Genomic DNA, 134445 nt, shown 5'->3' on the forward strand with positions numbered 1-134445 from the left:
TAGTAATAATAAGGTATAAGATATTAAATTTATTATAGGTATATAAACTAGTAGGTAGTTATAATATAGCCTAGTTACTATAGATATTAGTAACTTAATATAGTCTATTATTATAAAATTAAAGTATAGTAGGATAGCTATAGAGTATGTATATATAATCTATATAGATATATATATATATTTATCTAGTTTAATAAGGTAATAATAATACTAGTAGTTAGCTTAGATAGCTATTTATTATTATATAACTATAAGACTATACTTAGTTTTATTCTATACCTATTATATAGTATAGGTAATAGCTTAGGTAGTTTATAGTTATAGAAAATAGATATCTAAAATTAGTCTATATATACTATAAGTAGCTACTTTAGTATTAAAATTAGATTATAGCTTATAGATATAATAAATATAAAAAGGGGAGTAGTTATAGAGGCTCTTATATAGTATACTATTAGTTATAAACTAGATAATAGATAGTAGTAGCTACTAGTTATCTTAATAGAATCTAATAAATTATCTTAAGTAGTTCTTAAAGTCCTAATTAGCTTATTTAGTCTAGCTATTAGTTTATAGATAGCTTTAGGCTAATAATAATAATATAAGTAAGGCCTTCCTATAAGTAAGAGATAAACTAGTTACTATAGTCTAAGATAGTAGAGAGAGGGAAGCTATAGATAGTAAAGATATAGTCTATAAGTATATAAGCTATAGCTTTAGTATTTATCCTATTATTTATAGTATCTATAGTAATAAAGTTATATACCTTACTAAAATAGTTATATATAACTAAGATAGTATCTATATTCTTACTATAAGATAGTAGGCTAATAAAGTCTATAGTAATATACTACTATAGCTATAATAAGATTAGTATAGTTTAGAGAGTAGCTAATAGCTTAGTACTACTAGTAGACTAGCTACTCTTAGCTATTATATAGGTTTCTAACTACGTTATATAATAAGATAATAAGTCTCTATTATAACTAGAGCTATATTAGCTTATAATTTTTACTTACTAGTCTTAACTAAGACTATAACTATAAATAATAATAATACCTAGAGCTTCTAGTATATCTAAAGACGTAGTATTTTATCCTAATACTAAATAGGGCGTAATTAAAGTAAGAAAACTTATTAGTAAGAGATAGATAATAAGTCTTATCCTCTTATAAGTTATATAAGATCTATTAATAGTATTACGGCGTCTAGTAGAGTAAATTAATATAGACTACTAATAATTAATAGGTAAGAAGTAAGAGTAGGTATTATATAGCCTATATAGAATAACTATTTACTTCTAGGCTAACTATAAATAGCTAGTATATATATAAGTAGTAAATACTAAGTGCTAAATACTATAAAATATAACTATATATACTATATGGTGCTTAATACTTTCTAATTAGTATTCTCTATACTTTTAATTAGATACTTTAGGTAAAGGCCCTAAATTAAAACTACTATATTAGGAATATAGATAGGGATAAGTAAGATAAATAAGTATAAAGTTATAAAGAGAAAAGTTAAGTTTTATAGATAGAGAAGTAAGATATATATATATATATATTTTCTTATAACTACTATTTAATAGGTCCTTTTTTAATATACTACTAGTTAGTAGCTATATTAGTAGCTTTATTAAAGACTAGTATATATTTTATAGTTTTTAAGTCTTTAAATATAACTTTAATAATATTCTCTCTAATATAGTTTACTTAATTATATTTAAGAAGGTATATTTTACTTACTTATAATTAAGAAGGTATATTTTACTTAGTTATAATTAAGAAGATATATTTTACTTAGTTATAATTAAGAAGGTATACTTTAATTAATTATAATTAAGAAGATATATTTTACTTAGTTATAATTAAGAAGATATATTCTACTTAATATTAATTAAGAAGATAAAATATCTATTACTCTATATAAAGAAATGTTAAAGGAAATAATACTAGTCCTATAGAGAATAAATAGAGTTTTATCCTAATTAGGAAGTGTAGGTAAGGTCTGCCCCTAACTATATAGCCCTAATACTAGCCCCTATAAGGGGAGTAATCTATTACTTTTAATAGGTTATAAGCCTAGCTTCTAGCTATATATTTAAAGCTATAGACTAGTAGTATTAGATTCTCTTTTACTAAGAGAAGACCTTATAAATTATACCTAACCCTAATAGGTAATAAATTATAAACTCTCTAAAGTACCTATTATATAGAGGCTAGTATAAAGGAGTTAGAGATTAATCCTATATAGGCTTAAGTGCCCTCTAATTAAATCTTAACTACTAGAGTAGGGCTTAGTATAGTATTACTACTAAAGTAGTTATATAACTTAAGTGTCCTATAGTACTTAGAACTAGAGAAAAGTAATATTAATTCTTAAGGCCCTACCTATTTAATAAATACTATAAGTATCATTTTAACGCCTATCGGCGTACTATAGAATAGTAAGTATAGTAAGACTAGTCTATAAGGTGGTATCTAATTAGTAAGGTAGTATAGCTAAATAGGTATATAATATAGTTATATAAGAGATACTAAAGAATTACCTTTAAAATATTAGTACCTACTAAAAACTATAAAAACTAGTACTCCTTAAAGTTCCTAATTATAGCTAAAACACCTGCCACCCTATTAAACTCTAAAGAAATAGAGAAGAGATATAATTATAAGAGTATAAAGAAATCTACTATTACTACTACTTAATCTTTAAAGACTAAAGAAAAGGGATCCTAAGTAGAAGTAGCTAAATTATATTAGGTAGATCCTAAGTAGGATAGGGCTATACTTCCCTAACCTAATAATAAGGAGAAGCCTAAATAGAAGAAGAAGTAGGTTAAGTCTAAGCTCTTTATCTATAGAGATTCTAGTAAATTAGACCCTAAGTCTAAAGGTAGTCAGGCTAAAGAAGAAGGCCTAGTAGGTCTAGCTAGTATAAAAGACCCTAAACTTAGTATGCTTATAATAACCTAATTAAATATTATAGATATTAATAGAGATTATAAAATTAACCCTAATTTTCTAGCCCCTAGACTATCTATACTAGAACCTACCTACTAGCCACGTAGAGATGCTAGAGATAGTATTAGATAGTAGGAAGAGCTTAATACTTAACTTTACCTATAATAATAATATTTTAGTAATAATACTAAATCTAAGATTAAATAAGGTAGTAGATAACTAGTAGTAGTATTTAGGATAAATCTTACCCCTAGATAGTTCCCTAAGTAGCTTTAATATACTTAGGTATAAGAGTATTAAGCTATATAGTTAGCTACTTAGACTAAATACTAGAACTATACTACTACTAGTAAGAAACTAAAGGGTTAACTACTAGGATTAAAAACTAGAGCCTATATAGTTAGACCTACTAATACTATTATTCCCTTAATTAAGATAGTCTAATACTAGGCTATCCTATACTAACTAACTTTAACTACCCTATCTATAGTACCCCCTACTAGGCCTAAGAATTTACTTCCCCTAGCTTAATTTACTAATTATAGGTATAATAGCTACTTCTAATATTAGCCGCCCGTACCTCTATTTACTAGAGGGGGAGACTATTAATTTTATTAAGCTCCCTCTAGTAGATACTACTAGTACCTAGGAGCCTTTAACTATTATTAGCTCCTAAACTAATATTTAGATCCTTACTCTAATATCCTTAGTCTTATTAAACCTAGACTAAAGCCTAATACTATATTAAAGGAGCTATAAGATACTAAATTCCCTAAGCTTACTAGGCCTAAAATTTTTTACTACTAGTATAGATTATTCTAGGATGCTACTATACTTAGTAGCTACTAGTACTTCTACTCTAGCTAGCTTAAGGAGCTTAAAGATAAGAGTATCTAGGTCTTTAAAGACTAAAATATAGAGGTAATTAGCCTATTATAAAAGGCTATCTTATATAATATAGGTCTTACTATCCCTAATAATAGGTATATTAATAAGATTCTTACTAAACTTAAGTCTAATAATAGGGAGAGGGGTAACGCCTACTTTTTCTCCTTATAGTAAGAATAGTAGTCTATAATAATAAACTCCTATAGTATAGTAAAGGAATTTAAGTAATAACTAAAGGATATTTAGAATTACCTTTATTATCTTAACCTAGAGTATACTAAAACTATATATAAGGTAAACTTATAGTTTATTAATAACCTATCTAATATATATAATACTATTATTAGCCAGCTTAATAGTAATCTCTAAGTTATCTAAATAGGGGACCTAATACCTTTTAAGTAGCTAATATAGATAGTACTTAAAGAGGAGAACTAGCTATTTAATAAGTAGTCTAGTAGAATAACCCCTACTACCTTTATTTCTACTCCTACTAGACCTATTACCCTAGCTATAGTTAATAATGCTTAATAGACCCTCTTAGACTTTAAGAGAGGCTCTAAGTATAACTACTATAGTAGCTTAGGGTATCTTAATATTAATAGCTAAAATAGATACTGGCTTTAGCTAGTAAATAAAAGATATAAGGAAAAGTTTAAGGTATAGAGGACCTAATCTAGCTATAGAAAGGGTAGTAGTAGTAGTATACTAACTAGATCTATAACTACTAGTTAAAAGAGAAAAATTAAGACTAAGCTACTTAGTTAGGCTAATAAGTCTACTATAGCTACTATATATAGCCTACTAGACCTTAAGGACTAATAGGGTAGTACTACTTAGAGCCCTAAAACTATACTAGTAAGTATAGTTATAAACTATAAAATTATACTTTCTTCTACTATATACTCTTAAGTAGGCCCCTTAGACTAGATTATTAATACTAGTACCTTAGTATATATTACTAGTACTTAATTATTATTTAATAGTCTAGTTAAGGGGGAGTTACTAAAATAGATACTTAGTATTAGTAGGGCAATACTAGTATTAGGGAAGGGGATAGTTAAGATATAAATCTTAGTATAGAGTATAGAGAAGATACTAAAGCTAGTAGATATCCTTTATATACTAGAGCTACCCTTTAGCATCCTCTCTATTAAAAGGTTCTATATATATTCTAGTAGGGTAGATATAGATATTAAAGTTAAGTATCTTAGTACTACTATTAAATTTATTTATTAAAGTACTAGTACCCTTCTTACTAAAGGTACCTATTAAGACTAGGACTTATACTACCTTACCTTACCTAAGCTATAGCTAAAACTAAAGGGAGTAGATAGGAGATTATAGGATAGTATATAGTTAATTTATACTACTATAGCTACTAAAGATAATAACTTAACCCTTAAGACCTAGTATATTTAGCTAGGGCACCTTAAGGAAGGGTAGCTATAGTAGATTCTAAGAAAAGTTCTAGGGAAGGTCTTCTCCTCTAATCTACTCTATTATAAGCCTTATTTATAGTCTTCCCTAATCTATAATAACTATATATAACTAGGATATTAGGCTAATAAGCTACTTAAGAGGGTCTACTTAGATATTAGTAGGCCTATTAAGTCTATTTTTACTAGTAACTAGATTAGTTATTAGTATTAGCTCCTTATTACTAATAATTTCTTATAGTACTATTAGGTCTACCTAATAGTCTATAAGTCTAATATCCTAGTAATATTTAGTAAGTAGTAAGTATAGGTAGAGAAGAAATTTTTATATAAGATTAGCTACGCGCGTTTAGATAATAGTAGTAAATTTATAGATAGTAATCTTAAAAAACTCTACTAAGCTATAGGTATTAAAATTAAGCTAACTATACCCTATAATTCTAAATAGAACGGTATAGCTAAGCATAGTATAAGGATATTATTTAAGTCTACTTATATAATACTATATAGTACTAACTTACCTAGCTATTATTTTAGAGAGGTTCTTAAGATAGCTACCTTTATTTTAAACTTCTATCTAACTTTAGTAAATAGGGATAAGTATCTATATTAGTACCTTCTTAGCCTCTTACTACTACTTTATATTCTATAGGTAGTAGGCTATATTTACTAGAAACTAGTACTAAGAGGGCCCTACCTTAAGAAGCTTAATAACTATAGTTAGAAGTACTTCCTTCTTAGATATAATAAGAGGAACTACTAGTACTATATATAGAACCTAGATAAGAAGGCTATTTAGAGTATATAAGACCTTAAGTTCTTTAAAGACTAGTTTTACTAAGGGGGAGAGGATATCCTACTAATAGTAGGTATTCTAGCTATAGCTAACTATCCTATAGTCTTAAAGTAACCTACTACCCTAATTAAGGGGAGGAAGAGATTAGTAATTATATTAATTAAGACCCCTATATTAGCTAGCTATATATCCCTTATTACTATAGAAGGTGACCTAAATAAAGAGAACTAGGTTATAGAACCTAACTATAACCTAGAGGATATATACTAGTAGATTACTAGGCTTAACTTAGTAGAGGATAATATAGGCTATATAGTAGTAGCCCTTATATATACCCTAGAGTATCTATAAGATAAGAGCTAGCTTATCCTAGCTATAGAGGTAGTAAAGACTATTAACCTTATAGAGCTAAAGAGCTATAAGATAGTAGTAACTTATTTAAAAAAGGATAAGTAGATTATATCTATTAAGAATAAGACTAACTCCTTACTAGAAAATAAGGTCTTTACTATATATTCCCTATTAAGGTACTAGAAGGTGCTTAGTAGTCATTTTATCTTTAAGATTAAGACTAAAACTAAGGGTAGTAAGAATAGGTATAAATTATACTAGGTTATTAGAGGCTTTAAATAATAGTATAGTATTAACTTTTAAGAAATATTTATATTAGTTATTAAACCTATAACCTATAAGGTGCTCTTTACTCTTACTAATATATTAGGCTAGGAAATTAATTAGATAGATATAAAGACTGCCTTTCTATATAGTCTTATTAATATAGAGGTATATATTAAGTTACCTCCTAACCTTAGGAAGAAGCACCTAGGTATAGTATATAAGCTAAAGAAGGTACTCTATAGCCTAAAGTAAGTACCTAAAATTTAGTTTAAGACCCTAAGTGCGGCACTCTATAAGCTTAGCTTCTTATATATTAGTAAGGACTATAGGGTCTTTACTAGATTAGATAGTATTATTATTATAGTATATATTAATAACCTGCTTATTATAGGTCCTAAAAGATTAGTAATTACTAGTATAAAGGGGTCTCTATTAGAATAGTTTAAGATATAGGATATAGGGCCTATAAGTTTCTACCTAGATATTAAGCTTAGTAGATACTAGATAAAATATAAAGATAGGAATAAACTTTCCCTTATCTAGTAAGTATATATAGTAAAGATCCTTTATAAGTTTAAAATAAGTAACTATAATCCTATTAGTATACTAATACTAGATAAGCCCTTAGTCCCTAGAGAAGAAGGGTATATAGCTAGGCCTAAACTAAAGAAGTAGTACTAATCTATAGTAGGCTTACTTATATACTTAATAATCTATATAAGGCCTAATATTACCTATATAGTCTTATAGTTAAGTAGGTTTACTATAAATCCTACTAATAAATATAAGAAGGCTATAAAGTATATCTTCTACTACCTATAGGGGACTAAGAATTAGGGACTAACCTTTAACTTATTAAAGAAGGAGTAGGGACTAGTAGGCTTTATAGATATAAATTAGGCCTATAATAATAACTAAAGGTTAATAGGTAGATATATCTTTAAGCTATTTAGAACTATAATCTCCTAGAGCTTAAAATAATAAGTAACTATAGCGCTATCATCTTATAAAGTAGAGTATATAGTAGAGATAGAGGTAGTAAAGGAAGCTATCTAGCTAAGATATCTATTATAGAACTTTAGTTTTAATAGAGATAAGTATATAGTAATTAGGAGAGATAACTATAGTACCCTATTAATAGTAATAAACCTAGTCTTCTACTTAAGGATAAAGTATATTAACATCTAATACTATTTTATATAGTAGAAGGTTAAAGAGGGTCTAGTATATATAGAATAGGTACTATTAGCTAAAAATCTAGTAGATATTATAACTAAACTACTAGGCGCCACTATCTTTATAAGGCTATATAAGGAGATTAGACTATAAGTTATTAGTAAGTAAGATAAAGGGGGAGTATAAGAATAGGACTATAAAGGAGCGGACTATAGATACTAATAGAGAAAAGATAGGACTATAGAAGAGCTTAGAATAGGATTATATTAGAGGAGGAGCTTAGTTAAGTAACTAGAGGAGAATCTAAGTCTTATAGAAGTTAGTATTAAGGAGGAGTATTAAAGGAAATAATACTAGTCCTATAGAGAATAAATAGAGTTTTATCCTAATTAGGAAGTATAGGTAAGGTCCGCCCCTAACTATATAGCCCTAATACTAGCCCCTATAAGGGGAGTAATCTATTACTTTTAATAAGAAATAGTATTCCTAAAAATATATCTTTATATCTCTAGTTATTCTATTATATATAGGCTAGAGTATCCTATCTACTAAGAAATAGAGTATCTAGTATAGTACTACTAGTTAGTATAAGGTTTATAGCTCTAAAAGATTAATTTTAGCTTTATTACTCCTATTCCTAGTAGTAGTTTTAGCTTAGATATAAATAGGAGATTAGGCTAGTATAGGGATAAGATAATAAGTAGTTCTAGAATCTTAGAAACTTATATTTCTATATAGTTTAGTAGTAATAATAAAAGCTAATAAAAGTATAATAAAAGTATAATAAAAGTATATATAAACTTAGTATCTTTAGTAGTAATAGAAGGTCTTATATTATTAGTATTATTAGTAGTAGATTAGCTAGTTATATACCTCCTTTTATAGTGACTTATAGAGAAGTACTACTATATAAATAAAGTCTTTTATACCTAGTTAAACTAATCTTTCCTAGATATTTAGTTATCTATCTATTTATACTTATTATTTATACCTAAGTCTTATACTACTTAGATAGCTTAATAGTAGCTAAATAGTAGTATATCTTAGTTAGTTTAGTAGTTATCTTAGTCCTATAATATAGAGCCTACTTATTTACTACTAGTTACTATCTCTTATACCTCTTCTAGTACTAGTATTTTAGCCGGCTAAGTAAGTATATTAGTAAGTAGCTAGTCCTACCTATACTACTATAGATATATTATAGATAAGTAGACTAAGGACCTACTAATATTCTAAATCTACTATAGTATCTATAAGTACTTAGTTATATTATACCCTTTAGTATAGCTAATAGCCCTAGTACCTAGTAATATCTAATTAATAAGTATTTATACTACTATCTTAGTAAGTAGATAACTATATATCTTAATAATATCCTTATTTATAGCTAAATACTTATAGATTACTAATAGTACGTCTAGGAGGTCCTTATATAGTTATAAGAGTATAGTTTATAAGTTAATATTAATAAGTATAAGTTCTATATCTAGGAAATATAGTTTTTAGGTATTATTATCTCTACTAATAGTATTTATATAGACCTATCTAAGATTAATATAATTATATCTTAGGAGTAGCCTATAATAGTAAAATAAATCTAGTCCTTCCTTAGTACTACTAATTTCTACTAGTAATTTATTAAGGACTATAGTAAAACTACTAGGCTATTAATATAGTTTATTTATAAAAATACTATCTAGTAGTAGACTAATACTAAATAATAGTTATTTAATAGTCTTAAGTATACCCTTATAGTAATACTAGTCCTTACTTACTTTAACCTAGCTTATAAGACTATTATAGAAATAGACTTATCTAATTAGACTAATAGTAGCCTAATCTTCTAATATAATAATAATAAATAATAGCTTTATCCTATTATATACTACTCTAAAATCCTAGTACTAGCTAAGCTTAACTATACTATCTATAATAAGAAGCTCCTAGCTATTATTTATACTATAAAATTATAGGAGCCTAATATTAAAGCTTACTAGATACTATTTATAGTACTTATAAATAACTAGATATTATAGTACTTTACTATAACTAAGTAGCTTACTTATTAGTAAGCCTACTAGGCTAAACTCCTCTCTAAATATAACTTTAAGATTATATACTACCCTAGCTATACTAATATTAAGGCTAATACTTTTACCTACTATAGGCCTAGAGAGAGACCTTAGAAAAATAAAGATTAATTATATAACTTATTATATAACTTAGTAAAAGGTCTAGCTTTTCTAAATTACCTTCTTTAGAAACTCTACTTTAAGCCCTCTAGGTATTTTTATTTATAGTACTCTTCTATAGATATCTCTTTAAAAATTTCTTTTACTTATATCTCTTTATAAAGACTAACTTTTAATTTCTCTAAAATAGTATAGAGTTTTATCATAACTCTTTTAGGTTTAAATAAGTAGAGAGGATTCTTTTAAGAAGTAAAATTACTTTATACCTAAGGTAAGAAGTTATTTCTATAGAAAGAGTAAATTAAATTCTACTCCCCTTCTCTAGACTAGTTCTATAAAGCCTAACTATATACTTCTTCCTTAATTCCTACGCGTTATATAATATTAGTAAGCCTAAGGTAGTCTTTAAGCTAAGTCTACTCTACTATCTTATACTACTATCTATAAGATACCCCTACTACTAATAACTCCTAGTACTAATTATAATCCTAAACTCTACTCCTAGCTAATAAACTCTCTACTAGTATATATAAAGACTAGGAGCTAGTACCTATAGATACTATTAATAATAATAAACTATTTATAAGTTATTACCTACTAGCTACTAATATAATAGATAATACTATAATAAATAACTAGAGGTACTATACTAATAAGCTAGACTTATCCTTTACTATTAATAGATACTAGAATATCTTTATAGATAGCTATATTATTATTCTAAAAGAACTTAGACCTCTCCTTATCTAGTATATCTATAAATAGCTACTTACTAGCTAACCTAGCTAAAACTAGCTATATAACTTATTAGCCCTATATTTCTAGTTTCTATATCTTATCTTACTTATTACCTAAGTTATTAATAACTATTCTATCTATATCTATATCTATAAGGCTTACCTAGCTATTTTAGGCTATCTATAGCTACTACTAATTCTATTATAGCCCTTATAATATATTACTATAGACTTTATTAGCCTACTATCTTATAGTAAGAATATAGATACTATCTTAGTTATATATAACTATTTTAGTAAGATATATAACTTTATTACTATAGATACTATAAATAATAGAATAACTACTAAAGCTATAGCTTATATACCTATAGACTATATCTTTACTATCTATAGCTTCCCTCTCTCTATTATCTTAGACTATAGTAACTAGTTTATCTCTTACCTATAGGAAGGCCTTACTTATATTATTAGTATTAGTCTAAAGCTATCTATAAACTAATAGCTAGACTAAATAAGCTAATTAGGACCTTAAGAACTACTTAAGATAATTTATTAGGTTCTATTAAGATAACTAATAGCTACTACTATCTATTATCTAGTTTATAACTAATAGTATACTATATAAGAGCCTCTATAACTACTCCCCTTTTTATATTTATTATAGCTATAAGCTATAATCTAATTTTAATACTAAAGTAGCTACTTATAGTATATATAGACTAATTATAGATACCTATTTTCTATAACTATAAACTACCTAAGCTATTACCTATACTATATAATAGGTATAGGATAAAACTAAGTATAGTCTTATAGTTATATAATAATAAATAGCTATCTAAGCTAACTACTAGTATTAGTATTACCTTATTAAACTAGATAAATATATATATATATCTATATAGATTATATATATATACTCTATAGCTATCCTACTATACTTTAATTTTATAATAATAGACTATATTAAGTTACTAATATCTATAGTAACTAGGCTATATTATAACTACCTACTAGTTTATATACCTATAATAAATTTAATATCTTATACCTTATTATTACTAGTAATAATTTATTACCTAGCTAATAACTAGCTACTAGACTAGCCCTATAAGATAATAATAATAAGAATAAGGATACTAATTAGATAGTAGAGGAGGTTATAAGCTACTAGATATTAGCTAATAGGAGGCTCTTATTTAAAATAAACTATATTATCTATCCTCTAGACCTAGTATTTTATAATATAGATAATAGTAAGTTTAATACTATATATAATTTTATCCTAATATATTATAAGTAGTACCTAGGCCTATAACTACTAACTAGATAGATAAATAACTAAGTAATAAGGATATTACTTATTAGGGAGGGATAGATAGTATTATATATATACTACTATACTATACTACTTATATTTTATATTTTATAGTATTTACTACTTATATATATACTAGCCTTATTTAGTTAGCCTAGGAGTAGATAGTTATTCTATTTAGACTATATAATAACTACTCTTACTCCTTACCTATTAATTATTAGTAGTCTATATTAATTTATTCTACTAGATACTATAATACCTCTCTACTAGCCCTCTAGTTACCCTACTATAATAAAAATAAGATAAGAATTTTAGATTTTAGAAAATCTATTAAATCTAGATAAATATAATTTTATCTAGTTAATATAAATTTAAGTAATAGAAGTATAGATAAAATAAAAGAAAATAGTCTAGGCTTTTTATAAAATATTAATAAATCTAGTATAGGGAAAGAATTTAAAAATCTAGCTAAATACTATTAGGATAGTATCTTATTAAGTACCCTTTAATATAATTTAGCTTTCTCTATAAATATATAATAGATATTAAAGAGTAGCTATAATCTAGACCTCTTATATACCCTCCTTTCTAAATTTCTATTAAGAAAGAGATAGTAAAGAGTTTATAGCTAAATACTATTAAAGTAGCTACTTACTAGGTACTCTTTAATATAGTTCTACTTCTTCTATAAGTATATTATAAATAGTAGAGGGTAGTTATAGCCTAGATAAGGTATCTAGACTTCTTTCTAAGAAGAGTAAGACTTTTTAAGCTCCTCTTTATTTCTAATTAAATACTAATAGGGTAGCTACTTACTTAATACCTTTTAATATAGTTTTACTCCCTCTATAAGTATATAATAAGTAGTAGGGGATATATATATAGTAAATATATATAGTAAAGGTATATAAATATTAAAGAAATATAGTAAAGGTATATATAGTAAAGGTATATATAGTAAAGGTATATATAGTAAAGGTATATATAGTAAAGGTATATATAGTAAAGATATATATAGTAAAGGTATATATAGTAAAGGTATATATATTTATTTATTTAGTTTAATATCTCTCTTTAATCTAAGACTATAAGAGATAAGGATAGCTACCCTAGTAGTACCTAAATAGCTAATATAGTATATAGCCTAATAGGTTAAAACTATATTAGGTATATATATAGCTTTTCCTTCTTAGGTAGTTTTTAGTAGTTATAATTAGACCTTTTTAGGATAAGCCCTTATAAGAAAATTATTAAATTAGTAATATTAGTATAAATAAGTAAAGACTAAGTAAGTATAAAGTTATAAAGGAAATAGTAAGGGTTTATAGGTATAGGAATAAGATATATAAAGATATATATATATATATCTTTATAACTCCTTAACCCTACTATATAGTAGGTTCTCTTTTAATAAACTACTATTTAGTAGCTATATTAGTATTTTTAATAAATACTAGTATAGCCTTTATAGTTTCTAAATTTTTTAAATAATATTTTTATACTTAGAGAGGGGATATACTCTCTTAATAAGTTTTATTAGTCCTTATACTCCTTATAGAATAGTAGATAGTATAAGGGGGTTTCTTTAAGACTTCTATACCTATATCTCTTTATTTATTTAGTTTAATATCCCTCTTAAGTCTTAGGCTATAAGTAACTAGAATAGCTATCTTAATAGGATTAATATTACCTATAGATTAAATATCCTAGTAGGCTAAAACTATATTAGGTATATATATATATATATATATATATATAGCTTTTCCTTCTTAGGTAGTTTTATTTATTTATTTAGTTTAATATCCCTTTTAAGTTAAAGACTATAAGAGATAAGGATAGATATCCTAGGCTATCTAGGTTACTTCTATAATATATAGCCTATTAGATTAAAACTATATTAGGTATATATATATAGCTACTCCTTCTTAGTAGAGTTTTAATAATTATAATTAGATATTTTAGGCTAAGCCCTTATATAAAATTTATAAAAATAGTAATTTATATAGAAATAAGTAAAAACTAAAATAATTTTAATTTATAAAGGAAAAGGTAATATTTTATATATAGGGGAGTAAGATATATAAAGATATATAAAGATATATAAAGATATATAAAGATATATAAAGATATATAAAGATATATAAAGATATATAAAGATATATAAAGATATATAAAGATATATAAAGATATATAAAGATATATAAAGATATATAAAGATATATATATATATATATATATATATATATATTTATAACTCCTTTACCCTACTATATAGGGGGTTCTCTTTTAATATACCTCTATTTAGTAGCTATATTAGTATTTTTAATTAAGCTAGGGTAGCCCTTATATTTTCTAAATTTTTAAATAGGTTTTTAATTCTTAGGGAGGGAGTATCCTTTCTTAGTAATTTCTATTAGTCTTTATAGTACCTATAAGATAGTAGGAGGTATAATAGGGTTTCTTTAAAATTATAAAATCTATATATACTAGTAGGAGACTATTTTATAAGTAATAAGTAGGATTTAAAGTAGCTATATCCTATTTTTAGCTAGTAAAAAGCTAAGGCTATAGTTCTTAGTATTCCTATAGATATTCTTAGCTTATAGCTAGGCTTAGTTATATAAATACTATAGTAGTAGGAGGTATTATTAGATTTAGCTTATACCTTATCTATAATAGCTTACTAGTCCTATATAATAGTATCCTTTATATATAAGCCTATAAGTACTAGAGCTTTAAGGTAATTTTTTAACTCCTTATTATTTACTTCCTTAGCTAAGGAGTTAGTTAATTTATTTCTATATATATCTATATAGCTTAGTACCTATTATAGTACTACTAGTAATTACTTATTAGTAGATAAAGGTATAAGAAGTTAGTCTATATAAGAGGGCTTAATTAAATAGAATATTAAAGATAGCTATCTAGAAGGAGAGAAACTATCTCTTTATAAAATCCCTTCTTTATACTTTCTAGAGAAAACTAAATAAGTAAGGACTAAATAAATAATTATATAATTAATAAAAAGTTAAAGAGATACTAGAAAGAAAGAAAAAAGAAATAAAAGAAGAAATATAATATTAGATTAGGAATTTAGAGAAGAATATATTAGATTAAGGGGTCCTATCTCTATAGTCCTAGCTTTAGAATTTTCTTAGTTATAGGGTAGTACTAAGGGTAGACTAATTAATAATATTTATATATTTTAATTAAAAATAGTAAGTTAAAAGAATAAAATATAAAATATACCTACTTTCTATCTATTTTCTAGCTTTTTATTTATACCTTTCTACCTCTTATCCTTTATATAAGGATTAATAGTTAGTCTTAGGGTTTATAATAAGGTAGATATTAGTAGGTTAGTTATTATTAGGTATTAGCCTTAGGCTATAATAGCTAGGGGTAGCCTAAGGCTACTATCTTATATAATTATATAGTACTAGGTTTACCTATACTTATATAGATATATATACTAGTATACTATCTATTATAATACTTAGTATACCTTAGCTAGGAACTATAGCTTATATAGGTAGCTAAGATAGTATAGTTATATAACTATATACTTATTACTAGTATAGGTATTTAGCTATAAGTATAATACCTATTCTAGTATAGATAGAACTAGCTACTTACTAATATACTTACTTAGCTAGCTAAAATACTAGAACTAGAAGAGGTATAAGAGATAGTAACTAGTAGTAAATAAGTAGGTTCTATAGGATAAGACTAAAACTACTTTAAACTAACTAAGATTAGCTACTATATAGCCTTTATCTTACTATTTAAGTAGTATAAAACTTAAAAATAAATAATAGGTATAAATAAATAAATAACTAAGTAGTTATTAGATAATAGTTTAACTAAGTATAAAAGACTTTATTTATATAAGTAGTATCTCTCTATAAGTAGCTATAAAAGGAGGTATATAACTAGCTAATCTACTATTAAAAATACTAATAATATAAGACCTTCTATTACTACTAAAGATGCTAAGTTCTCCTATACTTTTATTAGCTATTATTATTACTACTAAATCATGTAGAACTATAATTTCCTAAGATTCTAGAGCTATCTATAGTTTTATTATTACGCTAGCCTAATCTTCTACTTATACTAGAGCTAAAATCGCCGCTAGGGATAGGAGTAATAATGCTAAAAAATAACCTTCTAGAGCTATAAAAATAGTACTAACTAGTAGTACTATACTTATACTAGACCTTATAGCCTAGTATATTACCCCTATTATAAATTACCTATATAAGCCCTAGGACCTACTCCTAGAGCTATTATATTATTAGTATAGTAGTAATAATAGGTAGTTTATTATTATTATTGCCTACTAGGGTAATAGATTAGCTAGATAATAGGCTAGTAGTAGCTAACTACTAGCTAGCTATTAGTATAGTTTAGGAGGTAGCTAATAGCTTAGTACTACTAGTAGACTAGCTACTCTTAGCTATTATATAGGTTCCTAACTATATTATATAATAAGATAATATGTCTCTATTATAACTAGAGCTATATTAGCTTATAATCTTCCTTACTAGCCTTATCTAAGACTATAACTATAAGTAATAATAATACCTAGAGCTTCTAGTATATCTAAAGATATATCCTAATACTATTTAGGGTATAATTAAAGTAAGAAAACTTTTTAGTAAGGGATAGATAATAAGTCTTATCCTCTTATAAGTAGTAAGAGACCTATTAATAGTATTATAGTACCTAGTAGAGTAAATTAATATAGACTACTAATAATTAATAGGTAGGGAGTAAGAGTAGTTATTATATAGCATATATAGAATAACTATCTACTCCTAGGCTAGCTATAAACAGCTAGTATATATATAAGTAGTAAATACTAAGTGCTAATTACTATAAAATATAAACTACGCGCGCTATACTACGCGTAATAGTAGCCTAAATTAGAAGATAGACCCTATCTAGAACCTATTAAGTACTTTTATTTTCTACCCTAGGGAAAATCCCTTCTATTCTATTATAGGATTAGCTCTCTTAATAAAGAGGAAGCCTATTAGGAGTATATATACCTTAATAATTAAAGAAGGAGTCCTAATACTACTTATATTTATACTAATACCTCAAGTCTTCCTAGTAGTAAAGGTATAGGTATAGGCTTAGTTATACTACCTAATAACCTTATTAGTAGTAGGTCTAAGTCCTTAAATATAGAGAACTCTAACCTAGTATATAATAGGGAATTAGAGGGTATTACTAAGGTATTTAAATATACTAGTAGAAATATAAAAAATAGATATATATTAATAACTAGGCTACTATATATATAATAATTAATCCTTTTAATAATCTAGGATAGTCCTAGTAATTAAGAGTCCTAGATATAGCTAAACTAGCTATATCTAGAGGTACTTCTATTATACTAGAATAGGTACTAAGCTATATAGATATATATAGAGATAAATTAGCTAATTCCTTAGCTAAGGAAGTAACTAATAAGGAGCCTAAAAATTACCCTAAAGCTCTAGTACTTATAGGCTTAGATATAAAGGATACTATTATATAGGACTAGTAAGCTATTATAGATAAGGTAAAAGCTAAATCTAATAATACCTCCTCCTACTATAGTACTTATATAACTAGGCCTAGCTATAAGCTTAGGGTATCTATAGAAATACTAAGAACTATAGCCTTAGCTTTTTATTAGCTAAAAATAGGATATAGATTCTTTAAAACCTATTTATAATATATTAAATAGTCTCCTACTAGTATATATAGGTATAGTAGTCTTAAGAAAACTCCTATATACCTCCTACTACCTTATAGGGAGTAAAGAGAATAAAGAAAATTACTTAAAGAAGATATCCCCTCTCTAAGTATTAAAAAACCTACCTAAAAACTTAGAAACTATAAAGGCTACCATATTAGCCTTTATTAAAAAGACTAATATAGCTACTAAATAGTAGTATATTAAAAGAGAACCTACTATATAGTAGGGTTAGAGAGTTATAGGTATATATATATATATATATATATATATCTTTATACATCTTACTCCTATACCTATAAAACCTAATCTTTTCCTTTAAAAACCTATACTCCTTTAGTTTTTACTTATTTCTACTAATATTACTAGTTTTATAATTTTCCTATAAGGGCTAGGCCTAAAATATCTAATTATAACTACTTAAAAAATACCTAGGAAAGAAGGCGATATATATACTCCTAATATGGTTATAACCTAATAGGATATATATTATATAAGCTATATAGAACTACTAGTGTGGGCGGGACCAGCTACTTACTAACACGCTTACTTAGCCGGCTAAAATACTAGTACTAGAAGAGGCGTAAGAGATAGTAACTAGTAATAAATAAGTAGGCTTTATAGGATAGGAATAAAATAACTACTAAACTAACTAAAATAAGCACCTATCTAGCCATCATTTTATCATCTAAGTAGTATAAAACTTAGGTGTAAATAAAAAGTGTAAATAAATAAATAACTAGGTATTTAGTAGATAATAGTTTAACTAAGTACTAGAGACTTTATTCATATAAGTAGTGTCTCTTTATAAGTGGCTATAAAAGGGGGTATATAACTAGCTAATCTACTACTAAAAACACTAATAATATAAAACCTCCTATTACTACTAAAGATGCTAAGTTTACTTATACTTTTATTAGCTATTATTATTACTACTAAACCGCGTAGAACTATATCTTCCTAGCATTCTAGAGCCGCCTATAGTCTTATTATTATGCTAGACTAATCTCCTACTTATATTAGAGCTAAAATTACAGCTATAAATAGGAATAATAATTGCTAAGAATAACCTTTAAAAGCCGTAAAAACTATGCCGGCTAGTAGTACTATACTAGGTTAGCCATCCTTATCTCTTATAGTCTTAGACTTAAGAGGGACGTTAAACTAAATAAATAAATAAATAAAATACTATAGGAGGTAGAACTAATTAATAATAATATATTTAGTATACTAGATATTAGATAAAACCTTATTTTATAAGGTTTATTAGTATAATAGGCTTTATATATTCTTACTTTATTATATAGCCCCTCTAGGGTCTAAGTTAGTAGCCTATCACCCTAGCTTAGGCTATTTCTCTTTTAGGGTTAGGTAAGTATTAGTATTATAGAAGTATAAAATAGTAGTAGATTTACTACTCTACTAGACTATAATAGCATTTATTATCTTCTTAATTTCATTATAGTATATCTATATCTTCTTAAATTTTATTCTTAGTATATCTATATCTTCTTAATTTTATTAAAGTATAAATATATCTTCTTAGTTTTTTAGAGTAATAATATATCTTCTTAATTCTTATAGAGTAAGAATAGATAGTAAGACTATAGAAACTCTCTTTATAAGTTTTAATATTATATATTTCTTTATTTAGTTTAATATTCCTTATAAGTCTAGTAATATAAGAGATAAGAATAGCTTATATATTATATAGTCTATTAGATTAAACCCTTATTATATATCTATATATAGCATTTTCTTTTACTAAGAAGTATTTTTAATAGTTATAATTAGATATTTTAGGCCTGCGCTTATAGTAAAATTACTAACTTAGTATAGGTAGTAATAAGTAAAACCTAAATAAGTATAAAGTTATAAAGAAGAGTATAGAGCTTTATAGATAGGAGAGTAAGATAAATAAAGATATATTTATATTTCTAGAATAGGCTTCTAATATGTAACCTATATTTAGAATAAAGGTATTTATACTATTTAATAGTATACTCTAGTTTATTATTATAACTTAGCCTAGTCGTAATTATAATAGAAAACTCTTAGTATTAAGATACTATATAAGCTAAAACCTTTAGATATAGCTAGGCTATACTATAACCTAGGCTAGAGACTTACTATAACCTATAGAAACCTAGACTACTAGTAGTACTTACTTATATAACTAAAATAAGCCCTCCTAGAGCCCTAATAAATTAATAAACCTTCCTCTTTATTAATAAGAAATAACTAGTAGGCGGTTAGTTTTAACTATATATTATAATTAGAATCCTTTCTAGTTATATAATAGGTATAATATAGTAATAATACTATCATCTTATATTACCTACCTCTCTTATAGTACTAAAGTAATTACTTATTAGTAGATAAGGGCATAAGAGGTAGTCTATATAAGAGGGCTTAATTATATAGAATATAAAAGATAGCTCTCTAGGAGGAGAAAGGCTATCTCTTTATAGAATCCCTTCTTATACTTTCTAGAGAGAACTAAGAGAGTAAGGACTAAACTAATAATTATATAATTAATAAAAAGGTAAGGAATAGCTAGAAAGAATAAAAAAAGGAATAAAGGAAGAAATTAAATATTAGGTTAGGAATTTAGGGAAGAATATATTAGGTTAAGAGTCCTATCCCTATAGTCCTAGCTTTAGAATTTCCTTAGTAGCTTAGTATTACTTAGTATAGGCTAGTAGCTAGTAGCATAGCTAAGGTAGCATAGTTATATAATTATATAATTATATAATAATTATAGGCGTAGGTATTATTTAGCTATAAGTATAATATCCCTTCTCCTAACCTTCCTAAAACTTAAAGGAGGACTCTAGGTATAAAGTAGAGCTACTTATTTACTTAGACTAGATAGCTATCTTTATTTTCTTATAATTAATACTCCTATATAGACCTCTACTAATTTAACTTATACCTAATTATTTACCTCTTTACACTTATATTAATAATTAATAATTATATGCTCTTATTCTTAATCTCTTATTACCTAGTTCTAGCCTACTAAGTAGGCGATCTATTAGCTTATAATATTTATATTAGTAACTATAAAATAGATATTACTCTTATCTAGTTAGAGGGCTATAAGAATTATTAGAAGCTTATTACTATTAAACTATAAGTATGTTTAAATATATATGTAACTATCTCTTTAACTTATTATATACTAAAAAATAAAGAAAATTAAATTAAGGTATAGTAGTTTTTATAAATAAAAAGAAGTATTTATTTATATATTTAATAGGAAAGTTCTCTCTAAGGTTTACTAAGAAAAGTATACTATATAAATTAGTACTAGCCCCCCCCCTCCTTAGTACCGCCCCTCTAGATATAACGGCCTCACCCCCTAGTAGGTATTATAGAGTTAACTTTTATTAGCACCCTACCCCTATATACTAAGAGAGCCCTATTTAGGAGTAAGAATTATAGCACCTATCTAGTATTACTACCTTACCTAAAAACCTCTAAAGTAGAGTAGGCCCCCTTAGCGCCCTAGGGCGGTAGTACTAATTTATATAGTATAGAGAATATTATTAGGTACTTTCTACTTTATATATACTATATAGACTTATTTTTATTAACTAAAAATATTAATAATTTTTTTAGCTTTTATAAGTTTACCATATTAATAAAAAAGGAAGTTTTATAAATTACTAGCTTTAAATAGACGGCCTTTAGTACTAAATATACTAATAAGCTATCTTTAAATCTACTTAGTATAGTCTATACTATTAGCTATAAAGATAACTAGAGACTATAAGATAACTAAGCTAAACTAGTAAACTAGAGTTTTATCCTAAGCTATATTAGCTACTATTTCTAGAAGATAAGTTAGTAGATATAAATAGTTATATAGCTTAAGCTATATTTTAACTATTTATTTATTTAGTTTAACGTCCCTCTTAAGTCTAAGACTATAAGAGATGAGGATGGCTATCCTAGTAGTTCTATATAGCTTATATATTATATAACCTATTATAGGCGGGACTAGCTACTTACTAATATACTTACTTAGCCGGCTAGAATACTAGCACTAGAAGAGGCGTGAGAGATAGTAACTAGTAGTAAATAAGTAGGCTTTATAGGATAGAAATAAAATAACTACTAAACTAACTAAAATAAGCTACTATCTAGCTATCATTTTATTATCTAAGTAGTGTAAAACTCAGGTGTAAATAATAAGTAAAAATAAATAAATAACCTAGTATTTAGTAGATAATAGTTTAACTAAGTGCTAAAGACTTTATTTATACTAGTAGTGCCTCTTAATAAGTAGCTATAAAAGGGGGTATATAACTAGCTAATCTACTATTAAAAATGCTAATAATATAAAACCTCCTATTACTACTAAAGATGCTAAGTTCACTTATACTTTTATTAGCTATTATTATTACTACTAAACCGCGCAGAACTATATCTTTCTAGTATTCTAGAGCCGCCTATAGTCTTATTATCACGCTAGACTAATCTCCTACTTATATTAGAGCTAAAATTATAGCCGTGAATAGGAATAATAATTGCTAAGAATAACCTTTAGAAGCTATAAAAACTATGCTGGCCAGTAGTGCCATACTATTAGGTTATAACTATATTAGGAGTATATATATATATATATATCGCCGGTCCTTCTTAGGGATTTTTTTTAGTAGTTATAATTAGATATTTTAGGCCTAGCACTTATAGAAAAATTACTAAACTAGTAATATAAGTAGAAATAAGTAAAAGCTAAAGGAGTATAGGTTTATAAAGGAAAAGATTAGGTTTTATAGGTAGGGGAGTAAGATATATATATATATATATATATATATACCTATAACTCTCTAACCCCACTATATAGTAGGTTCTCTTTTAATATACTACTATTTAGTAGCTATATTAGTCTTTTTAGTAGCCTTTATAGTTTCTAAGTTTTTAGGTAGGTTTTTTAATACTTAGGGAGGGGATATCTTCTCTAAATAATTTTCTTTATTCTCTTTACTTCTTATAAGATAGTAGGAGGTATATAGGAGTTTTCTTAAGACTACTATACTTATATATACTAGTAGGAGACTATTTAATATATTATAAATAGGCTTTAAAGAATCTATATCCTATTTTTAGCTAATAAAAAGCTAAGGCTATAGTTCTTAGTATTTCTATAGATACCCTAAGCTTATAGCTAGGCCTAGTTATATAAGTACTATAGTAGGAGGAGGTATTATTAGATTTAGCTTTTACCTTATCTATAATAGCTTATTAGTCCTATATAATAGTATCCTTTATATCTAAGCCTATAAGTACTAGAGCTTTAGGGTAATTTTTAGGCTCCTTATTAGTTACTTCCTTAGCTAAGGAATTAGCTAATTTATCTCTATATATATCTATATAGCTTAGTACCTATTCTAGTACTATAGATATACCTCTAGATATAACTAGTTTAGCTATATCTAGGACTCTTAATTACTAGGACTATTCTAGATTATTAGAAGGATTAATTATCCTATATATAGTAGCCTAGTTATTAATATATATCTATTTTTTATATTTCTACTAGTATATTTAAATACCTTAGTAATACCCTCTAATTCCCTATTATATACTAGGTTAGAGTACTCTATATTTAAGGACTTAGACCTACTACTAATAAGGTTATTAGGTAGTATAACTAAGCCTATACCTATACCTTTACTACTAGGGAGACTAGAGGTATTAGTATAAATATAAGTAGTATTAGAACTCCCTCTTTAACTATTAAGGTCTTAGTACTCCTAGTAAGTACTCTCTTTATTAAAAGAACTAATCCTATAAGAGAATAGTAGTGATTTTCCCTAGGGTAGAAAATAAAAGTATTTAATAGGTTCTAGATAGGGCCTATTTCCTAAATTAATACTTTTATATATATATTCTAGCTAGGTTAGTCTCCTAGGTCTATTCTCTATAGAATTAATTCTATTAATTCTTTAGGGATAGGATAGATACTAGGGAGCTATAAGGTCCTAAGTATATACTTTCTAATAGTAGTACCTAGTTAGACCTTATTAGGTAGGATCCCTACCTCTATTTCTATAGCTTTAATAGGACTAGTCTTAAAAACTCCTAGAATCTTTTATAAAGCTAGATTCTAAATAGATTTTAGAGCTTTTAATAGACTATCTATTCCTTTAGGTTTATACTATAATTAGCAGCTATAGTCTATTATACTAATAATATAAGTTATATATAACTACCTTATAGCATGAGGACTAAGGCCTAAATTAATAGTAGTAAGCCTATTAAGCCTAAATAGGGCATTCCTTACTTTAGAAGCTATAATATTAATATAGTATTTATATTTTAGCTTATTATTAAAGTAGATTCCTAACTAGTAGATAGTCTCTTTAGGCTTAATAATACTACTATTAGAGAGTATAATAGTACTATTCTTTACCTTATTCTAGCTAGTAAAGTATATTAACTCTATTATAAGCTAATAGGTTACCTAATTAGTAGGCTAGTTCTAAGTAACTCTTTACCTAGTACTAGAGTATATAAGCATAGGAGGTAAAGCTAAGTAAGAGGGGTATATAAATAAGGTAGAAGTTAAGTTAGTAGTAAGTCTACTTAGAAGTATTAATTATAAGAAAATAAAGATAGCTATCTATAGTATCTATATAATAAGATCCTTTTATATTCCCTTACCTAACTTACCTTAGGAATTATAATAGAAGGAAGGTAGGTATTATAAGAGAATAAGACCTTATCTTAGTCCTATATTATATAGTAGTTTACTAGCTTATTAGTAGTAATATATTTCTTAAAACTAACTACTTAGTTAAGTCCCTACTATAGGTATAGGAGGTTCTATTCTTATTTCTATTATTATATTAGCATTATATATATAAGTACTAGGGTTAAATTATCTAAGTAGCTATAGCTCTAGGGGAGTTAGGTAACTTTAGTATATATAGCTTATAGTTATAGCTAGTAGCTATAGTATAGGTGCACCTAGCACTTAATACTAAGTAGCATTTAATATAATTATAGGTTTTTAGCTAACCTATAATAAACTCTATCTTAGATAAGTTAAATTTAATACCCTTTATAGTACCTAGCTTATATAGCTATTTAGCCTCTCTCTCTAGTATTTTAAGGTTTTTCTTTATACTAGTAGATGATATAGTAAGACTAATATTATCTATAATAAGAGAGAAACTTAACTACCTAGCTGGGGAATAATTTAGAGATATAAATAAGAAAGAGTATAGGAGATATAGGACTTCCTTATAGAATCCCTATCTCTATATTCCTAAACTCTTCTATTTATCTATTAAATAATAGTATTAATAGCCTATTATTTAAGAAGCTAGATACCTAACTAATAAGTAATAGTAGGAGTCCTTTCTTCTTTAATAATAGTAGTAGATTATTTTTAACTATATAGTTAAAAGCAGCTTTAATATCTAAAAATAGTATAGAGGTAAGTCTATTAGATAGCTTATTCTCTTCTACTATATTAGATAAAATAAGGGTAGTATTAATAGCTACTTTCTTTACTTATCCCCCTATTTAACTAGGGTCTAGTAAATAGGTAGTCTTAGCTAGATAGGCTAATCTTTTAGCTATAATATTTTTATTTATTTTTCTAAGGTAATTTAGTAAAGATATAACCCTATAAGACTTAGGACTAGTATATTCTAGCTTATTAGGTTTCTTTAGTATTACATCTATAGCTTATTACTATAATTTAGAGTGATAGCTACTATTAAATAGTAGGCTAAATACTCTAAAAAATAAACTAGGGTAGGTTCTATAGGCTACTATAATTAAATCTTAATTTATAGTATTAGGGCTAGGAGTTTTCTATTTAATTTAAGTAGAATAAGTAAGTTCTAGTTTCTTAGAGTCTAATTTAGGCTACTCCTACCTATTATTAGAGATATAATTATCCTGTATAATAGGAGGAGTATTAGGGGGCTTAGTAAATAAGGCCTCCCTAAAAGTAGAGCATTCTTTATAGCTAAAAAGTACTTATTTTTACCTATAAGATAGGCTTTTATACTCTATAGATTAGAGTATAAAACTTAGTTTTTACTAGTCCTATAATCCCTCTTTAACTTAGTAAGAGACTCATTCTACTAAGACTTAGATATAATCTTATTTAATAGCTTAGGAATACTAGAATTAGCTAATTTAGTAATTAAAATACTAAGTTCTTTAGCTAATAGATTAAGGTCCCTAATTAATAGGGAGTCTTATTCTAGTATATCTATTATCTTAGCTTTATTCTCTAGGCGTAATAAATTAGTAGAATTTAGTATAGGACTATTTTCTACTAATTAAGTTAGATATAAGCTAAATTTAGCCTAATCTACCTTTTTAAGATTATATCTTTATATATAAGTAGGGTTCTCTACTAATAAAGGGTTAGAATTATAGATAGTAAAGAAAATACTATAATAGTTAGATCCTATATCCCTAATAGTCTACTAGTTATATATTTTCTTAAGGATATCTCCTATAGTAAAGACTAAGTCTATAATAGATTCTCTAGTTAGATTAGGCCTATAGAAAGTACCTTTACCTATTATATTTACTAGGGATAAATTATTAGACTTAATCTATTCTACTAACCTAGTAGAATTTAAAGATTCTAGGTTATATAGGTCCTACTAGGGGTAGTAGGAATTAAAGTCCCTAAGAATTATAGATAAGGTATCTATACTAGTATTATATAGATACCTATCTACTATTTCTTAATTATTCTCTTAGCCTTTTTAATTATATATATTATAGACCTATAATAGAGAGTTTAGGCCTATAATATCTATAACTAAGAGGTTAGGATTAGTAATTATATCCTCTCTAGAATTAATTTCTAAGGGAGGAGATCTTCTCTTATAAATTAAGACCCTAGAATAAATTAGGGGGTTTCTATAGACTAGTAGAACTAAACTATAAGATAAGTAACTAATAGACCTTAAGTTAAGGTAATATTTAGGTATATCTCTACTATTATTAATTAAATAGGGCTCTTATATAAATTTAAGGTTAATATTTAATTTAATAGCTATTTCTAAAGTACTTTCTATAGCTAATTAGCTTTTATTAATATTAATTTATAATACCTATAATTTTTTTTTATATATAGAGTACTATTTTTAATTATTAGGAATTTAGGATATCTTTTATAGCTAGATTAGTAGTTTTAACTATAATTAGTATATTTAGGTTCTATATACTTATAGATTTACCCTTTTAGGTAGCTACTAATCCTATAAAAGTACTAGGATATAGTATAGGAATTAATATAGACCCTATAGGCTATAGGCCTTTTATACCTATTTTCTAGGTATCTAAACTATTAGTAGTTCTTATACCTATAGGTTCTAGGAGTAGGAATAAGCTTCTTAGTATATAGGCCTAGCCTAGCTATATTTAGCTAGATATATAGAGCATTTTTAAAGTTAATTTTATTAGTAAATAAGACTACTATTAAGCTATAGAGCTAATTTTCTTATTTTATCTTAAAAATAAGCTAAAAAGGATTTTCTATAGTATTTAAACTATTTAGGGTCTTGATTTTATAATAGATAAGTAGTAGGCCTTCTTTAGTATTAAATACCTTAATAGAAATATTATATACTACTACTTTATACTAGGATTCATCCTTAGATATTTTCTAAATTAATAGGAAGTTTTCCTATATAGCTTTATTATTTAGTAGTAGTTAATATAATTAACTTTCTTATATAAGACTTAGATACTAAAGAGATAACTAGCTTAGTATATCCCTTAGTAGAGAACTCTTTATTAAATTTATCTCTAATTTTCCTAGGGATAGAGAGTCTAAAAGTTACTATATATAGTACTAGTACTAGTCTCCTATTAGGGGATTTCTTTAATTTATATAGCTCTTAATTTAATAGATCTAAATTAGGAGCTATACTATACCTATCTATAGTTATATATTATATATTCTTAGATTTCTTAGTTACTAGAGTAAATTCCTTTAGTTTTTAAAATTCTCTAATTAAGCTATACTAACCTAATTAGGTATAGTAATTAGTTTATTAGTAGGAATCTTTTTTAAATTCTTATAAACTTTTAAATTCTAGGAAGGTATTTAAGAGAGTTTAAAACTAGCTAGTTATTAAACTACTTTTTATATATTTTACTTATTTAGAGAATTTACCTTATTCCTAAGTATTTTAACTACTCTTTTAATATCTATAGTACTTCTAGATAGTATAGAGCTTACTATCTTAGTACTATTAGTTTCTAGGAGTTCTTTAAATAGTTCTATAAAATCTAGAACCTTAGCTTAGTTAGAATAGGTAGGGGTAAGATCTATAGCTTTAATAAGTAGAAATCTTACTAACTTAATTACCTTATAAAAGATTAGAGTATTAGGCCTAACCCTATTTATTTAACTAGTAATTTACTCCTAGCTAGGCTATTTTTTATCTATACTAGAAGGGCTAAAATTAAAGGTCTTAGCTAAATTTATAATAAATCTAGGGGTAGTTTTAAATTTAGAGGAAGTAATAGGGATAGTATCTACTATTTCTAGATTATCTAGTTTAATTCTAGGGTTAGGAGGTCCCTCTAGATATCTAGAAGAGGGTAAGATAATATTTTTTATACTCTTTCTATAAAAATTAAATTAACTAATAGAGAAATAACTAAAATAAAATTTTATTAGCTTTTATTTTATATAAACTAAGCTATAAATAAACTCTACTATTACTTAATAAGAGCTAGTTATTTAGAGAACTAGTAAAGTAGGTAGTTTTAGGTAGTTTTTTATTATACTTTCTTTTTAGGGGATTTCTAAAGGGATAATAATAAAATAAAAATATTTTAAAGCTACTACTAGAATTATCTTACTAAGGTAGTTAAAATAGCATCCTTATTATCTTAATCTAGCCTAGTTTTACTCTAGTTATATAATATAAGGTTAAATCTAGATATAGCTTTAAAGTAAGGTATAGCTTCTAGCTATAGTATTTACTAAAGACTAAGAGAAGTATAAAAATTTAAAATTAACCTTCTAGTCTTATTTCCTAATATTTTTTAATAATATAAGTATCTAGTATAATAGAACTAAGTATAGACTTTTAATTAGTATACTATTAATCCTAATTAGATAAGAGTTTATAGAGATATAGGGGGTATAAAGTTATATCTCTTTTTTTATAATCTTCTACTCTTTCTTATATAATAGTATATATAGTATAGGAGCTAAAAGTTAGAGCCTTAAGTATATTAACTATACTCTTTTAAATAGTACTAGTCTTAGTAAGAAATTTAGAGGTTAATTTATAAGGTATATAGTATACTTTTATATTAAATAGTTTAGTAATAGGTATTTTAGTAGTATCTAGATATTAGATAGAAATAGTAGGTACTCCTCTACTATAAGGAGTAGATAGATAAACTATACTAAAGATACTAAGTAGTATAGTAAACTACTATTATAATAATAATAATAACTACTTAGTAAATTAATAACTATTTAAACTTATAATAATATAATAGATAGGAGTATACTAATAATAGCTATATAATAACCTAATAATTATAAAGTAATATTACTTATATAATACTAGCTATTTAATAGCCTAGCTAAGCTAAATTAGTAGTATAAGTATCTAAGACTATAATCTAGAAGATTAATTTTAGACTAGCTTTAGTTATTTAGTTATTTATTTACTTAGACTAGGCCTACTAGTAAGTATACTAGCTTATTTATTTTATTTAGTAGATTTATTATAGAATTATACTATTAATATATAGTAATATCTTAATAAGGCTCTTATATCTATTAATAAGACTCTAGTACTATATATATACCTAAGGTAGTAATATTATATAACTTAAGTAAGATATATATATTATATACTTTATAAACTATCTAGCTAGAAAATCTAACTTTTTCTTTATATACCTTTTTACTTAATAGTTCTTACTTTTTATCTTTTTCTAATATAGCCTTTATATCTATACTATCTAGCTATACTACCTTACTATTTATTATACCTATATATTTATTAATTACTCTAGTATTTAAGTTAGCTAGTAAAGAAAGTTAAATTGTCCGCCGGCGGAAAGTTTTAAGTTGAAGTTAGCCCTGGCGGGGAAGTTAGCGTTACTAAGCAGGCCATAATGGCGATGGCTAGATGCTTATTATCGATCCTTCTAGGAACCTTAAAACATACTAGTAGCCCCTTACTCTTGCCGTTGAACGGCGTATTATGGGCAGGGCGTAGGCAATCATGGTGGCGGAGGAGGAGGAGGAGGATCTTTAGAGAATATCAGCGGCGGGACGTTTGACAAGTGCTTGCGTGGGTCTAAAGTCGAGTAAGGAGATGCCCGTCCGGCGTCCGCTGGGGCGGCGGCCGTTTGGTGGCAATTGTTCGTTGTTCGAGCGGTTATGAGGGCGAGGGACACGTGAAGGAGTTGAGAAGTGGGCAAATGCCCTAGAAAAGGTGGAGATTTGTTTGCTGCTCTAAGGTTGCATCAGCCGCCCTTCTAGAGCTATGCATTGAAGCCTGCCATGAATCTGAGCGTACCATGGACAGAGCGCGTGGGCTCCTCTTCAATGCGGGAGGCAATGCCAACGGCGGCGGGCTCAATTGGTCGAGTTGTGCCAGCAGAACCAAGGGGTCCGTGTTGCGACGGGGAGGAATGCGATGTCCTAGATGACGCAGATGATGCGTGCGTGAGTGACGATGCGGCAAGCGGATGAGGTACAAGTAGCGGCGGCCTCTTGGCGGAAGTTGGAAGGATTGCGAGGCGAGTTTCTGGTGCACGTAGTTTATTTTGTGTGGTCTGCTGGAAGGGTTTAAGCAAGACGGCGTGTTAGTCAACTCAGTTGCAGGTTGGAGTTGCGAAGGCTGATGGGGTGGGAGGACATGGCTGACATGGTGAGCATCAATCCAAAAGCCCATGATGGGTCAATCATTTGAGGAAGTCAGTAACGCAAGCTGAGACGTCTCTCTAGTACCTTCCCTCTACTATCTACCTGTTTCCGGCCGCCCGCGCCCGCGCCCGCGCACGATGTCCATGTCCTCTCTAAACACCTAGTCCTCGACACGGTACATCTTCCCCTCCAACCACATGAGGCCCATTTTCCACGTGGCGCTCGCTTCACGTCTTAAGCAGCTGTAAAAGGAAGCCCAAGAGTATAGGGACCGCGTCTATTGCAGCAAGGAGTAGGCCGCTACCACGGACAAGCAGCAGCAGCAGCAGCAAAGCGTTGGCACTCGTGGCGGCCGCGCGCGCAAGGGTTATTGGCCTAGGGAAGAGGTGCGCCACAAGCTAGACGAGATGATGGTCTTGGAGATGGGCAACATGGCGGGTGTTAGGCCGGGCAGCCGACGTAGCTACATCCGTTAAGGCAATCTGTAGTAAACTTTTCATGGTGGTTACTTGCTTGCTGTGCCATCTACGGCCATAGTTCTTTTCCTCGTTTGCGCTTGGCTCTACCTCCTCATCCGAAAAGAAGAGAAGTTTCCGGGCGCGGATGGGAACGCCGACTTGTTGCCCTTGAGGTGGTGGTAGTAGTAGTAGTAGGATTGTAATGTCGACCTGCTACGGCGGCGCGGAACACGTCCAACGAGGAAGCTGAGAGAAGTTGGAGTCGGAGCTGGAGCTGTGGGCTGGCGAGAACCTGGGCCAACAGAGTGCCGCCTGCTGCCTGCTTACTCCCTCTATCTTGCCTTTGTATTCGTGGTCAACGGCAGGAATGAGGGGAACCGCGCTGATCCGAAGAGGAGTACGCGAAGCATTCCGAAGCCGTCTGGGGGTCCCTGTAGCCCTCCCTGGACCACGAGCGAAGCTTCTCGGCCTCCTCAATGCCAAGTGTATTTGTCGCATGGTCAACGCCAAAAGTTTCTGCTTTACACACTGTCTGGTCTGTGTAGCGACACGAAGGCGTCGCAAACAAGGCACACAGGAGAGAGTGCACGGCTGGGCTGCGTATGAGGCGTGATGCGCTCACCCGGCATCCTTTCCCCATTTGGTCCTCAGTCCCTGGTTAGTGGGTGTCACGTCCGGCTTCTTCAGGGCATTTTGCTTCTATTGCGTGATTGGCGATTTGCCTATGGTCAGATCAGCCTTCGGACATACTTGCAGCATCAGGAGCTTCGCGCGAATGCTGATGTCTTGAATCATACCTCCAACTCTTCTCCCTGAGTTTATGCAACTCGTCGCCAAAGTTGCTTGGAAGTGATGTCTCCCTGTTTCCCTCGCCGAAATTCGGATGCATTTCATGCAGGGCTGCCTCAAGGCACAGATCAGTCCATGTCGGCGACAAAGGTGATGGCGAAAGAAGAAGAGTGGCGGCGCATGGTGCTGAAAGTGTGAGGGAAGGTCGTTTTTCAGGGCCGGTGCGCGCGACGCTTGTCCGCCGGCGGTTTTCCATCAATACCGTCAGCTGGCTGGTTGCAGTGTTTTAGAATTCCTTCCACGATCGTTTCCTTGCTCGCTGTTTAGAATGTCGGCCTGCTGGCTGGCCGCGTTTGGCGTTCTCGCAGACCATCGCCAACTGCCAAACAATGTTGACCCTGAAGAATGACGCGAAATTGTGTAATGCAGCTGTCGCGGACCACAGGGAACTCCCCAACTCACTCTTCTCTACCTGGACGCGATGGTTTAGAGATTCAGCGAGGTGGGCACGCTGATGTCAGAGGTCGTTCTGGTGCCGAGATGCGGAACCATTCGGCCGTGGCCGGGCCCTCTTCGATGGCGGCGGCCTGGCTGGAATATAAAATTGATGAAAGGCAGTAGGAGTGAGTAGACCTTGTCCCATCTGCTAAGCCGCGCGCGCGTGCTTACTCGTGGAAGACCCAATATCGACACCAAGCAACACGACACCAGGGCCCTCAGTCTCTAAGTGTGAGCTTGCGGATGCAGCCCATCTACTTGGGTCAAGGCTGCTGCTGTTCAACTGCAAGAAGGAGTACACAGGGCTGGTCCACATTGATGTTTAGCTTCTGCTCTTCTCTGCGCTGCTTTGCTGTTGCACCTATCCATGCCTTGTGCCTCGGTGTCATAACAGAGGTGGCGACAGCGGCAGAGGCGGCGCACGATCGAGCCGGATGTGTTGCATCAATGCAGCAGAGAGTAGAGGAGGAACCAAGGCGTATCAGATGGAGGAGGGAGAGCGTGTGGGGAGGGCGCGAGCGAGAGAAAAGAAAGGTAAAGCCTGCGTGTGTGCGTGCGCATTAACAATAGCGATCTGAGCATTGTTTTTGGAAGACGCGAGTGTAACGGCAGTCCATCTGCTGCAAGCTTCAGTTAGTCTTGAAGGACATTGATGGAGCGAAACAGCCAAGTTACCTACCTTACAGCCTACATCCTTTCATACATGTACCACGCACCAAAACCCGTGGAAGGCCGTCCCGTCTCGATCACCCGCACACAAGTCAGCGTTGATAAGTGACGTCTTCCCAAGTGCTCTTGATTCTCTCGTCTGGGTACACACACAGGGAAGTTCCGCCCTGCCTGTCCACTTTACAGTCGAACGCTGCTGATGGCACACTAGCCCCCGCCTATACCCGACATGTCGTCCAGTGACAACGTCGAGATCGATGAGGCATCCATCATCCCTCACAGGACTAGGTAGCATCTAGACACGACAACGTCCAGGATGAAGCCGTAAGTAGCAGCTCCAAGCTCCACCAATACCCACCAAGAGATGCAGTTTGGCGCCGCCTTTTATCTTACCCATCCATTGCTCACTCATGTGTAAGCCGCCGTTTTTAAGACCATTTCGTTGCCATGACGCGCAACAGTGCCCGTGGCCACATTGGGCCTCCGTGCCGTTGGCATGCTCGTGCAAGTCGTACCACGGAGACTTCGCAGAGACCACTGCCGCCGACATTATCCAGCTGGAAGGTACGCCGGAGTGCGCGAAGGATGCTGCAGGTCCGAGAATTTTAGTCGACAGTAGTAGCCCTTGAGAACGTTCGGTGGAGCAATGGCGCGAAGGCTAAGCGGGAAAGCGCACCAGTTCGTATTGGCGCAGACAAGAAACGCGCGAGCGGAGTCTACGGCATGAATGGCAGCGCCTGGAGGAACCGCTAAGGTTGTATCGGGGACGAAAATTGTCGCGATGTCGAAACGAGCGACAAATCCTCAGGTCTGACATGCGAGAAAGATAACGACGACGACGATGACGACGATGACGACGATGACCAGCCAGCTTGAGCACGCAGCAGAAGCAGCCCTGTCAACTCACTCCACATACTCTCGGCCGTTCCTTCCCGTGCGATGAGTTCGCTGCGATGGTGATGATGATGACGACGGAGAATCGAGAAGTACCATTTGCACCCTGGCAGTGAGAGAGCAGCAAGGAAAAGGCCCGGCATGCCATGAGGCGGCGGCAGCAGCGGCGGCCTATTCTAGCGGATACCCGACGACTCCAAGGGAGGCAGGCGTGCGACAAAAGATGAGCGCAGAATACGACTTGTTTCCAGAGCCGCGCTAATTCACCATGCAAAATCGCATCGCCGCGCAGGCCCCTCGCCGCGCACCAAGGCGGCAAAGGAGGCACACGACGAGGTGCGGCCTTCGGCAGACGCCGTTGAAGAGCGCAGAGGGAAAGCGTGCGGCAGTTGACAGAGAGGGAGCCTGAAAGACGTCTTTGATGTTGACATCAACCAGACACCATCGTGACAGTCGGTTTCCGCCCGTATCTTGGAGTGGGCTTTGAGAGGTCGGCGGCCAAAGTCGATGGGGACAGGCTTCTGGGTCTTCACGACAATCAGATCGCGGGCCAGGGCCAAGCTCGCAGTGACCACCACATCCGCCTCAACCTAGATCTTGTCTTCCGACACCATGAGCCGAATCGGAGGGAGGTGCCTTGGTTCTGGCGTCTGCGCCATGTTCCGCTGGGGAAAGGACCCAATTGTGCGCTTGTTTGGTCCGGCGCGACAGACAGTTGAGTCGCCAGGTGCGCTCACTCGTTCGATCCGCGCGCGCGCGCACATGCTTCGCTGGGGTCGCTGGGCCAACGACGACAAAGATGGCAAAACAGGAGGATTTGTGTCAATGGGCTCCCGTGGCCGAACGTGGCCTGCGCGGGCGTCTTGTTCCCGGGGTTCGACGGTGCGCAGCCAGCGTGCTGGCGAAGGACGACGGAGATGGCGATGGAGACTGTGAAGACGTCGGTGCGGTGAGCTGAGGAGCAACGAGGCATCAACGATGGGGCCAGATACCTACCGGTTGGTGTGGAAGACGGCGGGGGTGCGATGACCGAGGACGGGACGGGACTTGAGTGTTGAAGGTTGTTGGGCCGGGTGGAGCCACGGGCATACATAGCTGCTGTGGCTAGGTAGGTTGTGGCTGGGGCGGATGCTGAGTTAGTGAGCTCGCAGCGTGGCGCCGGCCCATGGTCTTGTCGCTGGCGGGAAGAGGGCCTTCGGTTATCGCTGGCGGTGATGGCATTGTCGCTGGCGGGAATCATACTCGCCAGCGGGTATGGCCATACTCGCCGGCGGGAACCATACTCGCCAGCGGGTGACTCAGCCGCTTGCTCACGTGACGGGCATACTCGCCAGCGGGAATGGCCATACTCGCCGGCGGGAACCATACTCGCTAGCGGGTGACTCAGCCGCTTGCTCACGTGACGGGCATACTCGCCAGCGGGTATGGCCATACTCGCCGGCGGGAACCATACTCGCTAGCGGGAATGGTGCCGGCTAGTCCGTAGTCAGTTAGTCCGCCAGGCCCGTGCGTGGTGCGCGCCTCGTCTCCACTTCCCACCTCAGCGCACCCCACCGCAGACAAAAAGATCGATTGATTGATTGGTTCGTGACGGCTATACTGAACACGGTGCTTGAAGAAAGACCGACGTGTTGAGGAGAGGCCTCCGCCCTTGGCTCGTGGCTTTGCGGGCTTCTCCATTATTCCAATGGGCGTGAGAGTGTCGCGAGCAATGTGTATCGAGACTACCGTACGTGCCTCCAGCAATTGCGTGTCCTTGGGCGCCGCCTCTCGCAGCACCGCCCAGCTCGAAGCGTACCTGACCGCCTCACGAGGGACCTCCATAGTCATGGCGAAAAACGTTGCCTCCGCCGAGCCCAGGCATGGGGATGAGGGAAGAAAAAGAAGAGCAAGGACGCGCTAGGTGCATGTTGATCGTGGGCTAGCGAGAAGGTATGTATGCAAAAAATCTTTAATGAAAATCCTGCTGCTGGGTATCATGCGGTGAAAAGCCATCGTGTTGCGCCCTCGTCACTCATGCCTGTCTGTCCATCAAAGCAAATCATCTGCGAGTCGATGCCGCGCTGCATCCTGATAACTCATGTCTGTTCAAGAAGAGAATCGAGCCTCTTCACAAAGTCCTCGACCGCGGCAAGAGCGCCGTCTGTCGTCGAGCGCGCGTCCTTGGGCTCTGAAATGTCGCTGGCAAATTTGCAGGCTCGTCTCGCACCACTGACAAAGCCGCCGTAACGGCGTCGGTCCTGCTGCAGCCGCAGCACCTGGCTCTTTATCGAAGCGACTTCAGCAGCAATTGCATCCTCGAGGGCAGCATTGCGTTTCGAAAATGCTCTCAAGCTTGCGCCGACTTGGTTCCGTTCCTCAATCTGCACGTTGAAGCTGGCCTGCTCCTCTGCCATCGTGCGTTGAAGAGCTGAGATGTCCGACGCGAGCGTGTTCATGGCGCGGCTACAGTCGCGGGCGTTGGTCGTAATGACAGCACGCCGGGCGATGGAGGCTTCTCTCTGAGCAGCCAGCTTCTGCGCGACCTGCTTGCAGTAGTTCCGCTGCTGTGTCATGGCATCCTTGACCGACATTCGGCCCTGCGATGGCCCAGGACCAGGACTGCCCAGGTCAATCATTTCATCCGGTAGCGTACATGGCGACTCTGAAAGCAGCGAGTAGAGCGCGTGGCGCCAGAACACGGCGTTGACAGCGGAGGGCATGGGAACGTGCGCGCGCAAGTACAAGGCAAAAACCAAGACGTATACGCCGCAGTCGACACTGCCTCTTTGCTGCACGGCACTGCGCTCAACGAGGCGCCACTCTTCCCAATTCTCTTGTGGAACCCTGCGTCGAAAGAGCTGGCCTAGACGGGTTTTGGCCGCGTTGAAGTGCGCAAAGCTGGATGCCGAGTCGAACATGTCGGCTTCCTTGCGGCTCGAGTCGAGGACAATGAGACACCAATGGCTGTAGGAAGCGAGGTCGAGGTTGAGAGCTAGCATGGTAGAGCCAGAAATGGTTATGTTGGTGCCGACCCATGGTGGCGTAGTAAGGAGTGGATCAATGCACTGCCAGCCCGGCGCTGCGCAGATGACGGACAGGGCTTGGTGCATGACGACGTCATCGACCATCTCGCCTGCGATGAGGGGTTGGAACGAATCTTTGGGGTTGTCGCCATCTGCGCGCTTCGGACCACTCTCCTCGTGCTTGGTCTCTGGTCCGGCGACGTTATCCAGCATCTCACAGTTGTCCAGAGTCTTGGTCGAAGCCTGTTCGTCGCCGGCCGCACGCTTCAAGCCCGTCTCGTCAAGCTTGACCTCTGATCCGGCCTCTTGCCCCGACTTGCTGCCCTGAGCCTCTGCTGATTGTTCGCTGGAGGCCTTTGCTGCTTGTTTGCCGATATCCCTTTGTATACTCGCCAGGAATCGTCTGCTCGAGGCAGCTCGGGCCTTTTTTATTCGCTCCTCGTGCTCCGGCCTGGGCCCGAACGGGTGCCTGATGTACGCTGGCTCCTCTAATGTCGCCGAAGCAGCTGAGAGCGAGCTGAACAGCAAGCTGTCGTTGTCGTTGGTGAGAAAACTCTCGTCGCCAGGCCCAGGCGAGGGAAGAGCGTTGACGTGTCGCCCATGCTCCACCGCAGGGCTGTCAGAGCCGGATGATGCTCCCGAGTCTTCACTAGCAGTGTCCCAATCGCCGGCTTGTGTATCGCCGCCTAGATCCATGTTCTGTTGGTCTTGGTCGCCGTCTTCACTAGCAGTGTCCCCATCGCCGCCTTCTGTATCGTCATGAAGACCCATGTCGTCATCCTCGGAGGTGGAAACGTTGTCAGGCTCAGGCTCAGGCTCAGGCGCAGGCGGCTGCCGCTGGGCTCCGCTGCGCAATTTGAATTTGAAATCGAGAGGAGAGGAGCGAGCTTTTAGAGCTTTTGACCCCATGCTCGCAGGGGTGGAATGGGCGCGCTGGTGACGGGTCCGTCGAGGTGATTTAGCCACGGGTTGGGACTCTGCGTCATCTGGCAAAGGCTGGCAAAAGGTCAGAAAACGGCGGCCAAGGGCGGCACTGCGAGCCGACAACTTACGCGCTTCTTTACCGGGGCCTGCTCTTGCTCGGGCTTGCGCTCTAGGATTTCGACGTCGCTGGGCACCCAGGCGCGACTGCGCGGCATCCGGGACTTTTCAGTGTTGTGACGGCGAGCGTCCCTGCTCTCGAGCAGCTTGGGGAGGGCATCTTCCAACGAGGTGGTGGTAGCCACTTTCTGGAGGCGACTCAAGAAGGTCGTCGACGTGATTGGAAAGATTTGCTGGAGATCGGTCTCAGGCACAGCCCAAAGGTTAGACAGAGACCTGATTCCGGCAGCCACGCGATTGTATTTTTTGGGCGTCAAGTTTTTGTAGGCCTCGATGATGGGCGCGACTTTGGGGTGCAGCTTCTGATCGATCGGCTGCTCGTGGCGATTCTTCAAGCAGACGTAGCTGCGGAGTAACCTTGTCGCGTGGACGCGCACCGCGTCGTCGAGCTGGTCGGCGTCATCCTGAATAGAGACTGAGTCGGCGGGTGCCGCCATGGCGGCGGAGGCGGGTGGCACGGGTGGCGATGGTTGAGATGGCGGTCGAGCATGTTGTTTGGTCGGCGTTGAGTGTGGGCGGGGTATGGTAAACAAAGAAGGAAGGAGAGGTTCGTCGTGACTAAGGTCAACCAAGGTTGACCGCCAAGCTTGGTCAAGATTGACCAGAATCAACGAAGATTGACCGTCAATCCTCGCCAACCTTGGCAGTGCACGGTCTGCCCAGGCTGCTGGCAACAACTTTTCCCTCCCATGCATGTTCCCTCCGGTCGCACGCTCGCCTCCCTTACACTCCCATGGATTTATTTGCCGTGCCTGGCCAGCCTCACCTACGTCTCTGTCCTAGAAGCCGTTGACAAATTTCGTGCCAATTTGCCTTGTTGCTGCGATGCGAAACCGCGTGCCAGCGCTCAGTCCCTGCGACAGAGCCACTGGTTCTGCCGCCTGGTGCGCTGCTGGTAGGTAGGGCCTCGGCGCGCTGCTGTTGCGTGGCTCGAGGCAGCCAAGGTCATGTCGTCGAGGGACGTGCAGGGCAAATGGTGAAAAACAAAAGAATGTACTTCATCGTGTCGCTGTGGTAGACCGACATCGTGTCGACGACGAACGGGCCTTCGAACTTGAACACGCCGGCAGCGTCGACGGCCACCCTCACGGGCCTGATCAGCACCCTACCTACCCTGCTCAACGTCGAGATCGTCACCAGGCACCTTCGCAGACTTGAATACGTCCATGGTCGGCATCAATGTTGTGCTCGCACATGGCCTTCCACTTGTCCAACATGATGCTTACATCCTCGCGCGTGGCCATACAGCAGAATCCCATGCAGCGCACCACCGGTCCTCAAAGCCGTACCCCATGCCGCAGCTGGTGCGCGAGTCTGATCGTGCGTGGCGTTGAGACCCTGATCATGCAGCCGAGCGCAAGCGTCCTCCCGCGCCCCGATGCCTTTGACTGCGGGGTGTATATACGACACGCCCACTCCGCGTACATGCTTGCTGTCTTGTACATCATCGCTGGGCTGGGTTGTCTCCGATCACCCATTTGAGCGCGCCGGGGGCCGAGGAGGACATGTCGACGGGGAAAACATGCACCATCAGAACCGTCAACATGCTGATATGACGAGAGCTAACAAAGCGTAGTTGTGTTGGATTGAGTAGTGGTTGTATTAGCTATGAGTTGGGTCGCGACCGGCGGCGACAGATTCTGTGGGTACTCCAATCCCTAGAGAGGCGGCGGCCTTCCATTCTCGCCGGCGGGAATGGCTTTCACGCTGGCGAGTATGCCATTCCCGCTGGCGAGTATGCCGGTCACGTGAGTAAGTGGCTGAGTCACCCGCTAGCGAGTATGATTCCCGCTGGCGAGATTGCCATTCCCGCTAGCGAGAATGACCCCCGTCGCCCTTCCCGCTAGCGAGAATGACTGCGCTCGACGGCGCTCAGCGGCTCGCTGTTCGTTTAACTGGCGCGCAACCTCAGTTTCCCGCACAGGCCTCCTCCACAAGTCAAAATAATCACGTACATACCAGATGGTGACCTCGACGACGCAAGAAGTGGATCAGGACAAAGGAAGCCAAGCCTGCTGGATGAGGATTTCTGGCCATCTTCTTCCGCCAATCAATCAGACAATCATCACCTCACGCTGTCATCGTGCTGCCGCCCGCCTGCTCCCGGTCCGCTACCACCTCCTCCACCACCACCACCACCACCAGAAGTCGCCGGCATGGCAGAACGCGATCGCGACAAGTATGACCTTATGCCACCACCCGAATGAAATAGCTGAGTAGAATGTGTGTATGACTATAAAAAAATCCAAGGCTGCACGACTTGCTTGGGGCATTGCGGGCAGTTGTGGTGCTGCTCGTCTCGCGCGCCTCGCTCCATGGATGGATGCGCGGTACAGGTACATTTCGTCCGGTCATAGCTGCGCTCGGCCTCGCCGGCGGCCTCGCGGCTGCGCTTCCCTTCCCTTCAAAAATTCCTCGTCCATGTGCCCAAACCACCACCGCCGCCATGTCCTTGGTCTCCCGCTCCCTCCCCCGCACCCCAAGGTTGAGCGACCGAACTTCCGCTCAACAACTCCCGCCAACTTCACGCGAGATGGCAAGATGGCAAGATGGCGGGAATACGGGAATGGTGGAATTGGCGAGATGGCGGGAATTCAGAATGAGCTCGCTAGTGGTGATGCACAAGAAGATGCTGGGGCAATTGATGGTATTGGGTGTGGTGGGTTCTCAAGCCAAATACTAAGGTAGCGCGCCTGTCCGGCTAAATATCGGGCCAACAGCGGGCATTGCCTTGTCGCCGGCGGGAATAGGCTTTCTCGCTGGCGGCAATGGGGGGGGCCCTCTCGCTGGCGGGAATCATACTCGCTGGCGGGTATGGCCATTCTCGCCGGCGGGTATCATACTCGCTAGCGGGTATGGCCTTCCCGCTGGTGCCGGCTAGTCCGTAGTCAGTTAGTCCACCAGGCCCGTGCGTGGTGCGCGTCTCCCGTCAGCAACGACTCTGGTATCACGGCGCGCGCGTCCTCCTCGCATTCAATGTAACTGTTTTTGCTCCTTCGGACTCGCCACTGTGCCTGGCGTCCATCAGTGAAATCTGACCACACCGTCCCTGGCACCACCGAGAGTGCGAAACCTGACCACCGACTACCAAAACCTGGCCTGGTAACCGCTTCATGCCCGTTACAATGGATATTCCACCCGGGCGTGCTAAGGCTCCAGCTCCAACGGCTCAGCAGTAGCTAGGTGCGATGGGACAGAAACACGCGCCGCGCAAACGCCCTCACCTGCGCGACGCACAAGAACTCGGAGAACTTCGTCTACGAGCAGCTCTTGCTGTACGCCAACGCTGGCGAGTTTGCTGCCGTCCGAGCTCGCGACCACAAGGTGTGTTTGGTTTTGGTTTGTTTGTTTTCTGGCATCCGACAGCAAAGCCATCTCGCCGGCTGGCCGGCTGGCTGAGCTGTGACTGACGGACTGACTGACTGTCTTCTGGCAGTGGATGGCGCCTGTACGCCCCGAAACCAACCAGCTCGCGTCTTGAGCGCGCTCCCGTCGAGCTTGAGCTCCCGCAGCCCCCGCCAGTCCAACAGGAGCACCACTGCCTCGTCTCTTTCGTCGTTCTCGTCCGATGACGACGGCGCCGACGACGAAACAAAATTCTCGGGCGATGAAGGCGTCGCCATCCCCACCCGTGGCGTGCGCTCCGTCTTGCCTTCTGACGAGCCACGCAGACGCAGCGCTTCCCACCGCGAGCTGCGCACCGCCCGCGAGGCCATCTCCTCCTGGGCAGCTCGAGGTCCTCGCCACCACCAACCTGGTGCCGTACTACCAGCCGCGGGCGTCGCTCGAGATGTTCCGCCGCTCCATCGAGCGCCTGGATGTGGCGACGGGCATTCAGATGGCGATTGCGGATTTCGGGTCCAAGGGTTCGCCGAATTCCACGCGCACCGAGCCGTTTGTCCCGATGGCCATGGGAGGGAGGGTCTTAAAGACATGTCGCCATACCTACACGCCAGTAGGTAATCAAGTCTCTGGGCGGCGCCTGGTCTGCACAAGTCCGAATTTTGTGTGTTGGATGCGGGCAAATGCCGCGCGCTAGAATTGACCGTGACCTACCTATGGTATCCTGCAGGTCGCGGGCGGAAAACGGACATGCTGTTTCCTGGGTATGATTAGCTTGATTGCTCCCTCTTCCCCTCTATCTCTTGGCTCCTCGCTCGCTCTCTTCCACCAGCTAGCTGACCTGCAAAATGAGCCGTCTCCTTTGATCAGGTCCAAGCCCAAGCCCGAGCCCGAGCGAAATGTCAAGCAACGACGGAGGAGGAGGAGGAGGAGGTCGAGGACCTACGGATGCCGAAGTCGAAGAAATGCTTCGACAAGCTGAAGCGAAGTGACGCAGGTGGCTACTGGCGCTCGTCAAGAACCACGCGGGCAAGATTGACCTTCTGATCGTTGGCCTCACCGCCGTGGTCATCATGTAGCACCAGTAACTGCACGCGCAGAGACAGCAGCAGGACACGCAAATCATCGTCCTCAGGATCATCAAATGGCCGTCATGGCCTCACACCAGTTCGGAGTCCTCGCGATGACGACGATTCCGCGACCGGACGGCCTCGGCAGCCTCTCAGACCAGATCGGCTCGTTTGCGCGCGTCGACGTGCTGCCCACCACCGACATCTCGCAGCTTTTGCTCGACAGGCTCATGGCCACGGCGTACGTGGTCAACGCAACGGTACCGCCAAAGCAACGCATGCGCAGCTGCACGAAATATGGTTGATGGTGACGTGGACGCGGTGCCGCGCGACGCGGCGAGGGCCGTGGGGCATTTGCGAAGGACTACCGCATGAGCAAGCTATCGATCAGGCTGGACGCGGTCGCGATACTGTCGACTTGGTGGTGGCCCATTACATCGAGGTACGTACCTACGCAACAACGAATCCAACATGAGTGAGAGCTAACGCGTCGACTGGCGCTGACTACAGCCATACTGCAAAAACTCCGGGCACATCGCCAACTCCCTCACGTTCCTTGAGCCTGCCATCGACCGCGCCAGTCAAAGCTTCGTCAACAAGCTGTCCGACGTCTTGTGGGTCCCGCAGTGGTTCAGCAGCGCGCCCCAGCAGCTGCAGCAGGGCGACGCGGAGCTGGCGTGCACGCGCGAGGTGGCCAAGGAGCTGGCCCCGTGCATCGACAAGCTGTGCGACGCCATGGCGCCGTGAGCGAGGAGAATATGGCCACGGAGGTGGACGAGTCGCACAGGAGGTTTGGACGGCGGCGGCGGCGGCTGGACTGCGACGACCGTCTTACAGGCAGAGGTGGTTCTCCCGCCTGGCGTGGCTCATCGCGTGGTGCAGAACTACCTTCGGTTGTGCTGCTGCGCGGACAGCATACTCCCACGTCGTGACGGAGATACGGTGATGGATGGCGCAGCAGTCGCTGGGCGATGGCCACTCGTCTAAGCGTGATGCTGCCACCGTGGACAGTCTCTAGCCGCTCTTCAAACTCTTCAACACCAATACGCCCAATGCCAACTACTCGGACACAAATATAAGGGTCATCCAGAAGTCATTGAAAAACTACATCAACAACATCGAGCTCCCAGCACTGCGCGACCGCGGAGTCGTCGACAAGGACACGGGCGCATGGGACAAGCAGGCCAAGCACGTCTGGGCGCGCGATGATTGGGATGGCGTCGACATCTTGCTGCGGTGTCTGGAAAAGGTACGCGCATCTTCCACACAAAGGATCGATCTCGCTGACGGGTGATGGAAGGCGACCATGCCGCCGCCGGCGAAGAGGGAACCGGAGCCCTGCACGTCGTGAGCGTGCATCGTCTGGTCGAAGAGACCGACGTGTTTGTGCTCGAGGCGCGTCGTCGCTGTGTTGCTGGTGTCTGAGGTGGGTCAGCCTGCCTTTTTCCACCCATTCGTCCCCCGCCGTTGGAGAACTCACCCGTGCGTGTTGGGACAGACGAAGCAGATTATACCGCGATGAATACAGCTCCAATTCGACTCCCTCCAACCACTTAAAAGATGGATTCCTCGCACCCAGCAGCCAACTCGGACTCCAACCAAGCCTTCCACCCTCTACAACTCACGACAATGATGGCCGCCAAAGCTCGCTCCAGTGCTGCTCTCAACTGCGCTCGACCAAGAACATTCAGTGCAGCAGGAACCGCCGACTCCAGATGTTGACGTGCACCTGGCACAAAAACTTGGAGCAATTCGTCCGCTCGCAGCTCAGCCCGAAGGAGCTGAAGCGCGTCCTCGATGGCGTCCAGGTCAGTCAGCTGTTTCAAAGCGAAAGGATGGTCGAACTGACTGACTGGCTGCCGCCGTGACAGTGGATGGCGCCCATGCGCCACGAGCCGGACTCCATCATTGTTAACATCAGCTACGTCGACTCGGCCTCCGAATCTGACGACTCTAAGCACGAGGAAGAAGAGGACAGCGATGGACTATCATCCTTGAGCAGCATCGACGACGAGGTAATCGCAGGCCTTGGCCACAACCTCGCCAGCGTCAACCCACCCACTGGACCCCTGAGAGTCTGCGCACCGTAAGAGATGATCGTGGCCAAGGCCGCTGGTGGCTCTGGCGGTGCGCTCCTGGGCAGCCCATCCCCTGCTTCGAGTTCCTGTGTGCTGTCCAGTCCTCTGAGATGCCTCTGTCCTCTTCTCACCACCACCCAGACGAACCTACGATGAGCGAACCTACGATGAGCGAACCTACGATGAGTGGTTCTCTCCCGGTCTCTCGCCGACCGAGACTCTCCGCCCTAAACTCATGTCCCTGCGGTCGTCCTCTCCCACTTCTCCTTCACCACCGGTCTCGCCGACTGAGACTGTCCAACCTGGCCTAATGTCCCTGCAGTCATCCTCTCACAGCTGCTCGGGCCAGTCGACTTCTCCTCTCCAGCTGCCGACGCCACTGCAAACGTTGCTGCCCGCTTTGCCCGCCGAGGCTGGCTCGGCGCGTCGTCCTACGGTCAAACTGCCCGCGCCGCTCGCGCGCGTCAAGTTAGACGACGCACCTATCTCTCGCCAGCTGGCGCCGCCGCTGCAAACGTTGCTGCCCGCTTCAACTGCTGAGGCTGGCTCAGCGTGTCGTCCCACGGTCAAACTGCCCAGCTATAAGACAATGGGGGGATTCTCGCAGCACCGTGGCTAGGTGGTGTATAGAAAAGATGTTGTTGGCGATCTTTATTTCTTTCTCTTTCTACTTCCTATTTGCGTGATAGGAAGATCGGGTCATGTGGCGGAAGGGAAGGGATGTGAGGGTGCCATGGTATTTGTAGGTTCTCCTCAGCTGCCAGCTAGTAGTGAAGGCAAGCTAGATTGTGCATGCATTAGCCCAGATATATTTACAATTGTACTTTTATGCGCACCTGTCGCCTTCTATTTAGTTTGCCGGCCGTCGCGACCACCAGCGAGAGAAGCCCACCCATCTACCCATCCCTCCTCTTCTTCGCCCTCGCGTCAGCAGCGATTTCCCCAATCTGGGGGGTCAAGAGATGGTCAGTCGCCTGCGTGTACCATACCATACCTACCTACCTACCTACCTACCGGGGGGAGGAGGTTGATGGTGGTGGCTACAGAGGAAACGAGACAAGATAAGACGAGTAGACGGCAGCTTTTGCCACGAGCGCGTCGCACGACAACTGCCCGGTATGTTTTGGTTTCCCGGCGGCGGCGGGCAACGGCGCCTGGCTTGCGGCGTCGGATCAGAGGGCAGGGCGTGGGATCACCAGAGAGAGAGAGAGAGAGAGTGAGAGAGAGGGAGGGAGGGAGGGAGGCGTCGTGCGCAGTCTGTCAAGCAAACAGCAACGGCCTCAACCTCGTGTCCACTTCCATTGGCCTCGGCCGACATTCAGGTCCGTTACAACTACCAGCAAAATTGACGTTGCAAGGCACCCTGGGGAGACGTCCCGGAGAAAGCTGGCAGCCACAAAGGCACCTCCATGCTGCGGCTCTCAACCATGTCGAACTCGCACTTCACAAAGAGATGTTTCTGCGCGGCCAATCGCGTCCTCCTTTCCACCGCCGGGGCTCACATGCGCCGCCACGACTCGCCGCCTTCTTCTGCAGCGATATGGTGTTGACTGCTTGCCCGAATTCATGATGGCCTCGAGCAAGAAGAAGACGCCGCTGAGGTGCGCCGCCGTCACCATTCCAGTTCTCTCTGCAAATGTTCCCGGTCCTTGGACAAGAAGCCTCCTTGCGGCGCGGATGACGTTGTCTGTGTGCCTACGCGGTGCGGCGCGGTCCGTTGGCGCGCGACTCATTCCTTGCTGCCCGATTTTGAGCGCGGTGGTGGAAGATGAAGACGAAGACGAAGGAAGCCAAGTAAATGCGTTCTGTTGGCGCGGGCTTGCGAACACGATCATAGGGTGGTTCCGCCAGTATTCGGGTCCAGTGGATGTCGAGAACCCCCATCCGAATGTAGTTGTGCTGCGCGCGTGGGACGTGTTCTCTCGGTGTCATGTCCCTGGGCGGTAGCGGTAGGAGGGAGTCCGGATCAGATGGCACATTTTCAGCCGCCACCGGTGTGTCGTTGCAAGGAGGTTGTCGCGGTACAGGATCTGGACGTCGGCAGGCTGGAAGAGTGTGTCATTAGCGGCCTCGATTGCCAGCCAGTGGAGATGGTGGTGGTGTTGGTGGTGGAAAAGTACGAGGGAGGAGCTAGGTCGCCACCTACCTGTACCTTACCTACATGTACCCAGATTGGTAGTGACTTCTGAGAAGAGAAGGCATCACCCACCATAAGTCCCAGCATATAATCCACTTGATCCCCGGGCTCGCTTGCGGGCCCCAGGCGAGCGCGCAGGCCCCAGGCGAGCGCGCAGGCCCCAGGCGAGCGCGCAGGCCCCAGGCGAGCGCGCAGGCCCCAGGCGAGCGCGCAGGCCCCAGGCGAGCGCGCAGGCCCCAGGCGAGCGCGCAGGCCCCAGGCGAGCGCGCAGGCCCCAGGCGAGCGCGCAGGCCCCAGGCGAGCGAGCAGAGCGCTTCGGCTTCGCTACCCGTAGTAGTCTTTCCCTTACACGGAACAAGAAACAAGAAACAACGACGATGATGACGATGCCCATCATCTTCTACCATACCATGCCTCAGCCTGCACCGCCTCCCCGAAGCTCACAGATCCACCAACCATGTACTCATCGTGACGCCGCCTCAGGGTCAAGTGCGACAGAGGGCCCCCCTACAGCCTTGCTCGCCGGCTTGGGACCCTCAAACCTCAGCCCTGCTGCTGTCCGGATTGCGACGGGGAGAAATGTGATGTGATGATGATGGTGTGGCAAGAGGATGAGCCGAGGCTGATGATGCGGCAAGGGTGAGAGCAACCTTGGAAGGACAAGGCGGGGATGGCGACTGGTGGACACGACAGCGGCTCTTCCATGTCTCCTAGACCTTGCCAGTACATAGCAGGCAGCGGATGTTTAGATACTCCTAGCTGAGCGAGGGGCTACAGAAAAGTGGATGCCCTTCAGTTGTGGTCGGCGGGCCAAGGGCGGTTGGCCTGCAGCGGTGGAGTGCTCTGCACACCCTGGTCCAACTTGCGTTTTTCCCCCGGGCCTAGGCTTGGTACCCTTTTCGGCGTCCTTTCACTTGCTCTTTGGGATGTACTTAGGTTCAACACCACCGCATTTCTTATTCTAGTACTCCTAAACCTGATTAATTGGTTCGGGGCTGTCCATTAGGTTCTCTTTGGGCTCCCATGTCCTGTCCTCAAACTTGGGAAAACCCGCCCACATGATCTCGTATTTTATGTTGACATCTGCGCCATCATACAAGTGGTTGAGGACCTGCTCCACGGCGAACTTCATCAACGGCTTCATCGTCGCCGTCTTCGTCTTCGTCCTTGGCCGGCTGCTTTTTCTTATTTTTCTTGTCAATTTCCTTGCAGGGTATCTCAGTTTCAGAAGCAGAGGCCTCGTCCTCGGAAAGCGCGGGCGGCATGTTGTGCGCGACTGCGCAGGGTGATGCTCAATTGGGATGATCAATGCTGAGGATGGAGACGGCAAGGTGCCCTCGCGCTCAAGGCGTGCAAGGTGCTGGTGTTGAGGGTTGGATCCAGTGACGGACGGATGCGGGAAACAGTGCTTTTGCGCAGGGGGGATGACCAGAACGGGTGTGCGGACGAGCTTTGGGCGCAACCCACGCCGTGCGCGATTCTCTGAAGCTTCTCCCGCTAAGATGTATCGAACTTGAAGGTCGCCGATACCGTAAAAGGGCTTCTCAGTGGGTGAGGGCCTGCGGCGGCTCGCGGAAGACGGGGTTGTCGCGGCAGAGAGGGACTTGAATCTCTGATACCAAGCCGTTCAAATACATCCGCCGGAATCTGTGGGCCAATATTGGAGGGGAGTGTGCGGACGAGACAGGAGAGCTATTGGACAATGAGGAAAAGCCTGCGCAGTGTGTCTGGTGGACTTTTCAAAGGTCAGCAAGGCCGCACACTGGCAATGAGACCAAGGACGTACCATGAAGCCTGGACTGTGCTGTTCCATGGCTTTGCGAAACTCATTTTCGCGACGAGGCGAGGAACAACTGGTTCGAAGACAATGATGTGGTCCTGCGGGGTGGCGCGAGGACTGATGGCGAGAAGGATGAAGCTGTGGCTCTTCGATGCGAGATGCTCAGAAGACACGGGTTCTGATCCATCGCCCGGCGGCAGTGCGTGGGTGGGCTTCGGGTAGGCGTTGGGACTGGTTTCAAGATGGACATTGAAGGCTCCAGGTCCATGTCTCGTCCGAAGTGTAGCGCAAGAAGGTGGGCTGGCTATCTGTAGGTGTGACGGGAGGAGGACTTGTGTAAGCACGGACTTCCGTCAACTCTACCGTACCGGTACCTGTACTTCCTGAACCTCAGAGATATGACATCATACCTCGCGAGACGCCATCCTCAGGTCGCCCGACATATTCGCCTGAGCTGTGGCCTTCACCCACGCCTCGCCACCCACGCCTATTCTCTAGCCCGCTTCGCGAATCAAGACTTTGGGAACCGCCGCCATCGCCCAGCACATTCTCCCGGTCTGCGCACCATCCACTGGGCGCACCAACGCTCCGCGAATCTCGCGCGTTCCTCTTTGATGGCACTGCACAAGTCTCCAGGTCGGTCCGCAAACGACGCCAACCTCCCCGCTCGAGCGCACCATCCTCCGACAATCGCCAATCGCGGTTTGGGTAGGTTGTCAAGTTGTCTGTTTTTGGCTTGGGGATATTGGTAACATGAATGGCAGTTTCAATCAGCTTTCCCCTCTTCGACCCTCCGGCTCAATTCGCGACCGACCTCTCGTCGAACACCTATCGAGGGCAGGATTGGTTCTGCACGTCCCAAGCAAGGCAATTCCGCCATCCGCCATCCGCCGGCCTCGTCTGCGCGCAAAGGACGCCGCCTGAAAACCAATCTACCTATCCATCCATCCATCCCCTTCATCGTCAACGTCGAATCCTGTCTCCAAATATTCCTGGCCGTGGACTTATTTTATCGAGGTGACGTACGTACCAGGCATCTTTTCAATCGACGTTGACGGGCGGCAGCGGCCAAGGGCGGTCGGTTTCCATGAAGCAAAATAGAAGTAGTGCAGGTATCGACTAAAAAGGGACGGCCGACGTGCGGACAATGAGGATGAGGCTAAGGGGCTACTTTCCACAGTCAAGGGGTCTCCTGACAAGTCTGGAGGCGCCTCGAACTGCGACCGTGGTGGCATGGATGCAGCCAAGGGGAATTCAAGGCAAACATATCATCTATCTCATCTACCTCTTTTTCCTTGGTGCATCTGTCCGCCTTCATCTGCTTGGTTGGCAGGCACCATGTCCAGCTTGGGCGGGACTTGGGGCACCTAAGCTGTTGTGGTAGTGGGTAATCCTCGACGCGCAGTGGTACCGGCAACAAATACCCCAGACTTTCAAGGCTGACAGCGAGAAAGTAGTCAAGTGAAAGTGCGAAGCAGCAGTTGAACAAGAAGATTGGCCGCGTTGGGCTAACGGTGAGCAGAAAGGGAAAGGGGACGTACGCACCTGGGTCGGCTTGATCAGGCTGGCGTTCACATGCTGCTCCAGATTGCGCATGGTCTCGATGATAAATAAATTCGATGGTCGTATCGACCGTCCTGGAAACTTGGTCAATCATCATGTTGTCGCATCGGGACACGGTCTCGGCCTCTTGGATGACATGGCTGCGGACTTGTCCCCATAGCTGCCACGTCTGCTGGACATTGGTGGCGAGCAGTAAAGACTCGGTGGCGACGTCGTCGAGCGTGGCCAACAGCTTCGGGCCGTCCTTGTGGACGGCAGTTTGCGCGAGCCACCTCGACTCAAGCGACCCAAGGACCGCGGCTTGTTTTTGGCCGTAGTTGCTGAGCACCATGCCCGTCTTGAGCGGCTTGATGTGGCCTTGTTTGAAGGCCGCCTCGCCCGACGCGGCCACGGTCAAACGTCACTCGTCGCGGCTGCTGGTGGGCGGTTGAAGGATGAAGGGCACGATGAGCGACACGAACAGCACGAGGCAGCTGCCGAAGATGAGCACTTGTTTCTAGTAGCTCCACCATGACCTCGTCGGCGTCGCCCGCATCGCCAGCTACTCGTTCGCCTGGTACAGCTGCTGGTCTCTCTCTGCCAACTGGTCGTGCAAGTTGCTGATGGTGTTTTGCTTTTCGCGGTTCCCGGCCTTTCCAGTCATTCGAGACACCGTCAGTCTTCTTCCTTGTTGCTGCGCAATGAACTTGGCATTTGCAAGCAAAAACCCACCTGCAACTCGGCCATCTCTCAAGTCCATGTGCAAACGAGTACGTGCAGCGCATTCGGCCACCTCGTCCTCCTCCACCCTGTTGCAAGAAACAATGCTGACATCAGAAGCAAATCGACACTGCCAGTCTCGACATCCGGATGGCGAGCCTCTTTCTTGATGATTTCCCACAGATGGTGCCCATGCCCATGTCCTCTGCCACCGCTTCATCGCCGTCGTCGCCACTGCTACCGCAGCCAACTGCCGCACCGCCCGAGCGCAATTGTCTGGGTTTCTTTGTAGAGTGCGGGGGCCTGGCATCTCCATCCCCTACTTTATCTTTTTCTCCCTTTTCTTTCCTGTCTGCCGCTCTCTCTGCATCTGGTCGCGTTTGTCACCTGTTTTTCCCAGCTTCGCAATGATTTGTTCCCGTGCAACATGTGCTGAAACACGGACGCCTACCACACGCCGATCCCGACGGCGTTTGCCACCATGGCTTCGTATTCATTTCCCCGTACCGTGTTCTTCCACCCAAAGCTTTTGTTGTTCGCATGGTGCTCTCCCTCTCTCTCTCTCGTCGTTTTAAATAAGGTTCGGCCGTTCATCGGTGGCTGCGCTACAGCCCGCGTGGCGATCAAACTGCCTAGAAGCGTTAGCCTAGACGCCTGGAAGGCTGACGGACGGACGGACGGACGGACGGAGGGATGAGAGAGAGAGAGAGAGCATTGGTTTTCCCTGGCTGCTGCATGGTGTCAAGGCAGGCGGCGGCGGACCAAAAACATGGTCAGTCGTGTCGCTTGGACTCACTGCTTCTTGGTCAGGATTCCATGTATGTGGGAAGACAGCGATGAGTGGAGGGGCATGGAAGGAAACGCGCTCCGTCTGTCTGGCGGCGCGCCAAGAATCGGATTATTTTCCAAAGGACATTCATCATTACTGGGAGCAGTTAGTTCTTCTGCTAGTAAAAATGCACTCACACCATGTCGGAAAAAACGCACGTCGCACTCCCAGATCGCCTTCCTCATCAACAAATCATTTGATGGCAGTTTAGACAGCGGCCCTTGGCGCGGATTTGTTCGACGATGGTGCGGCCGCGAGGGAGGGTCTTGCGCCAGGCTTGGAGGTCTAAGGTGTCATTTGGTCGACAGGCGTTGAGCGAGAGACGTCGGAGTCATAGACCGTCGAAACAGGGTCGCTCGACAAACAGCAACGACGGTCAACGCTGTCTAGTGGGTGTTTTCCGTGGCATTCATCGCGGGCTTTGCGACTAGAGAGAGGCAACCAGGGGGTCGGTTACTGCGGCGTCGACAGGCCATCCACCTTAATCGCTAGAGTTTGAATTCCCGAACGGGCACAGCCGCTAGATCATTGCCCGCGGTATGCCTACCAAGAACTACTGCGTCGGCATGCCATGAATCTCCGTTGCTGTTATGGAAATCCTGAGATGGGAAAGTTGACTCTGCCCCCGGAAGCATTCCTGCTCCACTGATGCTAAAATTGGCCCAGATTTAGTCTCACACCTCAACCGCTCTCCTTCAATGGGTCTGACGTACCAATCGCCGTGCCACTGGACTTCAAAACGGCGTCCACCTTCCCTGATTCGGTCCTCCAACTGCCAAAGCCCTGAAACTCTTCGCGCCCATGGCCTTTGAGCGTCACACTCGTTGTTTCTCTGGTCTCAGCTTTCCATCAAGTCTGACATCGCCAGCTTCACTGACGCGCTGGAGTCATGTCTCTGGCCGAATTCGCTGAAGCTTTCCGAACTCGCGCCCTGCAGCTTCATTGCTTGAGCCACTGCTGCCGTGTCGCGCGCCAATCCGTCTTCATAAAAACCTCGCTTCGAGTCTTCCTTTCTCCAAGACGACAGCTATTCAGACGAAGCTCCTAAATATTCGCGCGGCGCACAACGCGCAAATCGACTGGCAGAGGATTGAAGTGACGGAACTGCGAGACGTGGCCAACGATCGAGCCAGCGGGCAAATGGGAGGGAGGCGCGGGTAGTGAACAAGATGATGCTGCAATGGCGCTGGATCAGCTCGAGCGGGAAGACCCAAATCAGTTGAGTCGGTGAAAAGAGGAAATTGAAAGGGCAGCACGGAGACAGAGTATCTGCCATCTGGCGGGGTAAGCCAAGAGCAGACCACGGGTTGGATGAAACTCGAAGGACGGGTTACTTTTCTGCTCATTTGCACCAGTAGTGGTTGCGAGAGTCCAGCGAATGGGTGTGCCTCATACCGCGCGCGGGTGGCTGGAACAGATGGACAAGGCTTTGTGGCCCGCATGTACTGATACTTCTCCTCCGAATCCGAGTGAGCCGGCGCTTCATTGAGGAGCGAGTTGGACGACTCGTCTTCAACCGAGGGCACTTGGCCCCAGCTCCTTCGACGAGCTCAAGGCGTGTAGACGGCCATTGAAGGACCCTAGCATTGACAGCAGGCGCCATCACTTGGCGCAGCAGAACTCAGGCAGACCAGAACCTTGTGTCAGTCGCGGTGTAGGAGATGAAGGATGGACGGTGTGAGGTCATCCGGAGAGACGCAGTTGGTCGGGTGGTCGGCCGAGAGAACCCGCGAAGACAGTCAACTGGCGTTCATCCGAGACGAAAGCTTTGGAACCTTTCATCTCTATTGTCCACATTCCAAGATTGTAGCAGCTGCGGTTCGCCCCGGTGGCAGTACATGTGCGCGAATGAAATGATGGAGTCGATGCTGTGCTGAGGTGCGGCGCGTGTGTTGTGAGCCGAAGCGCATGGGCGCAGGAGCTGCATTGGCAGAGTCGCTGGGATGGCATCACGGCGAGACAGGGATGATGGACGGCACCCACTGCTGCCGGGAGCGGTTTGATCGTGCTGGTGAGCAATGTTCCTGGAGGCAGGAATGGAGGAAACAGACAGGAGCCGTATGAGCTCACGAAACTTCCAGGTCAATGGGGCGAAGACGTGCGTCGCGGGTGCAGACGGGAGCAGGCTGGTGGCTGTTGTTGTTGAAGTGTCGTTGCGACGCGCGATCGGACGGAGACGGAGACGGAGACGGAGTCTCGCCATCTCGCCAGCGGATCTCGCCAGCGGGAATGCCCAATCTCGCTAGCGGGTGACTCAGCCGCTTGCTCAGGTGACCGGCATACCCGCCAGCGGGAATGGCCATGCTCGCCGGCGGGAATGGCCATACTCGCCAGCGGGTGACTCAGCTGCTTGCTCACGTGACGGGCATACTCGCCAGCGGGAATGGCCATACTCGCCAGCGGAAACCATACTCGCCAGCGGAAACCATACTCGCCAGCGGAAACCATACTCGCCAGCGGGTGACTCAGCCGCTTGCTCATGTGACCGGCATACTCGCCAGCGGGAATGGCCATACTCGCTGGCGGGAATCATATCTCGCTAGCGGGAATGCGTAATCCGATCTCGCCAGCGGAAATGCGCCATCTCAGCGCATCGCTTTGCACAAGCAGGATGCTTGTGAGGATGAGTCAGCTTCTTGTGCAGCCAAGTAGGCGATTCTGTCGCACAAGTTCACACAAGTTGCTGACTTGTCAGATCATGTGACCCGCTCCGCCAGACACGGCATCCGATCCATCACTGAGGTGACTGACTGCCTGACGCATGAGGTGCCCGAGCCTATAACACTCAATGGCGTCTGGAGATGAAATCCAGCCACCTCCTCCTTCGCCGCCCATACGCCGGCTTGGAGAGTTTGAGCAATCTGCGATGCCAGGTCGCCGCGCTCCGCCCTTTCTTTCCGTCGCCTCCACCCTGGCAAGCCTTCCGCCTACATAGCCAATTCGTAGCGGGGTCGCGCCAAAGCCGCCGGACATGACAATCAAATTCCACCATCTGGTGCAGGTCGCCGCGCGGCTCAAGATCAAAGTAAAAGGACACCTGAGCGCGGACGGCCTCCACTATTTCGCCCTCCCCACCGCCACATTTTGGCGCACTCGGCCCATCGTCGACTACATCAGCCCTCGACAAGGCCCGCAACGCCCGTCTCCAAACCTCTGCCTGCGGCGTCTCCAAGCGCGACTGGGCCACAACCGACATTTCACAGGCGGCGGGCCAGCTGGAAATTGCCGACCATGAAGAAAACGCCGGGCCATGTCAGCCCGAGAGCATGGACGTGGACGAGAAGAAGGTAGGTAGTAGTTCGCCCTCACTTTTCATTGCGCGTTGCTTACAGTCGGCCCTCACGGCAGGACACCTCGACCGTTACCGCCACGCAAACCGTCTCGCCCGCTCCCTCCGCAACACCTCCTACCGCTGTCCCATCCATAAACCAAAACGGAATCAAGAAGGCGACGGACAATGCCCAGCACACTCGAACAGACGTGGATGACGAACACGGTGACTCCAACCGTGGCAACCGCCAAGTTGATGCTGTCCGCGACGGCGACGACGGCGACTACGGCAACGATGAATTCGAGGGCATTGCAAGCGATGACAGCGACAGCAGACAAGGCAATGGCCAAACGATGTGCCCGGAACCGAGATGGCTCGGCGAAACGACTATACGCGTGCCAGCCTGCCGTTGCCCTTGGGCAACTTCAACTCGGGTCTGGAAGACTATAGCTTCGTCGACGCCGACACCTCTGCAGCGTCGCCAACACGCTTGGCTGCCCCGGGCCTTTCCTCTCCTCTTCCCAACTTGCAGGAGAGAGACGAGACTACCATCCAACATGTTCGCGGTCGCACCTCCACGACACCACGAAAGCGTCAGCGCGCGCAATGCGAATCCGAGCCGTACGGCCCACCTCTCAAGATCCGCCGCATCGCCTGGGACGTGAAGTCTACACATGCTCAATCTCGGGCTCATCGTGCTCGTCTTTTACCTGAATCCTACGCAAACATGCTGTCGCCGCTTTTCGAAGATGTCGACAATAGACCTTACGCCCGACGCCCTCCGGATGCCGAGGGAGAAACGGGTGGGCAAGGCGACCTTCTCCGTGGCGCGCTCTCCGACGGTCATGTATCAGTCCGCCGCCCTCGCCGTTCCTTGAGCCTGCCAGCACCCGATACCAATCGCAGTGGAAACGGACACAAGGTCGCAGACGGTCCGGTGGCACAGCAGCAGGCCGATCCAAGCCCGCACAAGTCAAGGGATCCCTCCAAAGACTCGAGTCACCCCTCGCCCGACACAGTCCGCATCGATGACGACCCCGACCCAGCAGCGACAGCTGTTGACACTCCTTGGCCACCTCTCCAGGCCGCATAGATTCTCAACCAGCCACGCCCTTTCAAGTGGCTCGGACACGTAAGCATCTGGGGAATTGTTGAGCTGTTCTTGCCGCCAAGCCAAGTCCGGATCGTTGATGTCGCTGGGCCCAAGGCAAGCGAAACATGGGATGCATGGGCGTCGCGCAGTCGTCAGCGTCGACTGGAATCCGATGCGATGCTCCTGGTCCCGCTGTACGTGAGCCGACAAAAGCATTGGGTCCTGGGTCCTGATGTGCTTGGATCTCGAGTTCCATCGTGCCTCCCTCTTTATTCAATCGGGCGATGAGGCCACGGCACGGGACCTTGGAGTGGCAGCAAGGGCTATGGTAACAGCGCTCAATCTCTCCTGGAATGGAGGAGAGTGGAGCTATCAAAGCGACCCAAAGGTAGCCCGATCTCCTCCCCGCTGTGTGCAACTCGTGCATGCAAGCGCTAACCAAGGTGATGCACAAGGCCCTCCAACAGACCAACGGCCACGACTGTGGCATCTACGTCATTGTCAGCGTCTACCTCTTTGCCCGTACCGACCTGCCCTTTGAGATTGACGCGTCGTGTTGGCGGGTGACATTTACGCGCGCCCTTGTTCATCCTCGGCCGGACGACCAAGGTTCTGAGGGCCTGTTCACCTCTTTGAAGGTGCCGGATGCTCCGCCGGACGCGCAACACCAACCTCGAGGCGCCGGAGGCCTGGTCAAGGCTGCGCAAACACTGCAGGATCGGTCCAAGATTCTGGCGAAAGCCGTGATGCGCGCCGAAGAAATGATTCGCGTCGTCCAGCTGGCACGCATGCGACCCTGGACGAGGCACGCAGGGACGTTTCGATGCGCGAGCAGCTGGTGCGCGAAGTGGCCAACCTGCCCCGGTCGCACGCATCCGACGTCCAGATGCTCCATCGGCTCAAAGACGATCTAAGGCATGCACAGGCACAGTTTTCAAAGGAAGAGGTGGTGGTCCAGCGGCTGTGTACCCGGACAAGTACCACGATCCTCAAGACGCTGTGCCAGTGGTTAGACAAGCAGCGGTCAGAGCTTGGGCAGCTTCGGGAGCAGGCCGACCGTGATGAAGCTTTAGCTACGGCGGCGGTCAAGGAAGAATGCAAGATTCTAAAGCAATTCTTATACTTGTGTTGATTGACTTCGCCGTCCGTTTAGCCAGTCTGCATTCACAGACCACCTCCATACATGATGAAACACGAACATTCCGTGTTGTGCAAGACGACTACTTCGCTGCCTATCACTTCCATTGCTGCCCCAAACGGGTTCGACAAGGCCTTGGGAAATTGGGCAACAAAAAGCGTAGAGTGAACCAAACAAAAAACACGGGCCGGCTGCGCATGGCCGCCGTCGACGTTTGACAATGCCGGGGCCCGGCGATTGACGACTTGCTGCGCGACATCCATGGACGGCTTGCACGTCCAGATGGCGGCGGACCAGACGCACCACGTCTTCCGCGCCGTCAATGAGTGGGCGATTGAACAGGGCCATGCGCGGTGCCTGCACGGCAAGCTTCACGGATGAGGACCCAGGAGGTTTTTGTACTTCAACATCCATTTGTGCAGGAGAAACGTGACAGGACCGACCATGTATGTACGTCCTCCACCACCTACACATACTCAAGCTCCCCGGCGCCACAACCACCGGGCGCAGCGCCCTACCCCTCTCCAAGGCCGCATTGAACAGCAAGTTCTGGTCCTCAACTGCCAACCGTCGGTCTCTGATCTGGGCGAGTAGAATGGATCGTCGCTGTCACTTGGTTTTGTCAGCTTTAGAAAGCCTGGATGGAAAGATGGCCATGACTTACAAGTGTTGATATATGATGGTCGGCGACCCTTGGATCACTTCCTGTCCTTGTCCTTTGACTTTGTGTTGAAGGTCGCCACACACAGTCTCACTTCTTCCCTGTCCAGCAAGTTGCTGCCGTTGCAAGTCGAGGACTTGACACGTCCAGCTGCTCCGGCCTCTGGTCTGGGCGAGTAGAATGGATCGTCGCTGTCACTTGGTTTTGTCAGCTTGGAAAGCCTAGAAAGATGGTCATGACTTACAAGTGTTGATATATGATGGTCGGCGACTCCCTATCCCTCTCTACTTCTTCGTCACTACACACAGACACTCTCGAGCAAGTTGCTGCCGTTGCAAGTTGAGGACTTGGCACGTCCAGCTGCTCCGGTCCCTGATCTGGGCGAGTAGAATGGGTCGTCGCTGTCACTTATTTTTGTTAGCTTGGAAAGCCGGGAAAGACGGTCATGACTTACAAGTGTTGATATATGGTGGTCGGCGACCCTCTCAACCTTCAATGACATCGCTACACACAGTCACTTGCTTCTCAAGCAAGTTGCTGCTTGGCACGTCAAGCTGCGAATCTGTCACTCGTGCCTCTCGGCTTCCCGTGCTCGCCTCTCCACTTCCCGTCCTTGTCTCTTGACTTTGTGTTGAAGGACGGTGAAGGGGGGCCGGCGGGTGCCTGGACCTGGCCGTCGGGCGGTGCCGTCATAGAGCCATCCCAGGCCGGAGCCAGGAACCGGTACTTGGTGAAGGCGGGCCAGTCGAGCACGTGCTAGGCGTGGGGGTTGAGATGGGTCCTGCGGGCGCGCCCATCTGTCAGTCAGGGCATGAAAATACTTTAGGTACCATGTACGTACTTTACTTGACGGCGGCCGTGAGGTCCATGTGAATGGCGACGTTGAGCAAAGATGAGCGCGTGTAGGCGTACAGCGCCATCTGCAGGCGAGAAGGGGACGTGTTTTGAATTGAGTAGTGGTTGTTGCTGACGACCGACGACAGGTAGACGGCGGGATGACTCACTACCAAGTCGGTAGATCCTCGGTCCGACATCGCCAGTTACGTCAGTTCCTCAGACCTCTTGCCCACCTGAGGTTTTAGCAGAGCCAATCAGGGGGGGAGCAGGGGAGAGTGGAGAAAGGAAGAGAGGATAGAGTGTGTGTGCAAGGAGCATTCATCTGCTAAGGTATATGTAATATATCTGGATCCTTTACCATCTGTTTCGTGGCAAGCTTATGTCATCCGCGGGGCCTAATCCCGCTGCGATTGCGCCCGCAACAACAACAACAACCTCGACTATTGCGTCCGCCCGTCGCGTTTTTGTCTTCCTCAGCCACATCACAATGTCATCGCACGTCCTCCTCTTCCGCCTTCTACCTCGTACACTGTCGCATCCATCATGAATCCGTCTCCTTCAATGCAGGATCTCATCGCGCAGGTCAATGCGTTTGAGCAATCTGCGAGCGCATCTTCTGCATCTGTCCTCGAGGACTTCTTCAAGCTCAGAGAGGCCTTCTCCCGCCGCAAACTAGACATCTGGTCGCGGCTCGGTGACGCCTCCAAGTGCGCCGTTGCGCTTGGTCACCTTGCATCTTCACACTGCACGTCGAATGTGCGGCGCATCGCTACGTCGCCGTGGAAGCTCGACACGCAGCAGCTCCTGCGCGAGTTTGGGCCTCGCTCCCTCATGTCGCGCTCTCTCATGTCGCGCTCTCTCGTCTCCAACCTGGCAATTTTTGCGACGCACGCTCCGCCCATGATCGACTCAGAACGCGCGTTGGCAATGATACGAGAGGCTCACGCAAATCGGCTAGAGTCCAAGGACAGCGGAGTCCAGCGCAGCGACTACATCTAACCCGTCGACGTACGCACCGCAATGGACAAGGACGTTGGCAATGTCACGACTCGCAAACGCAAGCGTCGAGGCACCTCTGCTGAACCATCATCAGCTGCAGGGCTTTTGGATGTATGATGCCGACGGGGCCTAGGTGTGTGCGTCTTTGAAGAAGCTAAGCACTAATGGGTATTCCTCAGGCTACTGCTGGTTACTTGAGCGATTCTGCCTCTGATATTAGCGTTGAGCATGCCCGCAATCAGCTGCCACCAGGAGGACGGGAAGACCTTCAAGGTACCATGTCTCCCAGGGAGAGCGTCATCTCCGATGATGAAGCTGCTGGGTTCGTTGATGGATGTGCGTATGCCCCGTCAACACCATTGGTGGTTCTAGCTGACCCCTCACCAAAGCAGATTTACACGCCTCGCCCGACCATAGCCAAGGAATGCGCTTCACCAACACCTGACCCTCACGACAGGCCTCCAATCCGTCATCCTACACCAGCGAGCCCGAAAGCGCCCCGTCAGAGACTGGGCAAGATGCCGCAGACTGAGTATAGCTGGCCGGACACGGAGCAAAGCGACTTGATGCGTGCGGTGAAGCCCAGGGCTCCAGTATCGGACAACATGGGCGTTGGTACTGGTTCCAAAGCGCCCCTTCAGAGACTGGGCAAGATGCAGCAGACTGAGTATGGCTTGCTGGACACGGAGCACAGCCAAGATGACTCGATGCCTACGGCGAAGCTCAGGGCTCCAGTACCAGACAACATGCACGTTGGTACCAGTTCCAACGGCCGAAGCGGACGGCCACTCAAGCGACAGATTGATGGCTTAGTGGACACGGAGCAAAGCCAAGATGACATGATGCATGCGGTGAAGCCCAGGGCTCCAGTACCAGACAACATGCACGTTGGTACCAGTTCCAATGGCCGAAGCGGACGGCCACTCAAGCGACGAATTCTTGAGCCGCCGGAATCTCTTGCTCGCGCCAAGACGCTCGGAACCCATAGTCCACCTTCGCCTTCTCGTAGTGCTTCATCAAGTCGGCTTAGAGAGGCCGCTCAAATTGGCCAGCCAGAGCAGCAACCTGATGCTACTGCTGCTACTCGACGTCGGCTTTCGCCGCCAGGCTGGCTAAGCTCTACTGACATCTCTCAACTGATTGCCAAATTTATACAGCCTGATAGCCGTTTGCTTGACATTGGTCGCTCTGGAGATGGTGGTCCCCCATGGTCTGAGTGGACTGCCCACTATACTCTCAAGACTGAGCACAAACATGTCCTCGTGCCGGTGCAAATGGCGAGAAGTCACTGGATACTGCTACACGTCGACATTCCGGCTTCACGCGCAAGAGTTTATGATTCGCTGGCTCCGAGTCTAGTTGTCCGAGATGCTGAGGACATGGCCCGCGCTATTATGAGCAGCATGGATATATCCTGGGATGGGTCCTGGAAGGTTGAGATGGTGACGCATGTGCGTCAGACTGGGACAGATGACTGCGGTGTCTTTGTCATTATATTCGCCATCTACATCGTTGCGCGTGCACCTCTCCCCACTGAAGCCAATGCGCCACTGTGGCGTTTGCTCTTCCAATACCTGCTATTGGGCGAAATCGAAACGGGAGTCGACCATCTTGTACAAGACGATCAGGCTGTGCAAGGCTCCGAATCCAGGCAAATGCTCCTAGGACTGCACGAGGCGGCGGCCAGGGCAAAAAAGCTCTCGAAGCTCGACCGTGACCTCTCCGCCATGTCCAGACCGGTCCTGGACATCATGGTCAAGACCAACCGGCGCGTCGAGCAAGACGCCATGGCCATCGAAGCCCAGTCGGCGCACGTCGAGGACCATCGCCGCAGCCTGGCGTATCACTTTCCCTCGTCCTCCTCGGAACAACAAGCTCCTCGAGCTTCGGGCGAGCGCGACATGATGGCCGCGGTCCTCGGCTGGATGGAGACCAAGCTTGTGCGTCTCAAGGCCGCACGCGCCGCGGCGCAGGCTGGCGCGAAGGAGATGCAGGCCGGGTACCAGGCTCTCAAAGACCTGGTGGACACGGCCATTGCGGAGAGCGATGAGCAGCTCAGACGGGCAAGGGTGGCGACGGACGAGGCCGCGAAGATTCTCGGCGAACTTGGCAAGTAGGCGGCGGGTTGTTGCAACTTTCAATGGTCCCTCGGCGCTCAACAGTATGTTTCCATGAGCAGTGTTTTCATCGCACATGCAGGCAGCATCTCGACACGTCCTGTTCTCTCCTCTCCGTGTCCATAATTAGTCTAGCGTGTGTGTGGTGCTGCCGGCGGGCGTCGCCCCCGAGTGATATCGCAGTCTCGCACACTCACCTACTACAGTACCCACCCACCCGATCAATCACCTTGTTTCGCACTTCGTCCGTCGGTCGGTCCTGACCTCCCGTCCTTGGTGTAGTTAAGGTACCCGTCAATCGACCTCCGGGCTTTCCTCGCCCGCCCGCCCCACACAAGAAGCACGCTCGCCCGCCCACGTCTGCCACGTCGATCACGCAGCCAGCAACCAAGACGCTCTCCTCGATACATACCGACGACCACTCGATGGATGTGTATTCCCCGGCCGGGCACAAACGGAAATCCAGCTTTCGTTTCCTTCACGGGCGTCATTATGCCTGGCACTTGGACGTCTCATGTTCGGTTCCCCACGACGGCGCCGACCGACCGAATCGCTCCCTCCCTCGCCCGACTTTTGCCATCATCGCATACATACATACATACATACATACATACGCACACGAAGGACGGTCGAGACGTTGTTGGAGCACGCCAGACAGACAGACGATCAATGATGATGCAATTCGTGAGCTTGCTAGTGAATGCTAAGTTGATGAAAGCCCTGCTCCGGCGCCCGTCAAGCTCACGTCCACTAGAGGACTCTACGACGGTCAACAAGCACACGGCCGGCGGCGGCGAAGCTCGCACCTCTAGCTTTATAGAATGTCCCCCATTCCGCGACTAGAGCCAAGCACTGGCGATCTGAGCTGGAAACGAACAAGTTGTTGGGGGCAAGACCTCGCCGTTTCGTGAATATTGGAGAGGAGGATCCGCAGAATGATGGCCGTTGCCTTGATTTCCACCACCACTAGGGGTTATGATTTGATCTAATGCGACCGCGTGTTCTCCACCGGTGAGCCGGCCGGCCGGGTCGTTTGCATCTGTTGAGGGCTTGCCTGCCTGCCTGCCCGCCTGCAATTCCCCCGGGCCCCTGGCTCAGCTTGTCTTGGTTGTCCTTAGAAGAGTCGTCGTCAGATGCCGTGACCGACGTGCGACCCGCGGCTCCGTTTCACAGGCAGGATGCGCGCTTGCGGCGGAAGAAGCCTGTGGCGGGTTGTACGGCGGAGGAAATAATGGTGGCTGGCGAAGATGGAAGTCGGCGAGAGATGAACTGGATCTGCTTGGGGCTCCCACGATTCATGCCCGCCGCATCTTCCTCTACTTGATGCCCTTGGCCTGCTCTCATACTTCTTCTTGTCGTTCTTCTCGTTCCACGCCTTTATAATCTCCTTGTCAACCTTAAAGCCCTTGGGCGCGTCATCCAGTGGTGTTTTCTACGTCCATAACTAACTGGCGAAAGGAAGCCAGAGGGAGTGAGCGGCAATTTGCGCGAGTGGCGATGATTGGAGGCGATGCCAGTCTGGTGAGCGAGTAGGACGTGGCGGTACATACAGCGGCTGTAGATGGTGTCTGTGTTGTACCGGTAGCAGCCTTGGTTTGGTCATTGGCCTTGCGCAAGAGCGCCTGCGCAACGTCGCTTTGGTCCTCGCAGGGTAGACCGGGCTTGGATTGTCGAGGTTGAATAGCTTGAAGAGCTCTTTACAAGCTGTTTCTTTGGCTTTTTTTGCCCGTTGCGAAGCCGTTGGCGGCAATCCAGCGCTGGATCGCAGCCAAAACGTCTGGGTGTCCCTGCTTTGGGAATGACTTCCCGTTCGTCTTGATATTGATGGGCGTACCGAGGAAGGACTGCGAAACGGGAAAATTGTCCGTGCTTGCTTCTGCTGCCGGTGGTCAGTCTACTTGCCCGTGGCATACACTGTTTCCGTATCTCAGGCGCGGCAGATGCGTTGGCGAAAGGCGGCTCCATTCTGTCTGACAAAGGAAACAAGAGAACTTTCATGAAGACAGTACTGTCTCAGACCTCAAAGCAAGCAAGCAAGCAAGACACCTGCAGTTCCTGCAAGACTGCAGTTGACGCGCGCAGGCGGCCTTTGTCAATGATGGACGAATCCAGTGTGAAGAGGCTACAACAGGATGTCCAAGTAACAAAGGAAAGAAGAGAACCAGCGACACGACCATCTCTTGGACCTACCTCGGAGCAACCGGAAATCAGCAACCAAGTAAGACATGACTGCGAGACTGCAGTCGAAGGTGTGCGTTGCGATGGACGAAGCGACTCGGCGGGTCCGTCTTGCTGGCAGGTGTATTCTTTGCGGGCTCGACGCGGGCAGCGCGTTGCGGCGCAACAACAGCGTCAAGGTCGTGGGCGACACCAAGGACGAGAGGCGAGACGCGGCCGCGGTGGGTCAGCCCAGCCCAGCCGTGGTGGCATCGGCGCCGGTGCCGGCGGCGAGCTGCTGTGAGACTGTTGTGCTGGCGGCATCTGCAGTGACGATGACAAGACGGGCGACGGCGCGATGGCTTCGTTGGCCGACCAGTTGACAGAGCCGGGCGCGGGCTCCGACTTTGACCTGGAGTCGTCCTTGCCTACCCCTGCACCTCATCCACTCAACTGTCCATAATGCAGGGGGTTGACTATGTTATGATCAGGTAGAGACAAGGGAAAGGGAGAAGAACAACAGGTTGGCAGTGGAAAAAAGACATACACGACCCTCTTTATCAAAACCCTGCGTGACTAAAAGGAAAGGAAATTGGCGAGATTCCAGTAACAAGAAAACTAGCCGCTACTTCTCCTCTCCCTGCTTGTTGTCGATGCGTCCCCTTTCTTCCACAGCTGTCGCCATCAAATCGGCATAAGTGAACACGGACTGCTCTAGGATCTGCCTCTGCGCGTCAAGGCAACACTCCGTAATCCACCTAGACTTGGCGGTGGTGGCGGTGTTAGAAGCAAGGGAGGCATCCCACATGTCCTCCAGCTGCTCAATGATGCGGCCCGATATCTTGACAATGCTCCAAGAAACCCAGTCCTTGTTGGACGTGGTTATGGGCGCGGCGGCGGTGGCGGCAGGGGGAACTCTACCGCTGCCGGCCATAGGCTTGGTTTTCCAGATGGGGAGAGGAGGAGGAAGTTCAGCACTAGGAGAGGAGTGCTGTTCGACTTGTTGCGCTTCTAATGCTCTTGCTCCTCCGTCTCCTCCTCCTCCTTATGGAGCCGTAGTGATGGGCTTAACGGGCGGGGCGCACTGTTACACTGCTCCAGCCTTGGGCTTTAGAGAGTTGTCCGTTGGTGCATACATCGGCGGCCTTTAGGGACACTATCATCTGGTGTTAATCAGGGACCACTAGTTGAGAAAGACCTGGCCTACCATGGATGGGTTAAGTTCGAGCCGGTGGTGTCAGCAATGACCGTCATAGATCCCGCTGTTCTTGTACGACGTGCCCGCGAGAGTGGTGCCTTGACACTGGGATATGATGGCGCCGGTCGTAAATTTGATTGGGTTGCGTTGTGCTCTTCTAGTTGACCGACGTGGGAGGGGGAGGCTAGAGTACTCCAACCCGCCTACAAATATGGTGACTTCTTCTTGGTGCATCAAAAGTGGACCGCGGGAATGGGAGGGCGGGAGCAAACGCGACGCGAAGCGACCGTAAAGCCCGCGGCGTTCTGAGTCCCGGACAAAGTTGGGAGGACAACCTAAGACAACCGCGGGAAATCCAGGAAAGGAATCTCAATGACCACGCCCAAGCTCTTGTTGTTTCGTCCTCGTCCTCTTCCCCGTCCTCGTCCATGACGGCCGGACAGGTATGCATGTCTGTCCGCTGTAGATTGCGATCCACGAAGGCCAGCAAGTCGTGCAACTCACTTGTCATTTCTCGGCTTTTGAAAGGCGATGCGAAAGCCTCCTTGAAAACTCAAAGGATCCAGCTGCATCATTTGAAAGGAGGAGACGGCATCCTCCTTTGTTCTCTTCATCCGCCGCGCCGCAACACCGCCTGCTGATCCATCTTCATCCAAGACATGCAATTCGGCGACGGCGTATTGAGTGACGACATGGTGGCAGGAGAGCCTGCTGCCCCTTGATAATGATTGGTGGCGGTATGCGTTTATTGGGTTGAGCAGGGAGGAGGGTCGCTATACGGACATGGCCACGAGGTTGTGGGCTTTGGCGAGCAACTGCATTTGGTTCGGGTTGTGGAGACGGAGGCCTGTATGAAGTAAATGTGATGTTTAGCGTCTTTCGTGCGGACAGGCGGGTGGGCGGGGGCGATTGGTACCAGGGGTCGGAGCAAAGGAGAAGACATGGTTGGATGTCTTGACTGGCAGAGATGTGACTTTGGACTTGTGTGGCTGCGTGGTTGTGGTTGTGGTTGTGTTTCTTGTGTTCCTTGACCTGACGTACGGGTTGGTCCAGAGTAAACCCGAGGTAGCGCCGTTCCTTGGCCGTCATGCCTGTCATGAGGTGTCATGTTGTGTTGTGTCGCGTCCCGGTCGCGCCGCGTCGCGTCGGCGAGTCATGCGGTGTCGCGGACACGACGCGGGCGCGCCAACAGAACCGTACCTTACCGTAGATCCACCAGACCTCATTAAATCCGCCCCCACCAACCAACCACATCATCCGATCTCAGAATGCCCACGTCTCGTCCCCCCAGCCTATCGCCTCCGCAATCCAAGCGCAACGACCCCAACCCCGACCCTGACCGCGAGTGGCCCGCCGTCCGCATCCTCGCCCAACAAGACGACCATTATCAGATTCAGTGGGAGGGCGACTGGCTGCCGACATGGGAGCCCAAGGTCAATGTCAGTGCCGCGCTGCTTCGAGGGTGGCGTCGTCTTCAAGTTTCTCAACTTCCTAGCCCTGGCAGCTTCTACGAGGCACGACGCATCATCGGCGAAAGATTGCGTCAGTATCTCATTGACTGGGAAGATGATGAGTTTACGGGCGAGAAATACAAACCGACTTGGGTCCACAAGGCAGACGTGACGCCATCACTTGTTTCTGAATGGCAAACCAATCGGTAAGTCAGCAGCCCCTTGAAAGGAAGCCTGGCACAGTCTAACACGCCATGTTCGTTCGTCCTTCTCCAGGTCGAAGAAGAAGAAGCGCAGAGGGCGAAGCGTGTCCGAGAAGTCTGCCAGTCACCACCCCGACCGAAAGCCGAAAGACGCCACCAGCGCCCAGGACAACCGCGTGCGCACCGAGTCCCCAAGCGGCCCCGCCGATGGCACAACACAAGCCAATCCTCTCTCTCCCAGAGACGCCGATGGCACAACACAAGCCGATCCTCTCTCTCCCAGAAACGCCCAAAATTCTTCTGTCCCTCCAACAACTCAGGTCTCTGAGACTTCGCGTTCGGAAACACCCGATTCAGCATGGCAGAAACTCTTACGACGTCGCCGCGCAGGGAGCGAGAGAGCAGCGTCACCCAGCCTGACACAGGCGGTGGATGCCACGCCCCACGACCAATTGCACGCTGCCATTGTGGACAGCGCGCCTGAACGCAATCCAAGGAAGAGGAAGTCAGAGCTGCGTGACGTCTGGGCGGACTTGGTGGATGACACACCGAACTCGACTATCATGGCGTCCAACAGCGTAAAGAAGGGGGTGTATGGCAAGAAATGAGTTATGAATGGGAGGGAGATGTTGCGCTTCAAGACGTGGTGGATGCCAGGATCATGTCACGTCCTCTACTAGTGGAGTGGACAGCAATGATATCACTAACGCGGACACCCCCCTGTAATACCAACCAACCGGCGCGCGCGCGGACACGCTGACACCTGCCCCTACGTTCTCTGTATCAACATTCAGCACTAACAGCCCTCGCTCCTCTTGGGTTGTGGCTTTCTCCACTCGCCGCCGTTCTCTTCTCCCCTCCGCCCGCCCACCCGCCCGCACGCACGCACGCACGCACATGAAACCAAAAACTCCAAACGCCTTGCAAGCCCGACCGATTCGCTTTCCAGCAACTGTCTTTGGTGTCTGTCGCCCCCGACATTCGACCCGCCAGTCTCGGTCGTGTCGTGCGATCAAGTCTCATCCTCGGCCCGTCCGATCACTCCAGCTGGTACATCGCGAGGACTTCCCGAAACGACCCCCTGAGCCAGGACTGCTCGCATGCGCGCAAGGCCTACCCACCCAAGCTTGTAGATTGGCCACGGGCTTGGAAACGCATCTTCAGATGCATTGACGGCGGGCGGGCAAACTCAAACCACCCACACACACACACATGTCCTCCCGTTGTTCAACGATGCGGGTGGACATTTTGCAGATGCTGCCCAAGGAGCGGCAGGCGACACCATCGGCGGCGTTGCGACCCCAAACGCCTCAAGAGGTGAGCTCTTGACGAGAGACTAAGAGTCGGACGAGGTATCACACAGGTCAGCGCTGCGCCAGAGAATTGACAAGATTTTGCATTGTCGCCCGTCATGACGTGCATGCCATTGCCCCAGTCCCATTGATGACGTACTCCTTTCGGCCAAGCCACTGTGGTCAATTTGGTGCCGTTGCCGATGCCAGTGCCGGTGCTGGTGTTGTTAGGTATGCGCCTGGGGTATTAGGGATGGGTGCTGGCGGCAGAGAACTCTGTCGAGATACGTGGGGCAGGAGGCTGTTGGGGGTGGAACTGGGGTGGCTGCGGCTGGGGATACGGATAGGTATTGAGCGACCATGATGTACCATGTAGCAGCGCCATGCTGCGTCCACGGCAGCGTGCCCTGATCAACCCACCCACGGTGAGAAAGCCTTCGTTCTGGGCCATAGGAGCGTACGGGGAGAGAGAGAGAGAGAGAGAGAGAGAGAGAGAGAGAGAGAGAGAAGGGGGCGTGGGATGCAGGTCACATCTTGTTACCGACAGTAGGACGACGCGTTGGCCTCTTTATATTCGGCACAAGAGAAAGAGCACACACACCAAGCCTTGCTGGTGCTGGAGAGAAAAGAAAGGGTTGAGGAATCGGCGCTACCGTAGAGTGAGTTGCTGTAGCTAGCATACTCAACACCTCAACCACTAAACTCCCTTCACCGCCCGACTATGATCAGCAATTGCAACCCCCGCCGCCTAAATTCATGCTTCTTCTCTCCTCCCTACTGTATACCGCCACAAACATGCGCGTGCGCTCCACCTCCCAAAGTAAGGTCATGCCTCGCAAACTGCAAGCCGCAAGCCCACGCCCAAGGCGGCCAATGAGGCATGAGAGGCCCCCCCGGCGCGCTCGCCACTCCACTCCATTAAGAAAGACATGGCGGAGTGCAATCCTCTTTCAAATGTAGATAGCTCTGCTTGCTTGAGTCGGCATGACAGCTGACCTTCTTTCTTCCCGTGGCTCCAACGATGCCGAGTCTTCGCGCAAGTAGGGAGAACATGCAGCGACACGCCGTCCAAGGTGCCTGGCTGAGAAAAAACGTCGTGATGCGGTGGCCATGTTGATATCGAGTTGGTGCCTCTTGGAGAAAAATGGCAAATGTGCGCCCGTAGTTCTATCCTCTGTAATGACGTGTGGTACCTTGGATCGATACCGTAGATGCGGCCGACCGACGACATGGCCAGCTTGACGTACGTAGCAGCAACGACGTCTCGTGCCACCACTTTGTTGATTCAACCCGCGCTCGCCCGGCCAATTTGGTCCATGAGCAGGCCGACGGAACGAATCTTGCCGCGCAGCTCGGCACCCTTCATTCCCAGCCTCAATCGCATGTCCTGCACGGCCTGGCTGAGCCGTTCAATCCGACAGGCCTGTTTCGCGTGTTTGGCCCTCTCGTCTGTAATGTCCTTAAGCTTCTGCTTCCTCAGCGCAATTGACTCGCTAAGCGCCTGCACGGCCCTGATGTCGTTGGCGTCATCTTGCTCGGGCGAAAGGTCGGCCAGCTGCTGTAGAAGATCCTCGCGCATGGCGATGCGCTCTTTCTCGAGCTTTCCAGCGTCGTCGTAGTCGTCGTCGGGTGACTCGGCGTGCTTTCTGGCCATGGTGTAAATTTGGCTGATAATGGCGCTTGCTTCAAATGCGGTATTCTCATGCTCTACCACTAACTGGAGGGCCTTTTTCGCCTTTTGATACCAGGAGATCAACTCGGTGGCTAGAATTGCGTCTGAGTCTTGAACCTGGGGCACCAGTGCGGCGATGTCGATTGATTCTTCTTCTGTCAAAGCAAATTGCAAGATCCGGCGCCAGACCTTTGCGTCAATCTCCTTGGGAAGTGTTCTCTGGGCCAGGAGGTAGAAGCACTCGGCCAAGATGAAAACACCGCAATCGGTAGAACCCTGTTGCTGGGGACAGTCGGAAGCGGCAAAAGTGTCCTGGCCACTACTTGTGCCACAAGCTCGAAGGATGGCACGACCAATGTGCGAGTAGGGTGTGTCCTTTGAACGCACAGAATCAAAAAAGTCGACCTGTCCCGTCTCGACATGTAGGCTAAAGAGAATCCAGTGATTGCGCCGGCAGAGAGGAGCCACAACCATACGGGCCTTCTTGTCGGAGCTAAAAGGTCTCGACTGCACACTGCTCCACTTGTCCCAATCATCATCGTCGGGGGGCGATATGGCTAGAAATCTGCACCCCAGGCCTTTGAACATGCCCAAGACTTGCCAGACCTCATTGTCCGAAAGACGTTTGCCATCCTGGAAACGGGACGCGTCTGGCTGGTACATGGAGTTGGCATCTTTTTCTGGGTCCTTTTCTAGGTTGTGGCGCGAGGAAGAAGAAATCGGGGTAGACGGATGCGCACGCGTTTGAGACGGGCTGAGCTGAAACGTGGAGTTGATCCGTTCGGGGGGTTGAACGGGCGGACGAGAAGCAGAAAGCCGAGTGGCGCGGGATTCGAAAAATATGGACGACGTGGAGCGATGACGAGGCAGTCGAGATGGACTAAAGCCAGACTTGCCTTCGTGCGAGAGTGAAAAGGGAGCAAATGGCTGAGAGCTGTTCGGTCTTGTTGGTCCAGCGCCGAATAGAGTAATGGCAGGGGTCGGCATCTTGCTGGATTGCTTAACAGATTGAAGTTCCTCGTTGGCAAAGTCAAATTCGTCCTCTGAGATGATGGACTCGCTGTGCGGCTCATGACGGCCCACCTCTGTCGGCATGGCGGCAGTTCCGTCTTCCCCAAGCAGACCAGAGTTAAAGTCAAAGTCCTGGTCCATGGGGTGCGTCTCTCCTTCGACCGTCGCAGGTTGTACGCCCTGTTCCTTGTCATGTCCAGCCTGTTCGTCGCCTTCAGTGTGCAGTTTTACAGCGCTCGACTCGGGCTGGAAAGCTGCATCTTGGCTGCCATCTATGGGATTGATTGTTCTGGAAACGGTCGACAGAGGCGCGCCCTCAGTCTTGGGGCGTTTGGCTGGCGATGGGGCGTGTGCCAGCGAATTGCTGTCGAGGGGCCTTCTCGCTCGTGGAGAGGGACTGGCCTGCTCACGCGTCTTCGGCGCCATCTTTCCGACTTTCAGAATGGTTCTCGCCTCTTGAATGTCGTATGGTGTTAGGGATGTGTCAAAGCACACTCCCTTCTTGGCCAGGGTTCCTGATTGACGTTTACCACGGGACTTGTTAATAGCATCCACCCAGGTTGCAAAAGGCAGAGGGTGGTGAGCAATAGCAGCAAGCTCAATGACCGTGCGCCGTGAAAAGACAAACTCAAGACTCCACTCTTGGGCTAACTGCGAAAGTGAAACACCCCACGGTGACTTCTCAATGAGTGTAATCCGGGATGCGTTCTCACCAAAGCAAGCCTCAGCAGTGGCAACCAGCTTGCGGTGGCCGTCACTAAGCTTGAGCCATAAGGTCTTCTTCATCAACCCATAACGCTGGCAGATGGCGGAAAATGCATGAAGAGTGTTGATCGATGGTACAGTGGTGGTTTGCTCGAACTCGCGAAGGTCTTGCTCAAGGCTGTTGGGAGCACTGGTGCTATCGATTATAGCAAGTTGCTGCGTCTTGACCATTGAATAGAGAGCAGACGCAGAGAGAAAACAAAACGGCGGGAGGCGAGTGGTGGTGTTTGTGACTGGTTGGTTGTCCGACAAGTGGCACGATTCAAAGCAAAGAGTGAGATGGATTATAGAAGTCGGCAGTGGCGGACTGGTAGTTGTGAGGGCGCGAAGCCGCTAATCCTAGTTTGTGCACACAATTCTGACACAAGTTCCACGAACGGAACTTGTGTCGAGTCACGACACAAATACATCTACCTGCCTCCCCACAAGAACATTATGCACCACATCATGACATCCAAATTCTTTCCTACCAGTCGCAAAATCACTTGTGTCGTCCTTGGGTCGCCCGGCTACTACGCAGTCGTGTGGTTATTTGGCCTGGTTGCGCTGCCAGGTGCTTCTTCGGGCACGCAACGCGCGACCGTGAAACGCGCGACCGTAGGCTGCGCGATGCGACCGTGAAGCAGAACGACATCCCAAAGTACGCCCTCACAACCAACTCATCTTGGCAGCCTTTGCAGATGTTCCACTGCTCTCGCTCGCATTTCCACCCCATGCCACCAAATCCACCACCGCACCCAAGCCGGGACCAGCACGCCCGCCATCAATCCGTTGCGCCCCGGCCAACGCTCCTCACCCACGCTACCGCATCACGCTTCCAGTATACATACCACCATCATGATTGACAAGGGACAAGGGAACAGATGGTGGGGTCCATCCACAGCTGCTCAGCGATCAAACTGCCAGGAAGCGTTAGTGTCTCGGAACGCGCCGATGGCTGGCAGAGGGCCTGGCCTAGCGCAATGACAATGACCTGGTGCCTGACCTGACGGCTGCTTGGCGGCACATCCGGAATATTCGGCGACACGCTTTCGAGGAAAGGAAACGAAGGGGCAGGGAATACACAAGGGTGAAAGATAGATGCTGCAGTATCCCGCGTTTTATTTCCTTCGCGCCAATGAGGGCAGGGCCACGGGAGGCGGGTATATTATCCTAGGTAGTCCACCAACCAGACCAGAGTGGAGCACCAGCGTCGTCGCCAAAGGCGCCGACACACCCAAAGTCCCCCTTGCACCCATGTCCGTTGCAAACGTGCGGCGGGCGACCTGGTGCAGCTGTACGCGCGGCTCCACGGCGACGGCGAGCGGGCCGAAACGGCCGACCGTCGAGGTTGGTCGTGCTTCGGGAGAGGTGCGTTGAGCTGTGCGCCGCCAAGCTCGCTGCGTACCATCGGTTCCACCTGGCCAAGTTGGTTTGCATGGGATTGGTTGGTCTGAAGAGCACGTCGTGGGCGTGGTCCTCGCGGGGCTTGGAGGCGGGCGGGCGCTGTCTTCCATCACGGGCTTACGCTTCCGCCAGTAGCAGACCGCGGGCAGGCAAATGGCGAGCAAGTGGTTGTTGTCGAGGAAGAAGTCGAGGGAGTGGCCAGACATTTTGCCGCTGTTGACCGGGCCTTTTGTTCCCCCCGGCAAACTTTCCCTCATCAGGGAGGGTCGTACGGCATCGCATTCAGCACCCCTGCATGTTTTTCGCGACATTGACGAAGGGAGACAGAGCTAAGCCCCTTACACAGGCTCCCAGCTTCATACGTACATACATACATACATACCTCGGGCCGACAGCGCCATCGCGTCCCATGAAAGACGGCCAACAGCGACTCCTCAAAATCCGCGCCCCCTGCTGCACACCCTCTTCAAGTCAAAAGACTACATACGAGCGCGAGGAGGCAGCCCAAAAGACGCGCGTACCCAGGCATGGTCACCACAAACACAGAGAAGGAGTACAGCCAGCAACCTTGTGCCCTTTTTCTGTGTAGGTACCTAGGTATACATGGGCAGCCTGGTCCTGGTCCATGTCCAACACGACGGAACAAACGAAAGCCTTTCCTTTCCGTACACCCTGCAAGTCAACAATGTGTGTGTACCCAGCGCAAGCCGGCGAACTATGACTAGGAGTAGCGATATTCATACCACAGGTCGCGGACCTCGCGGCGCTGCCGAAATCTGAAGGCGATGGAGCCCAAGACGAGGAGGGATGCCGATGATGACGACGCAACCGCAGCAGAGCAGGTCGGAGTCGTTGTTGTCGGCAACGGCACGGGTTCCCTCCGGCGTGTGGTTGTTGTTCTGTCGGTGTTGCTGCTGCAGGCGGCGCACGCTGCCCAGCTCGTCGGCGAGTTGCTGCAGCTGGCGCCGCGGCTGGGTGGCGCGGTGGGCAAAGGCGTAGAGATTGCGGCCCAAGGCGACGTCCCCGTTTCTGGTCGGCCGCTGGTCGGCCGCTGGTGGGCCCTGGACCCTCCAGCAGTGCCAGCAGGCTGGCGATGGCGCGCACCGACTCGTGGCTGCGACGCAGCGTCAGCGGCTTGTCCTGCCGCGAGTTGTAGAAGGCCACCATGTCGCAGGGTTCGGCCAGCAGACTGGCACGGAGGCCTTCTGGCGGACATGAGGTTAGCCTGAGGTGAGTGGAGCAGGAGAGTTGCAGTGGGTCATACCAGAGGTGGAAGACGGAGACGACATCCTTGGAGCGCCGGCGGTTTGCGGAGATGGGCGATGATGGACTGAAGATGGAGTAGGGGAGGGAGAAAGAGTTCTTCCTGCAAACAGCATGGACCGACTGCGACATCGACGGGCAGCTGCAAGGTAGGTATGCATCTCTCGTCTCAACTCCCACAAATCCCAGTAACTGGGTGGTAGCTGGTGCTCTTTCAAACCACGAGATGTCTCGTGACGCCTTTCGTCGTCGGCCCGCATAGTCTTGGACCAGACACGTCCTCTCATCCACATCATGCACCATATCAGCATCATCATCATCATCCTTCCAGCACTAGCGAAGCGCGAAGCCGACGTGGTCCGCGGCCATGTAGCTCATCTTGTCGCATAGCCAGCCATCAAGCCAGGCGCGGTATTTGGCCGTCCTCGTGGGGTTGGGGTTGAACAGCTCCAGCAGCAGATTCTAGTGCGCTTCGGGGTCCGCAGTCCGCAAAGAGGCGTGTAACTCCTTCAGCCTTCAGTTTCCGCAGTGTTGACAATAATGTGTTGTTGCTCGGGCTACATAGTGATGCATAGAGGCCTTTGCTTTGGCACCTCGCACACGGGTCTGGCCAATTGCCGTTGTTGATGCAGCCGTAATGCTGTAAGCTGTACTCGTCGCACTGCGCACACGGTGGGTCAGCGGTGCCTGCAGTACGGTCAAGCTTCCGTACATAAAGGCAACTGAAGGCGGCGCGCAAGGTCTCGCAGGACGATGGGATGGTGCGCTGTTGGGGATCGAAACGTCGACGGCCAAAGGCGTAACCGCACTACTGCAGCGATCCTCGCGCCACCAACACCACACCGGGCCACCCTCGTCGATTCTCCCGTCTCCCTTGCCATGACGGCTGCCGTCCTACAACACCGCAGCCGATGCCGAAGCTGAGGCCGCCATCCACGACCTGCGCCTCAGAGCCTACCAGTACCTGCAGCTGCACGCGCGTGCGCCGTTGCGCGAGTCGTACTTCCAGAGCAAACGCACGGGCAAAGACGCTGGGAGTGCCGGCTGTGGTACCGCCGCAGCGACTGCAATTCCTTGAGAGATACGGAGGAGCTTGAGTCGACGGTTGCGGACACGTCTGTGAGGGCCTCCAACCCAGGGCTGCTCGATGTCTGTACTAACGCTCTGCCGCAGGTGCCACATCGTTCTTGTTCATCCTCGTCATCCTCCTCCTCCTGGCTCCTCCTTCTCCTCCTCCTCTTCCGCGACGTCTCGCTCCCGCGCCGTTTTTCAAGTCCACACATGCCTAGGCCTAGGACCGTCGCACCCGTCCATCCCCTGGCCATCCGCGAAGCAGCTCGTCGCATCATTGGTCTCAAGCGCCAGTAAACGCGCATTAAGTTTTTGGCTATTGCTCGATGCCCATGAATGGCGAATGCAGGCGGAGGAGATGATAGGAAAGGGACTGAGGGTTGAGGATGGACACGGTGGTGAGACAAAGACGTTCTGCTGTTGCGCCAGAAAGCTGAAACCATTCGTCCAGAAGCGCCACCTCGCCCGGCCACCACGCGGGGCGACAAGAATGCAACCAGGCTCTGAGTCTGCGCAGTCTAATTCTCCCGCTCGTCAACATGGAAGCAAATGTCGAGGGTGGCTGCTACACAGACGCGCCCAGCTCCCCATTCATTTCTCTCGTCGACCAGGAAAACGTACCGCCTGAGTCAAGGGAGACTTTTCCGGACACTTTGGTGGAAAAGGAGCCAACCCTCGACGTGCAGGCTGCGCAGGCCTCGTACACAGCTACCCTCCCGCGCCGTCAACCTATATACCCGACGAGGTTGGCGCCCCGAAACTGCTGCGCCAGAGCACGAGTCGAACTGCCACCCAGAGCAGGAAAAGAAAAACGAAAGAAACAAACGCCACGACACCCACCTCGCATCTCTCCAACGTCGACCCACGCCACTCGGTCGCGCTGCCCGCGCTCGCGCAACATTTCCAATACCGCACGTCGTGACGGACCGATGGAGTCTTTTCATTCATGATGGGTGCGCGCTGGGTGCCTGCTTGACACAGGGTCTTTGTTGGGGAGCGTTTTCGGCGGCAAGGAGAGAGGGTAGGTCGGTGGGCACTTGTTTCTCTAAATCAAGTCGCAGTGTACTCGTCTTCGTCATGTCTGTCCGATTGTGAAAAGGCCTCGTCGGGAGAGAAGTCAGATGCGGGTGGGAGCCTGTTCAGACACAACCTGAATAAGTCGCGCGGGACAGGCATCTCGACCTACAGCCTGTCACCTCCACCCTTCCTTTCCGATTCAACGTCAACAACAACATACTGCACTGCTGCCCGCTGGCGGCGCTGCGCAAGATGGCCGACGCCGTGCTGCTTGAGGAGGCGGAGAAGATGTGGTTAGCTTTTGACGGACGCGTCGGATGGAATTCGCCGCCCATATCAGAAGGTTTTGGTCCTTGAAAAGAAAACATTTTCCCTTTCCTTACTGATCGACATGCGCGCAGCTCGATGAATGGTGAAGCGCTTCACTCTGATTCCCGCCGGTCCCACCACCACCAATCAATCATGTACCGTCCATGCCGCCCCCTGCTTGCAGCATTTCGAAACAAACCGCCGCGGCGTATTGCCGCGCAAGCCATTCGCCGTATCACCAAACACGCCGATGGTTGGTACAACCCCCGACCGCCCCAATCCCTGCCGCATCTCAACACCTGTACTCGCCCGGCTACGCGCTCCACAGACCAACCATCCCCTATCTAATATCTCACCCAACGCTCTCCGTCTCTGTTGCTACCCGTCAATTGATCTCCGGAATTTCCTCTCCCAGCCGTCATAATGTCCTTGGTCACTCCTTTCAGCTACACACCGGCGTGGCTCGCAATGCGGACACGACGCTCGGGTCGTGCCATTGGTCGTATAAAGGAATGATGGGTCGGTCATCTTCGCCCGCCCCAAAAAGCACATCTCACGTCTGCCACCTCCATCACGCAGGTACGGTACAACCAAGACGCTCTCGTCAATACCAACTGACCACCCGCTGTAGACATCCCCACCTGACGCGTCTCCAAACAAAGCAACCATGCAGTCCTGCATCCACCAGCTCTACGAGTGGGGGAGGATCCTCGCCATCAGAACGGACCCGAAGACGTATCACTCACCGTTTTGGCCATGGTTTCGAAGGGACCCAACTCCTGAAATCATGCGCCAAATCCTTGAGCAACAATCACCGACCAAGCATGAGGAGGATCAAGAACAAGTCCCCATGCTGCCTCCTCCTCCTTCGCTCGCTATTACGCGCCTGCCCACGCCGGAACCGCCCCTGTTTCCTTCCGTGCTTTTCAATCAAATCGAGCATACCGCAAGCGGCCCTGACGCTGGGCGCGCCCCAGCTGTCGAGCACGACAATATGACAGGAGCGGGGCGAAACAACAACGATAAAGACGTGGAGGAGGAGGAGGAGAAGGAGGAGGAGGAGAAGGAGGAGAAGGAGGAGGAGTTGTAATAAACCGCGACTGGCCCGCCGTCCGCATCCTCCCTCGCCGAACACCAAGACAGCTACCAAATACAGTGGAAGCGGCATTTTCTCGCCATTCATTACAATCTGTATGCCCGTAGTATCCGTTGCATCTCTACAGTTCTTCTTCTTCCCCCTTGGACTCCACGTGTTCCATCAACATTGTCAACATCTCGCCAAACTCAAAGACATCCCGGATGACGGCACGCCTCTGGATGTTGATGACAGCATGAACGACATGGTCCTGGGTGTGACCTGGTGTTGGAATATTGCATGCAGCAGCACACATGGTTTCCAGCTGGTTGATGATGGCGGCCGACATGTCCCGCGGGTTCTGAAACGAACCCGGACCCCAGTCGAAACGAGGCAGCTGAGTGGTAATTTGAATTCCATCACCCTCTCTGCATCTTTTCATGTCGCTCTGAAGAGGCTCGGAAAGCTTGTGAGCTGGAGAGGTGCCGGAACAGGACGCCCGCGCGGCGTCGTCCTTCCCAGTGCTTTTGCTTTTCTTGCTCGTGGTCTCGCCCCGCGGCCGCAACGTCGACCAAGGACGCACGAAAAGCTCGTCCTGCTCAGATTCATTCCCGGAAAATGCATACATGTCGCCCTCTGACGCATGCACTTCCGCGTTGGTGTCCACAACGATGTTCGTCTCGCGCGCGTCCTGGTGTATTGCTCAAAAAGTCAGCGCCATTACAAAGACTTGAAGAACCAGGGAAGAAATGGGATCGATCAAGCTGACTTACAGCTGGCTTCAGCTTTGCCGCGCGCCTTACGGTCGGAACGATAGAGTCGGATCCCTGATAGTGGTAGCGGCATCGACCGGCAACTTTGGCCCGCTTCTTGCATTGTGCGCCTACTCGCGTCGTCCCCTCGCACTGAACCATGGCGCCTGAAGCTGGTTTGCTGTGGGTTGAGGGAGGGAGGGAGGGAGAAAGAGAGAGAGAGAGAGAGAGAGAGAGAGAGGAGGGTGGATAGGGGAGTCTCTATCCTCAGGGTGAGTATTTGGACACATGGAGGCGCCCGACGCTCATCATTACGCAATGATTCAGAAAGTCTTCCCTGGGACTGTAGGGGCCCTTCTTTTGGCGCATTGCCAGACATCTTGACTGCGACAATTACTTCCCCACGGACCACCGCCACACACCGGCCACATTTCGCAGTAGGATGCAGGCCTACGAAGACGACCAAGCGCCCCACGCGAACCTCCCGGCGGCCGACGGGATCAGCCGGCTGATAATGACGATCCATAGACAGGAAGCGGTCAGGTTTTGCACGCTTAGTGGTGCCCAGAAGCAGTGGTGTCAGGTGAGTGCATCACAGACGGTCGGTCGCGAAAGGTCGAGAATCATCAAAAACAGTGAAAGTGATGCAGCGAGACGACGCCAGCGGCGAAGGGATACCTACGGCGAGCAGGAGCCGACTCAGAGACGTCGGTTTGCTCAAGAAGAGCGGAAAAAAAATCGCGGGAGAGCTCAGTTATTGTCTTGTCTAGCTGAGCGCGCGCGAAGACGCGCCTAACTACTGAACCACTGAACCACCCACTGAACCACGCCAATCACCACTGCGTCACCGCACAGGCCTCCCTAACCTCCATCTCTCAACAAACTTGTTGGGCCGACAACAGCGAGCTGCTTGGTGTTGTTACACACGACACCGAACACAAGGACACCAACACGCGGCGCAGTAGACGCTGGCGGCGGGCGGCGAGTCGGAGGTAGAGTTGGAGCTGGCCCACCACCACCACCACAGGGCAAACAGCACAGCGACTATGAGCGCTAGGCGCGGCTGCCGGCGGCACCGGCGTGTCGCTTCGACGGCGGCGACGCAGCACCACATGCCGGCTTGGTGCAGCCAGGCCGTGGCCGTGGCTGTGGCCGTGGCCGTGGCGCGAGCGAGCTCTGTGCCAATGCCCGGGTGCGGTTCTTGTTCCGGGGTCCGCTGTGGCCTCCGCTGTGGCTGTCGCGATTCCACCGGCGGCGGCGAGCAGTCGTGCTTGCGGCGGTAGTTTGCGACGGAAAACTGGCGGATGGCGGGCGTGACGGCGTTGGCGGAGACGCGGCGGGAGCGGCAGGGCGTGCCGTTGGCGTCGACGCCGGGCGTGTACCAGTAGATGCGATGGCGGTGGTCGTCTTTGGTGGTGCTGGCGGTGTCGTCGTCATGGGTCGTGTTGATGGGGCCGAGTGATGGCTGAGGTGATGGCGAAGGTGGAGATGAAGACGGCATCTTGGATTCGCCGTATCCGTTGCGTTGGTTGACTTGAAGAAGAAGGAGAAGAAGAAGAAGACGGACGGGCATGGCTTCGAGTATTTGTACAAGACGTGCTGGACCTGAAGTGACTGGCTGGCTGACTGACTGGCTTCCATTCCGTTGTCGCAGCTGTCGGTCGGTCCACTTGATTCCATTGGAAGAAGCGAAGAGAAGAAGAATATCAAAGGGAAAAATAGAGTTTTACTTCTCCGTCGCAACTCTCTGTCCTTGTCCGAATACCTAGAGGAGTAGATTGAGTAGCGGGTCAAGTAGACGTGTTTTCTGCTGGTATCTGCATCAGTGTTGGTCCACGGCCAGACTGTACGGTACTCATATCAACAATCTTGACGTCATACCTGCCCGCTGGCCTCTTCATCCGCCATGGCCGTCAATCGAGCCACAGCAAACACCACAGCAGCGGCAGCGACGGCAGCGACGGCGAGGATGGGCCAGGATCTGATGTCTCGCCACCGTGGCCTGCGTGGTCCGAGTGGCCGTCAGCCAGAGGGTGCCGCCGCGGCTGCAACGGCCAGACGCCATGTTCAGCGCGCCGCTGGCGACGGGCGAAGCGCGGGAGTTGTGGAGCACGCTGCAGGCATTCGACGACGTTGACGACGACGTCGAGGACCTGAGCCAGGCGTTGTTGGCAGCAGAAGAGCGAATGGAACTGCAAGGCAAACAAAGGAAGCAAGACTCAAAGACATCCATGATTGTATTCCTCGAAGCGCCTAGGTGGAGCTCGGTACATGCGTTTATCTAGGTAGTGGACTGAATGTTCTTTTTCTTTCTTGCAAACAAGTCGCCGTCTGCTCAAAAAAGACAAACGCGCAGTGGAAGAGTAGAGAAGAAGGAAAGCAACAATGCGAGAATGAGGACAACAAGGACGGCCAGGAGCAACGCGTGGACGCTCACTTTGACCTGCCTAGGCGAGCACTTGACGTCCTGGAGGTGGTTGAGGCCCGCGTCGGTGGTCCTTCTGGCCTTGGTGCGATGCGCAGAGGATGCCTTTTCGGCCCGGAGCGAAAGAGCGTCGTTGTTTGCACCCGGATGGTCGTAGCTTGCGACATTGGCGGCGGGAGAGATACGGAGCTGCGGCTCGTAGCTGGTCTGACTCTGCGCATCGCCCGTGTCTAGACTGGTAGTGCCGTCGGCGGCGCCTCGTTTGTCCGCATCGACGTGAAGCTCGGTCTTGGACATGTTGGCGGATGTAGGGAGGAGGGAGGACTGACTGGCGGAACACTTTTTGATTCCAAAGAACCAAGCATGGAATGGGGCAGCAGCATTTCAACACGCCAAAAAAAAAAAAAAAAAAAAAAGAATCTCTCTGTACTGGCTTCCATTTCAATCTCCTTGGATTCTTGTGGTGGTGTTGGAATATTGGCCGATGGAGGTCCGCCGGCTGAGTCATCCATCCTCGCAATTCGCCGACCCGCCGGCCCGACCCGCCCTCATCTCGTTTCTACCCGGGCACATCTTCCATCGCCATGCATCCATCGACTCCAGCGACTCCATCGTCTTTGTGCCGCCTCCATACTCGACCGACCGCGCAGACCCTAGCCGTCCACCCGCCATGCCATGCTGCACAGCACACCTCCTTGATTGACCATGGTCTCGCACCAACATCCAGACAACGTCCGCCGATGTTATGCCTTCCGTCCTCCTCGCAACGACCGGCACTCACTCCTTCACACGCATCAAGACACGGCGGCGATATCGGGACAGGCTCTGGCTCGGGCTGGGACTAGGACTGGGTGCTCGGTAGACGTGCCTGCGTGCCGCCGTCGCTGTCACCAGCAGCCCTTCTTCCCAGGAGTGAGGCGGTTGCTCCGGGTCAGAGCCAGCAGTAAGGGCGGCAGCTCTAGAGAGTCGTCCGCGGCAGTCCCAAAGACGTCGTCGTACATTGCGGTTGGAGGGCTCATCCACATCCAGGTCAGATAGCGTCCGCTTGCGGCGCGGTTTCGGCGCCAAAGGAGGCAGAGGAGTCGTTGGATCTACTCGTGTTTGATTGATGGGTGTGGTGGGGGCGGCCGGGGCCGGTCGACCGTGATGCTCTCCTCTTTTGCCGTCGACCCTGTCGGTTTGGAGCGCTTCTTTGCAGCGTTCTCGTGGTGATGTTGGCTGCCCGGTGGGATGCTCGTCCTCTCCAGCTTGGCGGATCGAGTCTTTGTTTTCATGGATTTGACGAGGAGAAGGAGGACCAGCTTCGAACGCATCCGATGCTTCTGGCGACAGTGGAGTATTTTGACGAGAAGGACGGATTCCGAGCGCGCCCGCCGATACTTCTGGTGGCACTGGAGCGGCCATGACGAGGAACGACGAACGCGTAAAGACAGCCAGAGGAAGAGGGACGTCAGTTCGTCACTCTCTTCTACGCCGTCGGTCGGTGTAGGTCGTCGTCTCCCCCTGACGAACAATCAATCTCAGCTCCCGAAACCCAAGACATGTTCCGCCGCTTTGCCGCTCCCAATGTCAACGCTAACGCCGACGACCTGGCCCGGACGAACAAACGACCGGAAGTGATGTAAAAAGTGGTCCGGACTGGATGCTGAAAGGGTGCGCCGCCTGGCCACGGCGGCCGCTCGTGCTAAGCCGTGGCTGGCGTCTGGTAAGGACTGGAGGCTGGCTGGCTGCAGGATGCCGTCCGCTTTGACCCAATGGATAACGGAAGCCAGAAATGACGGACGGGAGGCGGACGCGACGAGACGCGCCAGACGCGGAGGGACCTGACGCTTGGCCAGTCTTCTCGCCCAGTCTGCTTCTCGTTCATCTCCTTGTGACGCGGCGGGCGGGTATTGATCGACAGGACCGACGGTGGCATGGGTTTGCGGGCTGGGTTGCGACTGAGAGCGGTGTGGTGAAAAGAGCGCCGGTCATGGTGTGGGTAGCGGGTGTCGTTCTGCATCGTATCTCCACGGACGTCTTCCGGCGCGAGCAAAGAATGCATCATCAACCCTTGGCTTTCCTCTCCTTCTTCGTCTCCCACGTCTCCTTCTCTCGCTCCTCTCTTGCTGGACGGCGACGAGAACAAACAATCCTCCTCCTCTTCCTTCTCCCTCATCGTCATACCCTTCTCGTTGGCTACAGATGCGCACTCTCGCCATGTCATCCCGGAGCCTTACACCCACGGACAGACTCACTTTCATAGCTGTAGCAAACAAGTAAGACCCATTCCCACCCGTGCTGCTTCTTGCTAATGACATGGGCTACTTAGGACTTGTCCCGGTCCTATTAAACACTCTTCCTCTTCTTCTACGGCTCCTGTACAAATGCTCCTCATCCTGGCCCCACGTCCCCATTCTGTCCAGCATCACCTGACAGTCCGCTCTTCAACAATACCCCTCGCCCTCACCAGGCACCCCTATCCCGTTTACCAGCCACCCATCCAATCCATTTGCAAGCCTCTTCTTTCGACCCTTTGCCAATCGGTTGGCCACATAAAATCCACGGATTCGCATTCGTATCCATGGGCTCTGTTTGGCGTGCCGCTCGGCTTGAACCATCCTGGTCGACTCCCGGCGCGCCTAATGAAACCGAGTACAAGCTTGTCTCCGGACGGTATAACGAAGCCACCATCGTCTCCAAGCATTGTGGCATGACGACTGAGCTGTAAACCAAGGCCGGGGAGAAGCTGGCAAGTGGCTATCAGTCCACAGGCTGGTTGCTTCTCCTTAGTTCTTGAACAAAAGGAAGAAGAGGCCGCACACCTACACCTGCACCATTCCTCTCGCCGCCCGTGTCAACCCGATCCTCAGGCAATTCCAAATCCAGTGCGACGCTCTGCCAGATCCTCGTCATCCACCTTGCACCTAATTCAGTACCGTCTGACGTCTTTCGGAGGCCGCTCGCTGCCGCTGCCGCTGCCGCTGCCGGCTGGCCTTTGCGACGCAGATGCACCCTCGCTCGCTTGTCTGCCTTGTTGTCTCTGCCACTGCCTTCCTTGTCTTTCACCCATCACGTCCGCGGCTTGTACCCCGTATCTATCACAGGCTCCAGCCCCGTCCTCAGTGCAGCGTCGTGGGACGGCGTGGGTGAGCAGCCACGGACGAGAGAAGCACGTGCCGGGATGTCTGCTTGAGCTCTGCTTCTAGGTAGTTGTATGAAGGTGCGCCTGCTGTTGGCTGTGAGATGCGTCGGAGAAACAGCGAGGCTTGTGTTGTTCTACTTGAGGTGAACTCAAACACGGTATCCGAGGCGTAGTCGACTCGTTAAGGTCAGACATGGCGAGAGGGCGAGTTTTGTTATCGTAGGCCTCGAAATTCAAAGCGAGAAGTGCAACGGGGACTTGTGACCATTGCAATGACACAGCCGCCGGAGTAATACACCGGCTCTACAATTTCATCTTCAAACGGCCCAGAGAATCATGGTAGTAGCACAGCAACTGGCTGTCAGCGCAGTCACGGCTTCAGTTGGACGCACGGCGCTTGGAGCAGTCAAGGGGCACTGATAGCGCGGCGTCTGCATGCTGCCGTCTAAAATGTCAATGCAAAAGATTTCCCTGTAATAACCTAACAGAAATTGTCGTCAATGTGCCATGACGGACATGAGAGTGGTGAGTATATAGGCCCCTAGCAGCGAGCACATAGGTAGGCCCCGGCGGCGAGCATACATGGCCCCGGCGGCAAGCATGGAGGCCGCCGGCGGCGAGTAAACAGGCCGCCGGCGGCAAGCATGTAGGCCACCGGCGGCGAGCACACAGGCCGCCGGCGCGTGGGCCCCCGGCGGCAAGCATACAGGCCCCTAGCAAACGCGCCCCTAGTGAGCGCGTAGGCCGTCTGTGAGCACATAGGCCCCCAGCAGGTGAGCAAGCACGTAGGGCCCTAGCGGGCGCTCTATAAACTTTATTAACATCTTCATCCTTAGCCGGCTACTTGTTTGAGGCATCATCCTTAGAAAGTGGCGACGACATTCAAGCCCCCATGTCCTGTCCTCAAACTTGGGAAAACCCGCCTTCATGATCTCGTATTTTATGTTGCCATCTTAAGTGGTTGAGGACCTGCTCTACAGCGACCTTCATCAACGTCTTCATCGTCCTTGGCCGGCTGCTTTTCGAGGCCTCGTCCTCGGTAAGTGCGGGCGGCATGTTGTGTGCGACTGCGGCGTCTTCATCGTCTCGTCTTCATCCTTGGCCGGCTGCTTTTTTGAGGCCCCGTCCTCGGAAAGTGCGGGCGGCATGTTGTGCGCGACTGCGGCGGAGATCTTCATCGTCGTCGTCTTCGTCCTTGGCCGGCTGCTTTTCGAGGCCTCGTCCTCGGTAAGTGCGGGCGGCATGTTGTGTGCGACTGCGGCGTCTTCATCGTCTCGTCTTCATCCTTGGCCGGCTGCTTTTTTGAGGCCCCGTCCTCGGAAAGTGCGGGCGGCATGTTGTGCGCGACTGCGGCGGAGATCTTCATCGTCGTCGTCTTCGTTCTTGGCCGGCTGCTTTTTTGAGGCCTTGTCCTTGGAAAGTGCGGGCAGCATGTTGTGCGCGACTGCAGAGGATGATGAATGCTGAGGATGAAGATGGCGAGGTGCCCGTCTTCGTCCTTGGCCGGCTGATTTTTCAAGGGCTCGTCCTGGAAGTGCGGGCGGCATGTTGTGCGCGACTGCGGCGGAGGATCTTCATTGTTGTCGTCTTCGTCCTTGGCCAGCTGCTTTTTTGAGGCGCAAAATGGATTGGCGGGTTGCGAAAACGAGGGATTGCGGCGACATGACTGCAGAGCGGCTGGTAGAGGCGCAAAGAAGCGGGCGAGGGAAGACGAATGAATGAATGAAGTCAAGATGGAGGTTGGATGGTGAGGACAGGAGGAGACGGGAGACGGGAGGCGGAGGCGGAGACGGAGGCGGAATGGAGCGGCCCGGGGGTGTCGCGTCATCACGTGACTGCGCGCGTCTTTCGGGCACCCAGACGACTGGACCTGCGGGAACAAACAACACCCAAACCAACACCCACCCGGACCCATTGACGACCACCGCTGAGATCATGGCTCGCCTCAACACTACTCCGTCCGCCAAACGCAAACCCAAACGCAAACGCGAGACCTCTCACGAGCTGTCTGACACCAGCCGCGAATGGCCCGTCGTGCGCATCCTCGACGAACATGATGATGAGTACCTACTACAATGGGAGGGCGACTGGCTCCCGTCGTGGGAGCCAATGGACTCAGTCACCAGCGACAAATTGGTCAGCGACTGGCGTCGGCACAAGGCAGGCAGCGAGCGGGTCTACCACCATGTTCCTTACTACTGGCCCGCAAATCGCATCATCCGCGAAACAGCACACCACTTCCTCGTAGAATGGTCTTCGGAACAAGCGACGGGTGCGACATACGAGCCGTCGTGGGTCCCCAAAAAGGACGCAACCGCTTCTCTCCTTGATGAGTGGAGGAGCACGACAAGGTTCGTCGGTCCTGCACGTGCCATCTAAAAGCAAACGGCCGAACATGCATGCTGACGTCATTTTGCCCACAGGCCCCAGGAAAAGCGCAGTCGTGTGCAAAGGCGAGCCGTTCGATTTCCCGTTTGCGACGCGGACGACAAAAGCTCAAGAGTTAAGGAGGGTGTGGAGGAACATGGCCACGACAGATCTCCCAGCAGCTCAAACTCGGACCAAGAGACTGCGGAGGAAGAAGGCGGGGACGGGGAAAATACAGCTGGCCAGGGCACATCACCCAGCTCAAGCATGGACCAAGGGACTGTGGAGGAACGGGACAACACGGACCAAGAGAATGTGGAGGATCCCAAGGGTACAAACGCCCTTGTCAACAGTGGTCGAGCCCGTGACGCCGACCAACAGTATGGTTCAGACATGACCACTGTTCACCCTGTGCCTGCCACATCGTTTCAACCCAATTCCCCCCTATTCCAGGCGGGCTCGGAGGCCGGCGCACTCAAGAAGCTACGTCGCATGCGCCAAAACAAGGCTCAGTCAGTCGCAGCAGCCGACGTCGTCACCGACAGACACCACAGGAGGGTCACTCCCGGGTCACCGATACAGTGGCGGCTGGGACGACTTCCTAGAGCCGAATGAGAATACCGGCTTGCCAACGGGTTCAACTCCATCTACGGCTCGAGACACAACAGGGCTTTAGACAGGGCCAGGCATGGAGGAACAGTCCAAAAGTGGCGAGCGTGAGCCGCGGGAGCTGCGAAATGACACGGGCGGGTGTGGTTGATGCACGCAGTCAAATGGCTAGAATAAATCAAACCTTTCGCTGTCGCGCCCGACCCAGAACCCGAGCCCGCGGGCAGGTAGTTACATGCTGAATTCACTGACACCTAGGTCCTCGGAAGTTCTGCGCAAAATGCCGCTGCGCCGGCCGAAGCGATCAAGGCACATACCAGCCCCCAGACAAACGAGAGCGAGTATTCAGACGGTCAAGAAGTTCTCGGCCCAAGGCACTACAGCTGCCGCATTGGAACATGGTCGATGGAAAACGAACGCAAGATACAAGTCTTGGACATCCACATTCGGCAATCATCCGCCGATATGACCTATCCTCTGTGCCAGCCATGTGTCTTTTGCCTTCCTCTCTCCCTCCCTCTGCCGTCATCATCACAGCGACTACTCACTCCTCCGACAACTCCTTCACACGCGCCGAGCTGGGACTGGGACTGAGACTGAGGGCCCGGGACATGATGCGCTTGCGTGCCGTGGTCAGCGTCACCAACAGCGGTTCTTCCCCGGGGGAAGTCGATTTCGCCTCCAGACCAGAGCCAGCGGTGTAGGCGCTAGTGCTTGAGTGTCCCCTGCTGGTACCCCAAAGGCGTCGATGCACGTTGCGGCTTGGGTTCTCGCCCGAGGGCAAGTGATCCGCATCTAGGTCGGATAGTGTCCGCTTGCGGCGCGGTCTTGGGGCCAAAGGGGGGAGTCGTTGAAGGAGCAATGAGATGTTCGTCTTTGCTTGATAGGTGTGGTGGGAGGAGCAGCGAGACGGATAGTCAGTTGATGGAGATGCTCTCCTTCTCCTCTGTCGTCGGGCCCGTTGCGGGTTTTGGACGATTCTCCGCGTCCTTCTCGCACTGATTCTGGCTGCTCGGTGGAATGATGCTAAGCCGCGTCGGTCTGGCGGGTCAGGCCTTTTGTTTCCATGATTTTGACGACGAGGGAAAGGAGCGTCTGCTGATGGTTTTGCCGGCGACAGAGCAGCGGCCATTATGATGATGAACGACGAAAGAGTGGAACGGTCAGACGAAGGGAGAATCGTAACAGTCCTCCTGGTTTGTTGCTCGGGGGCTTCGTCAATCTTTTAAGCCGTCATCGATTCTCCCCTGACGAGGAACAATCTCATAATTCCCGAGACATGATTTGCCGCTTCGCCGGCCCTGAACACCAACGACCTTGACGATCAAACGACATGATGTAAAGTTGAACGCTGGAAGATGCGCTGTTTGGTCATGGCCAAGCGTGCTGAGCTGTGGCTGACATCTGTTGAAGGCCGGTGTTAAGGGCTGGCTGCAGTGATCCTTTCCCCGCGGCCCCTGTATGACTGATATCTTCTAATTCTTGTCCGTGTCCCTGTCCTAGACGCGATGCAGTTTGATCCGTCCTGTCCTCCGGTGGCTTTTGAGTGCTGGCTCTGGCTGCTGCAGATGCATTGATCATGGATGCCGGCGGCTCTTCAGTCATTGACTGCGTTCATCGTCGCTGGGCTGATTCTGTCGTTGTGAGATTTCCTTTCTCTATGACGCCTGTACATGTTCACTTACCTCCTGCTCTTCGCTCTCGGTGTTGCTCTGATCCTCATCGCACTGTGCATCCTGCACAATGTTCTTTGCTAGGCTTCCACCGGGCGCGACTCTGTTTAGTTGGCCCGGAAAAGCGCTTCTTCTACTTGTCCTGGAGCCTTGGCTACAACTCGGGAAAGGTTGCTCACATGGATTTTGGTATTCTCGTGGCGTAGCTCGCGCGTCAGTTCTCCGTCGGCGTCGGAGCTTGGGGTGGAGCCACCGAGTGAGTTTTGGAGATGCGTCATGGGGAGGAGCAAAGGGGGATGAGGCGATAGAATCAGCATGGCATCGAGTGGAGGCAGATGGGTGCAGAAAGGAACTTGCCCTGCTGCTGGTGAAAGCTGTGGGTTCAGCCGTCCTCTGCGCTGCATCGGTGCCGGCGTCTCTTGAACGACGACGGGAGAAGCAGCGAGTAAGCTGGCTGTAGAGACCACGCAGGATGAGCCCTTTGCGCCAACTGCTGACACTGAGCGCTGCTCTCTCGTCGCACCTTTTGCACCTCACGTTCATCTTGCCCTTTGATTCCCTCGACACAATCCTTGCACCCACCGCAGCCTTGTTCAAGGCGTCGTCGACATTTGTACAACAAAGACCCGCCACCGTCTCCGACTGAATTAACAGCGACGAGCCAGCACCATGTTCGAAGTCCCTGGTCCTTCTCCACACGTTTCGCGGCACCATGGTCGACTACAACCACACGAGTTGCAGGCAACGCATGCGCTCGGCGCCGCAGGCTGACCACGCCATCCTCGGGCTTGCTGCTGGCTGTTATAGGCTGATGAGATTCAGCAGGTTTGCGTCATGGCCTCGTGATGGCGTGGGGACTGAGGTGGGAGCGAATCCGAAGAGTGGGGAGGACTAGGCGATTCGGGTGGGGCCGGGCATGTATCGCGGTTGCAATGTCGGCGGGTATGAGTGTGGAGAATCAAGGACAGGTGGGAGGCAGAGGGCGAACCGCTGGATGCCCGATTCGCCCACCAAGCGGCCTGCTAGTTTGCGAAATATCAGTTCTAACAGCCAACTGATAGCATCCCGTCTACATCCATATCAATGCTTCCGACTGGAACGATGATCCCAGTCTCCGCGTCCTGCTCACCCTTGTTACCCTCGCTTCCTCCAATTGCCTTATCTGGTTGGCTGGTGGCATGATGCCCTTCTCTCGGCTTCCCGTGCTCGCCTCTTCGCTCATGTCTCTCGGCTTCCCATGGTCGTGTCTCTTGGCTTCCCTCCCGTTCTCACCTCCACTTCCTCCTTGTCTCTTGATGTGGAATCGAGGCAGTATCGACATGGGCATGCTTGAGCTGAGGGCATTCCGAGACACGGTCATGTAAGCGACCGCAGGCTGGTGGAGGCGTGGTTTCAATGGTGAAGAGAGAGCAAGAAGGTAGCGAACGCGCTCGACGCGTTGGCTTGGAGGCTTTTGGAGAGGGAGACGTAGACGTCGGCGTCGCGCGAAGCTGAAAGCCAATGGCGAGCAGATAGAATGGAAAACGACGAGGGCAGATAGATTGCGGTGGAGAGGGCTGGCGGCTGACCAGGGCTTGCTTCGGGGGCGACCGACCTAGGTTTGTGGGTACGACGGCGTGTAAATGGTTACTGCGGTTGAGGAAGACGTGACGCTTTGGCTTGCAGGCCGTAGAAAAGTAGAGAGCGATGCGTGCAGTGCATTGTTCGATGAACTCATCAAGCATTGCAAGAACCATGATGCAACCAGAGGCGGGCAGGGACTCAGGTCGGTCGCTTACGGCACGGTAGTCCGGACTTCTGGTGATGACTAAGGGCCGCAAGGGAGTACCTGCCCGCCGCCCTGCGTCCTCACCATAACACCACACCCACCCCCCGCTGTCGTTCTCACCTCAACACCACATATTCTCCTCTCCTCGACGCGCAATGCCTGCTCTCTGCGGACAAATCCTTCTCCATGGCGCCTCTGCCCGCAGACCTCGGCGCTAAGTTGCAGCAACTGTGAGACGCGTGCCCATAAGCAGCAGCATACAAGTCGACCTCTGAGGTTCTGAGGGACTTCCTCACTCTGTTCGATGACACGCGCGCAGATTTCAAGCGCAACAACCTGAGAATCGACAACTACCTTGACAGCGACTCGTACAATGTCGTATGCATCGCCGAAGCAACATTTGGGCGCACCAAGCGGCTGGTGCGGCACCTCACCGATGGCCCTTGGCAACTGACGCTGGACGAGCTTCAAGACATCTTTTCCGCCACGGTCCTTCGCTCCCACGACTTTCTCGAAGCGCTAAACAAATTTGCCGCTTCAAAAGGCTCACGCGTCGGCCGCGATACGGCTATATCAGCTATCAAAAGGGCTCGAGACACGAGAAGAAACAAGACAGGCAGGTCGGGAGTTTCTACAACGCGCGACTGGGCGCCGCAGGACATAAAGGATGCATTGTTGGCTTTCCAGTCAAACGTATCGACAGAGCCTCGCAGTAGAAGGAGGCAGACATAAGGTACCTACATCTCTTTTCCTCATCCATGTTTCAAAACCGTTCTCACATACCAAGCAGCATCCTCACATGTCAGCTTCTCCATCAAGGTCGCCGTCTTCTAGTCCGAATCATGACTCGCCGAAGCGTCGAAAACTGTCAATCACTGAGGAATCTCCCCTGGGCTTTAACGGCTCGCCTTCTTTTCGTAACCGCCCTTCGCATCCCAACACGCCCCCCCGTCTTACCATCTCCGAAAAACTCTCCGGATCCCCTGCCGTCGTTGAGAATACCGCTTTGAGTAATCGGTCTGCCAAGCTTAAACCTTGTTCAAGCAAACATGGCCATCCGTCTACACTGTCCACCGCCAGCGATGGCTCGCCTTCGAAACATGGCGGGCTTCGAGAAGAATCTCCTGAAGATGTCGAACATGGCCGAAACACCATCGGCTTACCTCTGAATGATGACGCCGTTTCTGACGCTAGCGACATTGACTCCGCGGACGCATCAACCTTCCCTATAACAGAGGACGAAACCTTCAACTTTGACATGGGCGAGTTCCTAACCCCCCTAAGCCGGAACACAGTCGAGGACAAGGAGCAAGATGAAACCCAGCGGCCTTTGGAGCAAGATGAAACCCAGCGAGCTTTGGAGCAAGATGAAAACCACCAGGCTTTTGGGCGAGGTGAAACACAGCGGGCTCTGGAACAACTCAGCGGGTCGAATTGGCTTGGACACACTGCAATCTGGATGATTCTCTCGTGCGTCAACGCCGGCAACAGAGCACGCGTCGTTGAACCTGTCTCGCCGCCCAGGACGGCTGAAGGCTGGCGTGATTGGGGTCAGACCAACTCATTCACCGTGCCAAAAATGTGCGAGGTCGTTCTCATTCCGCTCCATGTGGCACCCCGCCAGCACTGGGTCCTGGTAATAATGGACATGTTGCGGCGACAAGCGACACTGGTTGATTCAACGAGGGATGACGAAGAGGACGCAAACGTCTTCGAGGCTTGCGGTCAAGCATTGCTCGCATCGATTGGCATCAAAGATGGAGACTCATGGCAGCTGCGCAAGTGTCAGGATGCGCCCCAGCAGAAGGGGCCAGATGATTGCGGCATCTACATGCTTGTCAACTGCCTTCGAGCCATGCAATTCAGCAACCTCAACTGCCAAGACGTCGATGCTGGCCTATGGCGCTTCCTATTCAAGAGCGCTCTTGATGCGGGCGTTTCCAAAGAAAGGACAGACGTCATCATTCCGCGCGCGCCGTCGTCGGCGGACTTGGGCAACGAAGTGGAGCAGTATGAGGCATCGGGGAGGCACCTGAAGAAAATTCGCTCGTTTGAACGCGCAGCGGAAGAGACGACAAGGACTTTGGCTTTGGCCTGCCAGCGCGCCATGGCCATACCCACCCTCGCTCAACTGAAAGAGGATGCAAAGTGGAGAAAGTGTGCTCTCTCCCAGCTCGGCTCCGGCATTGCGCACAGCGAAGACGACACGCTTCGTAACAGCCTGGAAAAAGCAATTCGAGACCGAGAAGAGGAGATTGCAGAAATGTCAAAGGCCATCATCACTCTTGAGCAGCAAAAATCAATCCTTCAACGCGTTTTCGGTTTGGCCAGCAAAGTCCACCAAGACGCCCGGCGCTCACTTGGGGAAGCGGAGTCTGCTCAGCACAAGAGACGGACAGAGCTACAGCGTATGCGGGACGAGGCGCGTGCGGTAGCTCAAAGGATAGAGAAGGCGTTTGAAACTAAGAGTCAAACTGACTAGCTGCCTGGCTGCTTCGCGCTAAGGGGAGAAACTTGGTTGCTTGCTTGCTCATGGAAAAGGAAAGGAATGAAACGTCTTGCAGTGCGTGCTCGTCAGCTGTGCGCGTGCCTTGAGTGGTCAGTTGCAGTTGAGGACGTCCCGTGGCGTTGTGAAATCCTCATGGGCCCGGAAACTGCTGCATCGCAGGGGGGGCTCGCTGCAGCAGCACAGCACAGCCGTACATATTGAAGAAGAAGAAGAAGTCTCTGACGAGCTTGAGCGCACCCGCAAACCTCTCTCTCCCGTGTAAGTAAGCAGCCTTTGTTACTACTGTACTCAGCTCGTCCGCGACTCGCAAAGACTGGGTGGGTGGCGGCTCCGAGGCCCTTTTGCTCTCGCTTGTTGGGCAACGAACGGGAAAAATGTGTCTGTCGGACGAGGGAGGGCTTCATCGGGCGAAGATGAGATGAGAGGAGGAGGAGACTGGGCCCCCGTCCGGACTTCTCTGCAGCGTGTTGCTCTCAGCGGCGCGTCCAAGTAGCAGCTCCCTCTCCATCCACGACACGTCCACTCCTCTGCCTCCCGTCGTTCAAGCATGCCGCAGCCACCGTCGCGCAACTCGGACCACGATATGGGATTGAAGCCCACCAGCTGCTCATCTCAAGGTCGATGACGTCCACACGCCCACACAGGCACCCGATCCACCGACCACGAGCCCCCGCGAACCTCCATCTACCACCGCCGCAGCCCTCACCCGTCGGCCTGCCGCGTGCAGCCGACAGTCACCTCCCTACACCATGTCGCCGCCTGCACTTCACCAGACGCCCTGAAGCCGGGGCCAGAGAGGAGCCTGTCACCGCCGCCGCCGCCGCCGCCTTCCCTCCTCCTTGTTGTCTCGTTCGTTGCCATGCGTCGGCGTCGCGCGTCGCCACGGACGACATCGACAAAGATATGATGGGGCCTGCTTGGTGTGGTGCATGTTTTGGGTCTGTCGAGCTTTGCACGGCGGCTGCCAGCGTGGCGCCCCGCTCGGCTGCACAGTCAAGGCGCCTTTGCACCTGCTGCTGCTCCTGCTCCTCGCCCTGCTGCGCGCTGCTGTTGGGCGACTGCTCGCCGAAGAAGAGACGGCGGCGTACACGGCGAATGGCTTTTTTTTTTCTTTTTTTTTTGGCGGGATAGCGGCTCCTCGTCTGCGTTGATGAGGCGTCGCTTGCGTGACGGACGCGGCGGCGGCGGCGTTGTTGGCGTCGCGTGTCTTGTTCGTCGTGTTGGCGTCTTGGGCGCTGCTGCAGCAGCAGAGAGGGCGGAGAGGGCAGCGGCCTGCAGCTCTTGGGCGGGACGTGCGAGTTGAGAGATGTCTGGGGTGTAGCGGACTCAGGTCTTCGGGTCATGACGTCATGTTCCGAAACATCGGATCTGCCCGCCGGCGGGGAGAGGGGCCCTCATGGGTCGCCGCCAGCATCAAAGCTCGAAACGCGTCTCACCACCGTCATTTCTTCCTCCCTCCTGCCTCGCCCTGCCTTCTTCAATTTTCACTCCACGAGTCTGCCTCTCCTAGGGCCGCGCGCGCTTACAGCTGCGACGGCCACTTGTCCCAATTTATCAACCCCTTTACTCTTCTGTCACCTTCTGTCACCATGTCATCCTCAAACAAGTCTCCCAATTTATCAACCCCTTTATCAACCTTGTGTCACCTTCTATTACTATGTCGTCCTTAAACAAGTCTCCTAATTTATCAACCCCGTTATCAACCTTCTGTCACCTTCTGTCACTATATCATCCTTAAACAAGTCTCTCAATTTATCAACCCCTTTACCAACCTTCTGTCACCTTCTGTCACTATGTTGTCCTCGAACAGGCCCCTTCATGTCATGGCTGGAGACTACTGGCGCGACAACAAGCAAGATGCGAGAAATGCTAACTGGACGAAGATCGAGTCTCCTTCCGGCATCCCTAACCGTCCCGCCAAGCTCAACGGCCTGGGCACCCACAAGAGGAATTTTCTCCTCTGGGGCGAGCCTTGTAGTGGGGGAGGAGAGGGCCGGCGCAAGCGCGATGGCGACGCTTGACAATTAGGGGTTTTAGTTTGTTTTGTTTTGTTTTGTTTTCCTTTTCTTTGTTTTCATCCCGAAAATGACAGGAGTCTGACGAGCCAAAGCCGGGGACTGTTGCTTTCTAAGGGGAAACCCCAGAGCGGGAGCACAAGTACGCAAGCGAGCGAACCATGATGTCTTAGTCTATTAGAGTAGTGTCGCTTTCGACCTTCCCCCAGTCGGTTTCCAGTACCGGCCTGAGGATCTAGAGGAAGACAGGGATGCTGTAATACTATAATGCGCTATTGTTGCTTACCTGTCGTCACCATCCTCTTTACCGATTGCGAATTCTCGCAGCCTGCATTCACTCTTACGCTGCATAAGGACGCTCCCTCTACCTCGACACACGATTTGCCATTCTTCTTCTAACAACACATGATGCTTCTCTACCGACTCTCAACCTAAACCCCAGTCGTGTTCATCCCTTTGACTGTCCAAGGGGTCCACGCATGTCGTTGATGCGCTAGGACAGATTGTACGCCCCGGAGCTGCCGGCTCGCGGCAAGGGGCTGCACATTGGGAAGAATTTTCATGTCGTTCTCGCCATCAGATGCCGTCGGGCAGGACATAGGGAGTGTCTATAGATGTATAAATAATGTCGTCAGTAAGCGTCAGGAGGTACAGGGCACAGCAAGCAGGCTTCTTCTACTTACCCCTATCTAGATGGCCCAGTGAAATGTCCTAACTGTCCTAGTCATTAAGCGCCTAGACTAGACCGCTGCTCTGCCATCCTACCTGTCATGTTTGCTGCTGACTATGCCACTCTTTCGCATTTCATTTCATCCATGTACTTGGTCAGGCTACCCTGCAGCTTTTAAGTAGCCTTCTACGGGTATCTTGAGTTGGCGCTGCCAATGTTGAACTTTATAAAGAGTGACTCAACGTCACTATTTGGCATTTTCTGCGTGTACGAGTGATGCGCCATCTAGAGACAGATTGTGGTGATGGAGTAGTTGCGCGAGCCCCACTAAATGTGTTGAACGGGGCCATCATCATTGATGATAACGCCAAAAAACGTCTTGGTCTCTTGTTAGCACGCCTCTTAACATGCTGATATCGGGGTATGAAGGAGAGACCTACCGGCTGTCCTTTGCAGTCTTCCTCCCTTGGCCTTACGGCGTTTGACAGGTTCAGCGTCATTGCCAGCACTCGTGCTTGTGGGAAACATGGTCGTGGGTTGTGAAGAGATGGGAAGTCTAAGTTGGAGTGAGAGAATGGCGACAACGTGCGGAGCGAAATTTGACGGTAGGCTTTAGATGATGGCGAGCTGCAACCCTTCCTGTGTCGTTTGATGATGCCTCAGTCTCAATTAACTCATGCATGTGGTGGACTGGCGGCGCGGCAGGTTGCACCAAAGCCCTAGCCGCTCTGTTGCGGAAGACCGACTGTGGTCAGAACCACCAGGACGAGAGACTTAGACCGGCCAACGGCATAAAAGCAGCTCGAAACATTTTACTCCGACTTGTAGCGGCCGTGGCCCATGTCCCTTTTTGGAACCTTGGGGACGATCAGGGGTCCTTTTGCTCACAGCCGCAGCAGCATTCAACAATGATCCAGCTGGAAGGATTTCACCCATGTTGTGGCGCAATGTGTCGTTCTCTTGCCGTCAAATAAGTCATGCTCCTAAACTTGTGGTCTCGGCGGGTGCTTGCATTTGTTGCCTTTCACTCGTTGCATTGGTAGCACCCGTAGGTCAACCAAACCTGCAACCTGGCGGCGGCCATGGGCGGCGGGATGGCGTGATGATGCCACCGATGGAGCAAAGCGAGACTTGCATTTTGGAGCTTTTCCTGCCTTTTGCCGCGGCCGCTTTGGTTTTTGGAGCGCATCATGATTGCAGATGAATTGCAGACGACAAAGATTGAGGATTGGAATTGAAGTGTGGGTCGAAGTGTTGGGGAGGGCAAGGTACCATGAACCCATTCGAAGCCCGAGTTGCCTTCGATGTTGATTCCGCTGACGCGAGAAGGGAAGACACGAGAAGAGAGTCTGACTGAGACAATAGAAACAGGGCATTGACCTACCTCTCGATTCCATCCATGCGATAGACAGGATGCAGGGATGCGCAAACAGTCGTTGAATCTGGTCCGCCGCTGTTTGTATCCTTGTCGACGGGAGAGAGCTGCAGTCTTGAGACACGCAATAATGCAGAACCATTTAGAAAGTCGATTGCTCCCTCTTCTCTTTCTTTCTCTTTCCAAAACTCTCTTCTTCGGCCATCTCTGCACCTCGTCCTCCACCGCCGCGACCCATCCTGACACCGCGGCCGTCGTGCCCGTCGTCACTCTCGGCCGTCGTCCACCTCCAGCAGCGTCCCAGCGATGGGATCAGGGAGCGACGCGTCCATGGACCAACGCCACAACGACATGATGGACGCCCAGCGCGAGCGCGCTGTTCGTACCGAGCACGAGCGCACCCGCACCCGCACCTGGCAGTGTACTTTGTGGGTCTGGCTGATTTCCTTTGTCGTGTGCGTCATCGCCATCGTCTGGGTGCGACAGAGCAGCGTCTTCCTCTCCTTCCACTCCTCCTCGACCGCACACAAGGAAGGCGACCAGCACGCCATGCCAATCAACACGATCGTCGACACGATGAAGCAGTTCGCCGCCCTCCAAGACCTGGAACAGCAGCTGGCCGATTCCGTCACGCTAGGAATCTACGCCAGCAGCGAGCTCCAAAGCATCATCTCCTCACTGGAGATAGAGTCGATGCGGACGTTTCAGAACACAGGCCAAGACATCAGTCAGCTGGGGAAGATGTTAGAAATGGCGCAGGATAGGATGCAGGCCATGTCAAGGACGTTGGAAGAGCTCCGCGTACGTACCGACCGTTCCCACTCAAAACGAGACCCAAGAGCTGACTTTGCAACAGACCACTGAACCAGCCCTCAGAGATTGCATACAAGCCCTCGAGAGCCTGCATACCGGCAAACCTGAAGGCCTCTTGGGGCCACGGAGTGGCGTGGCTCACGGGCAAACTCAAGAAGGAGCTGTCGGGGTCCAAGCAGCTCAATGAGCACATTGGCAGCTTCAAAGGCGAGGTCGAGGCCGTCGTTTCTTGGACATGTACGGCAGGGTTTTTCGCGACGAGTCTGAAGTCCGAGGCTTTGTTCAGGGCCGAGGATGTCGAGGTCGAGGCGTTGTGGTGGTGGTGATGGTGGTGTTCTGGCGTTGGCGATGGCGACACGGAGCAGAGGAGGAGCTGAAAATTGCCGAGCGCTTCTTGCAACGGGTCGGCCGGATGGACGGTGGTCTGCACGGCTGGTTCGAGTCAGCAGTCGGCGGCATGATGAAGTGGTCGAGCAAGTGAGGGCGTGGAGAATCGTCATCATCGCTGCCGACCACATGAGCAGTGGCGGAATGAGGCGGGGCTGAAGCAAAGGCTGCCTTGTCCAACTGTCACTAGTCATGAATCAAGGGAACACTGGGCGTGCTTAAGAAAGATGCGCGCCTCCGGGCTGGCCGCGTCGACCCCCTCATCACTGCGGTACGTGTTTCCCGGATTCAGCAGCGCCAGGAAGCCGATGATTTGCACAACATGGCCGCTGAGGTCGAGCATACTGAAGCGCCCCCCGTGGTGGTTGTGGCGGCGCGCCTTGGCCACGGCAACGAGGTCGGGGGCTCGTTTCGAGGCGTCGTGGGCGCGCGGATCCATGCTCCGAACAGTTTCCGCAAGAGATGGTGACGATGATGAAGCGGGATATCTGGCCGAGACTGTGTTTACCATCATGCTCCCGAGTGTGTTGGTGGCGGTGGAGGAGAACGAGTAAGGATGGGACATGCAATCGGGAGAGACGGCTTCAGCTTGGTGGACAAAAGGCGATACATAGAGACGGGTGAAGAGGTAGAGCGTGGAATGATGGAAACCGAAGAAGCACTGGAGGTGAGCCAGACCAAAAGGGAGACGGAGCGGAGAAGGGTGAGGGATTGCTCGCGGCGTGAATGCAACAAGACCTGATTCCTTTGGCTTGTACCTTAGGCCAGACACATGGCCATCGCCCTCTCCCTTTCCTGCTCGGCCATCTTGCGCATCGCGTCGCACTGCCACGGATCCATGAAGGCCCTGGATTTGCACATGGCCGGATGCCACGTCTGATTCATCATGCGGAATTCCTCGCGGACCTGCCCTTGGCACGCTTTGGCTTCGTCGCTCATGCCCGGCACGACGAGTGCCCGCATCTGTCCAGCACATAAAAGTCGGCAGGCTTGTATTTGGACAACGTCAACTTGATCGTGTCGGGCGACGGTGGAGGGACCGTGAGAAACCAGCTAATGACGAGGCCAATGAGGCAGTATAGGAAGGGCGCGTGTGCGCGGGCTTGTTGTCTTGGACGACGACTTGGAGGAATTGTACTCGGAGGAGGATAGTCGCGGACGGGGATTCAGCTGTGCAGAAAAGTCAGTCGGTGGTTGTTTGGACGGATGGCGGACGTGCGGCAAGTTTTCCAGCTGGGCTGCCATGTTCCTTCGCTCAGGTCATTCAGTCCGTAACGGACCCGACGCAACTGAAGACTGCCGTGGCGTCAGGTCGACTTTCGGGCGCTGCAACCCGCGGGACGGTACAGGTATTGGTTGTAGCAACAGCAACTGAAGGTTACAGTCTGGCCGGCCGTGGCTGAGACTGTCCCGTCGCTAGTCTGCACCGCCCCGCGACAGTCTTGACTAAGCGAGGTGGCTTGTGGCTGGCTGGACCCCACCTCACCTCCCAGCACCTCAGGCGGCACTCCGCTCCGCTCCGCTCCGCTCTTTCTTTATCCGATTGAGCCCGGTCGGGTTCCAGCGTTTACCCCAAGGAACGTCCCGTCTCCCCATCTGTCGCAGGGAGATGCCATCGCCGGCGGCGAGTCCGCAGAGCTCCTACGTCTAACGGGATACACCAGCAACCCACAAGCTCCAGTCAATTGAGCCAGTCCGGGCACTCGAAAGAGACGAAAACCCCAACATCATCGGCCATTTCTGTTGAGCCATGCCATGCCATGCCATGCCAGCACTTCTGCCAGCGTCTGGCCCGCACTGGCTGTTGAAGCCGAGCCAGATCTACCGGTACATAGGTACCTTGCCCATTGGACTCCATTTCCACTTGCTCTTCTCTGACCTGTTGCAGACGCTCCGGCAAGCCCCTCTCTATATCCTATCTCTCGACCTCTACGCCAGCGCCAACTACCACCCTCCGCCTTACCCGCACACGCCCATGGGCGACACCCACCTCATTGTGGCCGCAGACCTTTTGCCGGCGAAAGGATAACCCTGTCTACCGTCGTCATTGAGGAAGGGCTGCCCATATGGAGGGAGCTGCATACTTAAGGACGTGGCCATGGATGGTCTGGGAAACATACTTCTGACTAAGCGAGCAAGAAAGCTCCCCTGCCCTGAGACCGATTGAACTAACTCTTCGAGGCAGTTTGATCGCCACCTGAACTTTAACAACACTCGGCGGCATGAGCCACAGACGTGTGGGACAGGACAGGTCTCGTTCTTAGTACCAACGCCCGAGCAAATCGTCGCAAACATACCATCCTCTTTTCCTATCAAAATGCCATCCATCGCCTTTTTTGCGACGGCCTCGGTCTTCTCGGCTGCTTTGCGGTCCAGGCCGTCCAAGACGCGGAGCTTCTCGACCAACAGTCCGGCTTCTGACACCTTGGTTTCCACAAGGCGTGGACCGAGTGCCCGCGCTTCGGGTCTGTACATTGGCGGACGAAAGGCGCTGTTGCCGCCTCTTGATACCTACCTACCGAGTGCGCTGCCAGCAAAAAGTTCGTTAGCGTCGGATACCTGGCAAGGACGCCGGACGGCTGGATGCTCCGCCGTCGACTGCCATGGGTTCGCTCTCGGACTCGAACTCGTACTCGAACCTCGAGTCACGCTTCGAAACCAGTGGGGTTCCTGGCTGCGCTCAGGCGCTTCTTACACTTGCGGTTGGACGGGACGGGCAGTGGCTGGCGCAGGCCTCATCCTGCTGCTGCATCTGCCGCCCGGCGTCAAGCTACTCGCACGGGCTGTGCTTCTCCAGGCATGCCCCTAAGGATTTAAGACGCGCAAGCTGTTGTGCACGACGCTTCCATTTCTACGAAACCGAGTTCATGAGTTGCTTTCTCTCGGCGATTAGCCGCGAAACTTGGAAGAGAAGCAAGCGCACTTGGATTGTGGACAAGATGACGGCCTTGTGATGACTGGAGATTTTGTTGACTTCGCTAGTCAACCGACTGACCAACCGACTACATCTACCGTGACCGAGTCGCACCAAAACCATGTACGCAAAGGATCCAGCCAAAGCTACATAGATGGGCAGGGGTAAGCGACGGCGTCGACGTGAAATTGAAGGGGTCCAAGAATGGAGACTGCAATCAATTGGTCAAGGCCTCCTTACATTCATTCTTCCCCCTTGCCTGCGGTCGCGCGTCTCTTCAGCGCCCTACTGGCTTGCCATGCCCTCGCCCCTTACATGCAGAAATTTCTGCTCAAGAAATGCATGCATAGAGCCACGCTTCCGGGACCACGTGCAGATGACTTCCTTTTGGCAGCAGCATAGATACGTGAGAGAGAATCCACATTGTCCCTCCCCCTGATCATTTCTTCTCCCTGCTGATGTACAAGCGCGCAATGATGGGAGCTCCGTCGCTGCCATCAAAATTGAACGACCAGCGTCAGATGCAGCATCCGCAGTCTCATCCTCATCCTCGGTATGCTCTCCTCCCACGGCCACCTGTCAACGCCGTGTTCGACTTCCAAATCAGCACGCTCATCCGACTCGACAAGGACCCATGAAAACCAGACGAAGAATGAATCTTGGCGGCCACTTCCTTGGGCGACGACGGCGACGACGTCCAGCCACGGCCGCAGCCAAAAAAGCCAAGGATTCATCGACCTCTCTCACTGCGGCGCCACGGTGCGCTTGCACCGTGGCGCCGCAGCCGCCACTGCAGGCATGACGGAAACGACGAATGACAAGGCGTCGACCGCCGCCGCTACACGAGGAGGAGCCAACGCGGATGATGCCGGCCAGCGTGTGGAAGAAGAAGAAGAAGTAGAAGAAGTGGTCCTGGCCGCCGAGCTGGTGGAGATGGAAATGCAAATGCACGGACACGACGTCTGTGCTGCTACAGCTGCAATTGCGCTGGGGAGGGAAAAGGGCGGGTATTTGGATGTGTATGGTTGCTAGAAAGCGGGCGGGATTGCGGACTGGAGGAGAAAACACTTGGGGCGCGACCACAAAACCCTGATGCCTCCAAATCGTTGACGTCGGCGCTGGTGTTTGTAGAGCCTACACAAAACATCGTTTCCCGCCTGGCGGTCTGTCTCTCCTCTCGTCAAGCCAAAACCGCGCCCTGCTGCGTCTTACTGGCCTCGCGTCCTGCCTCGAACCCCGTCCACGCCTGCTCCGCCTGCTTAGCCTGGTTGTCCACACAAACCCAAACCAATACCGTGGCCATCTAGAACCGCGCCGACTTTCTATGGCCATGTTGGTCAACGAGGTCATGAACTCGACCAGCAAATTCACTCTCTTCTGTTCTTCGTTCGTTCTTCTGATGCGCACAGTGCCTGCGCTGCCGGTGCCAACTCCATGTCACTGTGGAGTGTCGTGATGCATGATGTCATGTGGGCCCGGCGGGCACCTCCGCCTGCGGTGCCCCCGCTGACACATACTGGACAGTGTCTCATCGCCGGAGAACTTTCAGGCTTTTCCTCCCCATCGCACCCCAAGTGCTTTCCTACCAGTTTTCCGGGTCTCGAGACGTATCCCAATCAGCGCGCGGCCACAAATACGATGCGCTGCGTAGGGGCATGGGCTGTTCGATAGCTTGGGCTTTGGGGCGGCGATGGCGAGGATGCGGGAGGGTTACGGGACGGCGTTGGTCAGAGCGAATGTCGTGAAGCCATTTGAGGCGTCGAGCAGCGGCGGTCGGGGGCGAGAGTGACTGGGAAGATGGTGAGTCGGCAGAGCCTTGAGGAAATCCAAGGCAGGCCTGTTTGGGAATCCGGGGAGAAAACAGTCCTCTCTCCACTGCCTCTGCCCTGTACGATGCTCCGCTTCTCTTCAGCGGCCCGCACACGGCCCGCTAATGCCGGTGACGAAACCGCAGACGCAGCGCAGCACAGCACGGCGCATCCAACAAGAGCTTCTGGAGCAACGCAACAGACGCGTCGTCAGACATGGCGAGCCCTGGCCCTGGCCTGCCTTCAAGGGAACCGCTGTTCCAACGGACGGCGGAAACACTTGGCAAGCACAGCTCAGCCGAGCAAGAGGGCGGCGATTTGAGGCAATACACACCCGCAGCCAACACAGCCATCCACGATAATCTCCAACAGTCTTGTGTTTGTTTCCCTCCATTTTCTGTGTTCGCAGCCAGGTGGACTGGACCCGAGCGCTGCGGCGCGGTTCGGGAGCGCGTCGCGAGAAGGCGGGCGAGGTTTCGCGAGACGGTGGCGCGGTCGCATGCGGCGGACGTTGTGGTAGGTTGCTGCTCATCTTTCCATCTTTCGGGATCCTGCGGCAGGGACATGCATGGGCGATGGACACGGCGAGTGTTGAGACGCCAGAGAGGGCAATGCGGTCGCGCGAGGGATCGGGTCTTCGTTTGTCGCTCGGAAGAGGAGATGGTGCGTCGTGGTGGTGAGGAAGAGGACGGAAAGGGAGGAGATTTGGCGGCGCGTGTCGGCGAACTTTGCGCGTGCGAGCTTCGACGCAGCACTGGACAGCGCCAGGCCAAGGGCGAAGGCAAAGGCGAGGGTGAGGGCGAGGGCGAGGTCAGTAGGAGATGATGTGGTTGATGAGGATGAGGTCGGGTGGTGGTGGAGAGAGGGGGGGAGAGGGAGAGGTCGAGATGCAAAAATGGCAGGTGTGATGGGTGGATGGATGAGTAACGCACCTGCCCACATCACACACACAAGAGAAATGTGAAATCCTCTCTTTCTAGAAAACCCTGGATTCTTCGTCTTCATCATCATCTTCTCTCACCTTCGCCGTCATTCTCACAAGGCTGACAACCCTCCATCGACAAACCAGCATGGGTGCGGATGCAGACGGGGACGGATGGGTGCTTGTCTCCGACGAGGAACGCCACGACATTGGACTCGAAGAGCACACAGACATCTTCTTCACCAAAGTCACCGACGACTCCCTTCAAGCTCTAGTCTCGGAGGCAGCGACCGCGTTGACCGACGCCATCAAGGCCGTCACATTGACCCTTGGCGGGTGGTTGTTCAAAACCAGCGGCCTGGAAAGCTGGACTCGCCATGTCCCCTCTCCGCAAGAAGCTCACTGCCCGTGTTAGTCTCATGGGCCAGATTATCATCACATCTGCCCTATACCCGAGCATCGGACCAAACCAGTACCAACCTAGGACCATGGGTGGTATTCATGGCTGTTGAGGTACTTTCTCCCTCCACCCTGTCAGCACGGACTAACGCTCCAAAGCAGTCTACTTGCCAATCAATCCGACCGAGCCATCGCTGTGCTCCGCCTCTAAACATCCTTTCGTTTCTTGTTGCGCAGTCCATGAAGACATTTACAGCCTGTTTAATCTTCTGTTCGCAAACGTACAGAGGAGAGGAAAGGAGAATATGGCGCAATATGGCTTGAATTGCAGGTGGAGCAGTCCCATCCAGCGTGTGTCTCTGGCTACACATTCTCGAAATCACAAGAGTTCTTTCTGCGATCCATTTGCTCCATGTCTTGCTTGGGTGCCGTGGCCTTTGTTTTCCTTGTCGGACGGACGGACCCGTGTGTACCAAGAGACGCGGCCAAGTAGCGCGTCAAGGTCTCTGCGCAGAAACCGTAGAGTCGGCAGGAAAATACAAAGCGAAACATTCATACCCTGCGGACGAGGCACACAAGTTGGCACCCGTCGTGAGAGAAGGCGATATGGAGGAGGACGGCGACGAGGACGCTTGAACGACAAGGTTGATCGGCCCTGACTACGGACAAAAATTGTAGCAGTCGTGCAAATTGAGCAGCCAAGGGCCAAAAGCTGTCTTCGCGCGACCAGACGCTGACTCTAAGGACTAAGGGGTGTCCTGGGTGTTGGTAGACTTGGTCGGCACAAAGGATTTGGAACAGAGGCTCGAGTACGCCGGTCGATCAGCTCCAATCTCGAGATGATGGATGCAAACTGACCACGCATCCGCGGGTAGGTCTTCAAAAGGCAAAAGAGAAACGGCATCGTCAAGACCACCTCCTGTCGCCTGCAGCACCTCGACCGACCAACCGACCAACCGACCGGCGCTCCCGGTCACATAGCCACAAACCGCTTTCCCGCGTGCAAACCAGAAACTCGTCGTCAAGGACCAAAGTACCAGGTCGGGCCTTTGACTTTCCAGGCAATTCGAGCAAGCGGCACAGGCTGGAACAACAATCCAAGATGGGCAGATACGAGGAGCCAATGGGTTGACATGCAGGGCAAGATGGACCATCTCCGCCGCCGGCGGCAAAATGTGAGCGAACGGAGCTGATGGATGAAGCCGGCGGACGAAGGTGGGAGGGTGTCGCAGAGAGATGCAGCGGAGAAGTAGAGAGGGTGAAGCTGGGGGATGAAGAGAGGACGGTGCAGCAGAGAGGATGAGAGTGGGAAACGAGAAGAGGCGCGTTGACGGGAGGGCGGGCGAAGAAGTGCGCCGGCGGCGGGATAACGCCGGCGGCGAGGCTATAGCTCACCTAATAATGCTAAAACCTCAGCTAAGGATGCAATATCAGCGCGCTTAGACCCTATATAGACCCTATATAGACTATATAAAGGACCTTTCCTTAGATAAGCTAATACCTCTCTTAGCTAAGCTCTTAGTTTAATTTAAATATAAAACTCCTACTACTTATTTCTTAAAAGATAATACTATACTCTTAGAAATAAGTAAGTTAAAATAATATAATATTAATATATTTTCTAATATTCTCTAGATAAAGGGGTAGGATTTTTAAAATATCCCTTTTAAGGACTATCTCTTCTAATATAAAATTATCTCTAGAATAAAAATATTATAGTTAATATTACTTAAGAGAATTAATAGTAGAGAATTAAAGATAAGCTATTATAGTAGGCTTATAAGGTAGAAGAGAATATAGCCTAACTAGAATTTATAAGTATTAAATAAAGATTCTTATAATATTATAATATTAATAGATTATTTCTTAAAGCCTAAAACTCTTACTATTAGAGTACCTAGTACTTAGAATAGTCTATAAGCTTACTTTATAGAGTTTATAGATAAGGTTCCTTACTATTTTAAAATATATAAATTAGGATATATATATATTTTCCTATACTTTAAAGAGATATTATAAGCTATAAAGAAAATTATAACTAAAAATTAGGTAAGGAATATTATTATATTATAAATATAATATTAATATTTAATAGATATAATATTCTTTTATCTAATAAGATAGCTAGGATAAAATAATTAGCCCCTTCCTTAAAAATACCTATAGCTTATAAATAATATTCTACTATAATAAAGTAAAGTATTACTAGTATATTAATAAGAGAGTTCTTAACTTCTATTATTAATATATAGATTCTAATACTTTTAGAATCTTAAATAGTATCTAAGGACTAATTAACCTAGAAGAAATAAATAAAAATAAAAAGAAAATAAATTCTATTTTTATTAAAATAAAGAATTAATTCTAGAAGGGGCAAGCCTATACTAAATAAGTAGAAACTTATTTACTATAACTTTTATATTAGTAGAATCTAGTAAGGAAGACTTTTTTATATTAATATTATATTATTATTAGACTATTACTAAGTTATTATTCTTATAATAGGATACTAATAGGGTCTATTATATATTTACCTATTACTTAAATTTTTAAGCTAGAAGTCCTTACTTCTTTAAGTTATTCTAACTAATTTAGGGATTTAATATTTAACTCCTAGAAGAACTTATAAAATAGGGCTATAAAGAACTATAGAAGAAATATAGTATAGTAGAATATATACTCTTATAAAGGGTAAATTATAGTAAGCTATAAATAATCTATTATTATTATAAAGTTAATATTTAAAAAGGGATTAATTATAAGTAAGGGCCTAGTAAGCTCTTTTAATCTAAATACTAGGTCCTAAGAAGATATAGGTAAAATTAAGAGCTTTTATATAAGGTTAAAATAACTTTCTTTATCCTAGATAACTATATAGGCTTCCTATAAGTATAGGTATATTTTAAAGGAGTTTATTAGTACCTACTACTACTACTAAGTAAAATACTACTAAAACTAATAAATAAAATTATTAGAATTCTTAGAAGAATTAAGGACCCTATAATTTTAGTAGAAAAGTTAATAAGAATATCTTTATATTAATTTTATAATTTTAAAGTACTAATATTAAGCTATAGGAAGAGTTAAAGATTATATCTACTAGTAGAAATTTCTTAATATATATAGTATAAAGTCTATTAAGGAGATCTATATTTACTTTATAAATATTAGCTATTTTTAAATAGTTATAATATAGGATTAGCTTCTTTTAAATCCTTATAGATTAGATAAAAAAGCTATTTAGTATAAGTATAAAACTTAGTATTAGAATTAAGATTTAGTATAGAAAAAAGCTATATTAATATTCTAATACTAATCTATTTAAGGTATATATCTAAGCCGCCTATTTTAAACTATATAGATTTTAAGTTTTCTATTTCTTTAAAGAGTAAGCCTAAGTTCTTTAAAAACTAAAATACTTTAATATAGATCTCTTATTTAAACTTATTTAAATAAGTAAGTTAAATAAGATTATCTTTATAATAATAGATTAGAAATATAGAAAAAGTATATTATTTAAAAAGCTAATAAGAATATTTTATTAATATAATATTTTAGTTTATATCCTTAGTAGGATCTTTATAAAAGAGGAGACTATATCTATCTATCTCCTAGTCTTTTAAAGGTTTTTTTAACTTATTAAAGAGCTAATAGGCTAGGAAAATTACTAGAAATATATTTATAGAAATAGCTTTAGTACTATTTAGGTTAATATAGATTTAAAGTAATTTTTAAGTAAGAAGAATATAATCTTTTTATAAAAATACTAATTTATTTCTAGCTTTTAGCTAATATCTCTATCTAGTTAATAGTAGACCTAGAAGTCCTAATAACTATCTAGAGGAGGTCCTTATCTTTTATAATATTTATTTTAAATATAGTATTAAAGAAGCTATAAGGAAAAATATATTTAAACTCTATAATTAAATATAGTCTATCTAAATAGCTCCTAATATAGCCTTATATAAGTAGATACTTTAGGATCTAATAGGTATATAAAAAGAAACCTAATATAATTATATTATACTAATAACTTAAAGCTTATAGATCTAGTAAGGTTAAAGCCTAGGTAAATTATAAATATAGATAGGTATTTAAAGCTAGCCTAAATAAGATAGTATCTTAAGTTTAATATAATCTTTAGGATTAGATATAGAAGTATATAAATACTATTAAATAAGCTATAAATAAGTCCTATAAATTTAGATAGAGGTAGATAATACTTACTATAATAAGAGAGTAAGTAAACTAATTATAATAGTTTTAGAATTTTAACTTATTCTTTTAGATATATAAAGATAGACTAAGAAGATATTAATTAATATCTTATAAGAAAGAGTATTAGAATATCTTATATTTAAAGAAATACCTCTTAAAGTACCTATTTTAAAAAAAGCCTAAGGAGAAATAGTAAGATAAAAACTTTATAATTTTATTATAGTATTAATATTATCTAGAGCGTTTTTAGGCTTAAAATTAAAATTAGGTAGAAGTACTAGCCTAAGACTAGAAGGGACTAGGCGGATTTTAATATACCTCTAATAAAGTACTAAGAACTCTAGGCTAGTTAAGAATAGATTCTATTTAGCTACTATCTATTCTATAAGTATAGAAACTAAGAGACTAATTATACTCTTTAAATAAAAGGCTAGAAATAGATAGGAGGGAGGATTAAGATAAGCTAATAAGAGATATATTAGTTTATATTTAAAAAGGAGAAATAGATTAGGTAGCTATTACTTAAATACTAGAAGAGGAATAGAGTAAGGTAGAATAAATCTTAATTTTAAGATAAAAGTCTACTAGAAGAAACCTACTAAAAGATAAAGTAAAGATAAGATATTATTAGTATATTAATATTAAATTATAAAATTACTACCTAGATAAATTTTTACTATATTTTAATAAGATATAATTATTTATTAAACCTTATTTTTTTCTACTACTATTTTACTTTCTCTAGTTTAAGTAAAATAAAGAAAGGTACGTATATAAGTAGAATAGAGATATAATACTAATACTATAATAGTACTAGATTCTTATTAATAATTCTAGAAAGAATTTAACTATAGTAAAATAAGATATAATTACTTTTCTACTACTATTTTACTTTTTCTAGTTAAAGTAAGATAAGGAAAGGTATATATACTAGTAAAATAGAGATATAGTAAAAATACTATAATAGTACTAGATTTATATTAATAAGTCTAAGAAAGAATAAACTATTAAAAAATTAGATATAATTATTTCTCTACTACTATTTTTCTTTCTCTAGTTTAAGTAAGAAACGCGTATAAGTAAAAAATAATATAATACTAATACTATAATACTACTATTATATTAATAGTATAATACTACTAGACTTTTATCTATAATTCTAAAAAGAATTTAACTATAATAAGATAAGATATAATTACTTTTCTACTACTATCTTACTTTATATATTAAAAGTAAGATAAGGAAAGGCACGTATACTAGTAAAATAGAGATATATTATAAATACTCTAATAGTACTAGATTTATATCTATAATTCTAAATAAGAATAAACTAGAAGAGAATTAGTTATAACTATTTTTCTACTACTATTTTACTTTCTCTAGTTTAAGTAAGATAAAGAACACGCATACTAGTAGAATTAAGATATAATATTAATACTATAATAATACTATATTTCTAATAATAATTCCTAGCCCTATTAAACTATAGGGGAATAAGATATAACTATTTATCTACTACTTATTTACTTTTTATAGTTTAAATAAGATAGAGAAGGGCGCGTATAGTAGTAAAATTAAGATATAATATTAATACTATAGTAATACTATATTCTTAATAATAATTACTAGGAATATTTAACTATAGTAGAATAAGATATAACTATTTATTTACTACTAATTTAATTTTTCTAGTATAGATAAGATAGAAAGAGGGCCTATATACTAGTAAAATTAAGATATAATATTAATATAATAATAATACTATATTCTTAATAATAATTCCTAGCTATATTAAACTATAAAGGAATAAGATATAATTATCCTTCTACTACTATTTTACTTTTTCTAGTTTAAGTAAGATAAAAAAAGGTATATATACTAGTAAAATAGAGATATAATATAAATACTATAATAGTACTAGATTTATATTAATAACTTAAAGGAAGAATAAACTATAAGGGAATAAGTTATAATTATATTTCTACTATTATTTTATTTTTAAAGTTTTAGTAAGATAAAGAAGTACGCGCGCGCTAGTAAAATTCTAATATAATATAAATTATATAATAATAGTATATTCTTAATAATAATTTCTAACTATATTTAACTATAGGGGAATATAATATAATTATTTAACTACTACTAATTAGATTTTCCTACCTTAGATAAGATAAAGAAGGGCCTATATACTAGTAAAATTAAGATATAATATTAGTACTATAATAATACTATATTCCTATTTATAATTTCTAGCTATATTTAACTATAAGGGAATAAGATATAACTATTTATCTACTACTTATTTACTTTTTCTAGTTTAGTTAAGATAGAGAAGGGCACGTATACTAGTAGAATAGAGAAATAATACTAATACTTTAATAATACTAGATTCTTTATAATAATTACTAGTAATATTTATCTATAGTTAAATAAGATATAATTATTTAACTACTCCTAATTAGATTTTCCTACCTTAAGTAAGATAAAGAAAGGCCTATATACTAGTAAAATTAAGATATAATATTAATACTATAATAATACTATATTCTTAATAATAATTCCTAGTAATATTTAACTATAGTAAAATAAGATATATCTAGTTTAGGTAAGATAAAGGGCCTATATACTAGAAAAATTAAAATATAATATTAATACTATAATAATACTATATTCTTAATATTAATTCCTAGCTATATTTTACTATAGGGGAATAAGATATAATTATTTAACTACTACTAATTAGATTTTTCTACTTTAAGTAAGATAAAGAAGGGCCTATATACTAGTAAAATTAAGATATAATAGTAATACTATAATAATACTATATTTCTATCTATAATTTCTAGCCCTATTAAACTATAAGGGAATATAATATAACTATTTATTTACTACTAATTTACTATCTCTAGTTTAGATAAGATAGAGAAGGGCCTAAATACTAGTAAAATTAAGATATAATATTAATACTATAATAATACTATATTCTTAATAGTAATTCCTAGCTATATTTAACTATAGGGGAATAGGATATAATTATTTAACTACTACTAATTTAATTTATCTAGTTTAGATAAGATAAAGAAGGGCCTATATAGTAGAGAAATTAAGATATAATATTAATACTATAATAATACTATATAAAATTTTACTAAAAGAGAATAAGATATAATTATCTTTCTACTCCTATTTTTCTTTTTCTAGTTTAAGTAAGATAAAGAAAGGTACGTATACTAGTAAAATAGAGAAAATAATACTATTACTATAATAGTACTAGATTTATATTACTAATTCTATATAAAATTTAACTATAGTAAAATAAGATATAATTATTTTTCTACTATTATTTTACTTTCCCTAGTTTAAGTAAAATTAAGAAAGGTATATATATAAATAAAGTAGAGATATAATACTAATACTATAATAATACTAGATTCTTATTTAGGATCCCTAATAGAATTTAACTATTAAGAAATAAGATATAATTACTTTTCTACTACTATTCTAGTTTCTCTAGTAAAGTAAGTTAAAGAAAGAGATATAATTAAGTAAAGTAGAAATATAATATAAATACTATAATAGTACTAGATTTATTCTAATAATCCTAAATAAAACTAAACTATAGTAAAATAAGATATAATTATTCTAGTAATAGGATTATAATATTTATCTATTTCTAATTTTTTATTATAATACTAATATTAAAAAGTAAAATTTAAGTTTTATAATTAAAAAATTTAGAGTTCTTAATATTTTAATTTTAAAAAGAATATTATATTTATATATAGTAGGATTTAAACCTACTCCCTTTATAACTTAAAGAGTAGCTTTATAAGTTTAACTAGACTAAGGGACTAGTAATATTTAATTTTATAATATTACTAAAATATATACTTAGAATATAGTAATTCTAGTAGTAGTATCTTCTTTTAAGCTCTTTTCTCTAAATAGGTTTATTATTTAATATTCTTTTACTTTATATATTAATATAGATATAGAACTATCTAATCTAATTAAAAAAAGGTTATAAAACTTATTTATCTATATTCTTATAATATTTATATAATTTTTTAATACTATTAATATTTAGAAAATATTTATAAGTTATTTAGATTATCCCTCTCTACTATCTTTTAAAATATAAATTCTTTTTATTTAAGAATAATATTTATAATATCTTTATTCCTACTAACTTATATATTAATACTTAAGTTACTAGAATATAAAGGATTTTATTAGATTAAGATAATAAAAATAATATTTTCTTAATCTTATTATATCTATAATAATATTATACTTTAAATCCTATCTTAATATCCTTTCTCTTTTTAGTAATATTACTATTATTTTCTTATCTAACTTAATCTTTTACTCCTCTTAACTTATATATTAATACTTAAGCTACTATAATATAAAGGACTTTATTAGATTAAAATAATAAGAATAATATTTTTTTTATCTTATTCTATTTATAATAATATTATATTTAAAATCCTATCCTAAAATTCTTTTACTATTTTATAATATTTTTTTATCTTATTCTATTTATAATAATATTATATTTTTAATCCTATCTTAAAATCCTTTTACTATCTAGTAATATTTTTTTATCTTATTCTATTTATAATAATATTATATTTTAAATTCTATCTTAAAATCCTTTTACTATCTAGTAATATTTTTTTATCTTATTTTATTTATAATAATATTATATTTTAAATTCTATCTTAAAATCCTTTTTATCTAGTAATATTACTATTATTTTCTTATCTTACTTAATCTTTAATAATCCTTTAAGGCTTTATTATTAAATTAAACTAAAATATTAATAATATAGTTTAAAGATAATTCTCCTTTAAATAATACTCCTTTTTTAATATATTAAAAATATAATCTTTTTATTCTACTTTATTATTAAATATATTCTCTTAGGATTTATTTAAATTAAAAAAATATATTAATATATTTTAAATAGATAATACTCCTATTTACCTTAATTATCTAGGAGACTAATAAAGTAAAAAATAATATAAAAGATAGCCTTTTTTAAGCTAAAGAATAAGTACTAATTATATTTTTTATATAATTAGGATTATTAAACTCTTTAATAATTAGATATTCTAATCTAGTTAGATAACTATTAGTTTTATAGTAAGAATATTCTTAAGGTACCCTAGGCTTAGCTATAGCCTAGATTTATCTAAAAGTTATCTATAATATATTAATATTAAGTTCTTTTTATAGTTTAATTAACTTACTTTTTCCCTTTCTTTTCTTATTTAAAGAAATAGTTTTCCCCTTAAAGTACTTATAATAATTAGTTTACTATATCTTTATAGTTAGTACTTTATTTATAGTTTATTTCTCTTCCTCTTCTTTCCCTAGCTTTAAAAAGAAGAAGTAAATATTTAATTTCTTTAATCTATTAGTAATATTCTAATACTATATTATTTTAACTTACTAATCTTCTTAACTCTCTTAGATTTAAGATTATCTATAGGGAGTAGGTAAATTAATTACTTAAAAACTAAAATAAATTAATAGAAATAAATATATCTTATATTTTTATTCTTACCCTTATCTTTAGGAGGTAGTTTTAGTTCCTCTAAAAGATAAAGAGAAAAGGTTTAGTTAGCTAGAAAATTTAGCTATTATAATATTAATATAATAATAATACTTACTTTTCTTATTAAGAAGTATAGCTTATCTATATCCTAAGAGGAGAAGAAAGAAATTTTATAACTTTATAATTATATTAAGAATATAATAATTATATTTTAGCTTAGTATACTTACTTTTTCTTTAGCTCTTAAGAGCTAAGATTTAATTAAGATACTAGAATAGGGTTAAGCTTTTTTATTAGTCTAATATTATTTTATTAGTATAGTAATATCTCTTTTCTTATTTTCTACTTACTTTTTTTTTTACCCTTTAGTTTATAAGGGTTTTAAAGCTCTACTCTTAAGAATAAGTTAAAAATATATTATATTTAAGTCTCTTTTTTATCTATTTCTATTTTTTTTCTTAAGTTCCTAAGCTTTTTTTAGCTTATAAACTAGAGAAGAGATATTTTTAAGTTTTAGAAATATATTAAAAGAATAGTTATAAATAAATATAATAATATTTAAATATTACTTATTTTTTCCTATCTCCTAGCCTTTTAAAATTTTAAGGAACTCTAAATCTACTAAGGGGATTTTAATTTCTAAAAATATATTAATATTATAATAATAATATAGTAATATCTTAATTACTTACTTTTACCCTTTTCCTTATATCTTATAGCCCTTTAAAATAGTAAGTTAAGTAGGGAGATTAATTTTTACTCTATAAAAATATATTAATATTATATTATAATAATAAAAATAATTACTTACTTTTTCCCCTTCTCCTTATTCTTCCTATCCTAGAAATTATTAATAGCTATAGTAGAGGGCTAAAGAGAAGGGCTTATAAAGAAGAGTAAAGTTATTACTTTAAAAGTTATTAGAAGTTATTATTATAATAGAATTTCTTTTATATCTCTATTTTCCTTTTCCTTTTTTCCTCTACTTAAAGGATTCTACCTTAATATTTCTAGAAAGTATTAGAATAATAATCTATTAAAGACTAAGTTTAAACTTATATTTTAAAATCTAGAACTTCTTTTTTAGTATTTTTAGCTTCTAAAGTCCTAGTATCTATTTAAAAAGGGTTACTAGTACTCCTCTTAATACTTAGCTTATTATATCTCTTAATAATATCTCCTATACTAACTATAATATAATATTAATATAATAATATTTTAATTAGTTTTTTAAAACTTACTTCTTACCTCTCTAATTTCTTTATAGTTATACCTTCTAGTTTAAGCCTTTTTAATTATAATTTTTTTATATTTTCTCTTAATATAGGTAATAAGAGTTTCTTAACTTTTAAATCCTTTCTTTATAATATTAATAAGATAATAAAGAGTAAATAATATAAACTTACTCTATAAGATATTTCTTTCTCTTTAAATCTTAAGGGATACTTATAAATAAGCTCCTATTTTTTAATTTTTACTATAAGAGTCTAGAAATATTATATTAATAATATAATAATAATAACTTAAAATTAACTTACCTATTTTTCCTTTTCTCTTTTTATATTAATAAGAGGTTTTTCCTTAAACTCTTAGAGAACTAGCCCTAGAGCTAGTATTTCTTTTATAGAAATAGTAAGTTAGAAATATTCTTATCCCTCTAGAGTATTTTAATAGAAGCTAGTAATTTAATTAGCTATCTTTAAAAAAGGAAAAAGATTTAAATAATATTAAATTCTTATTACTTTTTAAAAGAGAAAACCTTTTTAAATAGTAATAGAAAGAATATTAAAGAGTAGTAAATAGTTCTTCTAGTAAATATAAAGAAATTATAAAAAAAAAATAGTAAGAAAGAAAGTTATCTATTTAGGTCTCTTTTTTTTAATATATAGTATAAACTCTCTCTCTTTCTAACTAGAATCCCTCTATTAACTAGCTCTTATTCTACTTCTTAGCTATATTTAAACTAAGTTTTAGTTATATTTTAATAAGATTTAGCCCTAGCTTAAGATTTAAACTATATTTTTAATAGGTTTTACTAGAGTTTCTTTAGGCTTTTAGTCTATTTTAACTAACTTTATATACTAGCTAAGATTTAATTATATTCTTACTCTAATTAAGTAAATCTAGCTATTCTAGTAGCTCTTAGCTATTCTAGCTACTTCTAGCTATTTTAGCTATTTTAGCTATTTTAGCTATCTTAGCCCTATAATAGTAATATACTAGCCTTACTACTAATTAAGAATCTTTAGCTAAGCTATATAACCCTTTACTAAGCTCTTATATCCTTAGGTAAGGTTTTAGTATTATTAGATAAGCTATATTTTATACTAGTAGTAGGGCCTCTACTCTACCTCTACTCTACTTTAGTCTTAGCTATTACTACTTTAGCTTTAGTACTAGCTATCTTAACTATACCTATAATAAGAGATTATAAAAAACAACTAGTATATATATATAACTACTTTAATAGTACCTAGAAGGACCTATTTTTAATTACTTTTAAGGATAATCTACCCTTATATAAGATATAATATAATAAATCTATACCTTATAAGGACTTTATCCTATTTATAAAGCTACTTACTAGTAGTTTATATACTAGATATAATAGTAGCTCCTTAGAGGAGTATATTAAGCTAGCTACTTAAAAAGAAATAGACTATATTAATAGAGCTAAAGTTCTATTCCTCCTACTCCTTAAGTAGCTAGATAACTACTTTAACTAGTAGTTTAACTAGACTAATAACTACTATAACCCTAATAAGCTTAAGGTACTAAACTATATATTTACTAAGTTTACTACTATTATTTATAAGTACTATAACTACTTCTTTTACTAGAAGGACCTAGAGTATACTATCCCCTCTTTTAAAAGCTTCTAGTTTACTATTCTTATACCTTTTCCTTTTACTCTAACTATAAACTCTACTCTTAAAGTTAGAGGTAGCTCTTATATAGGGGCTACTAGAAAGGCTATCTACCTTACCCCCTAGCTATTTTAAATAATAACTAAGATATAGCTACTAAAACTAGCTCTTTATTTAAAGCCTAATAACTATCTCTTTATTAGAATTCTCTTTAACTACCTATACTATAGCTTTACTTTATATATAATTTAGTTATATCTTTAGACTATTCTAGGTATATATATTAACCTACTCTATAAAGTACTCTTTATTAAGAGTAGTTTTACTATCTCTTCTACTAGTTCTAGTAATACCTTATTTATAGCCCTTAAGACTAAATTTACTTATCTTAATAAGTTATTTAGTACTAATATTTATAATATTAAGAAGGCCTCTTTCTAGATCTTTTATTATCTCTACTATATCCCTAAGTCCTATATTAGCTAGGATAATAATCTTACTATATAGCTCTATAAAATAAGGGCTAATAATATTAAAGATATAGTTAAATAGGCTATTAGCCTCTATCCTATTAATATAGCTATATCCCTTACTAGTAGGCTTAATAACTACTACTCTACTACTAACTAGTTTATTAATTTCTCTATAAGAACTAACCCTAAGATACCTTACTCTATTACTATTATTAGAGCTAAGATTAATACCTAGTTCCTCTCTTTAAAGGTAGTTACTATTTAGTACTCTAGGTACTAGTAGTAGTATAATATCTATACCTATACCTACCCTATAACTTACTATATATATAGCTCTAAGAACTATAGTAAGGCTAGCTATAAGAACTCTTATAATATCTCTAATCTAAACTACTCCTATCTAGCCTAGTATATCTATTATAGGGCCCCTTATACTAATAATAACTCTAAATACTCTATATAGTCTAGGCCTTTCTAATCCTATTATAGTAAGATATAAATTACTAGCCTCTACTTAATTAAGGGTAAGAAGTACTAGAAGGCCTAGTAGGCTATTAGTTATAATACTATTTAGTACTTTTTTACCTTTTTTACTTCTACTCTAATAGGAGCGCCCCTCTACCCCTTAGTAAATAGGTTTATAGTATTATAGAATAATAAGCCTATTTCTACCCCTCTTATTTAAAAGTATACTATAGATACTTTTAAGGATCCCTATACTATCCCTCTCTTAAAGAGTAGTAGTAATACTACTAGCTTAAAAACTATAAGCTCTAAGTCTACTCCTATTCTTAAAGCTACTTATAATATAACCTTAAGCTCTAATAACTTAACTAATACTAATATAGCTAATACTAAGCTATAAAAAGTATACTATATAAAGATATTACTATTCTTTTTCTAAATATTAGGAAAAGTAGACTAGCCTAAAAGGCTATACTTAAAGATATAGCTATAAGAGATATTAATATTCTACTTCTATAAGAGCCTTACCTCTATAAAGAATTAATAAGATAGATTATTTAAAGGTACTTTACTTTTAAGTACTTTACCCCTACTAATAACTAAATAGAGTAACCCTTATAGGTACTTTTCTTTATCTATAAAAATATAGGTATATAAGCTAAGTAGCTCTAGCTAGTTAGTAGAGTCTCTTAAAGAGACCTCCTTTTTCTTTTTTTTTAATTATAGACTAGACTACCCCTCTTAATAGTTAATATCTATAATACTCTAGTAAGTAGTAATAACTCTAATAAAGCTACTCTAGCTCTTTAGACTATTCTTTAATACTTATTTAATACTTCTACTCTAGTAGTAGATAATTTTAACTTTTACTACTACTACTAGTAGCCCTCTTTAAACTCTATATCTATTAGGGCTAACTAGTTTATTAACTAGCTTAATACTACTAACCTTTCCCTCCTCTCTTTTATAGATAAGGCTATATATAATAGAGGTAATATTCTTAACCTTATTCTTAATAGTAGCTTATACTACTACTCTATTTATATTATACTTAATAAGTCTTTTAATATTCTTTTAAACTACCTCCCTCTTTAGGTTCTTATACCCTAAAAAAGAAGGAAACTAGAGGCTATAATAAGACTCTATTTAAATACTATTAACTCTTAATTCTTCTAAAACCTCCTTTTTATTCTACTAGAAGATATCCTATTAATCTTTTTTAAAGAGGCTAATAGCCTTAATACCTTTTCTATCTAGCTAGTCTTAATAGTAGCTAGGGCCTATAAAGCTTCTACTAAAAGGGCTTTAGGCTATAGATAGGGGTATCTCTAGTAGAACTAATACTATACTAATATAGTTAAGAATATACGCCTTATCTAGTATAGCTATAATATTAATATCTTTAAGGCTAAGAAGTATATATACTAGATACTTTATTCTACTAAGATAAAGTACTTTAAGTAGTAAGTTATTAAGATCTAGAAGCTAAAAGATATCTTCTCCTTTATTAAGTAGTATAAAATAGTAGGAGCCTTCTAGTCTACTCCTTTAAAGAACCCCTTATAGCCTAAATAACCCCTTATAGTTATCTTAGTAGATAAGTATTAGGTTCTTATAATAAACCTCTTTATTAACTAGATAGAAGCTAGAGATATCCCCTTTAATACTTTTTTAATTATTAGAACCTTTCTTATCCTTTTTAGACTAACTAATCTAGAAATTAATAACTATATTCTAAATATAAATAATACTACTTTAAGTATAAATAAGATCTCTACCTCTATTTTATACTATATATAGCTACTTATTACTACTTAGTACTACTAGCTCTTTTACTACTACTTTTTAGCTAGATACTATTTAGCCCCCTTTTAGAGTATAGTTCTAGCTATACTATAAAAACTAAATAAACTAGATCTTAGCTCTTTTTATTTATACTAGCTAATTACTCTTCTTTTAGTTTTAGGAAAGGGCCTTAAGTAGCTTCTAGCTAAATAGATATTATAGATTATAGTCTATATAGGTATCTTATATAAATAATAGTTTAGGGCCCTCTTTAAATAGTTTTTAAATAACCTTACTATTTATCTTATCTATAATATAAAAGAAGCTAAATTTAGAGATAAAGTCTTTAGTCTCTTTATACTTAATATTAAAGGCGCCTTTAATATAGTCCTTTCTAGCTAGCTAGTCTACTATTTATATAAGTAGGGCTAGTCTAATAACCTTATCTACTAGATTAGCTCCTTTACTACTAGTAGGTTAGTCTAGATATATCTAGATAGAGAGGTTAGCCTCTTTTAAGAGGTTTAATATAGCCTCTTTTAAGACTTATTAATTTCTCCTATTCTCTTTATACTTTATATTTCTCTACTTTTTTATATTATAGTATAAGTCTCCTCTTTTAGCTATACTAATAATATTACTCTACTTATCTTTTTAAACTTATTTAAAGAAAATACTACTAAGCTTTTTTATACTCTAGCTACTACTCTTTACTAGGGTACTAGAGAAGGTATTATATTTAATTATAATAAGTTAAAGCTTATCTACTTTACTATCTATAAGGCCTATAATAACTATAGCTTATTATTTATAGTTTTTTATAAAGACTACTCTATCCTCCTCCTCCTTAATAAGCTATACTTAAAATAGCTAGGTATCTACTTTAACTCTACTCTTACTTTTAAGTTTTATATATAGATATAGGTTATAAAAGTAATAACTATAGTAAAAGCCTTATATAGCTTTAATAAGATAATTTATAGTACTCTTTCTATTTTTCTCTACTAGGTAGTTATAGTCTATATCCTTTCTATTACCTATTATACTAGTAAGGTCTAGTAGCTAGGTACCTTTTAAATTAGATTCTATAGCTATATTATCTCTATAAGAGTCCTTAGGCTTATTAAGAAACTTTAAAGAGTAGTTTATAAAGCTACTTAAGCTATTCTTTTTATTTATAAGATAACTTCTAGCTCTATCTTAATATAAAAGACTAGCCTCTAATCTACTAATATAGAACTTAACTACTACTTCTAGTATTTTACTCTATATATATACTATCTTAACCCTAACTATCTACTTAGGGCCTACTATTAATAGATAGTTATCTACTTTACTATTTTAGTTATATATCTAGAATACTATCTCTAGTTAGTTCTTATTATAAAGTAGCTAGACCTACTTATAATTTTTTTTTAAAAACTTTACTAGCTCTTTATTCTCTTTACCCCTAGTTCCTTCCCCTCTATAGACCTTATTATCTATACTAATAGCTTATATCTTATAGATAGCTACTTAGGTACTAGGGCTATATTCTACTATAGAGATACTAAATATTACTTTATATCTAAAACTATATCTCTATTAGGAGATACTTTTATAGCTAAAACTATAGCTATACTTAAAGTAGTATATACTACTATTAATATAATAGACTCTTTATATACCTAGGACCTCTAGATCCTTACTAACTATTAAAGAGTAGTTAATATATTTTATAACCTAAAAGATACTATAATAGTCTAGAAATACCTAAAGCTCTATAAGCTCTACTATTAGTAGATAGTTATTAGATACTCCTAGCCTTATAGTATACTAAGCTAAGTTACCTAGGTAGCCTATATTTAAGGATACTCTAGTATTAAGGGAAATAAATAGGTATATATTCTAATAAGAGTAATAATAAGTAAGTCTTATTACTTTTATCCTCCTCTTAGCTCTTATTCTTATTATCTAGTATAAAGCTACTACTATTAGCTCCTTAAGCTTATTTTTATCTCTTACTAGACTATTAAGACCTTTTTTTTCTATTACTTTTAAAATCTTTTTATAAATAATAAGCCTCTTTTAAAGCTTAATCTACTCTAGTAGGTACTCTACTATTTATATACTATTTAATTAGGGTATAGTAACTTTACCTTATAATATAAGTACTACTACTATAATAATTTTAATATCTTTTATAAGTATAGTATAATAAAATCCCTATTATATTTCTATAGCTATATACTAGCTATAGCTCTAGAACCCTCTATATATAGAGATATATCTAATAATAAGGTACTAAAATACCTTCTAGGTTACCCTAAAGGGGTTAATATATTTATAGTATAGGCTAAATATACCTCTTTTTTCTAGTACCTATTAAAACTATAATACTAGTTCCTAAGGTGCTATTACTAGAGGCTTATAGTCTCTAGCCTTATATAGTCTCTTTTATTATTTTCTTTTATTTCTAGTATATAAAATACTCTATATATAGTAGCTAAGCTAATTAGTTAATTAGCTAACTAGCTACTATAGTCTTAGTACTAGATAGATAGTATATAGTATATACTATAGATAACTAATATATAGTACCCTATATCCTAAAGCGGGATGGTGCGCCTTAAGCCTCAGCTAAGGTAAGCTACTAGGCGAAAAATAGATTCCTCCTCCTCCTCCTCCTTCAGTACCGGCCGCTCCACTCGCACCGTCCAATCCAACCATGCGCCATTGTCCGCTTGACTCGCAACAAAGGCCTTGACAACCTCAACCTCTCGCAAACACCTCCTCTCGTCGCCCCCTCGCCTCGCCGAACAACTTGGACGTGTACTTGCGTTGTCGCCTTTTTCCTCCTACCTACCACATCAAAGCCTTGGGCTCAAACAGGCCTCCAAATCCTCGTCCCTTTCATTCCCGTCGTGTCGAAGCGGCCTCTGACAACTATACAGAACCCGACCGCCCCACTGACCGAACACCACAGCCACAGTGGACACTGTGGTCGCCCAACCAAGCTGCTCTACACACCAAAAGCCACCCGCGCATGACTCCCTGCCACCTCCCGCACTCGTCCAGCAACCCTCTCGAGTCCCTCTACCTCCGTCCCGCGCGGTCCTCGGTCGTCTGGCGACACATCTCCGCCAACACTTGATCCGACCCACGAGAACACGCGACAGCAGAACCCGAGACGTGCATCGCGCTGGACCGGGAGAAGGGCGGCGTGTATGCAGTACCTGTCGCTTGGCTGGCTGGAGGGGGATCTGTCGGGTGCGAACAGACGTGGACCACATGACACGGCGCGACAGTGTCTCCTCCGCTCGGTGCCTCATGGACGTCGACAAACCAACAACCGAAACAATTGATGAAGGGGAGTGTGTAGAGGGCTGGTCTTGGAGATGCTATCGCGGAGCCGGCGTCCGTCAGCTTGTCATAGAGCTGTGCGAGAGTTGTTGCTGCGCTTGACGGGCGTGCTGGGCGCCCTTGGGCCGTCGTTGGTTTCGTCGAGGCATGCGTCGTTGTCCTCGTCCAGGCGTCGTCTCGAAAATCGATTGAGTGGCATCGCAAAAGCCACAGCGTCTAGCCGCTGATGCCGCCGCCGCCGCCGCCGCCGCCGCGCGACTCGAACGATTGATACACGGTGCGCTGGCACAGCAGACACGGGAACCACAAGACAAGGGAGAGGAGAAAGGACAAGATCTGTAAACCAGGGACGAAGGGAGGAGCCTGAGATGGGATGCAGAAAGCGCGGCTGCGCCAACCTTCTTGTTTTTATAGTAGCTGTGCTGTCGGCTAGGCTTTTGGCCGGGAATTTCCGAGTCAGTCCGAACAAGCGGCTGGGTTTTGGTGGTCCTGGCGGCGCTTGTTGCTACGCTTGTGCTGGGCCTGTGATGGATGGCGACCTTGACCGGCCCTCCTCCTGGACTCGCATCAATGTGACGGCCCTGCCGAGTCCCGTCCTGATCCCCCGACCCTCATAAAGACTGTTGGTTTCCCTATACCGTGAGCGTGAATTTGGCGCCAGTCGTCGACGCGGCCGTCAAACTCGTCTGCTGCTTCGATGACCTCTCGCTTCAGCCTTTCCACCACGGCAGCGTCGACCGCAGGAGTCTTGTCTTTCTTCATTGCCTCCGTGCCGTTGGCGGTGTCGCACGACATGCTCTGCAGGATGCTCGTCGCGAGACTGTCAATCTCTGCCTGCACGCCGTCCCACTCCTCCTCAAGTCACCAAGGCACTTCTTCCCGGGGGCGGGGCTGTGCTCTGGTTCAACTTTGTAGAATACTACTTCATTGGCAAGCGGGACTTTGAGATTGACGACTTTGAGGTTGTGAGTGTAGCAGAGCTCTGCGAGGGTGGGTATGTGGTCTTCTTTGTCGTTGCCATCATCAGCCTCGTCGGCCTCGTCGGCCTCGTCCTCGTCCTCGTCCTCGTGACTTTGAGATTGATGACTTTGAGGTTGTGAGTGTAGCAGAGCTCTGCAAGGGTGGGTACGTGGTCCCCTTGTCGTTGCCGTCGTCGGCCTCGTCGTCCTCGTCCTCGTTGGATGCAGGGCTTGCAGCGAGGAAGGGCCTTGGAGCTGTGTGAGGATTGTTACTGCGCTTGACGGGCGTGCTGGGCGCCCTTGGGCTGTTATTGGTTTCATTGAGGCGTGCGTCGTCGTCGTCGTCCTTATCCTCATTGGATGCAGGGCTTGCAGCGAGGAAGGGCCTTGGAGCTGTGTGAGGATTGTTGCTGCGCTTGACGGGCGTGCTGGGCGCCCTTGGGCCGTCGTTGGTTTCGTCGAGGCGTGCGTCGTCGTCGTCGTCCTCGTCCTCATTGGATGCAGGGCTTGCAGCGAGGAAGGGCCTTGGAGCTGTGCGAGGATTGTTGCTGCGCTTGACGGGCGTGCTGGGCGCCCTTGGGCCGTCATTGGTTTCGTCGAGGCGTGCGTCGTCATCATAGTCATCCTCATCCTTGTTGGATGCAGGGCTTGCAGCAAAGAAGGGCCTTAGAGCTGTGCGAGGATTGTTGCTGCGCTTGACGGGCATGCTAGGCGCCCTTGGGCCGTCATTGGTTTCGTCGAGGCGTGCATCGTCGTCGTCCTCATTAGATGCAGGGCTCGCAGCGAGGAAGGGCCTTGGAGCTCTGTGTGAGGATTGTTGCTGCACTTGACGGGCGTGCTGGGCGCCCTTGGGCCGTCGTTGATTTCGTCGAGGCGTGCGTCGTCCCTTGGAGCTGTGGGAAGATTATTACTGGGCTTGACGGGCGTGCTGGGCGCCCTTAGGCCGTCGTTGATTTCGTCGAGGCGCGCGTCATCCCTTGGAGCTGTGTGAAGATTGTTGCTGCGCTCGACGGGCGTGCTGGGCGCCCTTAGGCCGTCGTTGGTTTCGTCGAGGCGTGCGTCGTCGTCCTCGTTGGATGCAGGGCTTGCAGCGCTCCTGAGCCATCTCGCAGAAAGCCGGACGGGATCCGCCGCACCCACAGCTCGACCACCGCCTCAAAATTTCCACGCCTCTCCACGACGCCGCCCCCTGCCGCGCCTGCATCGGCAGCCCGTGTCCTGACCTCCTGACCGTCGGCGAGAAGTTGAACGGGAAGCCGAGAGACAAGGACAGAAGTGAAGAGGTAAGCAGCAGCAGCAGCAGCAGCAGCAGCAGCAGCAGATTCGCAGCTTGACGTACCTGACCTTCAACATAAAGTCAAGAGACAAGGACAGGAGTGAAGAGGCAAGTAGCAGTAGCAGCAGCAGCAGATTCGCAGCTTGACGTGTCCGACCTTCAACGTGTATGTGAGATGAAAGGTGCTGGCGAAATAGGCGCGAATGTAAGGGAACGGGGAAGCGGCTGCGGTGCGCGACTCAACCCTAGATTCTCGAGGGGCAATGGGGGACGCCGGCACTCCACACTAGATGACTTGCCCCAAGCAGTAAAGTATTTGACAAAGTGGCAAGCAGAGTCGAAACACCTCACCAGAAGCCGTACTGCTCCAGCAGGCCCGCCCGCTGTCTGATAGCCAGACGCCTCGCTCTTTGTGTCGTCCATCTTGTCCGGCGCAGCGCGCCCGCGGCAATGGCGTGAGCAGGAACTCGAGTGCCGCACATGTAGCTGATAAGGAGCATGACGCAGAAGACTGGGTTGACTGTGTTGAGCGTTGGGATGATGTCGCGCGACGACCGGTTGTCAGGCGAGATGGTCCGAGGTTGTGAGGACATCACACACAGCAGCCGTGTTGTGATCAACTCCGGCAGCGGTCTCATTTCCAAAATCCAGCCCCTCAGCACCACCGGCCTCGCCCCCCGTCCAGCCCGCCGACGTCCCTATCTACAGGCGCCCGGATGGCGCAGCGATGTGGAGTATGACAGCGAAGATGAGGACAGACAGCCATGAGCAAGGGATTGAGGTAGACGGCGAGTTTGGATGGAAATAGCGGGCCAGCTGAGCTTGTCAATGGCGCGCCGTGTACCAAAGTCGGCGGCCTCGAGGGCGCAAAAGCGCAATTTGTTGGCACCGAGACGGCGGCTTCGAGGGCTCACATCTTTGCCGCACTGGCGGTTGCAATGAGCAATGGCGCCGTTGTGAGACAACATGCTCCATGCTTGCCAGGTGTAAATTGTTCTGTTCTTGCGGGGTTGGCGTGACATCATAGCAAGGCTCTTGGGAGGACTGCGCGGTTGAAGACACTTTTCGACAGATGAAGGATTGAGATGAGCGAGGATGCATAGATGGAGAGAAGAAGATGGAAAAACTGTGACTGCATGGATGGCGTTGGCGATTATCCGAATTCCATGGCCATTACGATGTATCCGAGTAACTGAGACGAGGGATGAGAGGATACCTAGACGGGACGCAGCGAGGTGGAACAGGGACAGACTGCAGGCTGATTGTGAGCGGAGACGAGAGAAAACGTACATTGCAATTGGAGATGATGGATTGCGAGTGGACGTGGTTCAAGCCAAGCCAAGCCGCCCTTCCCTTCGCTCCAGCACTTGGCCGCGACTACAAACGGCGCCGCCGCCAGCCACCCTTTTCGACCTTGGGAACCAACTCTACGCACTTTGTCTCCCGCGTGTGATACAACGCGACTCTCGCCTCGCAGATTTTCCAAGGCAAAGGAGAAGAAGTCGATGAAGGCCTCGTACGCTTCCGCTGCAGAATACTCGGCCGCGATGGCTTGTGTCTGGTCGTTGATGCTGACAGAGGTTGTGGTGACGATGGTGGCTGCCAACCGGCGACGAAGGGTGTGGACCACAAGGCCGAGGTAGACAAGGAAGTGTATGCCATGGGAAAATCTTTTGCAGACGGAAGAGGCTTTTTGACTGGGGAGGTTGCGGACGCTGTCACGGCGAGGATGTAAGCGCCGCCGTGGTGCGAACAGATTGTAGCGTTGTCGAGGCGAAGATTGACATAGAATCTGTGACAGTGAGAGCGCATCTCAAGTCATGAACAAGCCAGCTAAACAGCACTCACGAAGATGACGGTCCAAAAAGTCGTAAATCGTGTCATAATTCTTGAGCATTTCCTTTCCTAGAGTCGTAAGTCACGGCGCTGAGCCGCGACACCACCATGAAGCGGCAAGCCACTCACATTATCCGAATAGATATGCCGCATCGGCTTGCGCTCTTGTTACGCTCTTTTCAATGCCAGCCGCCAGCCCCTGCAGCGGCGTCGGCACGGCGCCATTGGTGGGAGCGCCGGAGGCTCGATTGCCATCATGATGCGTACCGTGGCCAGCAATCAACAGCAGTGTCCAAATAGGTCTGCGCCCTGTACAGAACCACAATACGAGACCGCGCATCCCCCGCCTTAACCATCTTCGCCGCGCACCGAGCTTGCCTACGCCCTCTCGCGTGCCCTCGCCCGCGGCGGCGCTCGACCTCGATTGGTTGCCAAACTCGGCAGACAGCTGTGCGAGTTCCTGGCTCGAATCATCTAGCGCGAGTCGAGAGTAGCATCAGCCGTCTGCTTCACTTTGTCAAAGTTGTCGTTTGCTCGGTCGACGAGGTCGTCCACGGGTACCGACCATGAGGACAACGGTGAGCGATCCGTCACTATTTATTTCTTCGCGTTGGGTTCTTTCTGGTAGTGCTTCCCTGCTGCTTCTCGACAAGCGGAGCAGGGACAGCGGTGCAGCATGGAAAAGTTTGGGCTCATCAAGCGTATCCCTTGCCCCACATGACGGGACTCCGTTCCTCCCGGCCCGCCATGAGCGGCTGATTCCCAACATTAAAGAAAATAGCGGCCAGTACCGCCGCGCGCGCCCACTCAAACTCGCAGCCGACGGGGTCGACGTCGCTGCTGTACGCGCCGAGCGGGTGGCGCTCGAGCAGCTTGGCCGCTGCGGCTCGCATGGCCCCGAGCTCCTCGAGCACGTCCGTGTCGGCAAAGACCTGGACGCGCTCGTTCATCCAATGCCGCAGGTACTCGACTTGGTCCAGCGGGTTCAAAGGGAATGGAGATGGAGATGACTTGTTGACGGTGTCAAGATCAACGGCCATGTCGGCAATTACGCGCCGCGCCAGCTCCTCGCGCATGGCGACAAAGGCTGCGTACGTGGAGTCTTGGTCCGGCGTTGTGGTGCCGTCTTGTTGCGTCAGCGCTGCGACGGCCTTGCGCGCCGCGTGTCCCAAAGCAAGGAAGCGGGAGAGGTGCATCTCGTGGGTGTTGGGTTGGCGCTTGAGCGCCTTTTGCAGGAGAGCGACCATGTCGAAGAAGATGGAGTTTGTCTTGGAGAACTGCAGCCTCCAGATCGAACTGATGGGCATTTCCGTGCTGGGAGCTCGTAGAGTCGGAAAGCTGAAGGTTACAATGTCTTCATAGCGCTGGCCTGTGCCCGTCGTGCTTGGACTTGCCGCCAGGCTCGAAGCAGCAGTGGCATCGCGCCTGGCCTCGTCCTGGCGAGCCAAGTCCAACATCTCTGCCGTGCCAATGGGCTCCGTTGCTTGTGTCGCCTTTTCCAGACGTGCCTTGGTTATTCGCTCCCAAGGCGGGACCGGGGATGCTGACGCCTTGCGCTTAGGTGGCGAGCAGACTGCCCACCCGAGCACCTCGTCGGGCGAAGCACCAACGGCAGTCTCGGGCGGCTGCAAGCCAAGGCCGACGCATGGTGCTTGAGTGTACTCGGGCGGCGGCTGCTCATCAACGTAAGGGTTCCAACAGCGTGCCTTTTCCGGGCCCAAGTCGTCGGTCGTGACGGGGTAGAGATCCCAGCGGTTGACGAGCAGCTCGTCATGTCCGCCTGAAACGTTGAGATCGAGGGCCGCGTCATGAAGACTGCCCCGATGTGCCGCCGCGACGACATCTTGCAGGACGCCGTCAAGTTTTTCACTCTTTGCAACGTACACATGGACCGTCTTGGTTGTGGTCAGCTTCCGCACGCACTCGATGAGGTACCCAGGCACATCATCCAGGGGCCTTTGCACCCGTCTTCGACTCTGGGGCATGATGGTGTAGGGAAACTCGTTGAGTGACAAGGTAACGCGGATACAGTCAATAGAGAGGGCCGGATTGCTGTGCGCACGAGAGGCGGGTTGCGCGTTGACGGCGGCCTTGGTCACGGGCAGGACCAACAGGACGTCTTTCTTGGGCTTGGATGTCGACGAGCGAAGTTTGAGGTGTAGATTCAACAATACCAGTTTGCGCGAAACATTGTCCACGTCATGTCCGATCCAAAGAACAAAAGGTGTTTCTGAACCGAGACGGCCACCACTGCCATCCCCCAGGCGGCCGAGGTACTGCTCCATGCCCGTTTCTTCATCAAGCCATTGAACCACTGCCCATTCGCCTTGAACCTGCCACTCCATCTTTGTGTCTAAACAGTGCTCGAGCGTTTTGTGTACACCGGCCATGGTGGAGTTGCGGTCGGAAATCGAAGAAACGGGGTGTTGCGAACTGTGATCGAAGCTGTCGACGGTCAGAATGGCATACCGGATATGATGGACCGACAAACCTGATCCAGGACGGAATCGGGAGGCGGGGTTGCAGTAAATCGCGGCGTGGGGCCGGGCCCGCTGTCGACGCCGTCCACTCGGCGCTGTGCGCGCTGCGGTCGCGCTTACACGCGTCGCACGGGTAGGGCGTGAAGGAGCGGCGCTGCTGGGCTCGGTGAAGCAGAGCGAGATCGTTGATGGTGTGTGCTGCGTTTTGTTGCGTCTCTGGCGATGCTGGTTCGTGCTGGGGATCCCTAGATGCTCGAGTCAATAAGCACGGCCAACGAGCCACAGGGCGTCAAAAGACGCGACTTGCACCGGCAGTACTCGACTTCACCGGCTCGACTTCGTTTGCCGAGTGCAGGTGTCAACAAACGCGGCTAACGGGGCACACTTGGTCAAGTCGCAACGGGCGGCTTGCAAGGGCGCTGGCGTCAACACACGCCGCCAACAGGGCACTTTGGGCAGGTCTGCGATCCAAAGAGGGCGTCGTCAACACATATCGCGGCTAACGGGGCAACCTCTCAATCACATCCCAAGCGTCGACGACGGGGGGATGATGACGACGAGGCGCAAGCGTCAACACACGTGCGCTGCGGGCTCGCTCGACGGGTCTTGCGCAGAACGAGTCTTGTCGGGGAGACAGGCCAGGCCGGGCTAGGCGAGGATGGAGAATATGGAAAAGAGCGAGATGGAGCGAAAAAATGATGACAACGGCGATGATGGTGATGGAGGTCAGATGGCCGTGTGTAGGGTGTAGAGTGGTAGAGACGGGGAAGAGAGCGGACGGGATAGGAGAGTAATAGAGTCGGGTACGTCTAAAGCCGAGGTAAGTTATATATAGCTAGTCTATAGTTAGTTAGTCCTAGGTATAAAAATAATATATACTATTATTAGTAACTATATTATTATATTAATTTTCTCTATTTATATATTAATATAACTAATTCTACTTCTTTTAGATCTTCTAGTATATCTAGTATCTATAAATATCTTAGAAGTCTTAGTATAGTTATTAATAAGAAATAATAGATATTAGAAGATAAATAATAAAATAAGATCTATTTTAAGAAATAAGCTTAAATATAATATAAATAAATAAATAAATACTAAGTTTATTTTATTTTATTTTATTTTAAGAAAAGTTTAGATACTTATAAATAGACTAATAGAATAATAATAAGTCTAGTAAAAGAAAAGAAGTCTAAAATCTAGCTAAATACTACTAGACTAGCTACTTATTAAGTATCTTCTATTATAGTTTAGTCCTCTTTATAAGTATATAGTAGATAATAGAAGTTAGCTATAATATAAATTTCTAATCTAGTCTTCTTTTTAAATTTCTACTATAAAATACTAAGAACCTCTATATTTCTAGCTAAATACTACTAGGCTAGCTACTTATTAAGTACCTTCTATTATAGTTTAGCCCCCTTTATAAGTATATAGTAGATATTAAAGGGTAGCTATAATATAGACCTTTAATCTAGTCTATTTTTTTAAAAAATATTAAATTTTTAAAAATCTTCTTATTTTTAACTAAATACTATTAGACTAGCTACTTATTAAGTATCTTTTACTATAGTTTAGCCCCCTCTATAAGTATATAGTAGAAAATAAAGAGTAGCTATAATATAGATCTTTAATCTAGTTTACTTATTAAAAAAATATTAAATTTCTAAAAACCTCTTTATTTCTAACTTAATACTACTAGATAGGCTACTTATTAAGTACCTCTTATTATAGTTTAGCCCCTTTTATAAGTATATAGTAAATAGTAAGAGGTAGTTATAGTATAAACCTCTAATCTAGTCTTTTTTTTAAGAAAATACTAAATTTCTAAAAATCTCTTTTTTTCTATTATAATACTACTAGAATAGCTACTTACTAAGTATATACTTATATAATAAGGTCTATCTAACTAGTATATAGCTAGTATATAGATATATAGAGTCTATTTTTAAAGAAAACTCTATTCTATTCCTCTCTATTAAAAAGTAAAGAATCTACTATAGCTAGATTAAAGCTTAAGATATAACTATAATTTAAGCTTATATCTTATATTCTAGTTCTATAGTATAGGTCTATAGCTTAAAATACTAAGATATTTTTATTTTTAAAAGTAGCCTCTCTTCTAGTCTTTTAAGTCTCCTACTAGATAAAAAGTAGAATAAGAAATTTAGATTTTAGTAAATCTATTAAATCTAGTCTAAATATATTTTTATCTAGTAGATATAAGCTAAAGTAATAGAGGAAAAAGTAGAAAGGAGAAAAAAAGTCTAGTATTTAATAAAATAATAGTAAGTTTATTAAAAGAAGAAAAGTCTAATTTCTAGTTAAATACTATTAAAATAGCTACTTATTAAGTACTTCTTATTATAGTTTAGCCCCTTCTATAAGTATATAGTAAGTAGTAGGGGGTAGCTATAGTATAGACCTCTAATCTAGTCTACTTTTTAAGTTTCTACTTAAAAATATTAATAACCTCTTTATTTTTAATTAAATACTACTAGATAGGCTACTTATTAAGTACTCTTTACTATAGTTTAGCTTCTTCTATAAGTATATAGTAGGTAGTAAAAAGTAGTTATAATATAGACCCTTAATCTAGCCTCTTTTTTAAGTTTCTATTTAGAAATACTAATAACCTCTCTATTTCTAACTAAATACTACTAGATAGACTACTTATTAAGTACCCTTTATTATAGTTTAGCTCTTTCTATAAGTATATAGTAAATAGTAAGGGGTAGTTATAATATAGACTTCTAATCTAGCCTTTTTTTTAAATTTCTACTAAGAAAGAGATAGGAAAGAATTACTAGCTAAATATTATTAGACTAGCTACTTATTAAGTACCTTCTACTATAGTTTAGTACCTTCTATAAGTATATAGTAAATAGTAGAAGGTAGTTATAGTATAGATTTCTAATCTAGTCTACTTTTTAAAAAAATATTAAATTTCTAAGAACCTCCTTATTTCTAGCTAAATACTACTAGATAGGCTACTTATTAAGTACCTCTTACTATAGTTTAGCCCCCTCTATAAGGATATAGTAAGTAGTAGAAGGTAGCTATAATATAAAATTAAAGTTAAAGTTAGAGTTAAGATTAGAATTAGGATTAAAGTTAAAGTTAAAGTTAGAATTAGAGTTAGAATTAAAGTTAAGATTAGAATTAGAGTTAGAGTTAAGATTAAGGTTATAGTTAAGAAATAAATCTTAAAAGTAATTTATTAAGTAGGTAAAGAGATTAAGAGTTCTACTATTTATATATAAATAGTTTTATCTTAAAGCTCTTTAAGAACTTAGTATAATAAAATCTCTTTATAAAGAGCTAGTTATAAAAAGTATTTTAATAACTAAGGTTATTATTAAGTAAAGACTTATATAACTTATTAATTAGTTTCTTATTTATAATAGATAAATAAGTAAAATATATTAAGTATTAAATTAGAAGTATTATCTCTACTTATATAAAAAGAAAGATAACTTAAAATTTATTTTTATTATAATAGATATATACGCGCCTATATAAGTACTAGAGCTAGTATAGATAAACCTAGTATTATATAGTTATAAGAAGTATAAGCCTTACCTTAAATAGTAGCCTACTATAGCTTAGGCTAAAACCTATAGGCTAGTACTAGCTACTATAGCCTAGTACTAGCTACTATAGCCCTAGGTAGATACTATATAATAGCCTATTAATACCTTACCTTTATAACTTACCTAATAATAACTAAGGACCCTTATATAAAGGATAAGAAATAGAATAGTATAAAGGAAGGACTAGAAAATATATAAGTAATAAGTATCTTTTATATTTTATTTTTTTAACTTATTAGATTTAATTAAGATATATATATATTTTCTAGTAGTTTACTTTTAGCCCTTATCTATATAATAAGAAATCTATAAGTTATAATAGATATAAAAGATTATTTTAAGTTTTAGCTCTATTCTACTTCTTTATCTATAAAGGTATTATAATATTTAACCTAAATAATATTATATATAGCTATAGTCTTATATAAGACTACTTATTACTTTTCCCTAGTAAACCTAAGTTATCTTTATTAGGCGTATTAGTATTATCTAAGGACTAAGGAGTATTAAGTATATATTAACTATAAAAGTCTTTAGTTAAAGCTATAGAGTAATATATAAATATCTAAAAGGTATCCTATTTATAACCTACTTAAGAGATATTCTAAGTAGAAGACTATAAAGATAGTATAGCTAAGAATAAAGCTAATATATCTAGTACTACTAAAGGTATTAGTACTAGTTAATTAACTTAATAAGATTTATATAAAGGGACTAAAGATTTATATAATACTAGATACTTATTAAATAATAATAAAAGGGGACCTACCCCTATTCTCCTATATAATTTCTACTTAGTCCTAGTAGTAGAGGTAAAAGAATATACCTAAGATCTAAAGTTAACTTATATAGTTTAAGCTCTAGTTATAGAGGTATTTATAAAGGTACTATACTTAGATATTAATTAATTTAAATCTAAAATTATATCCTTAAATAAGTCTTAAGTATAGTAATAACTAAACTATATATAAAGGTAGAACTAGGCTCTTAAGTAAATACTCTTAAACTATACTAATAGACTTAAAGAAGTTTTAAGGGAAGGATATATTAGGCCCTTTTTATTAGCTTAGTACTTAAGACCTATTACTCTTAAACCTCCTCCTAATTATATAAGAAAAACTACTACTAAAACCTCTATTTTATCTTTAAATAATAAGAAATACTATAATAGTAAGGTTTCTAATCCTTTTCTTCTTACTAATAAAGAAGACCCCTTATATAAATACTAGACCCTCCTTATATAAAATAAAATTAAATAAAACTATAATTACTTTACTAAAGATATAGTAGAGGAGACTAAATAAAATATTATAAGTTATATTATTTCCTATATTAGTAAAGAAGTCTTATATTACCTAACTCCTTTCCTTACTT

General features: G+C 45.1%; 35 protein-coding genes across 35 annotated transcripts; 15 read left to right on the forward strand and 20 right to left on the reverse strand.

Annotated features, from left to right (window-relative positions):
• Nucleotides 1-17205: 17205 nt before the first annotated feature.
• J3D65DRAFT_535961 (uncharacterized protein) lies at nt 17206-17397 on the forward strand (the record flags this gene model as incomplete). The annotated part of the gene is made up of 1 exon (XM_066796706.1): nt 17206-17397. A coding segment is annotated over one exon (192 nt), but the record flags the coding sequence as incomplete, so codon positions are not given.
• Nucleotides 17398-34457: 17060 nt separating this feature from the next.
• On the reverse strand, nt 34458-35846 carry J3D65DRAFT_309334 (uncharacterized protein). The gene is made up of 2 exons (XM_066795254.1): nt 35084-35846; nt 34458-35021 (listed from the first exon to the last, which is right to left on the reverse strand). Exons 1-2 carry the CDS (start codon nt 35521-35523, stop codon nt 34682-34684), a joined length of 780 nt encoding a protein of 259 aa, XP_066657340.1. The 5' UTR covers nt 35524-35846; the 3' UTR covers nt 34458-34681.
• On the reverse strand, nt 35720-38847 carry J3D65DRAFT_676130 (uncharacterized protein). The gene is made up of 2 exons (XM_066803602.1): nt 38149-38847; nt 35720-38092 (listed from the first exon to the last, which is right to left on the reverse strand). The coding sequence occupies exons 1-2, from the start codon at nt 38632-38634 to the stop codon at nt 36170-36172; spliced, it is 2409 nt and encodes an 802-aa protein (XP_066657341.1). The 5' UTR covers nt 38635-38847; the 3' UTR covers nt 35720-36169.
• Nucleotides 38848-40336: 1489 nt separating this feature from the next.
• On the forward strand, nt 40337-41001 carry J3D65DRAFT_620672 (uncharacterized protein). Its single transcript, XM_066799886.1, has one exon. The coding sequence runs from the start codon at nt 40427-40429 to the stop codon at nt 40883-40885; it is 459 nt and encodes a 152-aa protein (XP_066657342.1). The 5' UTR covers nt 40337-40426; the 3' UTR covers nt 40886-41001.
• A 168-nt stretch (nt 41002-41169) lies between these two features.
• J3D65DRAFT_309763 (uncharacterized protein) lies at nt 41170-42596 on the reverse strand. Its single transcript, XM_066795255.1, has 2 exons — nt 42381-42596; nt 41170-42299 (listed from the first exon to the last, which is right to left on the reverse strand). Exon 2 carries the CDS (start codon nt 42130-42132, stop codon nt 41455-41457), a length of 678 nt encoding a protein of 225 aa, XP_066657343.1. The 5' UTR covers nt 42133-42299; nt 42381-42596; the 3' UTR covers nt 41170-41454.
• J3D65DRAFT_693964 (uncharacterized protein) lies at nt 42252-43960 on the forward strand (the record flags this gene model as incomplete). Its single annotated transcript, XM_066803974.1, has 4 exons — nt 42252-42869; nt 43120-43299; nt 43628-43858; nt 43910-43960. The coding sequence occupies exons 1-4, from the start codon at nt 42684-42686 to the stop codon at nt 43958-43960; spliced, it is 648 nt and encodes a 215-aa protein (XP_066657344.1). The 5' UTR covers nt 42252-42683.
• Nucleotides 43961-46382: 2422 nt separating this feature from the next.
• On the reverse strand, nt 46383-48089 carry J3D65DRAFT_666730 (uncharacterized protein; the record flags this gene model as incomplete). Its single annotated transcript, XM_066802950.1, has 3 exons — nt 46383-46623; nt 46680-46732; nt 47922-48089. The coding sequence occupies 3 exons, from the start codon at nt 48087-48089 to the stop codon at nt 46383-46385; spliced, it is 462 nt and encodes a 153-aa protein (XP_066657345.1).
• Nucleotides 48090-49570: 1481 nt separating this feature from the next.
• J3D65DRAFT_309887 (uncharacterized protein) lies at nt 49571-50603 on the reverse strand. The gene has a single exon (XM_066795256.1). The coding sequence runs from the start codon at nt 50496-50498 to the stop codon at nt 49785-49787; it is 714 nt and encodes a 237-aa protein (XP_066657346.1). The 5' UTR covers nt 50499-50603; the 3' UTR covers nt 49571-49784.
• A 3158-nt stretch (nt 50604-53761) lies between these two features.
• Nucleotides 53762-54209, reverse strand: J3D65DRAFT_666732 (uncharacterized protein; the record flags this gene model as incomplete). Its single annotated transcript, XM_066802951.1, has 2 exons — nt 53762-53937; nt 54023-54209. The coding sequence occupies 2 exons, from the start codon at nt 54207-54209 to the stop codon at nt 53762-53764; spliced, it is 363 nt and encodes a 120-aa protein (XP_066657347.1).
• Nucleotides 54210-54666: 457 nt separating this feature from the next.
• J3D65DRAFT_602071 (uncharacterized protein) lies at nt 54667-56059 on the forward strand (the record flags this gene model as incomplete). Its single annotated transcript, XM_066798088.1, has 4 exons — nt 54667-54720; nt 54824-54982; nt 55044-55321; nt 55369-56059. The coding sequence occupies 4 exons, from the start codon at nt 54667-54669 to the stop codon at nt 56057-56059; spliced, it is 1182 nt and encodes a 393-aa protein (XP_066657348.1).
• Nucleotides 56060-56070: 11 nt separating this feature from the next.
• Nucleotides 56071-57055, forward strand: J3D65DRAFT_310191 (uncharacterized protein). The gene is made up of 2 exons (XM_066795260.1): nt 56071-56447; nt 56503-57055. The coding sequence occupies exons 1-2, from the start codon at nt 56292-56294 to the stop codon at nt 56971-56973; spliced, it is 627 nt and encodes a 208-aa protein (XP_066657349.1). The 5' UTR covers nt 56071-56291; the 3' UTR covers nt 56974-57055.
• Nucleotides 57056-57074: 19 nt separating this feature from the next.
• Nucleotides 57075-57991, reverse strand: J3D65DRAFT_309974 (uncharacterized protein). The gene is made up of 2 exons (XM_066795257.1): nt 57862-57991; nt 57075-57809 (listed from the first exon to the last, which is right to left on the reverse strand). The coding sequence occupies exon 2, from the start codon at nt 57669-57671 to the stop codon at nt 57177-57179; it is 495 nt and encodes a 164-aa protein (XP_066657350.1). The 5' UTR covers nt 57672-57809; nt 57862-57991; the 3' UTR covers nt 57075-57176.
• Nucleotides 57992-59808: 1817 nt separating this feature from the next.
• On the forward strand, nt 59809-62026 carry J3D65DRAFT_310012 (uncharacterized protein). Its single transcript, XM_066795258.1, has 2 exons — nt 59809-60030; nt 60087-62026. The coding sequence occupies exons 1-2, from the start codon at nt 59923-59925 to the stop codon at nt 61809-61811; spliced, it is 1833 nt and encodes a 610-aa protein (XP_066657351.1). The 5' UTR covers nt 59809-59922; the 3' UTR covers nt 61812-62026.
• A 1609-nt stretch (nt 62027-63635) lies between these two features.
• On the forward strand, nt 63636-64431 carry J3D65DRAFT_602075 (uncharacterized protein; the record flags this gene model as incomplete). The annotated part of the gene is made up of 3 exons (XM_066798089.1): nt 63636-63699; nt 63743-64268; nt 64299-64431. 3 exons carry the CDS (start codon nt 63636-63638, stop codon nt 64429-64431), a joined length of 723 nt encoding a protein of 240 aa, XP_066657352.1.
• A 1745-nt stretch (nt 64432-66176) lies between these two features.
• On the forward strand, nt 66177-67015 carry J3D65DRAFT_310283 (uncharacterized protein). The gene is made up of 3 exons (XM_066795261.1): nt 66177-66605; nt 66662-66827; nt 66894-67015. The coding sequence occupies exons 1-2, from the start codon at nt 66322-66324 to the stop codon at nt 66825-66827; spliced, it is 450 nt and encodes a 149-aa protein (XP_066657353.1). The 5' UTR covers nt 66177-66321; the 3' UTR covers nt 66894-67015.
• A 2078-nt stretch (nt 67016-69093) lies between these two features.
• J3D65DRAFT_310021 (uncharacterized protein) lies at nt 69094-71953 on the reverse strand. Its single transcript, XM_066795259.1, has one exon. The coding sequence runs from the start codon at nt 71729-71731 to the stop codon at nt 69398-69400; it is 2334 nt and encodes a 777-aa protein (XP_066657354.1). The 5' UTR covers nt 71732-71953; the 3' UTR covers nt 69094-69397.
• Nucleotides 71954-73264: 1311 nt separating this feature from the next.
• On the reverse strand, nt 73265-74870 carry J3D65DRAFT_620723 (uncharacterized protein). Its single transcript, XM_066799887.1, has 3 exons — nt 74771-74870; nt 74211-74716; nt 73265-74151 (listed from the first exon to the last, which is right to left on the reverse strand). The coding sequence occupies exons 2-3, from the start codon at nt 74530-74532 to the stop codon at nt 73478-73480; spliced, it is 996 nt and encodes a 331-aa protein (XP_066657355.1). The 5' UTR covers nt 74533-74716; nt 74771-74870; the 3' UTR covers nt 73265-73477.
• A 169-nt stretch (nt 74871-75039) lies between these two features.
• Nucleotides 75040-75816, reverse strand: J3D65DRAFT_310589 (uncharacterized protein). The gene has a single exon (XM_066795264.1). It carries the CDS (start codon nt 75721-75723, stop codon nt 75157-75159), a length of 567 nt encoding a protein of 188 aa, XP_066657356.1. The 5' UTR covers nt 75724-75816; the 3' UTR covers nt 75040-75156.
• Nucleotides 75817-76470: 654 nt separating this feature from the next.
• Nucleotides 76471-77785, forward strand: J3D65DRAFT_310565 (uncharacterized protein). Its single transcript, XM_066795263.1, has 3 exons — nt 76471-76640; nt 76699-77125; nt 77269-77785. The coding sequence occupies exons 2-3, from the start codon at nt 76771-76773 to the stop codon at nt 77694-77696; spliced, it is 783 nt and encodes a 260-aa protein (XP_066657357.1). The 5' UTR covers nt 76471-76640; nt 76699-76770; the 3' UTR covers nt 77697-77785.
• J3D65DRAFT_620733 (uncharacterized protein) lies at nt 77602-78639 on the forward strand. The gene has a single exon (XM_066799888.1). It carries the CDS (start codon nt 77800-77802, stop codon nt 78319-78321), a length of 522 nt encoding a protein of 173 aa, XP_066657358.1. The 5' UTR covers nt 77602-77799; the 3' UTR covers nt 78322-78639.
• A 469-nt stretch (nt 78640-79108) lies between these two features.
• Nucleotides 79109-80168, reverse strand: J3D65DRAFT_310521 (uncharacterized protein). Its single transcript, XM_066795262.1, has one exon. It carries the CDS (start codon nt 80004-80006, stop codon nt 79353-79355), a length of 654 nt encoding a protein of 217 aa, XP_066657359.1. The 5' UTR covers nt 80007-80168; the 3' UTR covers nt 79109-79352.
• Nucleotides 80169-80722: 554 nt separating this feature from the next.
• Nucleotides 80723-81211, reverse strand: J3D65DRAFT_676147 (uncharacterized protein). The gene has a single exon (XM_066803603.1). The coding sequence runs from the start codon at nt 81153-81155 to the stop codon at nt 80769-80771; it is 387 nt and encodes a 128-aa protein (XP_066657360.1). The 5' UTR covers nt 81156-81211; the 3' UTR covers nt 80723-80768.
• Nucleotides 81212-81598: 387 nt separating this feature from the next.
• J3D65DRAFT_310641 (uncharacterized protein) lies at nt 81599-82402 on the reverse strand. Its single transcript, XM_066795265.1, has one exon. The coding sequence runs from the start codon at nt 82260-82262 to the stop codon at nt 81636-81638; it is 627 nt and encodes a 208-aa protein (XP_066657361.1). The 5' UTR covers nt 82263-82402; the 3' UTR covers nt 81599-81635.
• A 2326-nt stretch (nt 82403-84728) lies between these two features.
• On the reverse strand, nt 84729-85834 carry J3D65DRAFT_620739 (uncharacterized protein). Its single transcript, XM_066799889.1, has one exon. The coding sequence runs from the start codon at nt 85808-85810 to the stop codon at nt 85157-85159; it is 654 nt and encodes a 217-aa protein (XP_066657362.1). The 5' UTR covers nt 85811-85834; the 3' UTR covers nt 84729-85156.
• On the forward strand, nt 85825-87128 carry J3D65DRAFT_620741 (uncharacterized protein). Its single transcript, XM_066799890.1, has 2 exons — nt 85825-86333; nt 86406-87128. Exons 1-2 carry the CDS (start codon nt 85918-85920, stop codon nt 86962-86964), a joined length of 975 nt encoding a protein of 324 aa, XP_066657363.1. The 5' UTR covers nt 85825-85917; the 3' UTR covers nt 86965-87128.
• Nucleotides 87129-88324: 1196 nt separating this feature from the next.
• Nucleotides 88325-89567, reverse strand: J3D65DRAFT_310645 (uncharacterized protein). Its single transcript, XM_066795266.1, has 2 exons — nt 88644-89567; nt 88325-88592 (listed from the first exon to the last, which is right to left on the reverse strand). Exons 1-2 carry the CDS (start codon nt 89343-89345, stop codon nt 88560-88562), a joined length of 735 nt encoding a protein of 244 aa, XP_066657364.1. The 5' UTR covers nt 89346-89567; the 3' UTR covers nt 88325-88559.
• Nucleotides 89568-90874: 1307 nt separating this feature from the next.
• On the forward strand, nt 90875-92927 carry J3D65DRAFT_310765 (uncharacterized protein). The gene is made up of 2 exons (XM_066795268.1): nt 90875-91132; nt 91190-92927. The coding sequence occupies exons 1-2, from the start codon at nt 91067-91069 to the stop codon at nt 92879-92881; spliced, it is 1758 nt and encodes a 585-aa protein (XP_066657365.1). The 5' UTR covers nt 90875-91066; the 3' UTR covers nt 92882-92927.
• Nucleotides 92928-93477: 550 nt separating this feature from the next.
• On the reverse strand, nt 93478-94476 carry J3D65DRAFT_310749 (uncharacterized protein). The gene has a single exon (XM_066795267.1). The coding sequence runs from the start codon at nt 94249-94251 to the stop codon at nt 93643-93645; it is 609 nt and encodes a 202-aa protein (XP_066657366.1). The 5' UTR covers nt 94252-94476; the 3' UTR covers nt 93478-93642.
• A 2798-nt stretch (nt 94477-97274) lies between these two features.
• J3D65DRAFT_602089 (uncharacterized protein) lies at nt 97275-98107 on the forward strand (the record flags this gene model as incomplete). The annotated part of the gene is made up of 2 exons (XM_066798090.1): nt 97275-97769; nt 97838-98107. The coding sequence occupies 2 exons, from the start codon at nt 97275-97277 to the stop codon at nt 98105-98107; spliced, it is 765 nt and encodes a 254-aa protein (XP_066657367.1).
• A 59-nt stretch (nt 98108-98166) lies between these two features.
• J3D65DRAFT_310773 (uncharacterized protein) lies at nt 98167-99375 on the reverse strand. Its single transcript, XM_066795269.1, has one exon. It carries the CDS (start codon nt 99142-99144, stop codon nt 98359-98361), a length of 786 nt encoding a protein of 261 aa, XP_066657368.1. The 5' UTR covers nt 99145-99375; the 3' UTR covers nt 98167-98358.
• A 1732-nt stretch (nt 99376-101107) lies between these two features.
• On the forward strand, nt 101108-102315 carry J3D65DRAFT_310800 (uncharacterized protein). Its single transcript, XM_066795270.1, has 4 exons — nt 101108-101488; nt 101550-101635; nt 101712-101794; nt 101867-102315. Exons 1-4 carry the CDS (start codon nt 101237-101239, stop codon nt 102112-102114), a joined length of 669 nt encoding a protein of 222 aa, XP_066657369.1. The 5' UTR covers nt 101108-101236; the 3' UTR covers nt 102115-102315.
• Nucleotides 102316-103106: 791 nt separating this feature from the next.
• J3D65DRAFT_602090 (uncharacterized protein) lies at nt 103107-103715 on the forward strand (the record flags this gene model as incomplete). Its single annotated transcript, XM_066798091.1, has 1 exon — nt 103107-103715. One exon carries the CDS (start codon nt 103107-103109, stop codon nt 103713-103715), a length of 609 nt encoding a protein of 202 aa, XP_066657370.1.
• Nucleotides 103716-123288: 19573 nt separating this feature from the next.
• J3D65DRAFT_310986 (uncharacterized protein) lies at nt 123289-124683 on the reverse strand. Its single transcript, XM_066795273.1, has one exon. The coding sequence runs from the start codon at nt 124511-124513 to the stop codon at nt 123683-123685; it is 831 nt and encodes a 276-aa protein (XP_066657371.1). The 5' UTR covers nt 124514-124683; the 3' UTR covers nt 123289-123682.
• Nucleotides 124684-125975: 1292 nt separating this feature from the next.
• J3D65DRAFT_310961 (uncharacterized protein) lies at nt 125976-127419 on the reverse strand. Its single transcript, XM_066795272.1, has 4 exons — nt 127125-127419; nt 127008-127064; nt 126450-126951; nt 125976-126155 (listed from the first exon to the last, which is right to left on the reverse strand). Coding segments are annotated over exons 1-4 (585 nt in total). The 5' UTR covers nt 127149-127419; the 3' UTR covers nt 125976-126153.
• Nucleotides 127420-129547, reverse strand: J3D65DRAFT_310960 (uncharacterized protein). The gene is made up of 2 exons (XM_066795271.1): nt 129487-129547; nt 127420-129440 (listed from the first exon to the last, which is right to left on the reverse strand). The coding sequence occupies exon 2, from the start codon at nt 129383-129385 to the stop codon at nt 127691-127693; it is 1695 nt and encodes a 564-aa protein (XP_066657373.1). The 5' UTR covers nt 129386-129440; nt 129487-129547; the 3' UTR covers nt 127420-127690.
• Between the last annotated feature and the right edge of the window lie 4898 nt (nt 129548-134445).

This window comes from Phyllosticta citribraziliensis, assembly GCF_038025025.1.
Source record: "Phyllosticta citribraziliensis strain CPC 17464 chromosome Unknown J3D65scaffold_4, whole genome shotgun sequence".
Classification (NCBI taxonomy): Eukaryota; Fungi; Ascomycota; class Dothideomycetes; order Botryosphaeriales; family Phyllostictaceae; genus Phyllosticta; species Phyllosticta citribraziliensis.

Bases quoted from the DNA above. Each gene is read 5' to 3' on its own strand.
- J3D65DRAFT_309334 (XM_066795254.1), bottom strand. From the start codon at position 35,523: ATGGCCATACCCGCTGGCGAGTATGCCCGTCACGTGAGCAAGCGGCTG. The intron at 35,022-35,083 runs GTATCTGGCCCC...ACGTCTTCACAG, and splicing joins TCTTCCACACCAACCGGTAG to TCTCCATCGCCATCTCCGTC.
- J3D65DRAFT_676130 (XM_066803602.1), bottom strand. From the start codon at position 38,634: ATGGCGGCACCCGCCGACTCAGTCTCTATTCAGGATGACGCCGACCAG. The intron at 38,093-38,148 runs GTAAGTTGTCGG...ACCTTTTGCCAG, and splicing joins AGGCCCCGGTAAAGAAGCGC to CCTTTGCCAGATGACGCAGA.
- J3D65DRAFT_620672 (XM_066799886.1), top strand. From the start codon at position 40,427: ATGACTATAAAAAAATCCAAGGCTGCACGACTTGCTTGGGGCATTGCG.
- J3D65DRAFT_309763 (XM_066795255.1), bottom strand. From the start codon at position 42,132: ATGTCTTTAAGACCCTCCCTCCCATGGCCATCGGGACAAACGGCTCGG.
- J3D65DRAFT_309887 (XM_066795256.1), bottom strand. From the start codon at position 50,498: ATGGTGCTCAGCAACTACGGCCAAAAACAAGCCGCGGTCCTTGGGTCG.
- J3D65DRAFT_310191 (XM_066795260.1), top strand. From the start codon at position 56,292: ATGTGCTTGGATCTCGAGTTCCATCGTGCCTCCCTCTTTATTCAATCG. The intron at 56,448-56,502 runs GTAGCCCGATCT...GCGCTAACCAAG, and splicing joins GCTATCAAAGCGACCCAAAG to GTGATGCACAAGGCCCTCCA.
- J3D65DRAFT_309974 (XM_066795257.1), bottom strand. From the start codon at position 57,671: ATGTGTAGGTGGTGGAGGACGTACATACATGGTCGGTCCTGTCACGTT.
- J3D65DRAFT_310012 (XM_066795258.1), top strand. From the start codon at position 59,923: ATGCCCGCAATCAGCTGCCACCAGGAGGACGGGAAGACCTTCAAGGTA. The intron at 60,031-60,086 runs GTGCGTATGCCC...TCACCAAAGCAG, and splicing joins TGCTGGGTTCGTTGATGGAT to ATTTACACGCCTCGCCCGAC.
- J3D65DRAFT_310283 (XM_066795261.1), top strand. From the start codon at position 66,322: ATGCGGTGTCGCGGACACGACGCGGGCGCGCCAACAGAACCGTACCTT. The intron at 66,606-66,661 runs GTCAGTGCCGCG...TCAACTTCCTAG, and splicing joins CATGGGAGCCCAAGGTCAAT to CCCTGGCAGCTTCTACGAGG.
- J3D65DRAFT_310021 (XM_066795259.1), bottom strand. From the start codon at position 71,731: ATGGTCAAGACGCAGCAACTTGCTATAATCGATAGCACCAGTGCTCCC.
- J3D65DRAFT_620723 (XM_066799887.1), bottom strand. From the start codon at position 74,532: ATGATGATGATGATGCTGATATGGTGCATGATGTGGATGAGAGGACGT. The intron at 74,152-74,210 runs GTATGACCCACT...CATGTCCGCCAG, and splicing joins GTCTCCGTCTTCCACCTCTG to AAGGCCTCCGTGCCAGTCTG.
- J3D65DRAFT_310589 (XM_066795264.1), bottom strand. From the start codon at position 75,723: ATGGTTTCAGCTTTCTGGCGCAACAGCAGAACGTCTTTGTCTCACCAC.
- J3D65DRAFT_310565 (XM_066795263.1), top strand. From the start codon at position 76,771: ATGCCGCCCCCTGCTTGCAGCATTTCGAAACAAACCGCCGCGGCGTAT. The intron at 77,126-77,268 runs GTCGGTCATCTT...CTCCAAACAAAG, and splicing joins GTCGTATAAAGGAATGATGG to CAACCATGCAGTCCTGCATC.
- J3D65DRAFT_620733 (XM_066799888.1), top strand. From the start codon at position 77,800: ATGCCCGTAGTATCCGTTGCATCTCTACAGTTCTTCTTCTTCCCCCTT.
- J3D65DRAFT_310521 (XM_066795262.1), bottom strand. From the start codon at position 80,006: ATGCCCGTCCGTCTTCTTCTTCTTCTCCTTCTTCTTCAAGTCAACCAA.
- J3D65DRAFT_676147 (XM_066803603.1), bottom strand. From the start codon at position 81,155: ATGTCCAAGACCGAGCTTCACGTCGATGCGGACAAACGAGGCGCCGCC.
- J3D65DRAFT_310641 (XM_066795265.1), bottom strand. From the start codon at position 82,262: ATGGCCGCTCCAGTGCCACCAGAAGTATCGGCGGGCGCGCTCGGAATC.
- J3D65DRAFT_620739 (XM_066799889.1), bottom strand. From the start codon at position 85,810: ATGACGCGACACCCCCGGGCCGCTCCATTCCGCCTCCGTCTCCGCCTC.
- J3D65DRAFT_620741 (XM_066799890.1), top strand. From the start codon at position 85,918: ATGGCTCGCCTCAACACTACTCCGTCCGCCAAACGCAAACCCAAACGC. The intron at 86,334-86,405 runs GTTCGTCGGTCC...TTTTGCCCACAG, and splicing joins GAGTGGAGGAGCACGACAAG to GCCCCAGGAAAAGCGCAGTC.
- J3D65DRAFT_310645 (XM_066795266.1), bottom strand. From the start codon at position 89,345: ATGGTGCCGCGAAACGTGTGGAGAAGGACCAGGGACTTCGAACATGGT. The intron at 88,593-88,643 runs GTAAGTGAACAT...TCACAACGACAG, and splicing joins CCGAGAGCGAAGAGCAGGAG to AATCAGCCCAGCGACGATGA.
- J3D65DRAFT_310765 (XM_066795268.1), top strand. From the start codon at position 91,067: ATGCATTGTTGGCTTTCCAGTCAAACGTATCGACAGAGCCTCGCAGTA. The intron at 91,133-91,189 runs GTACCTACATCT...CATACCAAGCAG, and splicing joins TAGAAGGAGGCAGACATAAG to CATCCTCACATGTCAGCTTC.
- J3D65DRAFT_310749 (XM_066795267.1), bottom strand. From the start codon at position 94,251: ATGACCCGAAGACCTGAGTCCGCTACACCCCAGACATCTCTCAACTCG.
- J3D65DRAFT_310773 (XM_066795269.1), bottom strand. From the start codon at position 99,144: ATGTGCTGGACAGATGCGGGCACTCGTCGTGCCGGGCATGAGCGACGA.
- J3D65DRAFT_310800 (XM_066795270.1), top strand. From the start codon at position 101,237: ATGGGCAGGGGTAAGCGACGGCGTCGACGTGAAATTGAAGGGGTCCAA. The intron at 101,489-101,549 runs GTGAGAGAGAAT...CTGATGTACAAG, and splicing joins TTTGGCAGCAGCATAGATAC to CGCGCAATGATGGGAGCTCC. The intron at 101,636-101,711 runs GTATGCTCTCCT...CGACTCGACAAG, and splicing joins CAGTCTCATCCTCATCCTCG to GACCCATGAAAACCAGACGA.
- J3D65DRAFT_310986 (XM_066795273.1), bottom strand. From the start codon at position 124,513: ATGAGGATGACTATGATGACGACGCACGCCTCGACGAAACCAATGACG.
- J3D65DRAFT_310961 (XM_066795272.1), bottom strand. From the start codon at position 127,148: ATGCGGCATATCTATTCGGATAAT. The intron at 127,065-127,124 runs GTGAGTGGCTTG...TTACGACTCTAG, and splicing joins GGCATATCTATTCGGATAAT to GAAAGGAAATGCTCAAGAAT. The intron at 126,952-127,007 runs GTGAGTGCTGTT...TCACTGTCACAG, and splicing joins CTTTTTGGACCGTCATCTTC to ATTCTATGTCAATCTTCGCC.
- J3D65DRAFT_310960 (XM_066795271.1), bottom strand. From the start codon at position 129,385: ATGGCCGGTGTACACAAAACGCTCGAGCACTGTTTAGACACAAAGATG.